Source organism: Elephas maximus, chromosome 16 (genome assembly GCF_024166365.1).
Source record: "Elephas maximus indicus isolate mEleMax1 chromosome 16, mEleMax1 primary haplotype, whole genome shotgun sequence".
Taxonomy (NCBI): Eukaryota; Metazoa; Chordata; class Mammalia; order Proboscidea; family Elephantidae; genus Elephas; species Elephas maximus.
The window spans coordinates 43,066,103-43,210,281 of NC_064834.1; the positions used below are offsets into that span (position 1 = coordinate 43,066,103).

A 144,179-nucleotide genomic window follows, 5' to 3' on the forward strand; every position below is an offset into this window, starting at 1 on the left:
CTCCTAATCTAAATCCTCCAGGTCAAATTAAAAAGAAAACAAAAACTCTCCTTATCACCTTATCACCTGTAAGCCTTCCATCCCTCCATTCCCAGTGCTGGATGACCCAATAGGCAAAGTATGTAGGCACTTATACAATAGCAAAGCAGAGGGGAGAGAAAGAAATGGAGGAGGGAGAAAGGGAGAGATTCAACACTAAGGACTTATCCAAAATTTTGCAGCCAGAAATTCTAGAGCACAGTAAACTGTTTTAATTTCATCATATATGCACATTTTGTGCTTTACAGTTTTAGCATTGCTTTTACTCTGAATTACATGTGATACACGTAAGTCATAAATTTTCTTCTAAAGGTTCCACCAGGTCCTCAACATTTGTAATACATGACTTTTTTTTTTCCTTCCTGTCCAAATCCTGCTCTATTCCTTAAGCCCAAGTCAAGTCCAGTCTTCTCCAAGAAACTTTCCAGACCACTCAAGTTTTCATTAAATGTATACATTTATTTGTATTGTAAAGTGTTCTGTGTGAATTCTAGTTTATCTGCCTTATTTTACACAAAGCTTCCTACTCCCAAGTAAATCCCCTAGAATGCATTGTACTTTTTTTTAATGTCCCACACAGCAACAAACACCGTAAGAATGCAATGACCATTTGTTGAATGGAAGAAGTACAGAACCCTTGTCCTGCCAATTTACCGGACCAGTGTGCAGATAAATGTTTGAATGTGCATGCCTTATGTTTTAAGAATTATCAGCAATCTGTTGGGCCAAAGATAAATCTTGGCTTAAGTTGTAAAGTTGGACACTATGATCAGCATCAATAAATGAAGAACCAAGTCCTCCTTTGAAAGTTCTGCAGGAATTTTTTTTTTTTTCTCTTTGCGAAGTCTTTCCTGACAGGCAAGGGAACAGTCACACAAGAACTTATTTGATCAGACCTCTACCATCCCCACCCAGCCCCATGCCTCTTCCTCCCCCACTGCTACCACACCATCGCCAAATCAAAAATATGTGTTGTAAACCAGAATGGAGATGGGCAAACAAAAGTGTTCATACCATATCGAAATTGATTCCAATACATGCCCACCTCCCTGCTGCCTTTAACAGTCTGCTACCAACTCAGGGACAAAGTTTGGCAGCCAGCAACCTCCTTCCCCCAATTCAGCATTAGCTGCCTAACCTGCTCCCTCACTATTTGGAAACCGAGGTCAAAGACAGGCTCTCAGTGAGTCACCTCCAACATGCCAAAGGGAAGGGAGTAGGACCTTTGGCACCCTAATTTTTAAAGATGCCAGCCCACCATGTAAAAGAAAGACTTTTTTCTTCTCCAAATGTGGATACTGCCTGTTTCCTTTATCACAGTCATTAACTGATGTGTTTGGCAGTGAAAATGTAGAGTAAGCTTTTCCAGGATGGGCTTGTAGCCTTGGAAATATATCACCCAAAACAAAAAGCCAATCTTTGGACTGTTTCTCAGTTTGCATCCACACATTCATCAAGATGCTTCATTTTTTAAAAATATTTTTTAGCAAAGCAAAGGCGTTCCCAATGACAAGTCATTCAGATTTCTACTTCTCTCCTGTTTCCTCTCCATTTTTTTTTTTCCTTACTCTCAATTAAAAGAAGAAAAAAAAAAATTGTCAACAGTAACCATTGCATTTCCCCCTTTCTGGGCCCTGAACTCACTTTTCCTGGCTTTTACCTGAACTACACAAATTTAAAAAAATAAATAGTGGTTAATTTATAATTTTTGTTTCATTATACAAAACCGAATATGGTAAGAATTGACTCTATAGATTTTTTTCTTTATAAATCTTAATACAGACATGTTTAGTACTCATTATAAAGTGCTTTTAAGGAGAAGTGTAAAAATTTTTCTCAGGAAAACTTTTCTTTTGAGAAGTTGCATACACACATTATGCCAGCATCACGTTATGATGAGAGAATACAAATGAACTAATATAAACTCTTTTCTGCTGGAATCAATGACATAAGTTTAATAGGCAATCCAGAGCCCCAGTTTCAACTTTAATCAATTCCAGCGTCACATCTCTGATTATCATGTGCCCCACTTAATAAGTAACTAGTTAGAGAGTAAGATTTCAATTTGATTGCAGCATGATATGTACAAACCAGACCACTGGTTTTTCCATTTTTAACATGGTTGAAGATTAACAAATATACTTTTTAAAGGCCATGGGAAAGTACTACATTGCTGATAGAACTGAAAAAAATAAACGCTTCTAATTATGGGTTAAGTTACTCTCATATTCTGGGCTTAATTTTTACCCTTAGGGTTTCAGGAGGATACCATATGACATATTGAGCTACAGAAACAATAAATGATTTAAATGACCATCTATGTTATTTCAGCCTCAGGCATCTAGTGTGAGGACCAGGCCACATAGATTCAAGCATAGCCAAGATTTTCTTACCTTTTCCCTAAGAATTCATGAAGATTCAAGCCCCAATTCTACCACTCAGGAGCTATGGGTCTCAGTTTTCGAATCTGTAAAATAGAGATAATATTCCACCTCACAGGATGGATTAAATGACAGAATATATATGAAATACCTAGTTCAGTGCCTTGAATCTGCTGCGTTCCCTTCCAACCCCTTTCTTATACCCCATTCCTAAACTGATTATGAGTCAATAGACGTATGTGAATATCCTCTCCAATCCTCCTTATCAATGAGTTGAGTATCCTGTTTATTTATAGGTGTTCTTATAAAATATATTGCTTTGTGTGAATATAATTTCAATTTATATAGTGTTATATAATATAGGACCCCTGGTGATGCAGTGGTTAAAGTGCTCAGTTGCTAACCACAAGGTCGCTGGTTCGAACCCCCTAGCTGCTCTGTGGCAGAAAGATGTGGTGGTCTGCTTCTGTAAAGATTTACAGCCTTGGAAACCCTGCAGAGCAGTTCCACCCTGTCCCACAGGGTCTCTATGAGTTGGAATCAACTCTACTGCAACCGGTTTGGTTTTCCGATTTGCTGATTACATCGTTCCCTGTCCTATCTTCCATCACTTATCCCTACTAGCTCTCATTGTTTTCTGACTGTCTTTGCTTAGACTCTCGCACTCTCATCTGTACAGTTAAATGTGCTCTTGCCTTTCTCTTTGATTTGTCAGCTTTTAAGGCTATCCTTTGACACCACATTATTAAAGATAGAGATATCAGCGTATTACTCTGTAATCCATAATCCACCCTCCTCCTTTTCCCTCCTAATTTTGGTTAGTTATGTCGTTTCTAGGAGCCCTGGTGGCGCAGTGGTTAAGCACTCGGCTGCTAACTGAAAGGTCAGTAGTTCAAACCTACTAGCTGCTTCACAGGAGAAAGATATGGTGGTCTACTTCTGTAAAGATTTACATCCTTGGAAACCCTATAGGGGAAGTCTACTCTGTCCTATAGTGTCGCTGTGAATTAGAATTGACTCAACAGCAGTGGGTTTGGTTTTTTGGGTTTATTGTATATCTCGTATTTCTCATTCTATTCCATTCCTAGTTCTATTTTGGTCTGGGGATTTGGAGTGCTTTCCTGTTGTTGTGGTTTGGAAAAAATATAAAATCTGTTATAACTTAGTCTTTCACAGCTCTATTTCAAAGGCAAACTCAAAGAGAGATTTTTAAAAGAAGCTATGCCCAAACTTGCTTGGAACAACTTTATTTGAAGAGATTAGACATACATGCAAAGCAAATACAGGATGAAAGGGTGCAGGAGTTTTTTGTCATAGGCATTTGGGGGACAGGGTGAGGGGGTGGATGCTCCAGGTGAATAGAGTTGAGTTAATCATATTCTTCACTTCACCACCCACTATCATTGCTCTGTGCAAGACCTTTTCCTATTTTATTTCTTTATTCCCTTTAATACCCATTCCCCACTCCAATCTCCTTCATTCCACCATGGGCAAACATGGCAGTGAGCAGAATGGGTATCTTTTCATTTGTAGGCATTCTTGCAAAATATATTGTTTTTTGTGAAGGTAATTTTAATTTACACAGTTTGTCTTTTATTTTTATTTCTTTTTTTTTCACTTTTCCACTAAACTATGCTTTTAAATTCATCTGTATTGCCATGTGTAAATCTATTTAGCTGCTTCTAATTCCTGCCTCCACCACTTGTCTTTCAGTTTGTCATACTTTGGTGGCTTGCGTGATGCGGTGATGCTGGAAGCTATGCCACCGGTATTTCAAATACCAGCAGGGTCACCATGGTGGACAAGCTTCAGTGGTGCTTCCAGATTAAGACAGACTAGGAAGAAGGACCTGGCAAGCTACTCCTAAAAAAATTGGCCAGTGAAAACCTTACAAATAGCAGTGGAACATAAGCATGCAAAAGCTGGACGATGAATAAGGAAGACCAAAGAATTGATACATTTGAATTATGGCACTGGCAAAGAGTATTGAATATACCATGAACTGCCAGAAGAAGGAACAAATCTGGAAGAAGTACAGCCAGAATGCTCCGTACAAGCAAGGCTGACGAGACTTCGTCTAACGTACTTTAGATATGTTATCAGAAGGAACCAGTCTGGAGAAGTTCATCAGTGTGCTTGATACATTGATGTATTGACATAGTGGCTGCAACAATGGGCTCAAACATAACAACGATTGTGAGGGTGGTGCAGGATGGGGCAGTGTTTTGTTCTGTTGTACATAGGGTCGCTGTGAGTCAGAACCAACTCGACAGCTCCTAACAACAAGCTCACTCTATTTAAATGGCACTCTATTCCCTCAACCATGTACAAATTACCAATATCTCCTATCCCCAACTTTTCCACTTTAGTCCTGGACATAAGGTAAGAAGTTTCTGAACGCTGGATACTTTTTTATGCTTCTTTTTTAAGCATTAAGCCAACACTGTAATTTGCCATTGAGCTGAGTGTTCACGTTCAATTTCCCAGTCTTTAAAAATCAGTAGATCTGTTTCCACTAGGTGGCTGTCTTTACCAAGAACTGTGAGAGCTATGCCAGTTTGTGGCAATTTGCAAGAGTGTAAGAGTTTATCTTTCACATAGATAAGCACATATGTAGCCATTTAGTAAATATACCCATACAAAGCTTTCATCTATTATTCTGGTTTTTAGCCTTTACATTGGAAAAAGTCGATAAATGTTAAAATGCAATGTGTTTTAAAAAAACAAAAAAAGAAGGGAAATTTTGTTTGTTTCAGGTTGAAAAGCTTTCTTAAAGACAAAAGGAGTTCTTCCCCAGAAGAAAGACTGAAAGATATATATAAACATTGTCTCTGTGTATATGCTATTGATAGTGTCAGATCAAAAAGTATTTGTTGATTACAAAAATGAAGTTTCCTTAAGGTTGGGAGAGGAGATTGGCTATTGCTATTTATAGTTGGCTTTTTTTTTTTTTTTTAATCTTTCGTCCAGGTGAGAAAGTTTTGTTTTGTTTTTGCATTTTTTTAATTGAACTTTAGATGAAGATTTACAGAACAAAATTGTTTCTCGTCAAACAGTTAGTACACACATTGTTGTATGACATTGGTTAACAACCTCACAATATGACAATACTCTCCCTTCTCAACCCTGGGTTCCCTATTACCGGCTTCCCTGTTCCCTCCTACCTTCCAGTCCCTGCCCTAGGGCTGGTGTGTCCCTTTAGTCTTATTTTGTTCCATGGGCCTGTTCAATCTTTGGCTGAAAGGTGAACCTCAGGAGTGACCTCATTACTGAGCTGAAAGGGTGTCCAGGGGCCATACTCTGAGTTTCTCCAGCCTCTGTCAGGCCGGCAAGTCTGGTCTGTCTTTTTTTTTTTAATAATTTTTATTGTGCTTTAAGTGAAAGTTTACAAGTCAGTCTCTCATGTATAAACTTATATACACCTTAGAGAAAGTTATTTTTAAGTAAATATCTAACCTATTGAGCAGAATTTACCATCATTTCTCCCACACGCATGCTTTGCCCTCATCCCTTGCTATTTGATTAGTATGGAAACTAAGTGTCATGTTTGGGGAGGATTGCTTGCTTAGTTATTTTCAGTAAACACTTTATTGAAGTATAACTTAACTAAAGTACACAAGTCATAAGCCTACAGCTCAGTTAACTTTCACAAAGTAAACACACCCAAGGAACCAGCAAGTTCTAGATCAAGAACTCGAACACTTAATAGCAACTCCCAGAAGTCCATTAATTCTTCCATCTAGCGGCTTACCCAAAATGGTAACCATGATTCTGATTACTTTTGCCTGTTTTTTAAATTAATATGACTCTTTTCACTTCTTTGGCTTACCATTATAGTTTTTGAGAATCACCATGTTGTTTTCACTACTGTAATGACAACTTATTTATTCATTTGACTACTGACAGACATGTATGTGGTTTTTAGTTTGGAGCTATTATGAGCGGTAGAGAGAGAGAGAATCAATATCTGCATGCGTTTCTTTGGGTGGGTATATACCTAAGAGTGGAATTGCCGGGTCATGGAATGTACACATACGTTCAGCTTTAGCAGATACTGCCAGCTTTCTGAACTGGTTATGCCAACTTACACTCCCACCAAGAGAATGGGAGAGTCCCGTTGTTCCACATCCTCACCAGCACTTGATATGCATTCTTGTCAGTCTGATTGTAATGTGGTGATAGCTCATTGCAGTTTTAAATTGCATTTCCCTGACGACTAATGAAATTATTTATATCTTATTGGTTAAGAATGTTTCAGTCTTTTGTTCATTTTTCTATGGGATTATCCATCTTTTTTTTTAATTAACTTACAGGAGTTCTTTATATATCTAGGGCTTGTCAAGTCAGTGGTCCTGTATAAATATATCCTTACTATCTACTCCCACTTTGGGTCTTACCTTTTCACTCTCTTAATGCTATCTTTGATTGACAAAGTCCAGTTTATCATATTTTTCTTTATGATTAGCATACTCTTTGGGTCCTGTTTAGTAAATTTTTACCTATTGCAAGTGTCATGGATTGAATTGTGTACCCCAAATATATGTGTCCCCTTGGTTATGCCGTGATTCCCAGTATTGTAAAATAGTCTACCATTTTGTTATCTGAAGTGATTTTCATATGTGTTGTAAATCCTATCTCTGTGATGTTGATGAGATGGGATTAGCAGCAGTTACGTAAATTCAATCTACATGATTAATCTACAATTTAAGCCAATCTCTTTTGAGATATAAAAGAGAGAAGTAAGCCGAAAGACAGGGGACCTCATACCACCAAGAAAGTAATGCCAGGAGAAGAGTGAGTCCTTTGGACCAGGGGTCCCTGCACTTAGAAGCTCCTTGACGAGGGGAAGATTGATGACAAAGATCTTCCTCCAGAGTAGACAGCGAGAGAAAGCCTTCCCGTTGAGCCAGTGCCCTGAATTTGGACTTGTAGGCTACTAGACTGTGAGAGAATAAATTTCCCTGTTAAAGCTATCCACTTATGGTATTTCTGTTATAGCAGCACTAGATGACTAAGAATTTGGCACTGGGAGTGGGGAGCTGCTCTAATAGATTCCTAAAATGTGAAAGCAGTTGCCTTGAAGAGGCTGTTAGTGGAATTATGGATGACAGACAATTCTGTTAAGAACTCAGACAGAAGTAAGGAGAGAAATGGTAGCAGCAGAGAACCTGCATCAACAGAGGACCCATAGCAGCAGAGAAATGGCAGCAGCAGAACAAGGAGACTAGTGCAAGGTAGCACTGGAGCTGACCCACAGAGCGAGAGACCTGAGTGTCTTTTAGCAGGAGGCTTCCTGGCAAAGTGGGGTACCTCCAGGACTTATCGATGGAGCTAGGCTTGCAGACCCATGGAGCAAGAGAGTTGAGTGCCTTCCAGCAGAAGTTTACTAGTGGAGTGGGTTACCTCCAGGCATTTATCGGTAGAGACACAGAGCTTTGGAACACTTGCCCCAGCAGGGCAGATGCGGGCTGTGAGGCCGGAGAGGCCAGCCAAGAGGCTAAGGAATCAGGAAGCAAAAGCTGAAGAGACAAGGAACAAAAGAAGCAGAGCTGCCTCAATCTCAAAGGGTGGAGCCGTGGCCTCTGGGGTTTCTAAGGGTAGAGTCACCGCTCAGATGGACAAGGAGAATGGTGCACCATTCCAGCGAGCCTGGAAGGCAGAGCTGAAACCCAGGGCAGAGGGGCTTCCACTCAGAATCTGGAGAGTGTGGCCAATATCTAGAGTCTGGAGGGCAAAGCCATTGTATAAATGGTCTCAGAGAACAGAGGATTATTTTCAAACCTTGAGAGCTAATGTAATGTGTTCTGTTGATTTGCTTGGTGCCTGTTATGCCTTCTTTCCCTCCAATTTCTCCCATTTGTAATGGAAATATCTAGCTTGTGCCTGTTCCACCATTGTACTTTGGAAGCAGATAACTTGTATTTTAAATTTCACAGATGTTTAGACAAATTTCTGGATTTTGGACTTGGAGTTGATTTAAGACTTTAGCTATGATAGGTTGGGGTGAATATGTTTTACATGTGGCAAGGATGTGAATTTTGGGGGACCAAAGGGTGGGATGTCATAGATTGAATTGTATCCCCACAAAATATGTGTCAACTTGGTTAGGCCATGATTCCCAGCATTGTGTGATTGTCTACCATTTTGTCATCTGATGTGATTTCCCTACATGTTTTAAATCCTATCTGTACCATGTTGATGAGATGGGATTAGCGGCAGTTATGTAAGTTCAGTCTACAAGATTAATCTGTAACTTAAGCCAATCTCTTTTGAGATATAAAAGAAGCAGAGAGACAGGGGACCTCATGCCACCAAGAAAGTAATGCCAGGAGAAGAGTGAGTCCTTTGGACCTGGAGTCCCCGTGCTGAGAAGCTCCTCGACCAGGTGAAGACTGATGACAAAGGCCTTACCCCAGAACCAACAGAGAGAGGAAAACTTCCCCTGGAGCTGACGTCCTGAATTTGGACTTGTAGCCTACTAGACAGTGAGAGGATAAATTTCCCTCTGTTAAGGCCATCCACTGGTGGTATTTCTGTTATAGCACCCTAGATGACTAAGACAAAGTTCAGGAATATATTCCCCTATGCTTTCTTTTTGAAGCTTTATTTATATTTAGCTCTAATCCATCTGCAATTGATTAGCACCATGGTGTAAGGCCGGGGCAAAGATTCATTTTCTATATGGATATCAAATTATTCCAGGACCACTATTGAAAACACCATCATTTCATTACTCTACTGCAGTTTCATCTTTGTCATAAGTCAGGTGCCTATATACCTGTGGGTCTGTTTCTGGACTTCCTATTCTGTTTCATTGCTCTACTTGCCCGTCCTTTCACCCACAGCCTTCATTATTGTAGCAATATAACAAGTTACAATATCTGTTAATCTAAGTCCTATAAAAAAAAAAAAAAGTCCTATAGCTTTGTTTTTTCAAGAAAGTCTCACCTATTCTTGGTCCTTTGCATTTCCATATAAATTTTAGAATTGACGTGTCGATTTCTACTCGGGGAACAAAAACAACTGCGTGTTTGTGGAAACTGCATTGAATCTGTAAGTCAGTCTAGGGAAAACTGACATCTGTGGTGGCTTTGTGTCAGTCTACTTAGGCTGAACTACATCTCCCAGAATTCTCTTCCCTGAAGGTGTTTGGTTAGAGTGGGCCACAGAGACTTTTTTTTTTTTTTTTTTGGGCATGAGATTTAGAGGATAGAAGTAAAGCAACGGCTATAATTCTTATGTTCAGAAAGTCAGCACAGGCGTTTTTGTAGCACATGCCTATTGTGGCTTATCTGCTGCCTCACTTTGGTAGCTGAGGTAAGAGGCAGTCTTGTAATTGCTCCACCTTCCCCTGAGACCACTTTCAATATCTCCCACTTTTGGGCTAAGAGTGAGTTTAGCTCCATGACAAAGAGCACCAGCTTCTCTTGTAGAAAGCCCACTTCCTCAAGGATGAAGGCAGTGAGCTGATCTAGGCTCCAGTCTGTCCTCGTGTGGTCCAGCTTGTCTTTGCTCTGTTGTTCTTTGCCATCAAGTCGATTCCAACTCATAGCAACCACTTAGGACAAAGTTGAACTGCCCCATAGGGTTTCCTAGGTTGTAATCTTTATGAGAGCAGATTCCCAGGTCTTTTCTCCCGTGGAGTCGCTGGGCGGGTTCAAACCACCAAACTTTCAGATAGCAGCCAGGTGCTTAACCATTGTGCCACCAGGGCTCCCAAATTTTCCAATGGTTTCTCTGGCTTCCAGAAGCAGCCCTCTGTCTAAGCCCTTTACTGGGTTTTCAGCCACTTTCCTTGTTCCCAGAATTGTGAAATTCCCCCCTGGGAAAACATAGCTGCAGAATGTGAGCTCAGCTCTCCTTGGTCTCTTGTCTCCAGAATCTTGACTCTCAAGTTCTAAGGTGCCTTAGCAGCTTCGCAATGCCCATAAAGGAGTTTTTTGGATTTTTTTTACCCAGCTCTTCTAGTTGTTCTCAAAGCATGCATTGTTCTGCCACAAGTTACTCTATCACACTAAAAGTTGAAGTCCTGAGCACAGAGTTTTAGAGCTGCCCTTTGAATTAAGCTATTGATGGTGCGTCTGCAAGTTAGACTACTGAATAAGAGAGTTTCTCTCTTCTTTTTCATCAGGTATATGACGGTCTCTAAATCCTTACTGTGTAATCGCTAGTGTGCCTTGTGGAAAAATACACATTTAAATTAATTAAGAGAACTTGTCATTAGTCTTTTTTGTCAATAAAGTTACAAAATAAATTATACAATTATAAAGCACACTGAAAACCAGCTTGATTCAATATTGAAGCAAAATGCTGAATTTTTTTTAATAGTGGCAAAAAAAACTTAACTACAATATTTACAAAATAAATATAGAATTCTTTCAAAAAGTGTTATAGCTCAGTGAATTACTAGCAAAGACTTTTTTAACCTTGGGTATACAGAATTGAGTTGATAACATTTATTTCTTGGCAAGCTACCATTACCTATCCGTGTTAAGCACCATCTTTTAAAAATTTTAATGTAGTTATTATTTCTTCCTCATCCCAAATCCCCAGCCCTCAATTCTATTTTCCTTCTGCATGCCATCACAAATTCTCTTATATGTTTAATGTCTAGTCTTCCAATCTATTTGTCCTTGAAAATATGTAGTATTATTTTGTGTTTTTCTTAATTTACATAAATTAAATTGTTCTATCAATTGCATTTTTTAATTTTTTCACACAATTTTTTTAATGAGGTCTATCATATTTCTGGGGAAACCCTGGGGGTGTAGTGGTTAAGGGCTACACCTGCTAACCAAAACGTCAGCAGTCTGAATCTACCAGGTGCTCCTTGGAAACTCTATGAGGCAGTTCTTCTCTGTCTTATAGGGTCACTAAGAGTCGGAATCAACTTGACGGCAACAGGTACGGGTACAGGTATCCATATTTCTGGAGCCCCAGTGGCATAATGGTTAAAGAGCTCGGTTGCTAACCAAAAGGTCGACAGTGTGAATCCACCAGAAGCTCCTTGGAAACCCTATGGGGGCAGTTCTACTCTGAGTGGGAATCAACTCGATAGCATTAAGTTTGGTTTTTTGGTTTATCCATATTGCTAAGAGCCCTGGTAGCTCAATGGTTAACTGCTGGAAGATAACTAAAAGGTCGGTGATTAGAACCCACCAGCAGCGCTGCAGGAGAAAGATGTGGCAGTTGGCTTCTGTAAAGATTTACAGCCTTGGAAACCCTATGGAGCAGTTCTACTCCTTCTTTTAGAGTCAGCTATGAGTCGGAAATGACCGATGGCAATGGGTTGGGTTTGGTTTGTTTTTATCCATATTGGTATGGGTTGGAATCGATTTGACAGCAGTGGGTTTGGTTTTGTTTTGGTCCATACTGCTGTGTGAAAATCTAGTTCATTTCTGCTGATCACTGGATCCTATTTGATCACATGCTTTCGTATTTTCATTATCATTCTCCAACTCATCTACCATAAACAACTACAATGAACATCTTTGTGCATGTCTCCTTGTACATCTAAGTAAGCGTTTCTATGGGGTAAAAACTCATGAGAGAAATTGCTGGATCATAGTATATAAAAAAATTTACACATATTTAATTTCATTAAATATTGCCGATTATTCTCCAGAACGGAGCCGTGGTGGTGCAGTTGTTAACACCTACAGCTGCTAACCAAAACGTCAGCAGTATCAGCAGTACAAATCCACCAGCTGCTCCTTGGAATATACCCTATGGGGCAGTTCTGGTCTGTCTTACAGGATCGTTGTGAGTTGGAGTTAACTCAACCGCAACAGGTGGGTTCTCCAGAATGGTAGCACCATACCTTTCAACCATAAACAGGTTCCCAATATCCCCATCAGCACGTAATATTATCTTATGATGTAATGAGTACAAGGTGGTCTCTCATTTTCTTAATTTGTGTTTCTATGACTTACTAATGGGAACCCTGGTGGCGTAACAGTTAAGTGCTATGGCTGCTAACCAAAGGGTCAGCAGTTTGAATCTGCCGTGTGCTCCTTGGAAACTCTAAGGGGCAGTTCTACCCTGTCCTATAGGGTCACTGTGAGTCAGAATCAGCTTGACGGCACTGGGTAACACTGAGTATAACATACTAAAGAGCCCTGGTGATCCTTAAGCACTGTGCTGCTAATCAAATGTTTGGTGGTTCAAATCCACCAGCCAGTCCTAGGGAGAAAGATGTGGTGATCTGCAGCCTTGGAAACCTTATGGGACAGTTCTACTCTGTCCTATAGGGTCTTTGTGAGTCAGAATCAACTCAACAGCAACAGGAAATGGTAAGTGAGGTTAAGTACTTCTTCGGTTGCTGTTTTCTTTCTCTTTCTGTGAATTGACTGTTCTATATGTGTCTGTTTTTTCTATTGAATTCTATGGGTTGTTGTGTTTGTTTGCTTGTTTTTAACCAAGTTGCTGGCATTTCCTGGAAACCGTTGATATTAATAATGCTTCTTCAGTTTTAAATGTACCAAGTAGCTGCTCCCAATCAGTGATACTCGTATTAATTTGTCTGTCGTGTCTTTTCTTGAAATCTTTCAATGGGATGTAATTAAATCTACTGATTTTTGTCTCTTCATTATTTTATTCCTCATCTGATTAATCTTCTTTAATTTGTCCCTGCCTTGTTACAAATAGGTCCTCCTACATGTGTGAATTTTATTTGAACCTCTGCCGCTTCCTAGCTCTACGACATTAGAACGGTTACTCTAAGTGCCTTCATTTCCTAAATTTTAAAATGGAGAAAACCGAAGTAACCTACCTGATAGGGAGGTCGTGAGGATTAAATATATAGAGAATGCGAACAACAGTTACAGATATATTTCAAGTACTTTATAAGTGTTTGCTATTAGTAAAAAAAAAAAAATTTTTTTTTTTTTTTTATTAGTAAGCTATTCTGTTCATCTAGAGTTTACCTGGGAACCGTGATGGCATAGTGGTTAAGAGCCACGGCTGCTAACCAACAGGCTGGCAGTTTGAATCCACCAGGCCCTCCTTGGAAACTCTATGGGGCAGTTTTACTCTATCCTATAGGGTCGTTATGAGTCGGAATCGACTCAATAGCAACGGGCTTTGATTTTGGTTACAGTTCACCTTTCAATATGGTGTGAGATAAGGATCACCGTATTTCTCCTTGTAGTGGGCCCATTTTCTCAATACCATTTATTAAATCATCCATCCTTTCTGCACTGATTTGTGATGCCAACTGTTTCATATACCAAATTCCCTTATAGACATAGATTCATTTCCAAACTTTCTATTATATTCTGTTAGCCTGTTTATTTGTTCCTGAACCATACTGTTTCTTTATCAAGATTTTCAATATTTATCAATAACAGGGCAAGTCCACTCCCTTTTCTTTTTTTTTCAAAATTGTCTTAGTCATAAATTTTTATTCTTCCGTAAGTATTTTGGACTAAGTTTGTGAAGTTCCTCCTACATATTCTGTTGAAATTTCCATTGGGATTGCATTGTATTTATAAATTAATTTGGGAAGAATTTCTATCTTTACAGTATTGTCATCCCACCCAAGAATGTGGTTATTTTCCCAATATTTCAGGCTTCTTTTGTGTCCTTTAATAGATTTTTAAATGTTTTCTCCCTGAAGATCGTTTATATTTATGAGGTTAATTCCAAGTTATTCTATAGCCTTTGTTACTATTGTAATTGGTAGCTTATTTTCCATTACATATCTTATTGGTTGTTACTCGTGGAAAGGAATGCTCATATACCAATATTAGAAGCAACAAACTGGCCTAGCTCTCTAATGTTCGTCTATTGTTAGGTAAATGTCTATATTGCCTGCAAATAATGACAATTTTGTATCTTCTTTTCCTTATTTTTTTGTTTTGTTTTGTTTTCCTCGTTGTGCTGACCAATACTAATCTGAACAGTAGAGATGAGTACCTGAGATTAGCTCTCAGCCCACAACCATTCTTTTGTACTTTCCTGCAAACCTGCAAAACTGCACACCACATTTCTAGACGCCCTTGCCAGCTTGTTCTGGTAAAGTTCTGTCAGTGGAAGGCACTACTACTAAATTAGAAGCCCAGAGGAAGGTAGAAGCCATCCCTTTCCCGGCAGTGCTGGGCAACACAACAGCAGCAGTGACGGCCAGAGCAATGGCTCCTGCTCAGCAGCAGCAGCAGTTCTACTTCGAACCCCTGCTGAGAATTTGCATTTCTAACAAATTGCCAGGCAATGCTAATGCTGCTAGTTAGGGACCAATTCTCAGAACCACTAGTAGAAATTTGTTATACATAAGAATCACCTGGGGATCTTGTTAAAATTCAGATTATGATTCAGTACTTCTGCAGTGGAAATGCACATTCTCACAGGGATTCAAACCCGAAAGAGCCAGTTCAAAGCACCAGTTCAAAGCCCAAGTTCTGTGTCAACACCAATCGTCATGCTCCTGGGAAACATCATGGCCTTCCTTTTGCTTCTTCAGCCCAAATCAAGCAGCAGCTTCCTTTTTTTTTTAGTTGTGCTTCAGGAGCAACTTTACGAACAAATTAGTTTCTCATTCAACAATTTATAAACAAATTGTTTTGTGACATTGTTGTAATCCCGTTGATGTGCCAACACTCTCCCCTTCCACACCCCAATTCCCCGTTGCCATCCATCCATTTTTCTTGTCCCTTCCTGCATTCTCATCATTGCTTTTGGGCAGGTGTTGCCCTTTTGGTCTTGTATACATGATTGAGCTAAGAAGCACACACCTCACTTGTGTTATTGTCTGTTTAAAAGACCTGTCTAATCTTTGGCTAAAGAGTGAAATTTGGGATTGGCTTCAGTTCTGAGTTAAAAGAGTATCCTGGGGCCATAGTCTCAGGGGTTCTTGCAGTCTCTGTCAGACTAGTAAGTCTGTTTTTTTGTTTGTTTGTTTTTGTTCTTGTGAATTTTAATTTTGTTCCACATTTTTCTGCTGCTGTGTCTGGGACCCCCTATTGTAATCCCCATCAGGGCGGTAGGTGGTGGCAGCTGGGCACCATTTAGTTCATCTGGTTCAGACTGGTGGAGGTTGTGGTACTTGTGGTCCATTCACCTTTGGACTAATATTTCACCTGTGTCTTTGGTTTTCTTCATTCTTCTTTGCTCCAGATGGGATGGGACCAGTAAACGTATCTTAGATGGCCACTCACAAGCTTTTAAGACTATAGATGCTGTTCACCAAAGTTAGATGTAGGATATTTTCTTTATGAATTTTGTTATGCCAATTGGTTTAGATGAATTTTGTGACCATGGTCCCCAACCCTCAGCCCCAGTAACTCAGTCTCTCAGGGTGTTTGGTGTGTCTATGAAACTGCTACGACTTTGCCTTGGTCAAGTTGTGCTGACTTCACCTATATTGTGTACTTTCTTTTCCTTCACCAAAGTTAACACTTACCTATTATGTAATTAATGATTTCCCCTTCCCAACCCTTCTGTTCCTCCTAACCATCAAGGTTTTTTCTTTAGGTATATAAACCTTTTCTTGAGTTTTTATAATAGTGGTTGCATACAGTATTTGTCCTTTTGTGATTGACTTATTTCACTCAGAATAATGCTCTCCAAATTAACCCATGTTGTGAGATGTTTCACAGATTCATCATTCTTCTTTATTATTGTGTAGTATTCCATTGTGTGTATGTACCATAATTTGCTTATCCAGTCATCTGTTGATGAGCACTTAGGTTGTCTACATTTTTTTGTTATTGTGAATAATGCTGCAATAAACATGGCTGTGTGTGACAGCTGTTATTTCTCCAGGATATATTCCTAGGAGTGGGGTTGTTGGATTGCATGGTATTTCTATTTCTAGCTTTTTAAGGAAGTGCTATATTCTTTTCCAAAAAAAAAAAAAAATTTTTTTTTTATATTCTTTTCCATAGTGGCTCTCCCATTTTACATTCCCACCAGCAGTGCATAAGAGTTCCAGTCTCCCTGCAACCTCTCAAACACTTGTTTTTTGTTTTGTTTTGTTGATTGGTGCCAGTAATATCAGGGTGAGATGGTGTCTGAATGTAGTTTTGATTTGCACTTCTCTAATGGATAAACATCGTGAGCATTTCCTCATGTGTCTCTTAGCCACCTGGATGTCTTCTTTGGTAAAGTATCTGTTTATATCCTTTGCCCATATTTTAATCGGATCATTTCTCTTTTTGTTGTTGAGCTGTTGCAGAATCTTACAGAGATTGGACCTTTATTGGATATGTCATAGACAAAATTTTTTTCCCAGTCTGTAGGTTCTCTTTTCACACTTTTGGTGAAGTCTTTGGATGAGCATAAGTGTTTAATTCTAGAAGGTCCCAGCTATCTAGTTTGTCTTCTGGTGTTTGTGTATTGTTATGGTTTGTATCCTATTTATATTTTTTATAAGGTCCCCTAGTGTTGTCCCTACTTTTTCTTCCACGAACTTCATAGTTTTAGGTTTTATATATAGGTCTTTGAATCATTTTCCATTAGTTTTTGTGTATGGTATGAGGGATAAGTCCTCTTTCATTTTTTTACAGATGGACATTCAGTTTTGCCAGCGCTATGTGTTAATGAGACTGTCTTTTTCCCATTTCATGGACTTTGGGCCTTTGTCAAAGAGCAGCTGACTATGGGTGGATGGATTTAAGCCTGGCTTCTCAATTCTGTGCCATTGGTCTATGTGTCATTGTACCAGTGCCAGGCTGTTTTGACTACCATGGCTGTATAGTAGGCTCTGAGATCAGGTAGTGTGAGGCCTCCGACTTTGTTCTTCTTTTTCAATAATGCTTTATTTATCTGGGGCCTCTTCCCTTTCCATATAAAATTAGTGATTAGTTTTTCCATTTTGCTAAAAAAAAAAAAAATACTGCTGGTATTTGGATTGGGAGTGCATTATATCTGCAGATCGCTTTGAGTAGAATTGACATTTTCACCATGTTGAGTCTTATCTGTGACTTCTGTTTTGGTTTCTTACACTAGTGTTTTGTAGTTTTCTTTGTATAGGTCTTTTACATCCCTGGTTAGATTTATCCCTAAGTATTTTATTTTTTTTAGGGGTAATTATAAATGGCATTGTTTTCTTGATTTCATTTTTGAAGTTCTCTTCATTGGTGTATAAATACTCAGCTGATTTTTGTATGTTGATCTTGTATCCTGCTCCTCTGCTGAATCTATTAGTTCCAATAGTTTTCTTATGGAAGCTTCCTTGCTGAAAGTGAAGAGAACTTGAAGCACTTACTGATGAAGATCAAAGACCATAGCCTTCAGTTTGGATTACACCTCAACATGAAGAAAACAAAAATCTTCACAACTGGGCCAATAAGCAACATCATGACAAACAGAGAAAAGATTGACGTTGTCAACGATTTCATTTTACTTGGATCCACAATCAACACCCACAGAAGCTGTAGTCAAGAAATCAAAAGACACACTGCATTGGGCAAATCTGTTGCAAAGGACCTTTTTAAATTGTTGAAAAGCAAAGCTATCACCTTGAAGACTAAGATGGACCTAACCCAAGACACGGTGTTTTCAATTGCCTCATATGCATGCAAAAGGTGGACAGTGAAAAAGGAAGACCAAAGAAGAATTGATGCCTTTGAATTGTGGTGTTGGTGAAGGATATTGAATATACTATGGACTGCCAAAAGAAGGAACAAATCTGTCTGGAAGAAGTACAACGAGAATGTTCCTTAGAAGCAAGGATGGCGAGACTATGTCTCACATACTTTGGAAATGTCAGGAGGGAACAGTCCCTGGAGAAGGATATCGTGCTTGGTAAAGTAGAGGGTCAGCGAAAAAGAGGAAGACCCTCAAAGAGATGGATTGACACAGTGGCTGCAACAACGGGCTCAAGTGTAACAACGATTGTGAGGATGGTGCACGACCGGGCAGTGTTTCATTCTGTTGTACGTAAGGGTCACTATGAGTCAGAACCAACTCAATAGCACCTAACAACAACAATGTATAGGATCATATCATCCATGAATAGGGATAGTTTTACTTCTTCCTTTCCAATTTGGATGTCTTTTGTTTCTTATTCTTGCCTTATTTCTCTAGCGAGGACCTTTAGCACTATTTTAAATAGGAGTGGTGATAAAGGGCATCCTTGTCTTGTTCCCATTCTCAGGGGAAGTGCTCTCAGCCTCTCTCCATTGAGAATGATGTTGGCTCTTGTTTTGTATAAATGCCCTTTATTATGTTGAGGAATTTCCCTTCTATCGATGGCACTGGGCGGGGTGGGGGGATTCCTATTTTGCTGAGAGTTTTTATCAGGAATGGGTGTTGGACTTTATCAAATGCTTTTTTGGTGTCGATTGAAATGATCATGTGATTCTCTTCTTTTGTTTTATTTATGTGGTAAGCTATATTCACTGATTTTGTAATGCTGAACCACCCTTGCTTAAAACAAAACAAAAAAAAACCCATGCTTGCTTACCCTGTACGAATCCCACTTGGTCATGGTGTATTATTTTTTATTTTTTGGCTAGAATTTTGTTAAGAATTTTTGCATCTACACTCAGGAAAGATATTGGTTGGTAATTTCTTTTTTGTAGTGTCTTTGCTGGCTTTGGTATCAGGGTTATACTGGCTTCATAGAATGAATTCGGGAGTATTCCTCCCTTTTCTATGTTCTGAAATAGTTTGAGTTAATACTGGTATGAGATTTTCTCTAAAATGTTTGGTAGAATTCTCCAGTGAAGCCCTCCAGGCCACATCTTTTGTTGTTGAATTTTTTTCTGTTATCTCTTCAATCTCTTGTTATGGGTCTGTTCAGATTTTCTATCTCAGTTTGTCTTAGTTTAGGTAGGTAGTGTGTTTCTGGAAATTTGCCCGTTTCTTCTACATTGGAATATAATTTTTCATAGTAAAATGTTATGATTCTTTTTATTTCAGTTGAGTCTTATAAAATCCCCCATCTTATTTCTTACTTGGGTTATTTGCTTCCTTTCCTGTTTTTCTTTTTCCAGTTTGGCCAATGGTTTGTGCATTTTGTTGATCTTTTCAAAGAACCAGCTTTTGGTCTTGTCGATTCTATTGTTTTTCTGTTCTCTATTTTATTTCTGCTCTAATCTTTATTATTTCCCTTCTTCTGGTGGCTGTGGACTTCTTTTGCTTTTCTGTTTCTATGCGTTTGAGTTCTAGGGCTAACATTTTTATTTTTGCCCGTTCTTTTTTTTTTTTGATATGTACATTTATTACTATAAATAGACCTCTAAGTACCGCCTTTGCTATGTCCCGAAGGTTTTGGTATGATGTGTTTTCCTTTCTCATTTGATTATAGGAATTTTTTTTGTTCCCTCTTTGATTTCTTCTATTACCCAGTTGTTTTTAGGTAAAGTGTTACTCAGTTATCATGTATTTGATTTTTTATCCTTGCTCTCCATGTTATTGATTTCTACTTTTATGGTGTTGTAATCAGAGAGATTGACTTTGTATTATTTTGATATTTGGCTTTTATTGTGGGTTCCTTTGTAGTCTAAATTGTGACATATTTTGGAGAATGCTCCACGTGCATTTGAAAAGGAAGTATACTTTGTTGCTGTTGCGGGGAGTGTTCTGTACACATCTATGAGATTCAGTTGGTTGATTTTGGCCTTTAGATCTTCTGTTTCTCTGTTGAGTTTCCTTCTAGATGTTTTCTCCTTTACCAAGAGTGGTGTATTGAAGTCTCCTACTATTATTGTGGAGCCATCTATTTCTCTTTTCAGTGCTGTTAGAGCTTGTTTTATATATTTTGGGGTCCCTGTCGTTGAGTACATACTTATTAAAGTTATGCATTCTTGGTGGATTATCCCTTTAATCACTATATAATGTCCTTCCTCACCTTTTATGGTTGATTTTGTCTTAAAGTCTATTTTATCTGAGAGTAGTATAGCCACTCCTGCCATTTTATGGTTATTGTTTGCTTATTATTTTTTTTCCATCCTTTTATTTTTAATAAACTTACGTCTTTGTGTCTAAGATGTGTCTCTGTTACACAGCATATTGATCAGTCCTGGTTTTTTTTTTTTTTTATCCATTCTACCACTCTTCGACTTTTTACAGGTGCATTTAAACCATTTACATTAAGTGTAATTATCCATAGGTATGAGTTTATTGCTGTCAAATTGTTGTGCTTTGTGTGCATGTGTATGCGTTGCTGATGTTTTCTTTGTTTTTCTTACTCTCCTGTGCTAAGTTCCTTTTGTTTGTGGATTTTTTTTTTCCTTTTCTTTTATTATTATAGATTTTGTGTTCACTGAATCTTAAAAAATCTTTTTTATTCTGATGACTAAATTTGTAAATTTTCTATGTGGTTACCTTGAAATTCACCCTTACCTTCTTAAGTATGAACCAGTCTTTTTTTTTTTTTTAATTGTACTTTAGATTAAGTTTTACAGAACTAGTTTTTCATTTAACAGTTGGTACAGATATTGTTTTATAGCATTGGTTAACAACCCCACGACATGTCAACACTCTCCCTACTTGATCTTGGGTTCCCTATCACCAGCTTTCCTGTCCCCTCCCGCCTTCTAGTCCTTCCTTGCCTCTGAGCTGGTGTGCCACTTTAGTCTCATTTTGTTTTATGGTCCTGTCTAATCTTTGGCTGAAGGGTGAACTTCAGGAGCGGCTTCATTACTGAGATAAAAGGGTGTCCGGGGGCCATACTCTTGGGGCTTCTCCAGTCTCTGTCAGATAAGTAAGTCTGGTTTTGTGTGTGTGTGTGAATTAGAATTTTGTTCTACATTTTTCTCCAGCTCCATCCAGGACCCTCTATTGCAATCTCTGTCACAGCAGTTATGGGTGGTAGCCAGGCACCTTCTAGCTGTACTGGACTCAGTCTGGTGGAGGCCATGGTTGATGTGGTCCATTAGTCCTTTGGATTAATCTTTCCCTTGTATGTTTAGTTTTCTTCATTCTTCCTTGCTCCCAAAGGGGTGAGACCAGTGGAATATCATAGATGGCGGCTCACAGGCTTTTAAGACCCCAGACACTGCTCACCAAACTAGCATGTAGAATATTTTCTTTATAAATTATGCTGTGCCAATTGAGCTAGATGTTCCCCAAGACTATGGTCCCCACAGCCCTCAGCCCAGTAATTCAGTCCCTCAGGGAGTTAAGATGTGTCTATGGAGTTTCCATGACCTTGCCTTGTACAAGTTGTGCTGGCTTCCCCAGTATTGTATACTGTCTTACCCTTCACCAAAGTTACCACTTATCTTTTGTCTATTTAGTGTTTTTCCATCCCACCCCTCCCCTCCCTTGTAACCATCAAAGATTGTTTCTTTTTGTATGTAAACTTTTTCATGAGTTTTTCAGTAGTGGTCTCATACAATATTTGTCCTTTTGTGATTGACTTATTTCATTCAGCATAATGCCCTCCAGATTCATCCATGTTATGATATGCTTCACAAATCATCATTGTTCTTTATCATTGCATAATACTCCAGTATGTGTATACCACAGTTTGTTTATCATTCATCTGTTGATAGGCACCTAAGTTGTTTCCATCTTTTTGTTACTGTGAACAATGCTGCAGTGAACATGGGTGTGCATATGTCTACCTACTTGTGTGATGCCTCTTATCTCTCTAGGATATATTTCTAGGAGTGGAATTGCTGGATCATATGGTATTTCTATTTCTAGCTTTCTAAGGAAGTGCCATATCATTTTCCAAAATGATTGTATCATTTTGCAATCCCACCAGCAGTGCATAAGAGTTCTAATCTCCCTGTGGCCTCTCCAACATTCGTTATTTTCTGTTTTTTTTTGATTCATGACAGTAATGCCATGGTGATATGGTATCTCATTGTGGTTTTAATTTGCATTTCTCTAATATCTAGTGGTCGTGAGCATTTCCTCATGTCTCTGTTGACCACTTTAATGTTTTCTTTTGTGAAGTGTCTGTTCATTTCCTTTGCCCATTTTTTAATTGGATTATGTCTTTTTGTTGTAGAGGTGTGATTTTCCTGTAGATTTTAAAGGTTAGACCTTTGTCAGATTTGTAATAGCCAAAAATTTTTTCCCAATCTGTAGGTTCTCTTTTTACTCTTTTGGGTAAAGTCTTTTCATGAGCGTAACTGTTTAATTTTTAGAAGATTCCAGTTATCTAGCTTATCTTCTAAAGTTTGTGCGTTGTTGGTTATGGTTTGTATCCTGTTAATGCCATGTATTAGGGCCTCTAGAGTTGATCCTATTTTTTCTTCTATGAACTTTATAGTTTTTGGCTTTATATTTAGGTCTTTGATCCATTTTGAATTAGTTTTTGTGTATGGTGTGAGGTATGGGTCCTATTTCATTTTTTTGCAGATGAACATCCAGTTTTGCCAGCACCATTTGTTAAAAAGACTATCTTTTCCCCATTTGATGGACTTCAGGCCCTTGTAGAAGATCAGGTGACCACAGGTGGGTGGATTTACATCTGGGTTCTCAATTCTGTTCCATTGGTCAATGTATCTGTCGTTGTGCCAGTACCAGGCTGTTTTGACTACTGTAGCTGTATAGTAGGTGCTGAGGTCAGGTAGTGAGAGCCCTCCTACTTTATTCTTTTTCTTCAATAGTGCTTTACTTATCCAGGGCTTCTTCCCTTTCCATATAAAGTTAATGATGTGTTTTTCTGTCTCTTTAAAGAATGTTGTTGGTATTTGGATCAGGATCGCATTATATTCGTAAATCATTTTGAGTAGAATTGTCATTTTCACAGTGTTGAGTCTACCTATCCATGAGCATGGTATGTTTTTCCATTTATGTAGGTCTCTTTTGGTTTCAAAAAAAAAAAAATCCTGCAGTAGTATTTTGTAGTTTTCTTTGTATAGGTCTTTTACATGCCTGGTTAGATTTATTCCTAGGTCTTTTACTTTTTTTAGGGGCTATTATAAATGGAGTTTTTTATTATAAATGGTATCGTTTTCCTGATTTCCTTTTTGAAGTTCTTTCTGTTGGCATATAGGAATCCAACCAATTCTTGTATGTTTATCTTGTATCCTGCTGCTCTGCTGAATCTATTAGTTCCAGTAGTTTTCTTGCAAAGTCTTTTGGGTTTTCTAAGTATATTATCATATCATCTGCAAATAGGGACAGTTTAACTTCTTCATTACCATTTTGGATGCCCTTTATTTCTTTTTCTTGCCTTATTGCTCTAGCTAGAACTTCCAGCACAATGTTGAATAGGAGTGGTGATAAAGGGCATCCTTATCTTGTTCCTGTTCTCAAGGAGAATGTTTTCAGCCTCTCTCCATTAAGAATGATGTTGGCTGTTGGTTTTGCATAGATGCCCTTTACTATATTGAGAAATTTCCCTTCTATACCTATTTTATTGGGAGTTTTTATCAGGAATGGGTGTTGGATTTTATCAAATGCCTTTTCTGCATCTACTGAGATGATTATATGATTCTTTTCTTTCCTTTTATGTTGGTTCTCTAACTGAAGGACTCCCTTTAATACTTCTTGCAAATTCAGTTTAATTTTTGGAAATTTCCTCCATTTCTGTTTATCTGGAAATGTTCTAATTTTCAGTCATATTTGAGAAAGAGTTTTGCAGGATATACTATTCTTCATTGGCAGTTTTTTTCTTTCAAGGTTTTATATATGTCATCCCACTGCCTTCTTGCCTACATAGTTTCTGTCAAGTAATCAGAGCTTAGTTTTAGTGTTTCACCTTTGTAAGTGACTTTTCATTTTCCTTGAGCTGCTCTCACAACTCTGTCTTTGGTTTTGATGAGTATGATTATGATGTGTCTTTTGTAGATTTTCTTTTGGAGTTTATCCTACATGGAGTTTGTTGAGCTTCTTAGATGGTCAGCTTTTCGTCTTTCATGATATTTGGGAATTTTTCTGCTAGCAAATCTTCAACAATCTTCTCTGTGTTTTCCATTTTCTCCTCCTGTTCTGGAGCTCCGATCACACATAAATTGTTGCCTTTGTTTGTGTCCCACATAATTCTTAGGTTTTCTTCATTCTTTTCTCTAATTTTTCCTCAAACAAAATGGTGTCCATGGATTTGTTTTCAATCTTGCGGATTCTGTCTTCCATTGCTTCAAATTTGTTCCTAAATTTTTACATTGAGTAGCCCATTTCTGAAACTTTGTTATCTTTTGGATTTCTAGTTTTTGTTTTTGTATGATTTCTAATTGTTTATTTTGATGTTTTATTCTTGTATTATTTTCCTGAATTCTTCTATTGCTTTATCTTTGTTTTCCTTGATTTTGGCTATATTCTTAGTTTTTTCTGTATTTTCCATGACTTCACCTATTTTTTCTTTGGTTTTGTCTGTGTTTTCCTTCATCTGTTTCCTAATCTGTTGGAGCACCCTAAATATTAGTTTTTTTAATTCAGGTCAGGTAATGCCATTGCCTTTTCTTCTACTAGAAGGTTATCTGATTCTTTATTTTGGTCACTTGCTAGAGCCATATTGTCCTGCTTTTTTATATGTTTTGATATTACCTACTGTCTCTGAGACATTATGATATTATTTTCTTTATTTATTGATTGTATATTCATTTCACCCTCCTTTTTTGTTTTGTCTTGATATGTCAAGATGGGTGGGCCAGGCATGTTTTGCTATTTGCTCATATGTGGACATGACAGTTCCCACCACCTTGTCTGGGTGGGCAGGGCAGCAGCAGGCAGGGAAAGCCTATTTGGCTGTACACTGGTTTGTTGAGGTGGCTGAGGCAAGACTGGGTACCGCCTGTCTCCTAATGTTGGTCTTGTGGTGTTGGAGTTTTCACAGCCCCTCACCAAATAGGCAGGGGTGTTGGTTGGGGAGTAGTACAGGTTGATTTTCCAACCTTCAGCAGCTGGTCAAGTTGTGGGGGAACAGTGTAGGTCTGGTGTGGCAGCTGGCCTGAGCACCAGTGGTGCTCTAGCCACAGTGGGATATCAGAGCTGGGGCCAGTAGGAAGAGGGGGGTAGCGTATGGGGCTAAGTGGTGGGGGGGGACAGAAAAGATTTTTTTAAGTAGCCCACAGGTAGTGGCTGGGTGGACCTGGTGGACCACAGGAAAGGGGAGGAGGTGGTTTATGAGGCTAGGTAGGAGTTAGAAAGAAAAGAATGAAAGTAAACGGAAAATAAAGAAAACAAGTGGCTGCACGGTGGGGGCAGGGCAGACCTGAAGCAACGGTGGGCCAGTGGCTCTTCAGCTGTGGCAGTGCAGCAGGGTCCAGCAGGAGGGTCATGGCATATGGGACTATGCCCAAGGGAGAAGGAAAACGAAGAGAGAAAAAAGAAAAACATAATAAAAGAAAATAAAAGAAAAAAAATTTTTTTAACTGGCAGCACAGTAGGGACCGGTGAGAGGGTTAGGGACAGACCTGAGGGCTGGGTGGAAGGGAGGGGATATGATGTGTGGATTTAGGTGGGAAGGAGAAAAAAAAGAGAGAAACAAAAGCAAAAAAAAAAAAAAAATTGCGGCACAGCAGAAGGTGCCAGGTGGGATTGGGATGCACCCAAGGCAGCCATGGGCTGGTGGCTCTCTAGCCGAGGCAGTGATGCATGGCCTGGTAGGATCGGGTAGAGGAGGCAAATAGGGCTAGGTGAGAGCAAGAACGAAAAGGAAGAAAAGGAAATTAAGGGGAAAAAAAAAAAAAAGAAAGAAAAAAATGGTGGCATGGCAAGAGCTGGCAGAGGGGTGGGGCAGACCCAGGTGGTCATGTGCCAGTGGCTCTCTAGCCAAGCAGCACAGCACAGCCTGTGTGTAGGGCGCAGAGGTGGCACAGGGTGCTAGGTAGGAGGGAGAAAAAAAAAATGAAGGAAGGCAAAGAGAGAGAAAAAAATGGCACTGCAGGACCCTAGAATTGGGGGCAGGATGGGCCAGGGTGGGGGTGAACCAGTGCCTTTCCAACCAAGCACTGTAGCACGGCCTGTCAGGAAGGGAAGAGGTGATGCATGGGGCTAGGTGGGAGAACGAAAAGAGAAAAAAAATATGGCACTGAGGGAGCCGACCAGTGGAGGCGAGGCAGCACTGGGGTGGCAGCGAGCTGACGTCTCTCTAGATGGGCGGCGTGGCACAGCCCGTCAGGAAAGGGTAGAGGCAGCTCAGGGGACTAGGTGGTTGGGAGAAAGAAAAGGAAGAAAGGGAAAGGGAAAAAAAATGGCTTAGTGAGAGCTGGCAGATGGGGGCAGGGCAGACCCAGGGCGACAGTGAGTGGTCTTCTCTGGCCAAGTGGCCATGGCCCATTGAGAAGTGGCAGAGACAGCATACAGGGCAGAAGGGAGAAGGGTGGGAAAGCATGTTTCTCTGGTTAACAGGTGCTCTGTCTCCTCTCCGGAGCTCTGCAAAGTTGCCTTCCCGTACTTCCCATCCGGGGTAGTTGATGGCTGTGCTTCAAGATGGCAAAGCTGTGCTCCATTAGCTGGCAAGGGACCTCCACTCTGTACTTCTCCTCCTTCTCTGTCAGTTTCTTCTTCCATCTGGTGCTTGATCTAGTTCTTCATCCCTTCATTTGATGCTTAGGTTTCCAGGATTGACACTTGTATCTGTTTTACTTAGTTTTTCTAGTCTTTGCTACAGTGGGACAGCTTGGTGCTTCTGTCTGTAGCGTCATGCTGGCTCTGCTTCCCAGGCAGCAGCTTCTTGATCTATGTATAACATATTCCTGTCTTTTCTTCATCCGGCTTTTCCAATCTTTTAAAACCAACTCTTTGAATTGAATCCTTCCCCGCTTAGAATATCTAAAACATTTTTTGTTTTTTTCTCTGAACATTGACCAATACAAGCTTTAAAACAGGCATCTTTGCCATGTTCCCAACATTTAAGGAAATAGAAATTTTACAGTTGGGTACCGTGGCAAAGACTATTTGTTGTTGTTGTTTTCACTAGTTGCTGTCAACTTGGCTCTGATTCATGGTGACTTATGTGTAACAGAACCAAATTTGACTGGTCCTGCACCACCTCCATGATCTTTGGTATATCTGAGCCCACTGTTTTTGTGTCAGTCTATCCCATCCAGGGTTTTCCTCATTTTCACTGATCTTCCACAATACCAAACATAATGGACACATCATCAGGAAAGAACAATCGCCAGAGAAGACTGAAGACTGCTATCAACTATCTCAAATTCATTCTTTCCTCTTTCCTTCCTAACAGAACTTCAATTATGTTAGTAGGAGCAATATAGTCAGCTAAAAAAATAATACTACATATTTCCAGCCAGGTTATAAAATAATATTATGACACATTATGTATAAAAATATATCATACAAATATTCAAAATTTGGAAGGATTATACATAAAATAATAAATGCAACAAAAATTTTTAAGTGTCTAGGAATTAACATAACAAGAATGCATCAGTTTTAATGAAGAAAAAATAATTAATCTAATCAGACATAAAGACTTAAACAGTACACAATATTGGGGATGTTGGCACAACTTGACCTGGGTAAAGTCATAGAAGCTTCACAGACACATCCAAAATGCCCTGAGAGACTCAGCTACTGGCTGAGGGCTGGGGTCCATGATCTCGGAGGATATCTAGCTCAGTTGGCATAACATAGTCTATAGATAAAATGTTCTACATCTGACAGTGTTGTGAAGCATCTGGTATCTTAAAAGCCTGCAAGCACCCATCTAAGATACAGCTACTGGTCCCATCCTGGCTGTAGCAAAGGAGAATGAAGAAGACCAAAGGCACAAGGCAAAGATTAGTCTAAAAGATTAATGGAGCACAACTACTCCCATAAACCACCACCAGGCTGAGCCCAAAACAAGTAGATCGTGCCTGGTTACCATCACCGACTGCTCTGGAAGAGATCACAATAGAGGGTCCCAGACAGAGCAGGAGAAAAAATGTAGAATAAAATTCAAATTCACAAAAAGCAGAAAAGAACAGGCTTGCTAGTCTGACTGGAGAACCCCCCAAGAATATGGCCCCCAGACACCCTTTTAACTTAGTACTGAAGTCACTCCTGAGGTTCACCCTTTGGCCAAAGATTAAACAGGTCTCTGAGACCAATGGGAACCCTGGTGGCATAGTGGTTAAGTGCTACAGCTGCTAACCAAAAGGTCAGCAGTTTGAATCCACCAGGAGCTCCTTGGAAACTCTATAGGGCAGTTCTACTCTGTTCTGTAGGGTCGCTATGAGTTGGAATTGACTCAATGGCAATGGGTTTTTTTTTTTTTTTCCCCTTGGTTTATTGGACCAATGATAACAAATGTGAGAGACATGCTTCATAGTTCAATCAGGTATACAAGGCTAAAACCAGCCCAAAAGCAAAAACATGAAGACTGGAAGGGACAGGAAAACTGGATGAATGGAAACAGGGAATGTGGGGTGAAGAAAGGGAGAGTGTTGATACATTGTGAGGTTGGCAACTAATGTCACAAAACAATTTGTGTATTAACTTTTTTTAATAAGAAACTAATTTGCTCTGTAAACTTTCACCTAAATCACAATAAATAAAGACTTAAATAGATGGTATAAATGTTTACGGAGAGACACCTTAATATAAACACGTCAGTGCTCTCCCAGTTAAGCAGTAAAAGGAGTTCTATTAAAATTCTAGAACTTTTGAGAAAATCATTTTTTCATTCTTCGTTCCCTTCTTGCCTTTGACATAGTCTCACTATGGGCAACCATGTTTACCCTACTGACTCTGGGCTTGGCCATGGAACTTGTGGGCAATGAAATGTGAGTGGATGTGACATGACCAACGCCTTTCCATGTGTCCTGTGGTTTGGCTTCTCTTGTGTATCTGCCACCTGGCATGAAAAGAACATGGTCTGTAATGGACGTGTAATACCACAGAAATAGTGAATACAAATAATAATAGCCAATGTTTATTGCTTTATGACCCGGGAACTTTTCTTAGTGCTTTAGATGTAATAACACATTTAAACTGCCCACTCACTTTATGAGGTAAGTACTGTTGTTATCACCATCGAGGCAACTGAAATACGGGGAGGTTAAGTAACTTGCCCTAGATTATACAATGAAGTAGGGATTCTAGGTAGCACCATAATACAATATGAAAAGAATGGACTGTTTAATAAGTGATGTTGATAAAGATAGCTTACCATATTCATTTGCATCAGAGTCCCACACCAAAAAAAAAAAAATAAAAATGCTTGATATGGATCAAAGACCTAAATATGAAAGGCCGAGAGAATGGAGCAGTACGTTTTTATGGCTTTTGAGGAAAGAGGCACTTCTTAAATAAGACTTTGAAACTACAAATCATAAGGTTTGGGCTAAAGAATTTAACTTTACCCAAGAATTTGGTCTTTCTCTTTGGTTTTGCAGAGATAATCTCTAAAACCTTGTAATTTTCCCAGTAATCATGTCTTTGATAAGGGCTCCAGACCACACCTAACCTACGTTATGCTAATAAGGTGACTCCTGGATGATTCAACCAATCATGCCTTCCTAACGAAGTTCCTATAAATGTTCTAGACACAAGAGCTCCATGGGCTTCCCAGTTGGTAAAAGACATCAATGTACATGGGAGGGTAGTGCATCCCTTTCAGGGACATGGAAGCTTTGCAGTCAGAACTCTCTCAGGCCTTACCCAATGGGTCTCCTCATTTCTATCCTTTTTGATATAATAAAACTGACTGTAATTGTAAATATAGTGCTTTCTGTGAGTTCTGTGTCGTTCTAGTCAATTATCAAATCCAAGGGAGAAGTAGGATATAATAGGTTGAAAGTGAGGAGGGCCTCATGACGCCCAAGCTTGCAGCTGGTATCCTGAGGGGGAAATGGGGGAAAAAACTGAATTTGTAGCAAGCAGGTCAAAAGTGAGGGTGTTGCGGAACTCCCAGGCTTGCAGCTGGCATCTGAGGTCTTTGGCAGACTTGGCAGTGTGCTGGACTGTGCCCTTTGTCTTGCAATATCTGACCTTGTGAGGGTCAGAGGAAGAAGTGCTACACACGGAGCTGGTGTCAGAACAGAAGTGCAACAGAGGAGAATTGAATTGGAATTAATAAACAGATTGAATTGACTCTCTATAGCGTGGTGTCAGAGAAGGATTTGAATTTCCTAGCATAAGATAAAAATTAAAGGATTTGACTACATTAAAGATTATTTGCAACAAAAGAAATCACAAAGTTAACAGCCAGAAATCCAATTTGCAGAACATATTTGCCGTGCCAACAAGGATTTAATAATCTAGACCAGGGGTCAGCAAGTTTCTTCTGCAAATGGCCTGATACTTAAAATTTTGGGCAACTACTCAACTCTCCACTACTCATCTGTCAGTTTGTTGTACTGCGGTAGCTTTTGTGTTGCAGTGATGATATTGTCACCAGCATTTCAAATACCAGCAGAGTCACCCATGGTGGACAGAACTCATCAGAGCTTCCAGACTTAAGAAAGACTAGGAAGAAGGACCTGGCGATCTGCTTCTAAAATAATTGGCCAGTGAAAACCTTATGAAAAGTAGCAGAATATTGACTGATATAGCGCTCGAAGATGAGCCCCTCAGGCTGGAAGGCACACAAAATACTTCCGGGGAAGAGCTTCCTCTCAAAGTAGAATTGACCTTAATTATGAGGATGAAGTAAACCTTTTGGGACCTTCATTTGCTTATGTGGCACAACTCAAAATGAGAAGAAACAGCTGCAAATGTCCATTAATAATCTGAACGTGGAATGTACAAATTATGAATCTAGTAAAATTGGAAGTTATCAAAAATGAAATGGAACACAAAGAGTGATATCCTAGGCAGTAGTGAGTTGAAACGGACTGGTTTTGGCCATTTTGAATCAGACAATCATAGGTCTACTATGCGAAGAATGACAAATGGTGTCGCATTCAATAAACAATATTCTGTCGCAATCAATAATGTTTTCATTGGCTAATTTTCCGAAATAGATCTTCAGGACTTTCTTCCCACTAAGCTCCACTGAAACCAGTCTACCACAAGTAACCCTGCTAGTATTTGAAATACTGGTGGCATAACATCCAGCATCATAGCAATATGCACACCACCACAGTACAACAAAGTGACAGACAGGTGAGATATATTAAGTGTATTTTAAACTTATAGTACATCTCATTTCAAACTAGCCAGCGTAACCTTAGAAGAAACTCAATGGAAAGTCAGACTCCCAGCATCACTATCCATCAGGTGGCGTGAGCAGAAAGGCTGGAGCCATTCCTGAAGGCTTTTTTTTTTTTTTTTCCTGAATTTCCCAATCACCAAGTTCTATTAATTTTATCTCTTGCTAAAAGTCACTTCTTTCCATCACCACCTCCTGCGGCCATCTTTCTAGTCCAAACTACCATCATCTTTCAGTTGATACTTTGCAATCACCACCTAATTGGACAGCCTGAGTTAACACCAATGAGTAACATCATGATAAACAGAGAAAAGACTCAAGTTGTCAAGGATTTCATTCTACCTGGATCCACAATCAACAGCCAAGGAAGCAGCAGTCAAGCAATCAAACGACGCATTGCACTGGGTAAATCTGCTGCAAAGAACCTCTTTAAGGTGTTGAAAAGCAAAGATGTCACCTTGAAGACTAAGGTGTGCCTGACCCAAGCCATGGTATTTTCAACTGCATCATATGCATGTGAGAGCTGAACAACAAATAAGGAAGACAGAAGAACTGACGCCTTTGAACTGTGGTGTTCATGAAGAATACTGAATATACCATGGACTGCCAAAAAAGCGAACAAATCTGTTTTGGAAGAAGTACAACCAGAACGCTTCTTAGAAGCAAGGGTGGCGAGACTGCATCTTACATACTTCGGACATGTTGTCAGGAGGGATCAGTCCCTGGAGAAGGACATCACGCTTGGCAAAGTACAGGGTCACTGGAAAAGAGGAAGACCGCAATGAGGCGGATTGACACAGTGTCTGCAACAATGAGTTCAAGGGTAACAACGATTGTAAGGATGGCGCAGGACCAGGAAGTGTTTTGTTCTGTTGTGCATAGGGTCACTATGAGTCTGAATGACTCCACCATACCTAACAACTTAACACCCTAACTCAGAATGTATCAATTCTTCTTTAGCCTTCCTCATTGGCCAGCTTTCACATGCATATGAGGCACACCTAAGTCCTCAAACTGACATCTTTGCTTTTTAACACTTTAAAGAAGTCTTTTGCAGCAGATTTGCTCAACGCAATATATTTGATTTCTTCACTGCTGCTTCCATGGATGTTGATTGTGGATCCAAGTAAGATGAAATCTTGACAATTTCAATATTTTCTCCGTTTATCATGATGCTGCTTATCATTGCAGTTATGAGGATTTTTGCTTTATGTCCAGGTGTAATTCATACTGAAGGCTATAGTCTTTGATGTTCATCAGTAAGAGCTTCAAGTCCGCCTTCAGCAAGCAAGGTTGTGCCATACATGCAGGTTAAAAGTAAAGTATGTATGTCCCCTCTCTTTTGGCACAGGAATGAGTCACACTCCCAAATACTGAATTTCCTGAAAAACAGGTTAAAAAGTTAATACCACGGTGGGGGGAATGCTTATCAACATGCCAAAGGTCAACATACCATTTTATGTAAGTATACCTTTCTTTCAAACTGCAGTTCCTTGAGGCAAAAGGAGATGGGGTGGGGAATGACCATAAATTGCTGCATCACTATCTTAAGCATTTTTCCTAGGGTTTGTTGGCCACAGAAAAAAATTAAAACTCAAATAACACTCTTGGCGAGGTATACGCCTCGCGTATTCGCATCTCAGCCACATCCAATACAACATCGAATTAGGTGTGAATTCTCTAGTCAGTCCTGTGTTAATAACTATCTAAAGAGTAACTACTCAGAGCCATCCCTGTTAATTACTATTACTTTAGAATTGGAATAAACTTCCATCGCTTTCCTAATTTCTTTAAAAGGTCTTGGGGCAGCTCATACAAACTTCTCACTGAGTGGAAAGCAACTCCTCCTTCCAAGAAAACCACAACAAAAAAGGCAGTTTCGGGGAAAGGGAAGAGTAAGGAAAGCGAAAAACAAATCCCCAAGGAGAAAAGGGCTGTGGAAGCTGGAAAAAAAGGGAAAACTTTCACACTAAGACTTCCGAAATTCCTATGTCAGGGTAAGACTTTCAAGGGTTCATTTTTCACTGTAGGAAACAGTGAGGAAATTCAGCTCGGAAAGTTCACTCACTAAGAGAGAAAGTACGGCTGTTCAGCTTCACCAAACCTCACCACAAAGATGGCGGTGGGGCGAAGCCCCTTTTCTCGCCGCCAAGGACTCTCGCCTCACATTTCCCACAAACCCCTCCGTGCGGCCCGGCTCTCCGAAACCCGCCCGGCCGGTCTACCGCCACTGCGCACGCGCGAGGCTACGTCACGTGCGCTCCTGGGTCTCCGCGGAGCTGGCAGGAGTGGCCCTGCCAGCTTCCGCCGCCGCGTCGCTTCAGAGTTCGGACAGCGCGTTCGTGTTGCCTCCGTCACCGGGGGGCAGCCAGGCTGCACTGGGCCGATTGGGGAATCGCACAGCGACTAGACCGTGGGACTGCGTGGGGGCCAGTGACAGCGGGGAGCCGAGCGTCCCGGGCCCTGAGCGCGTCTCCTCCCGGGGGCCTCGCCCTCCTGCTCGCGGGGTCGGGGCTCCTGCTGCCGTTGCTGGCGCTGCTGCTGGCGGCGGCGGCGGCGGCCAGGATCATGTCGGGCCGCCGCTGCGCCGGCGGGGGCACGGCCTGCGCGGGCGCGGTGGTAGATGCAGTGGAGCCGGCCGCCCGCGAGCTGTTCGAGGCGTGCCGCAACGGGGACGTGGAGCGAGTCAAGAGGCTGGTGACGCCGGAGAAGGTGAACAGCCGCGACACGGCAGGCAGGAAGTCCACCCCGCTCCACTTCGCCGCAGGTAACCGGGGCAGCGCCGCCTCGCCTTGCTCCGGACGCCACCTGCGCCTCCTCCCCAAGCTCCGGGGCCCTCAGGCCCGGAGACCAAACACAGTGCTCCTCTGTCCCCAGCCTTTCCCCCCAGGACGCCGGTCTTGGAGATCTCGCTCTTATTGAGTGGGGATTGAGGGGATTGGTGGCTGGGGGGAGCGTGCCGCGCTCGCTGCAAGTTTTTTGTTGTTGTTGCTTTGGCTTTGTTTTGTTTTACAGTATCAACAATACATGTACCAACTTCCGGTCTTGCTATTCTAATAGGCCTGTACACACAAGCAAGAGTAGGAATGTAGTAAGCCTTGTGATTTGAAAAACTATTTCCAGAATCTACTGTTTTCTTGCAAGTTCCGCAGCCGAGTTGCAAGCTCTCTTACCATTCCTTGGGTTAAGGTTTTAATGTTGTTGGTTGCCATAGAGTGGATTTCGTCTTATGGTGACCCCATGTGTGCAGAATAGGACTGCTCCGTAGGGCTTTCAAGGCTGTGACCTTTCCGAAGCAGATTGCCAGGCCTGTCTTCCTGGAGACCCTGGGGGGTTCAAACCGCCAACCTTTTGGCTGGTAGTGGAGCACTTAACCTTTTGTGCTACCCGGGGACCAAGGTCTTAAAGGCCTCTGTAAAATTCAAGGAAGTTATTTAGTAGGACTGGCTTTCTTGGCAGTTGACATATAAGCGTTAATTGGTCACCACTCATTAGCAAGCCTCTGGAGAGAATATTAGTGAAAATAGGTAAGTTTAGGAGAACTGAGATCTGACTTAGACCAGTTGGCCTTGTTAAGTCTCTGCCATACACAAAAGTTGAGCTGGAAAGTAGGATGAGAGTAGAGATTGTGTGGGTAGGCTAGCTGGAATCTAGAATTTAGGTTGAGATTAACTTTGCTCCGTCCTGAGGTTCAGATTGTTTGAATTTCTTTTAACATTTATTAAGTTCACTTTACATAAACGTGTGTTAAATTTAATTGAAAATTTTAAAAGAACTAGACTTACTTACATAAAGGAGTTAAGGTTTTCACTTTGAGAAAGATTGTGACTGTCTCTAATTATCAAGTGAGCCATGCATGATTGAAAGCGAGAGTAGGTTCTCATACCTTTGATTATCCTGGTTTCTTATTTCGTGTATTACATGATAATTTTAAATAATTTTTTTAAAAAGTAGAGGGATACATTTTAAAGCATTCCCGATCTTTTGGGGCAGGGGTGATGAGCAAAGTTTTCCTTATTCATAGAGAGTGCTTTTACACATTCTACCGATCGGAGGCAGTCCCTGGGTGGCACAAATGGGTAAGCATTGGACTACTAGCGTAGGAACTACAAACTCAGAGGCGCGCTGGAAGACAGGCCTGGCGAACTGCTCCTGAAAGAGCACAGCCTTCAAAATCCTTTGAAGCAGTTCTATTCTGCACACATAGGGTTGCCATGAGTCTGAATCGACTGGAAGGCAACTAGCAACAACCAGTTGGAGATTTGTTTGCTTTAATCTGCAACCGTTGTAAAATATAAATAGTACCAGGAGGCATAAGGAGCCCTGGTGGTACAGTGGTTAAGGTGATTGACTGCTAACCGGAAGGTTGGTGGTTCAAAACCACCAGTGGCTCCTTGGGAGAAAGAAGTGGCAATCTGTGTCCATAGAGATTTGTAGCCTTGGAAACCCTATGGGGGTCACTGTGAGTGGGAATCGGCTCAAGGGCAGTGGGTACCAGGAGGTATGCTTCCTGATCAGTTTTACCTTTGTTGAGTTCCCACTGTGAAGAATCTTTGAGAGAAGGCGGCTTGGGGGACCACTGGTGGTGGACAGTGGAAGGGGAAGGAAGAAAGGGACTAAAGCCAGATCTCACTTATTTAGCCATTTTGCCTGAAATTTTGATGGTCATTGCTGCCTTCGTTCAGCTAATTTGGATTGCCCTGTTTGAACATGTAGTCAACATTTGAAAAACTGATTTGGCACAGTGTCATAACCAACTGATACCAAAGGGTAGTGTTACTTAGATTCTGTTCACTTGATCTGTGGATAAAAATAACCAAGGAAGATCTTAGTTGCTACCTTTCAAGAATTTGGTATATTAATGAGTTCATATCTGAGAATAGTAATATTTCAAGGTTTAAGGTTGAGGGATTGTTTTATCGACCTTGTTCCCTACCTCCAGCCCACCCCCAGTTCTGTCCCAACATTTCAAGGCACCTTTTACATAGATTTCTTGCTGTTTTTTCAAATTAAAACAGAAAAATTAATATTTTAAGAACCGATCCACCCTACAACTTACCCACATTATCAGGTACAGGTCTTAAGGTTAAGAATTTAAAGTATAAAAAAGGGAGTAATAAAAATTATTCAGAGATCTATATTTCAACTGGAAGCTTTAAAAGTCTACTTTTAAACCTAGGTGTCTAACAGACTTTAAAAAAAAAAAAAAGCTCTGTGAGATCATTCCAAGTGATTAATAAAAGAGAACCTATTTCCTTAATTTTTAAATAAGAACATCCAGCTGCATTTTCTTCTGCTATGTGGTGAAGACAGCTACAGCTGCTAACCAAGAGGTCAGCGGTTCAAATCCGCCAGGCGCTCCGTGGAAACTCTGTGGGGCGGTTCTACTCTGGCCTATAGGGTTGCTATGAGTCGGAATCAACTCGACGGCAGTGGGTTTGGTTTTTGTAGGTAGTGAATTATTAGTGTTAACATGCAGATAAGTGTACTGTTGGAAGTTCAGCAGAGGTGGTGGTACTGTGTAACTGCCTAACTAAGCAGTTTCTTGTGTTTCTCCACTACAGGGTATGCTTTGAAAAACACCCGTTCTTTTTGACTTTTTAGCCAGTTAAAGTTTGGAGTGTTTTTTTAGGGGGAGGCATGTTTTTGGTTTGTTTTGTTTTGATTCCTAGAGAATATTAGGAGTGACAGATCTGTGCAGATCACAGAAAATGAATTGTAATAAAACAGTTTAGAAAAAAAAAATTGGTCTGTCTTTTCATCTAAAAAATTTATTTCAATTTAAAGACTAATCAGTCACCAGCCCCAAAGGAGTTAAGTTCTTCTGTTATTAAAAAAGGTAGTCATAATAAAATAAACAGGATTGTTTCTTCTGTTAGGTACTTTTTATTATTGAACTAGGTAGGTTATATGCTTCTGGATAAGTGTGATTTAAGAAGTTATTTCTTACGAAAACAATTACTCTGAAAATTGTTTCCCCTTTAATCTGCCACCACCACTCTGCCCTTCCCCCATCCGCCACACACAGAGGAAACGAATGATTTTTTTAATGATACATCACAAACTTGCAGAGGCAAGTTGGTAGTAGGGAGGCTGCAGCTCTAATTTTGCTAAAAGCAAGAGCATCTGAAATTCTTGACAGTGAAATTGCCTAGAAAACAGCAGATTTCAGTGAAGGGAACTGCTTCTGTGAACTTATTTCTGAAAAAAATGAAGAGATGACAAACTTTGGAGAAAGTCATCTTAGTGTCCATTGGAGCAAAACAATGAAATACATAGCATTCCCTGGAGTCTTGAAACTCTGCAAGAAGGAATGGTAGAATTCTGTGGTTTGATAGTCTTAAATATTCTTTAACGTCTGCAGAGAAGTATTATCTAGTAAAGAAAAAATATAAAACCTTTTATTAGATTCAAGGAGTCTAGGTATATATATAAAAAAAAAAAAAACCCATCGCCATTGATTCAGTCCTGACTCAGCAATCCTGTAGCACAGAGTAGAACTGCCCCATGGGGTTTCCAAGACTGGAATCTTTAGGGAAGCAGACTGCCACATCTCTCTCCCATGGAGCAGCTGGTGGGTTGGAACCGCTGACTCTTTGGTAAGCAACCGACTACTTAACCACTGTGCCTCCAGGGCTCCTTTCCAGGTATGAAACCAAACCGATTGCCCTCGAGTCGATTCCAACCCATAGCAGCCCTGTAGGACAGTAGAACCGCCCCATAGCGTTTCTAAGGAGCAACTGGTGGATTCAAACTGCAACCTTTTGGTTAGCAGCTGTATTGCAGTGCTCCTTTCCAGGTATATAAAAGGTTGTGAAAAGAGAGATGATGTATAGGATATGTTATGGAGAATAAAATGAAAAAGTGCTTGCATCGTAGAGGTCTAGGTAAACAAGGTAACTCTTTGGGGCTGTGTCATGGATTGAATTGTGTCCCCCAAAAATATGTATATTAATTTGGCTAGGCCATGATTCCCAGTATTGTGTGATTGTCCACCATTTTGTCATTTGATGTGATTTTCCAGTGTGTTATAAATCCTACCTCTATGATGTTAATGAGGTGGGACAGGTGGCAGTTATGTTAATGAGTCAGGACTCAATCTACAAGATTGGATTGTGCCTGGAGCCAGTCTCTTTTGAGATACAAAAGAGTGAAGTGAACAGAGAGATACGCGGACCTCCTACCACCAAGAAAGCAACACCTGGAGCAGGATGCATCCTTTGTACCCGTGGTTCCTGCGCAGAGAAGCTCCTAGTCCGGGGAAAGACTGATGACAAGGACCTTCCTCCAGAGCCGACAGAGAAAGCCTTCCCCTGGAGCTACTGCTCTGAATTTGGACTTGTAGCCTACAAGACTCTGAGAGAATAAATGTCTGTTTTTTAAAGCCATCCACTTGTGGTATTTCTGTTACAGCAGCCCCAGATAACTAAGACAGAGTTTGGTACCAAGAGAATGGGGTGCTGCTCTAACAGATACCTAAAATATGGAAGCGGTTTTGAAACTGTGAATGGATAGAGGACGCAGAAGGAAGAACACCAGAGACAGCACAGATGGTGAGAAGCAGCAGCAGAGGACCACATACAGCAGAGCCAGGAGACCAGCACCAGACGGTGCTGGAGCCGACCCACAGAGTGAGAGAGTTGAGCGCCTGTGCACAGGAGTCTTCCTGGTGGAGTGGAGTGCCTCCAGGCACTTATCAGTGGAGCTGGAGAGCTTTGGAACACAACCCAACAGGGCACTTGCAGGTGTGAGGCCTGAGGGGCCGAGAGACCGAGGAACCAGGAAGCAGAAGCTGAAGAGACAAGGAACACAGGAGGCTGAGCTGCCTCAATCTCAAAGGATATGGCTACAATTTCTGGGGTTTTGAAAGATGGAACCATGGCCTCTGGTGTTTCTAAGGGTGAAGTCCCCACGGAGGTGGATTAGGAGAATGGTGCACCTCAAGCCAAGGGAATGGAGTTGCTGTTCCAGTGGGCCTGGAAGGCAGAGCTGAAGCCCAGAGCCAAGGGACCTCCACTCAGAATCTGGAGAGTGTGGCCAATACCTAAAGTCTGGAGGACAGGGCCATTGTGTAATTGGTCTCAGAGAACAGAGGATTATTTTCAAGCCTTAAGGGCTAATGTAATGTGTTCTGCTGACTTGCTTGGTGCCTGTTACCCCATCTTTCCCTCCAATTTCTCCCATTTGTAGTAGAAATGTCTAGGTTGTGCCTGTTCTGCCATTGTACCTTTGGAAAAAGATAACTTGTATTCTAGATTTCACAGATAAAGGGGAATTTTTGGATTTTGGACCTGGGGTTAAGACTTATGCTATGATATGATGAGGTGAATGTGTTTTACATGTGGCAAGGGAATGTATTTTTGGGGGCCAAAGGGTGAAGTGTCATGGATTGAATCGTGTCCCCAAAAAATATGTGTATCAGTGATTCCCAGTATTGTGTGATTGTCCACCATTTTGTCATCTAATGTGATTTTTCTGTGTGTTGTAAATCCTACCTCTATGATGTTAATAAGGCAGGATAGGTGGCAGTCATGTTAATAAGGCAGGACTCAATCTACAAGATTGGATTGTGTGTTGAGCCAGTCTCTTTTGAGATATAAGAGAGAGAAGGGAGTACAGAGTCATGGGGGCCTCATACTACTAAGAAAGCAGCACTGGCAGCAGAGTGTGTCCTTTGGACCCAGGGTTCCTGCACAGAGAAGCTCCTAGTCCAGGGAAAGATTGATGACAGGGACCTTCCTCCAGAGCCAACAGAGAAAGACTTCCCCTGGAGCTGACACCGTGAATTTGAGCTTACAGCCTACTAGACTGAGAAAATGAACCTCTGTTTGTTAAAGCCATCCACCTATGGTATTTCTGTTACAGCAGCCCCAGATAACTAAGATAGGCTGTGTTTGTAGGATGAGGATGAGGATGGCGCAGGACTCGGCAACTTTTCGTTCTGTTATATGTGGGGTTGCTGTGAGTCAGAACCAACTCAATGGCAGCTGACAATAACAACAATTAGGCCATGGAGAAGTAGCCCAATATACATTGGACCAGTCACACTGAACTTGGGTTTTATATTCAATTGTGTGAATTGTGTATAAGAGAGAATTTTATTCAGAGGAGGGAATTGGAATTAGAGCATTTGGAATTTATCCTACAGACAACAGATACAAAGACGGGTTGCTTATTCTTGAGATGAAAGAAGACTAAGGCTAGACTGTGTTAGTGTTTCACATGTGGAAAACCATCACTTAGAAGAGTTAGTAGATAAAGTTTGTGTGGCTTTAGCAGTCAAAGCTCGAACGTGTAGATGAAAGATTACAAGGAGTAAGACTGCCTTTAACAATCCATTCTCCATGGTGCTGGCTGGAAATATCCAAGCAGAGGCTGGGTTGACATCTTTCAGAGATGATTGGGCCAACAGGTCAAAATCTGACTGGTATAAAAAAGTGGAATGAATACCCCAGTGATACAATTGAAGGTTTTGACAACTCAGCTACCAAAAATATGGGAACGTTTGTGATTACTATTCGTATATTTTCCTGAATGGTACTATGAAGGTATCTAATAACTTTACAATAGCATTTCCTTCTGGCTATAGTCCAACATCATAATAATAGAAGATGCACAAGCCATATCCACATTTCATACCTAGGACTACAATTATAGATTATTGTTTTCAGGATTGATTTTTGCTGTGGGAGATAATTAAATCCTACATCAGCAGAAAATCCCAATATTAAACAAAGACCAGTCTATTCAAAGCCATCTAAAACAACAGAATCTTTCTTAGCTCATAAAATCTAGTATATAATAAAGACTTGAGGTACATCTTTTTCCTCAGCTCTTGTTGAACCTGGAGGTAACAGCTAGTTTGGAGTACTCATTTTAGTACTCCTCCATTTAGATTGTCAAAGTTATATCACCCCAGAGGCCATGGCATTTTCCTTTGCAAGTTTCTTCTAGTGTGGCCAATACATACAGATAGTGTATCTCTCCAAAGTTGAGTTGGGCAAAGCCTTCTCCCTTGTATTCCTCATTCTAAAGAAATAAATGTGTAAAAGCTCTTTTGTGGATCTTAGTAAACTAAATTTAATAGTAAATGAGAAGTTTAAAATGACATCCCTCAGAAGAACCTGTCAACAAGAGCCCTGGGTATATGTGTTAAAGCTGAAGGCTGGTTGCTTATACATTCCCTTCTTCCAGACCACAGGAGCTTTCTGTTTTGTGGCTTTTGTTAACATTTTATGTTTTGAACTTTTCCTTCTAACAAAGCCCTGTGTGACACCAGCCTGCTTTTACATTGGCAAGACATCACCATCATTTCATAATGGACCGGTTGTGTCATCAGTGGCCCATCTCAGGGCAACTTCCTGAGTCTAAGTTGGTTTCTCTGTAGTGACTTTAGCTTTCTGGTATCACAACTTTCTAGAAGCCATTCTAATGAAATCATGTTTCCAGTGTAGCAGCAAAATATACTGTTAACAATAATCATAGTTGACAAGACAGTTCCTGGGACTCCTAAAACTGGTGGCACCTAGATGTTAATGAAATTTGACAAGAGGGAAATTAAATAGACTGGTTTTCTCAGTGGTCACAAATCAACTCTGTGCTTTCTCTGCGGGTCTTCTGCTTGCTATTCACACAAAATACTCAACATTCATTGAATATTTATCAAGCTGCACTGTGTGTCAGACACTGGCCTTGCCCTTATATAAATGGTGATGAGCAGAACATAGTACCTGTCGTAAGGTGACACAGTGTATTGATCAGTAAATCTACCTTCCAAATATCCTGCTTTGCTTCACTGTCAGTGCTTTATGTTGTTATTGTTGTGTGTGCTGTTGAATTGCTTCCTACTCATAGCAACCCTATTGTACAGAGAAGTGCTGCATGGGATTTCCTAGGCTGTAAGTCTTTACAGGAGCAGATTGCTAGGTCTTTTCTCCCACAGAGCTACTAGTGGGTTTGAACCACTGGCCTTTCAGTTAGCAGCCAAGCGCTTAACCATTGCACCACCAGGATTCCTTAGTACATTCAAATTCAATGTGTGATTTCATCAGGATTTTCACACACAGAGCAGTGATTGGAGATGAGCACCATTTCAGAATTATAAAATAATCCACAATGTGTCCTGATTAGCCATGACCACTAGCTTTAGGCCTCTGGTTCCTATGTAAAGAGGTCCTTAGGATATGGAGGTTCACATTAAATATAAGGATATGCCTATTCATGTTTTACCTGGCCAGTGAGAACATGATCAAAATATACTTTGCAAAGCAGTTTTTCTTCAAGAAATGGGTATTAAACAGAGGAGCTTTGAACTATTCTTGAGACCCTAAGAATGGAGATTTCATCAGGGATTAGCCTTTAGAGTTTGAGAAGCATCTTTAAGTTTCACCAAACTCCCAACAGTGGGAGATTTTAATTTGAAATAGCTACCTACTGAATAATTTCTTTAATTCCAAGAAGTGGCTTCAAACATGAAAAATCTGACACCCTTCATTTACTGACTCAGGACAGCAACATAACCTCCACTCACATGTAATAGTCTGTCCAGTGAAAACATGTTGATCTCTGCTGTCAGTCTGTAGGCTGGTTTCAAACATCTTAATGGCTAGGGAACCCTGTTGATACAGACTCATTGAAGTAGAAGTCACTTGTGTCTTGGATTGTCAAAAACTGTGTCAACAGAATTGGTTTGACCCATTCTACCCACATCTCCTCTTCAGTTAAAACTTCACTTTCAGTATTCAGTCATAGTCAATGTTGAAACTATCTTTTTAACAGTTAAGCAGCCATCTTTTCCTCCCAGTGATATTTTGACAGAAGGCAACTACTTGACCTTTCTTCAGCTGGATCATCAATCCTGTGGAACAGACATCTTCCTAGTTTTTATGCTATCTTTTGATGTTCCACTGTAGTTATTTCTCTGCCTTCCTTACTGTCCTTTTTGGGGGAGCTAGCCTGTAATAGTCACCATTTTGATTACTTCAGATGTGTGGATTGCTGCTGAAGAAATAGTGATACTTTTTCTGCAAGTGTTTGGGTACATGAAGTAACTTTCCAAAGGGAGAGATACCTTTACTAATTTTTCTTTATTTCTTTATTCTGAATCCTTTTCTCTTATTTTCTAATTTAAAGAGTCCTGAAAGTATTTCCTCCAGGTGGGTGCTGAATGGCTGGGATACTAAAATCACTGATTGAGGTAACTATGGATAGTTCACCTAGGAAGGGACAATATGATCAGCAGTGTGGGGGCAGGCCTGACAACAGGTTTGGCCTTTCCATCCTTGAAATTTTCCTCCTTGATTTCTGCAATACCATTCTTTCTAAGTTTTACTTCTCAGGCTCCTTTTTTCATACCATAATATATTCAGCAAATATCAAGGAATTGCTAATTATAATTTATGATAAGTGCTGGGGATACTGCTGTAAAAAAAAAAAAAAAAAATCCCTACTTTTATGGAGCCTGCATTCTAGTGGGTGAAAGGAGGAGACAGACCAAATAAATAGTAGAGTGTTTAAGATACGGGTGGGCTGAATGGATTGCTTTAGATAGGATAGTCAGGGATAGCCTCCTGTCTTAATTATCTGGTGCAGCTATAACAAAAATATCACAAATGGATGGCTTTAACAACAGAAATTTATTTTCTCACTGTTTTTTTTTTTTTTTAGAAGGCTAGAAGTTCAAATTCAGGATGCTGGCTCTGGAGAAAGGGCCTTGTCTCTTCAGCTTGTTTCCTGGTTCCTTGGAGATCTCCATGTGATTTGACATCAGTCTTCCCCCATCTCTGCTTCTCTCACTTTCTTCACACTCCCTACATAAATCCTGCCCATTTACGTAACAAAGACAGCCTAGTCCCAAATGCGATTATAACCACAGGCATAGAGGTTAGGATTTGCAACATGTTTTTGGGGACCACAGTTCAATCCATAACACCTCCTTAAGGTGACATTTAAACAGACAAAACACTGAGTAAAAGCTAGGGATGGGAAGAGCATTCCACTCAGAAGGACATCTTATACCAAGTCCCTGAAGGATTTCTGGCATACTTGATGAACTGAAAGAAAGCTGGATCGTAGTTGAGAAAGGCAAGGCAGTATGAAATAAAGTTAGAGAAGTAGGTGAGGCTGTTGAAGAGTGGGAAGTGTTTGTACTTTGGGCTTTCAGTCACTTTTTTCGTAACCATCTGTCTTAGTTATCTAGTGCTGCTATAACAGAAATACCACAGGTGGATGGCTTCAACAAACAGAAGTTTATTCTCTTACAGTCTAGTAGACACAACTCCAGATTCAGGGCATCACTCCAAGGGAAGTAAGGCTTTCTCTCTCTTGTCAGCTCTGGAAGAACGTCCTTGTCATCAGTTTTCCCTGGTCTAGGATGCAGGAACCTTGGGTCCAAAGGACATGCTCAGCATCCAGCCCTGCTTTCTTAGTGGTGTGAGGTTCCCATGTCTCTCTGCTCACTTCTTTCTTTTATATTTCAAAAGAGATTGACTCAAGACACAATACAATCTTGTAGGTTGAGTCCTGCCTCATTAACATAACTGCCGTAGTCCCATCTCATCAGCATCACGGAGATAGGATTTACAGCATATAGGAAAATCACATCAGAAGACAAAATGGTGGACAATCACACAATACTGGGAATCAAGGCCTAGAAAAACGATATACATACTTTGGGGGGCACAATTCAATCCATGATACCATCTGAGGCATTGGAGAGATTCTTTGGTTAGCAACTCTGTAGGACAGGGTAAATCTGCCCAGTGGGGTTTCCAAGGAGCAACTGGAGGATTTGAAATGGTGACTTTTTGGTTAGTAGCTAAGCTCTTAACTACTGCACCACCAGGGCTCCCGTTAAGGTTGGTTAGTGATATGTTTCAGGTCACCTTCATCAAGGAATTCTTGAGTTGTTAAATCTGTTATTTTCTATCCAAAAACAGTGTTGCTTGTACTTACTGATTCTGATTTGATATATTTCCTTTAGAAAACTCAAATATAGATAATTTGTTGTCTTCCAGGTTTTGGGCGGAAAGATGTAGTTGAATATTTGCTTCAGAATGGCGCTAATGTCCAAGCACGTGACGATGGGGGACTTATTCCTCTGCATAATGCCTGCTCTTTTGGTCATGCTGAAGTTGTCAATCTCCTTTTGCGACATGGTGCAGACCCAAATGCTCGTGATAATTGGAATTATACTCCTCTCCATGAAGCTGCAATTAAAGGAAAGATTGATGTTTGCATTGGTAAGATTTTTTAATTTCCCAGAATTCTCCTGCATCTGTAACTATTCTGAGTCTAGGTTAATTCATTCATTAGTGTGGTCACATTCTGCCAGGCTTAATTTAAATATTTACCAACACCTAATGATTTATTTAACTACTATTTACTGTGTATGGCACTGACTCATAAGTTCTTTGGAGAATAAAGTACAAAGTTCCCGTTCTCTAGAAACTTGTATTCTCTTGGGAGATAAGACAAAAAGAACCAAATAAAGGCATAGCAAGCAGGGAGTATTAAGAGACTAAAGAATGCAGTGACTTGGCCGGAGTCAAGTCTCTACTTCCTAGAGCCTTTCTAGGAAGTAACACGAGAGAGGTTGCGAAGGTAGGGAGGAATTTCTTCATAAAAAGCTTTAAATTCCAGGTCGAGGAGCTTGATATTTGTTATGTAGGCAGTGTGGAATAATTGAAGATTTTTGAGGAGGGTAATGGTATGATGAAAGCAGTGTATTTTAGAAAGAGTTATCTGGTAGGGGGTTACGTAGGGCATATGACATCAAGGAGACTAGTTGGGAAACTGTAGAGTAACCAGGTGAAAAATGGTGAGGACATGAACTAGAGTTATTGTAGAAGAACAGATAAAGGAGCACTTGAAGGAAAAATTTATCAGTCATTTGGAATTCTTAAACTAACACATGAAATAGGATTTGCCTGACAATTTGGTCACAATGCCAGAAAATTATAATTGAGAAGGTTGGCTGTTTCAGAATTTTCAATAATCTGGTCTTTACTTTTCTGAGCCTACCAGATTCAGGAATGTTGGACTCATTGCTACCTTAGTTCTCTTATTCCCTGATGCAGAACAGTTAAAACCTTTGAGACAGTTAGAAAGCCAGTTATGTGCATTAGGAAAGGCCGAGGGGCTCCATGGTGTTGTTAGGTGCTGTTGAGTTAATTCTGACTCATAACAACCCCATGTGACAGAGTAGAACTGCCCCATAGGGTTTTCTAGTCTGTAATCTTTATGGGAACAGATTTCCAGGTCTTTCTCCAGTGGAGCCTTTGGGTGGGTTCAAACCGCCAACCTGTTGGTTAGCAGCCCTTCAGGGGCTCCATACTAGACTTAAGTTGTTCCCCCCAAAAATCCCAAATCACTATTCATCAGCTTAAATTAGGTAATTTCTAAAGGTAAGAAACAGATTATCTAGTTACTCTGCCCAGTTTACTCCTTTTCTATTATATTAAGTTCAAATTGCCCTCAGCTCAAATCTGTTCTTTGTACCGCTTCTGTTGATGAATTTATTCTGCTTATGGAGAGATGATGACTGATGACCTCACAGAATTTATTGAAAGCATAAGAGCCACATGTAGTTTTTTTTGTTTTTTTAAGAATTTACTTAAGCAGTATTTTTTTTAATCCCATATATCCCTATTCCTCGGCTATCTATAGCTTTAGGAATTTCATTTCCTCATGATAGAACAGTCTTTGTAACATACACAGTGTTCTTTTGAAAATTGAAGGAAATGAGAAAACAAGCTTTCAAGCAAACTTGCCTTTTCTTACACATTTTTAAGTGTCCTTAGTCACTTGTCACCAGCTCTATAAGTAGTAAAGGAAAATCCGGCATTGAACTTCTGGGGAAACTTGTTTAATATGTCTGTTTAGTACATTAAGGAGCCTTGGTTGCACAGTGGCTAAGAGCTCAGCTACTAACAAAAGGTTGGCTGTTCACACCCACCAGCCACTCTGCAATAGAAAGTTCTAGGGCAGTTTCTTCTCTGTCCTGTAGGGTTGCTGTGAGTGGGAATCAACTTGACTACAACGGATTTTATTTAGTGCATTAAACAATGGAATATCTTAAATATTGTTACCTTTAAAATATAACACCACGATATCAGGCTATGAAGTGTTTTTATGTAACTTTGAGACTTCTTCTGGACCAGAGTATTTGAGAAAATGATTAAAACCAGATTTTCGTGACTACCATATGAAAGGCGGTGTTGCTATTTTGCAGTACTCTTACAGCACGGAGCTGAGCCAACTATCCGAAATACAGATGGAAGAACAGCGTTGGATTTAGCAGACCCGTCTGCCAAAGCGGTGCTGACGGGTAAGTCTGTGTACTCGCTTTGGTTATTCCAGGGAGAATATAGAGAACAAGATGCTAGGTAAATAGTCTGTCTCCTGCGGTTAGTGACCTCAACTAGATTTTTAAAGTAGTGTCAGTCAGCTGCTATTGTTTTCCACATCTAGACAGTTAACATTTGATTCTTGCCTAAGAAACATAAAGCTTTGTTTTTTCTCTTTCTGTATTGGTATTTAAATTTGTCATTGCTCTGTTGGGGGTGAGCAGAGAGTGATAGGTAATTGTGTTACTATCATGTATTCAGAATATTTTTTTTTAATCCTTGAGTTTTTTAGATAACTTATGCTTACCCCTTAATATGCTATTCTTTTTTTTTAAGTATATTTTGATCATTTCTGACAGAATCCTTTCAAAGAGCACTAACCATTCTCTTGCTTTTTTAAAGAGGGTGAAGAGTGCCTATTGTACTCTGCTGTAACATAGTTATATCCTTGGGACCCATTAAGATATGTAAGGCTCTCGATCTCTATTCATTTTTGATTAGCAAGCTTTGATGAGTCGTAGTATCTATTTCACATGTTTCTTCCTTGTCAGTGTGCTTTCCTGTTAAGCAGCCCTCTGCCATAATTTTTACTGGATTCTTACCTGCCGTGAGGTGAACTTTACAATATGTGTAATCTAATAGGCAGGCAAGAGTCTGAGAGATCCTCCTGTGAGCTTTTTGTGCTTGTGCTTTGTGATATTTCTTCAGAAAATTTAGACTAGTCCCCCAAAAGACTTCTAGAAACATGAGCTATTTTATATCTCAATTCAGTGTTCATTTCTTCCTTCACTGTTCCATGTTTCTATCTTTTTAAAAAATCTTGAGGCTCAAAAGAAGTCTTGCCCTGACAGCCAGTACACAATTCTTACTGTAGGCAGCAGTTTGAGTTTGGTTTCAGCAAAACAATAAATGCTCTCTCTTATATTAAACTGTTAATTTAAATTTTATTGATTTTATAGTTTTTTTTCTTATAGTTTTTGCGTTCATTTATAAATATAAAAGCTGTAAACAAGGTACCAGCCAGGTGGTGGGAGGAGCAATTATGGATTAAGCCTGATCAAGATGACAACCTCCCAAAAGCATTGAGACTTCATGGCAGGGCCCGTGAAGGGCCTGGCTGAGATTGGTGAAGTCTTATGCAAGAAGCTAGAGGAAAGAGACATTGACAAGGCCTATTTGGTCCTTGGCCAGTTTAAAGAAAGGTGAAGACCTCTTACAGGAATGGCTCAAGGACTTATGTGGTGCCAATGCCAAGCAGTCCTGGAACTGCTTTGGGTGCCTTTGGGAGTGGTGCCACACTTTCTTGTGATGCTCTCCAGGAAGCCCCCAGGCCCCAACATTGAGTCTCCAGAGTTTGCAGCCGAGTGAGGACTCATTCCCTGTCCTCTACAAAGGAAAAGATAGCTGTTGTCATACTCACCTCCAGCGTACTCCAGGGTCTTTTGGGAGCTCTCTCCCCTCACCATTTTAACTTATTTGGAAATTCTCACTCTTGCACACGTTCCCCTTCCTTGTCCTTCCTGTGCCAGTTCCATGGCGACAGTTTGCAGCTTTCTTGAGTGGAGTCCTGGCCCCTTCCCTCACTCTCGCCCTTACCTCTGGTCTGTTTTATTGCCATTTGGCTCCTTTTTTGGCAGAGCAGTCATTGTCCATGTAAAGTTTTTTAAACCAAGAAAGTGGCCTTGGGGAAAAAAAAAGCTATAAACAAAGAGTTTTATTTAATTTAATATTTTTGTAAACATTTGTAGTTATTAAAGTATTATAAAAAAAATCTTAGTGTTTAAAAATATTCTGGATTCATAGAAATGTTAATGATTGTGCTCAATTGGTGACACTGTAGATTTATCTTTTATAATTTCTATAATGTGAGTGTACTAAGCTTTGCATAGTTTTGCTTTTGAAAGAAATTATTGATGCATTTTGTTCCAAAAATACCATACTCATTTTAGGAATTTTGAGGAGGAAAAAAAGAAAAGGAAAAACATCTCCATAATCCATATTCCTTCTGGGCTTTCCTTTTCTGTGCATATTGTTTTTGTGTAGTTGTCGTCATGCTTCATTATATAATACTGAATCATTCCTTTTTTTGTTTATCACAATAAAGGTATTCCATGTTCTTCATAAATATTTTTAAGCTGCATGATATTCTCAGTAACCATTTTCCATTTATTGGAAATTTATTTCCAAATTTACCTACCTTAACTATAGCTCAGTGAACATCTTTGAGCATAAAATTGTCATTACTTTTGTAATTACCTTTTTTTTTTAATTTCTGCTAATTTTTTTTTCCTAATTCACAGGTGAATATAAAAAAGATGAACTCTTGGAAAGTGCCAGGTGTGTACTAGTGCTATAAATATGTACCATGAATAATACTTCATCATTTAAAATTTTTCTTTATAATAAACTTCAAAAGAGAATGATTTTTTTTTAATCAACACGTACATCTTGCCAGGTAGGATCTGATAAAGAATACCAATTGCTAATATGTATCGTTTGTGTTCTAGGAGTGGCAACGAGGAAAAAATGATGGCTTTACTTACACCATTAAATGTCAATTGCCATGCAAGTGATGGCAGAAAGGTACTTCTTTTTACAACTAGTTTTGTGCTTATCTTCTGGTACCATGAAGATGCATTTATCTTATTATAAATTAAATCATATTTGAAGAGAGTGCTGATGTTTTCTTTTAACCAGTAATTCAGGATTAATCCTTATACTTCAGTAAAACTTTATTGATAATAAACATTTAGTTGCTTGTGTCTTATGTGCAGTAGTGAATTTATAAACTTGTATACTGTGCCTTCAATATGTTGGATTTTATAAATTGGTAACAGCTTTTGTTGTGTTGTGGTTTGCTGTTGTTGTTGTTGAGAATATACACAGCAAGACATAACCAGTTTGACAGTTTCTACATATACAATTCAGTGACATTGATTACATTCTTCAGGTTGTACAACCATTTCATCCCCTTTTCTGAGTTGCTCCTCACCTGTTAACATAATGATAACAACTATTTATTTACACAGTGATGTTTAAGTTTTTATTCTGAGTTGTCTAGTTTTGTATTTGGGTTTTTACTTTTTCATACATTTTTAAAGCTAATATTATTTGACTTTCATTAATTTATTTAATTAATTTAACATTTCAGTCAACTCCATTGCATTTGGCAGCAGGATACAACAGAGTAAAGATTGTACAGCTGTTACTGCAGCATGGAGCTGATGTTCATGCTAAAGATAAAGGGTAAGCATTTGAACAAAAACAAGGATGCCTTAAATGTTATTCTTACGAAAATCTTTGTGGCCTCATAAAAATAGTTTCATCATATTTTTTACCAAACAGCATTAAGTTAACATTTTTTGAGTTTGTATAATTTGCAGATTGCTCTGAGGGTACAAATAGTTATAAAACATTAAGCCCACCACTTATAGAACTTACACTGCAGTTTAAGAGGCATGGAAAGACACCTAACAGTACAAGGAGGTCTCTGCTAAGTCCCAGGTGATAAATAAAGAGGGATAGTACTATAGGAGTTCCTAGAAGGGAATTGGCAGTGATAGCTGGGAAAGCCTTCAGGAGAATGTAGTACTTGACCTGGACCTTAAAGGCAGACCTCAATTAAAGAAAGCAGAGTTTGGGGAACATCACTCTGAAAGAAAATTGCTTTGAGTGAAGGTGCTAAAGCACATAGTACAGCAGGTTTAGGAAACAGTGATTAGACCAGCTTGACTGAAGCAAATGATTCACATAGGGGAGAAATGAAGATTAGGGTTGGCGTAATAAGAGAGAAACAGGCTTTAGAGAACTTGATATTCCAGCCTAAGGAATTTAAACTTCATTCTCTGAGCCCCAATAGCCATTGAAGGATCTTAAGCAAGGGGAAGAATATACTAGAAAAGAAGAGTTTTAAGAGGAGCGTTCTGACAGCAGTGTGTAGGGTAGACTTGAGAGGGAGGAGACTAGAGGCAAAAAAGGTAAATTGGGAGAGCGAGCATTATATGGATTCAGATGTAATAAGGATCTATAATGGTGGCAGAAGAGGTGCTACTGGTAGAGGTGGCCAATGAAATAGAAAGTGTAGATGCAAGAGATAGTACAAAGAAAGAGTGGGTAAGATTTATTGATTGTCTGGACATAATGAGACAGAAAGGAATAAAAAGATTACTACATTTCAGACTCTGAAGCTGAAAGAGTGAGACCCAGTGATAAACATACTGACTTCCAGGAAGGAAAATTATTTTGGGGGAAAACATGTTGAGTTCACTTTTAGAACTCTTGGTTTTATGAGATGATGATGGGAATTCAGATGGAAGTGTCTAGTAAATAGTTGGGGATGAAATTGATGTTTAAGAGAAAGTAAGGAATCATGTGAGCAGAAATGGTGAGGAAAGCCATGAGCCTTTAAAGAAAGATGAAATAGAACTAAAGATTAAACTGTGCTGAGGCCATCATGATGGTGGCTATGGTAATTGGTGAGAGATCCCCAAAGGGAAGAAGAAGCTGAAAGGTAGAAGTCAGAATTTTAAGGTCCTGGTGTACCTTCCTATGTAAAAAATTCTCCTTCAGTTGCCATTGTAAATGAATTAGGTTTCAGTTTATTAAGGAATATAGCAATTTACCTTACAGGAGCCCAAAAAGTTTCAAAGAAGAACCAGTGTTTGAGCTCTGAGTTTGGAAAAAATAATGTGGTAGTAAGCCAGGCCAAAGGAGGGAAGGAAGTCTCTCCTGCACCCGGGTAGCAGTATGTATAGAGGCATTCAGGAAATTGCAAGTGGTTTGGCATATCATTATTGAAGGGTGAGGTTAGAGAGGGACAGATTATTGTGTGCCATGCTGAGAAGTTGGAATGGTCTCTTGAAAGCATGGAAGAACCACTGAAGAATTTTGAAACAGGAAGTAACCACATGAGATTTACCCTTTAGAAAACTGGCTACGGCTTGGGGGATAAATTGGAATGGAGGCTGTTTCGCTAGTACAGGGGAAAAATAACATAGGCCTAACTAAAGCAGTGGCAGTAGCACTGGAAAAAAAAAAAGGAGATGGTTTGAGAGAGATTTGGGAGTTAGAATATTAGCACTTAGCATTCAGTTGGATGTTATTAAATTTCATATGTTTTTATTAGAAAGTTACATAAACTATTTGCTATTTCAGTTTAAGTGTAAATGTGAATTAAATAGGCTTTGTTGATGTTATTGTTGTGTGTCTAGGGAATCTGAAATAGCAGACTTTTTTCCCCTTATATTCCAGTGATCTAGTGCCATTACACAATGCCTGTTCTTATGGTCATTATGAAGTAACTGAACTTCTGGTCAAGGTAAGTTCTCTTATACCTTTCTAATAGTTATTTTCTATAATAACACAAAATTATTTGAAATATACCTATATTTTTCTGTGTTTTTTGTGCTTAGTTGGTATAGAAAGAGTATTTATAATTTTTATAAAAATGTAGATAATTGATAGGTCAGCATCTGACTGCTTTAAGACTTTTGAGATACCATACAATTTTAAATATAAAGTAGCACTGCCATTTTGGGTATAGCAGATAAAGTGGTTTTGTAATTTGTGGCTAAATGTGAAGTTTCAAAATTCTTGAAAATTAATAGCAACAACCAATTTTTAGTGAATCATGAATTATTATTTTACCATCAGTTACATTTGCAAGACTTGTCCAGTTATACTGTGAGTTGGAGCTGGCTCAGTTGGCAAGCTTCACTTCTTTAAATATGCTGGATAGCTATTGTTTCACAGATAGGTCCCCAGGGCAGGCAAGAAAATTCTTATTTTGACACCTGTTAGGTGAGAATAAAGATAAATATTCCGTTTGAGAGTGGATCCTGTTACCCATACCCTTCCATTCTGTCTTCCAGTCTCTACCTATGTATTTGCCCAGGTGCTTCCCACATTCTTGAGACTTCTCTTACCAAGCACATACTCAGCCCCTTCAATACTTGTCCTCACTCTCTTATCTGTCATGGGAAGGGAAAGAGGAACTTGTTTCTGATGCCTGTATGCTTCTTTTTGATCATGTATCACTACAGAATGCATTTTCCCAAGGAAACAATTTTGTAAATAACAAGTAGACACTCTGAGTAGCCCATAAAAATAAAATAAGCCTCTTTAAATTTATTATGTGGCCACAATGTGATACATTTGTAGCAGTTAACACCTGTGCTGATTATAAAACCACATCTTGAATTCAACAGAACATTTGGAATATTCTTAAAGATGAGAGTGAAAAGTACAGGTTGCACTGGGATTTACGGACAACTGAACGATGTGTTCTTAAGACCTGGCATTTAACTGAAGAATGAGAGACAGAAGTCATGTAGAGAGAGGAGGTTAGCTGAGGTGAAGGCACAGGCAGTTACCAAAGCATTCAAATTGAGGAGAGTCAGGAGAAAGCAAGTAGAGGCAGTAGATCTGGGCAATACTGAATCATTTGGCAGCCCTTGCTAAAAAGTCTGTCTACCAGAAGCTGGCATTTAATAGCAAATGTTCAGTGATTGCTTTTCATGACCAGGGCACTATGCTAGTTATGGAGGGCGCTCAGATATGGTCCCTGGCCAAGGTGTTCAAATAAGGTATGGCACTAATAGGCACAAGAATAACAAGAAATTCTCTTAACTTTCTTCTTCCTCATAGTCTCTAAGTGCAAGGGAACAAGTAGATTTCTCTAGATAGGGGACAAAATCTGCCAAGTAAATTTCTAGTTAAACAACTGTACAGAAAACATTGATCAGTGTTTCTTTATCAGCTTAAAAGAGAGTATTGGAACTTCTAATGGATGCTACAGGGTCTCTTTGCCTTTATTATCTTGGTGCACATTTTTATGATTGACTTGATAAACAATTAGAAGGGATGGTTCTAAAAAATGCAGATTAATGGGAAACTGGGAGGGATAACCAATATTCAAATTGATAGAATCAAACTAATGATAATACAGTAATATGACTGAACACCAGAAATGTTGTATGTACAAAAGAAGCTACACACAACAGGTACATACTGTATTATATTCCATTTGTAGGAAATTCAAGAACAAATAAATCTAATATATAGTGTGAAAAGTTAGAATCAGGGTAGGAATTGTCTATAAAAGGAACATGAGGGTACTTTCTGGGGTAATAAAATGTCATATATCTTAATTTGGGTGATGGTATCACTTGTCAAAACTCATCAAACTATACACTTAAGAACTGTGCATTTTAGCATATGTAAGTTGTGTTTCAGTAAAAGAAAAGCTGCAAGTTAAATCCAAAGCTTTATTCTAAAGCTTTTGTTCTTAACAATAAGAGTTAAATAGGCCTTTGTAGTCAGGCCTAGCAACCACCTACTGTTTTTCCATGAAGGAAAAATCTATGTCTTTCTGAACTAATTGGCTTAGAAAGTGAACTTTGGGAACATAATCTGTTTAAGCTTGTGTGATATTAAATTACACAGTAGTAATAATTTTAAATTCTTGGTAAAATCGAATGATAAATACGTGCTTTCTCCCCACAGCACGGTGCCTGTGTAAATGCAATGGATTTGTGGCAGTTCACTCCACTCCATGAGGCGGCTTCTAAGAACAGGGTTGAAGTATGCTCTCTTCTCTTAAGTTATGGTGCAGATCCAACACTGCTGAATTGTCACAATAAAAGTGCTATAGATTTGGCTCCCACACCACAGTTAAAAGAAAGATTAGCGTGTGAGTATGAAATGATGAATGTTCAGCCGGGATCTTATACCAGTAAACTAAAAATTTTTTCTTTCGTATTTGTTTTTAGAAATGTTTCAATTATAGAATATTTTCCTTAACCATGAGTGATTCAGACTAACATTTTATAATTTGGGAGTTTCTGCTTATTCACAGTTCTCTTAAGATGCTATAAAGAGAAAATATATTTGTTTTTTTCCCCCAAATCAAGCTATGTACTTAATACATGTATTGATCTTATTATAAATGGTATGCTTTTGAAATGAAAGCATTTGTGTTTTATGCCTCTTTTTGAAATGACTTTCTAGTTAATGTGCCATCAAAATAAAATGTTATTTGTATGATTGCTATCTTGTGAACATAGTCCCCGGATCTTAACATCTGATGTTCTTTACTTTAATGTGCCATCAAAATAAAATGTTATTTGTATGATTGCTATCTTGTGAACATAGTCCCCGGATCTTAACATCTGATGTTCTGTACTTCAGCAAAGGTCTGTGATTTTCCGTGTATAACTGAAATAAATGTAGTGAGAAATAGCCCTCTAGTTCAGATGTAGTATTATCACACATAAATTAAGAAACTTCTGTTAGATTTGTATTATTCTAAAATAATGAAGGATAATTAATGGCTTCACAATAAAAGAGAGGAACCTTGAGATATTATTTTCTTTTATTTGTCAGCAGGTGACTGTTGTTGGAGATATCCAACTTGTCTCATCCTCAGTTCTCTGAGAAGTGTGAGCAAAACCGTCTGCTCCTGTCATGATGTTATTGTAGGGGTCATGATCACTTTTATTTCATTTCTTTACTGAGAAGCATCCTGTGCTTTGGAAAGTTCTCAGAACTCTCTGGACTGGGATTGTATCACAGTACTCCAGATACCTCCAGGCCAGTTATGGCTTACAGCAGACTTTGAGTCTGCCATAGGCTAAATCTATGTATAGATAATCCCCAGTTTACAATGGGGTCCCGTTGCAACAACTCTGTCATAAGTCGGTTCTGATATAAGTCCAGTATTTCATTTTTTTTTTTAGTTTTCATTATTATTGCCTTTTATCATAAGTATCTTTATAAATCTGATCTTTATTTGTCTTTGGGGGATGAAAACATTGCACGTAAGCTTACAGACATGGCTACATCAGCAGATTACTGGCTGCAACGCTTATGTAGTATATATTACTAACAATAAGTTGTACCCTGAAAAAAAAAGGGCAGTTGTGAGTGAAGTTTGTCATAAATATGTCGTAAGTCGGGCACTGTCTGTATACACTTGGGAATCTATTGAGTCATAACTGAGGAAAAGTGGAATACCACCGGTTGTGTTTTCAGGGTATACATTTGGAGAATATCTTTAGATCTTCCTGTTGTGGTAGATTATTTTGAAAATTTCAAGGAAAATGGTAGTGTTGTATACCAAGTAAACCCCATCAATTTAGTAATTCTCATGCAGATTTAAATATTTTTTCTTCCTCTAGATGAATACAAAGGCCACTCATTGCTGCAGGCTGCACGAGAAGCTGATGTTACACGGATTAAAAAACATCTTTCTCTGGAAATGGTGAATTTCAAGCATCCTCAAACGCATGAAACAGCATTGGTAATGTTTCAGATTTAAGTTTTTGAAATACGTAACGAAAACCATGCTAAACTTATCACAACGTCCTACTTCTTATGATACAGAAGCATAATGTACTGCTTGTATTAATAGCATTATTTTAAAAATTTTTGCTTTTTAAAAATGTTAATAGCTGCACATATATAAAGAAAAAATTTCAAACAGTACAGAAAAATAGTTTACCCCCCTCCCCACAAGGCAATATTGTTATTCAGGCATCTTTCTAGAAAAAATTTTATTCATATATTGGCATATATTACGTGTAACTTTCTTATCACAGATGGTATATATCATTTACTTTTTTTGTATTATAAAAAGTATAAAGGCTTGTGGTAGAAAATTTGGAACCTACTGAAAATAATAAAAAAAAATAATCCCACCGTCCAGATAAAAACCACCTGGTGTTTGTCCTTCCAGTATTGTATTTATTTTCCTCCCAAAATTAGATCTGAAGTCTGTATATCTGCTGTCTACTGTGTGAATAAAGTATCTGTATCAGTAGAAGCTACTTCACCGATAGAGATGATAATAACTCTGTGAACCTGTAAGAAAGCAGATGAGAGCTGGGGAGTCTAAGGAAAGACAGAAAAGAGTGGGAGCTAGTAGGGATAACTGACGGAGGGTAGGAGAGGGAACAGTGTAATCAGCAAACCAGAAAACCAATCCCATTGCTGTAGTGTTGGTATCAACTCATAGTGACCCTATAGGATAGGGTAGAACTGCCCCATAGGGTTTCCAAGGCTATAATCTTTATGGAAGCGGACTGCTACATCTTTTTCCCGTAGAGTGGCTGGTGGCTTTGAACTGCTGACCTTTTGGTTAGCAGCCAAGCACAACCACTGCGCCACCAGGGCTCTGTTGTAATCAGAAGCTACCTTAAAATTAGAAATTTAGAAGGAAGAGGTAAGTCCTGTTGTATGAATTGTAGAATGTGCTTTGGGTGAGGGAAGATGGCCCGAAGTAAATTAATGTGTTTAGGACCAGCTTTAACTCAGGATAGCCATACTTATCTAATATCTTTTTTATGGTAAATTTTTTTCCTTATGTTGCAGTATAAACTATGTGAAATTTTTATAGAAATCTGTCTATAAAATATTTTGAACTCTTCTGCTATTTGTAGAAATACCCAAGGAAAAAAAAAGAGGTAAAGCTTCAGGCTAATAAGAAATGCTAATGCAAAATTAAAATTATAACAGCATCAGACTTGAGACGGCACTGACATCATGAAAATTTTTCTGGTCTGGAAAGCTAATACTACATGTTATTTCCTCCTAAATCTTCTGCTATTAAACAACTCATATTTGTTATTAACTGTAAAACATAGTAGTAGTTAGATATTGGTAGGTAGTAATGGTGCTAGTTGGGTTTTTTTTAATGGTGCTAGTGAGGTTTCTTCCAGATTTCCAGAGATTACAGGCCCTGTCCAAGGATGGCAGAGGAACAGGGGTGTAATTCGAAAAGGATATGATGCAGAATTTTTGGAAATAAACTTTTTCCATTCTCTGTGGGATCTCGATCGACTTCCTGAGATGATTACCTTTAACAGACCAAAGAAGCTATGTTCACCAATTAGAAATGGTTTTATTGCAGATAAAGGTAGATTGTGGTCATAGCCACATCAGAAAAAGAATCTGAAGTAAAGTCATCGCAATGCTATTGCCACTGACTGCGCCGTTACAGGGGCAAGGTGGATAAAGCCCAGCTTTATCACTGACTGCTTGACAAGGATCAGTGTGAATTCCCACCTGGAGATGGATCCAGGCTTCACCTTCCTACATCTTCAAGATTTTCATTGCCAGCAACTTGTTCCGTTGCACTTCCTCTCTCACCCTAACCACCCAGAGTTAGGCCACACATCCCTGGCCGTACGAGGCCAGGTCATCAGGGCCCAGCCATAGTCTCGGGAGTCTGGACAGCTCCTTACACTTTAGACCACCCAGCCCCTTTCTCGTCCTCTAGTGCCCTGGGGCTAGGTAACAAGCTAGAAGGACTCTGTTTTTCTTCGTTGACTGCCAATGCAGCCTTTCTTTGTCACCCAGCTACTCAAAGCTAGCTTCTCTCGAGTTTAGGCTCTGTCCTTAAAACTGTTTGTACAGCCTTCCTCTGAACTAGCCACCCTGAGCTAAGTCAGAATCCCGTTGCCACTTGTGGATTTGTTTATTCTTTATAACAGCTCACAAAATTCACAGAGACTATCACCTATACTTACAGTTATCCTTTTATTATAACTAGAAGGGATGCAAGTGAAGAGACACACCAGTCAAGGTTTGGGAGAGTTCCCTGCATGGAGCTTCCATTGTCCCCAGGGAGGTATCCCCCTCTGCCATTCATGGAGACTCTCACTAATCCAGGAGGCCCCAAAGAGAGAGCTCCAAGATTCAGGGCCACTTAGTCATTGGAGCCTTAATGAATATTCATGGCTGGGACCTTAATGCATACTTAAGTCATTGGGCCCTCATTGAATATGCATGGATGCATCATGCTTCCCTCCCTTTCTGAAGTTAAGTCTCCAAGTGTGGGGCTTGTGTAATCCCTACTGCCTGGCTGTTTTAGAAAGACAAGGAGCACCCTAATTGCTTGGCCTATTTTCAGAAGGGGGAGCCCTGGTGAAGTGGTGGTTAAGCTCTTGCTCCTAACAGAAAGGTCAGCAGTTCAAACGCCCCAGCCTTTCCACAGGGGAAAGATGTGGCAGTCTGCCTCCATTAAGATTTATAGCCTTTAAAAAAAAAAAAAGATTTACTGCCTAGGAAACCTTATAGGGCAGTTCTGCTTTGTCTTATAAGAGCGCTGTAAGTCAGAATCAACTCGACAGCAGTGGGTTTGGCTTTGGTTTTTTTATTTTCAGAAACCATATGTTGTTGTTAGGTACCCCATATAACAGAGTAGACCTGTCCCATAGGATTTTCATGGCTGTAATCTTTATGGAAGCAGATCATACCAGGTCTTTCTCCTCTGAAGAGGCTGTGGACTCAAACTGCCAACCTTTCAGTTAGCAGTGAAGCACTTAACCATTTGCACCACCAGGGGCTCCTTCAGAAACCAGATACAAAAGGCCAAACTTACTTCTTTGTCCCAGAATCATGAAGATTAAATAAGCTTTATAATTAACAGTATGATCAAATCAGAAAAATTTCATGTGTATTATGTATTTAGGTATATAGAGCAGCTTAGCGTAAAAGTTATCCGGAATTTAATTCCATGATTCTCGAGTTTCAATTTTAACATATTTGTATTGATTTAGGAGACCCTGATGACGTAGTGGTTAAGTGCTATGGCTGCTAACGAAAAGGTTAGCAGTTTGAATCCGCCAGGCACTCCTTGAAAACTCTATGGGGCAGTTCTACCCTGTCCCATAGAGCCGCTAGGAGTCGAATCGACTCAGTGGCAACGGGGTTGTTTTTTGTTTGTTTTATATCAATTTAGGAGCCCTGGTGGCACGGCGGTTAAGAGCTACAGCTGCTAACCAAAAGGTTGGCAATTCAAATCCACTAGCCACTCCTTAGAAGTACTGTGGGGAAGTTCTGCTTTGTCCTGTAGGGTGGCTATGAGTCGAAACCGACTCAATGGCAAGGGGTTTGGGTTTTGGAAACCCTAGTGGTGTAGTGGTTAAGAGCTATGGCCGCTAACCAAAAGGTTGGCAGTTCGAATCCACCAGGTGCTCTCCGGAATCTCTATGGGGCAGTTCTTCTCTGTCCTGTAGGGTCACTATGAGTTGGAATCAACTCGACAGCAACGAGTTTGAGTTTTTGGTTTATATTAATTTAGTCATTTACTCATTCAGACATTTATTGAACACGTATTATGTATGAGTATTGTCTTGAGTGCTTGGGATACAAAGATATGGACAATAAGATACTTAGCAGGTTTAGAACTGACAAATCCCATTTTCTTTCCTCCTCGATCATCATAGACATAGATGCAGCCTCCAACTTCAGAGTGTATCGTTTTCTACCACAGATTTTGCCATGTAGGTAGTCCAGTGTCCTTATTCTGCTGGAGCAGCTGGTTAAGAGAGGTGTAAATACTACTCATTTTATCAGCTGTTACATCAATGCTGTTACTAAGTAAAATCCGGAGCTGTTGAGTCCCCTGTTCTTCTTTGTGTGAAGAAACCCCAACCCTTGAGGTATTGTCTTAACCTTTAAAGAGTAACATATTAAACACCATGGTATTTGGAACCAGTTTTGAAAGGGGTGTTGATCAGATCAACTTAGGTTGTCATCAATAGTGGCTTTTTCAAAGATCTAGGACTACCATAATAGATATAATCAAAGTATTTAATAACAGGTATCATTTGGTAGCTAGGATTTTCAGACCCTGTCAGAATTTGATAGTTGTTGCACATTCTATCCAATCGTAAGTCTTTTCAAGAGCAAAGTTAGGTCAAAAACAAAACAAAAGTTAAATAACCTGCTGATTTTCTTAGTTGGAAACAAAGGTTCTTACTAAAAGTGACATGTATAGTCCTTGATTAATGCTGCAATTTAAATCATTTAGCATTGTGCTGCTGCATCACCATATCCCAAAAGAAAGCAAATATGTGAACTGTTGCTAAGAAAAGGAGCAAACATCAATGAAAAGACTAAAGAGTAAGTATACTTTTAATAAATAAATGTTATTGATATTCTGTTTTCTGGAAAATACATTCATTGTCTGGCTCACTTTTTCTCTTTAAGATTCTTGACTCCTCTGCACGTGGCGTCTGAGAAAGCTCATAATGATGTTGTCGAAGTAGTGGTGAAACACGAAGCAAAGGTATACTTCCTTTTTGGTAATCTTTCAGTAAATCTAATGAGTTATTCTCTATTTAGCAAATGAAATGCCTGACCTCCTGAAACTATTACTTGTTTTAAGTGTTACTTTTTTCCACTCTTGATCTATATTTAAAAATATACTGCAGGTGCTTTTTCTATATCTAATTTTTTGCTAGAAGGCCTATTGATTTACTCAGAAGTACATCATTCCTATATGTCCTTCCTCCACTATTCATTTTAACCACACTCTGCTGGTCAGATTAGCCTGAAGGCCATTTTTTTAACAATACACTGTACAAAATATCTCCAGCTAGAGACATACTGCCTCTGAGCTATTTTCTGGTTTTCGGTATGTATATCCCCTGCTGTTACATAGTTACCATGGTAACTCCTGTTATTTACCCCAGTGTTACTCATTCCACTGTTATTTCTGTGACTAAGCTAAAGTAATAAATTTACCAGAAGTAAATAAATTATTTAAATAATTTGACGAAAAACATTATAGCCCCCCTGTTGAGAAGTCACTCTTCTTCAGTTGGCATTTACACACATAGCATTTTATTCGTAGAATAGTTTCCTCAAGACTAGAAATCATCATTTCTTAGCCAGGAACTCAGTAAAAGATACACATAGTATCTTCAGATGGGAAGAGATGACAATCACCTAATTTAGTAGTTTCCATAGTTTTTGCCACAGATCCTTGCTTTCTTCAAACAAAATCTTTGGTAGAAATTCAGTACATAACAGAAAGAATGAAGCTGTTCTGGATGAAGGGAGAAGAAAGGAATAGAGACCCTTGACCCTTGGGTGGTCTCTGAGGCAGTTCCCTAAATGGGCTTTGTGGGATAGTTTGGTGATCTGTCCTTCCTTAGGTTCTTTCCTTGGGTTTCCACTCAAGGAACCACTTAGAATTCTGCAGTTCCTTTTTGTGTTGCCTCTCAGTGTCCTAATTTCTCTTTGATTTTTGAGAATTCTTCATAATGTATAATCCTGATCTTTCCTACTGTAAATTGTTGAATAAAGTAAAGTTTATTTCTGCTTGACTGCTTGGTATATCTCATTTGTCTGCCTGTTCTGTAACTTTGTTGACTGCATTTCTAATAAATGTGGTGCATTGCTTGAAGAGCATCTGGATGCATATTAAACTTGAGTTGTGAAATCCAGTGAAACCATCTTGACTGGGATGACCCACCATTCGGGTTTGTCCATGACTGAGGAACTTCCAAGAACACGGGGCTGCCAGTACTAAAACCTGGAAAGTCCTGGGCAAACCAGAGGTCGGTCACCCTAATCTTAACAGAAAACGGTACTCAGAGTTTTCAAGTGGATGTATCTCACATTACAGTGAGTTTTGGTATGTGAATAAATAAATTGCCTCGAGCATTTTTAATTTCTCAGGTTCTTTAAGCATGGAGACTAGCTATTGGTAGTCAGTTTTAGGTTAATTGAGAAACTCTTGCTGTATTCCTTTTGAACTATTCTCTAGTCTCGTGAATATGAATTGACCAGTGTCTCAAAACACATCAGTAACTACATGATTAATTTCTCAGTTATGTTTTGAAGAACTGTTTCCCTGGGTGGAATAGAGAAGGATGAGGTGGGAGGAAGTCTTACAGGTGCTTCTTTTTTATTATTATGAAATTTTTGAAAAAGACAACAAAGTTGGAAGAATTTTACAAAGAACTGTATGCCCATCACCTAGATTATGCCACTAAAATTTTAAACTGTATTGTTTTATTGCTTATCTATCAATATATCCATCCATTAATGTATCTTATGACACATTTCAAAGTAATTTGTAGATAATTGTACACATCCCCCAAAATACTTCTGATGCACATCAAATAGAGTTCACTATTTGTTAACAGTTTTTCTTTTGATATAAAATTCACATGCAATGAAATGCACAAATTTGAAGTGTACATTTGCTGAATTTTGACTAATGCATACACCTGAGTATCCAAAACCCCTGTCAAGATACAGAACATTATCTCATGGCAGAGGTAATGCCCCATCAGTTACTCTCCACCCCTAGAGGCAACAACTATTCTGATTGTTTTCAACGTAGGTTTAAGCTTGCCTGTTCTAGACCTTCCTATACACAGACTCATGTATACTCTTGTGTAAAGCTTTCCATTCAGCATAATGTTTGGAGCTTCGGCCATGTATCAATGGTTTGTTTCTTTTTTTGGCTGAGAACTTTTCCCATTGTGTTAATACATGTTTATCTGTACAGATTATATTTTACATAATAAATAAGGCAGAAGATTGAGCCAATAGAAATAAGTGTTTTAATGCTAATTTAGTCTCTGGTTTTGTTACTGATTGTCTGTCTTGGGGTTAGTCTCCACATTTCTGGACCTCAGAGATCTGTAAAAACACATGGATAGTGCAATTAGCATGTCTAGCTCTGTATGTGGTAAATCTATGAATGTTCTAATGCTAAGCAACTGTTACTCAGTATCTCACTTTCAACCCAAAATTGGGTCTTCCTTTTAATGTCAACATTCATGAATTGGGGACTTTATGCTCTAGATTTGAGCAAAAATACTTGCTTTGGCACTGGATGATAATAAGGAATAATTCAGATTTTTACATTAGTAAAATTAGTAGCAAGTATTAAAGACATGGTTGGATGGTTTTAAGTTTTGCATTGTAGGCTAATTTCAACTGTTTCTGCACTGTTAAGGTTAATGCTCTGGATAATCTTGGTCAGACTTCTCTGCACAGAGCTGCACATTGTGGTCATCTGCAGACCTGCCGCCTGCTTCTGAGCTACGGGTGTGATCCTAATATTATATCCCTGCAGGGCTTCACTGCCTTACAGATGGGAAATGAAAATGTACAGCAGCTTCTTCAAGGTATTAAATGCTTTCGTGAGAACATTTTTTAAAATTCACCCTTTCATCTTTTCACAGTTGTTAAATATAGAAGTTGGTAGTAAAAAGAAAAATTTTGAGTTTTTTTAGCTGTTTCTTCTTAACTCATTATATTCAGTGTTCACTTGTTGGGTTATGATTTTTGTTTCAGTAATATTTTCTGTCCAATTTCTCTTGAGTAAACAGCTGGCTTTAAGTTTTTATCAAGAAAATTTTTAAGAGTAAGATATAGTAGTCGATATTTATTTTAAAAAAGGAAAATTTGGAAAGGCAGGGGGTCTCTTAGTAGATAAATGATACCCTAAATACTGGCCCTGCTTCTTCACTCCTCTTTTAGATCCTTTATATAGAAGGCATGTAGAGTTTCTACAAGGTAAGCAATGATTTGATTTTTTAAAACATATTTAACCATTGAATGTTCTCATGTTTGCTGCATTTAAAATATTTAGATCATATATCTACACAATTGGCATAAGCAAACATTTCAGCCTAGAAGTCTGGTCCCATAAGTTTCTTTTTAGTTGTGGTAAATATGTATATTACAAAACTATTGCCATTTCAGCGTTTTTTACATGCACAATTCAGTGATTTTAATTACATTCATCATGTTGTACAATCACCACCACTGTCCATTTCCAAATAGTTCTCATAAAATTTAAAGTGTCCTTGTCTATATCTTGGGAGCCCTGATGGTGCAGTGGTTAAGAACATGGCTGCCCATCAAAAGGTCAGCAGTTCGAATCCACCAGCTGCTCCTTGGAAACCCTATGGGGACAGTTCTCCTCTGTCCTGTAGGGTCGCTATGAGTCGGAATCGACTAGTGGCAATGAGTTTGGTTTGTGTTTTGTCTATATCTCTAACATTTATTAGAATTCGATGGAATAGCTTTGATGTCTCAAAGCTCACATGGGAAGAAATGTAACAGATCAAGCCTTTTGTATCTTTAACAATCGCCCTTGATGATTTTTATGCCTGTGGTCTGGAAGCCACAGTTGGAGAAACACTCATTGAATGGATAAGGGCAGATTGATAGAACCTTCTGGGGTCTGCCAAAATTGAACTAATTATAAGACTGCTTTCAAGATTCCCTTTACCCCCACCCCGCCATACCACACATCCATTTCAGTGTCAGTTTTTGGGGTAGTAACACTAGTCCTATTCAGTTGCCTGGAGTCCCTGGGTAGTGCAGACAGTTAACATGCTTGGTTAACTGAACAGTCAGAGGTTCAGGTCCACCCAGAGGTGCCTCAGAAGGAAGGTCTGACGATCTGCTTCCAAAAATTAACTATCAAAAACCCTGTGGAGCGCTGCTCTGACACACGTTAGAGTCAGCTCAACAGCAACTGGCTGGTTATTCAGTTGCCTAGTTATGGACATTTACAGTCTTTCCAATTTTACACTAACTGCTATTACATATATCTTTACTTACCTCACCTATTAGTTTCTTAGACTAAATTATCAGTGAAATTTCTAGGTCTAAGGGTAGCATATAATTATCAAATTGTCTTCTAGAAAGGTTGTATGTACCATTTCACTCTCCTGTTAATGTTTGAGAGAATCTGTTCCCTCATCAGCAGTAGGTATTATCATTCCTAATATTTTCCTTGGGTGAATGTGCGTATGCTAATTATAGAAGTAATGAGTTCTTTTGTAATGCAAACCATAGAAATATTGTAAGTGCCCCCATTACCTGTTTGGCCACTAGTGAATGAAAAAAAAATGCTATCTTAATTGGCATTTCTTATTGTAAGTTTGAACATACTTTTAACATGTTTTGTTTATTGGCATGCGCGTGCGTGTGTGTGTGTGTGTGTGTACTGCTTATTCATGTCCTCAGCCTATTTGTTGAAGTCTTCTGGGGTATTCGTCTCATAAAAACTCCATATATACTAAATATATGACTTATGTTGCAATAAGATTTTTTTCCATTTTGTTCTTTGCTTTATATCTTTATTTAATGCTGTGTTATGACAGATATTTTGCCAAATCAATTTTATTTTTAGGTTCTGTCTTTGAGCTATTGCTCTAAGAAGCTTTTCTATTCTGAGATATAAAAATATTTGCCTGTATTTTCTTCTAGCACTTTTAAGGTTTAACTTTTTATACTTTAGTATTTAATCCATCTGGAATTAATTTTGTTATAAGGTACAAGGTAGATGTTTTCTTCCTCTTCTGTGAAATCTTAAATGTGCTATAAAATACAGAATTTCAGAGCTTTTCGAATGACTTCAGATATCTTCTAATCCAGCTTCTCTTTTTAAAACTGAAAATCTGAGATCCAGAGCAGTAGCTTGCCTCACGTCGGATAGCTAATTAATGGCAGAACCACTCTTAGATCCCTGGCCATTGTGCCCCTAATGTAACACTTTTCTGCCATTCTACATGGCTTTCGTATAGACAGCGCCACCTATCATCATCATTTTATGTCCCTTTATATTGCTTAAATCGAATTTTAGAATTACTGTAAACTTTTACATACATGGGTTTATGTACCTATTTCCAAAAAAGTTTTAATGAGAAGAATGTATTTTCCCCCTGCCGTGAAGATTTCCTACATGATTTACCAAACTATAAAAGAACTTTACTTTCTGATCTGTTGCTTCTTTCAAGCCTTTTGGACCTGACTTCTAATCACTTTTTCTCTCTTTTAGAGGGTATCCCATTAGGTAATTCAGAGGCAGACAGACAGCTGCTGGAAGCTGCGAAGGCTGGAGATGTAGAAACTGTAAAAGTAAGATATGATCTTATGTTTTTGCTTATTTGGGGGTTTTATTTTGACATTATTTAATCTGAACTGTTATAAAGAACATAGTTATTTATATGTGCCTTGTCTTAAAGGTTAAAAAAGTTCAGCCAGTTCTGTGCAAATAAAAAAAAAGGGGCATTAAATAATGAAAGAAAAAGAAGTCTTAGTTTCACGTGCATCTCAGTGAGCCATATTCACAAATTTAAGTAAGCTGCATATAATACCAAATGGATTTTGCTTAAAGCACCTATTCATTTGTCCCTTTAAAAGAATGAAGTGTATCAAATTATTGTCCATTACTGTTTACATACGACACATAAAACAGGAAAAAACTAGGCTATGAGTCACTTCTGTCTACGCATTCCTTTCGGTTTCTTCATTTCTCTGCTCCTCTTATTAAAGGAGTGAAAATTTTACAATTCACCTATCATGAAATTAATTCCGCATGTTTCATAAATAATAATTCAATAATTCAATAATGTTATTTTAAATTTCCAAAGCTAGTAGGGGAGAAAAACCCATGGTGGGTTTTCTTTTCCTGACGGACTTTCTCAAAACAGCGCACTATTTTGATTATCTGTCAGGGAGTACTGACAGGTAATAAGTTATATAAATTTATGGAAGAAGCAGCTTTTGAAGCAATTCCGCATATTTCTATATGGTGTTCTCAATCTTGAACAGACCCACCTAACAAAGTTAATTTTAGATTTTCTAAGGAAGAGGTATGAACGCTGGTCTCATCTGAACTTGAGCTCTTCGGGAATCTATTCACTGCCCTTTTAAATGAAGAGCTTTCTGAAAGTTGATTTAAAAATCTACGAGATCTTTTTGTACAGTTTTATGTTGTGTAAATACTAGTCATCTCTAACTTCAGGTTTTATTTTTCATTTTCATTTTTCAAAGAAAAATCCTATTTTATTACTTGACATTTTATATTTACATTTTCTTAAGTAGGAGCTAATAAAAAAATAGGATACTAAAAAGAGGATTTTCTATTACTGACTACCGATTTTTAGAAAAAATAAATCACTTGAGTTAAAAAGTAGTGGGCTGATTTTTTTTGGTGGGGAAAGTGATAAAAAAGTAAGCTAACTAGTTAAAGAGCATCTAAAAGATTTTTTTTTTTATGGTAGGGGAATGATAAATTTAAAATGTTCATCCATTTGTATATTAGAACATAAAACTGTATTCATTAAACATGATATTAAAGACCATTTCATTTTCATAAAGACAGGAGTCTGGAGGAAGAGATTGATGAAGAAGAGATGAGGCTGAGGATAGGAATTACAGAACAAACGTAATGCCACTAAGTCAAAGAAGACCTTCATCTTTCCCCTACTCTCCCTGTGATAGCTATCACTTGACAGCAGTGTATCTCCATCAGTCTTTCTGTTACTTACCTGTCTCTAGTCAAGCGGCTCACTGTGAATCACTGGGACATGAACATATGCATATTACACAGCCCAGTCAAACCTCCACCCTATGAGTCAGAATATTACACAAAGAACATTTAATTATGTACTCAGTTGTTTGCTTACTGGTGATCCATCAAGCTAAGTACTTTATTGGACACCTAATACTAGAAAACCTGTGCCAGAGTAGACAAAATTAAACTAAGGTTTTGAGAGTAGAGTGGCCTGTGATCACTACCAAACTTAGTAGTACCTAGCATAACCAAAAAATCACACTGCCGTTGAGTCGATCCTGACTCATAGCAACCCTATAGGACAGAGTAGAACTGCCCGGTAGAGTTTCCAAGGAGCCCTGGTGGATTCGAACTGCCGACCTCTTGGTTAGCAGCTGTAGCACTTAACCACTATGCATACCTGTTAAAAATAATCATTTCAGACCCACTGAAATACCATCTCTTGTATGAGACCCAGAATCCGTATGTCTCACAAGCTCTTGTTTTGAAGCCTAGAAGACTTCACCAGTCTTGTGATTAAGCCCTTGAGGTAAATCCACTGATAACTGGTTCCTTTGGTTTATTGGGCTTAGGTTATCCCTGGTTTTAGGATAGGATACTAAAAAGGGGGAATGAGTTTTCCTAACATTGATATTCTTTTGCCTTTTTGAGCACCATGATTTATTACTTCCCCAAACTTCGATGTTTTGTATAATACTCAAGACTCACTGAATATTTTGAGTCTTATTCTTACAGCTTTTCTCAACTAGGCGTCCTCATCTGAACCAAAGAGCACAGAAAATTGAGTGACTGTTTTCTTAATTTTCCCAAGAATAGTACATAACTAATAGCATTCTATTGTTGTTGTTAGGTGCCATTGAGTTGATTCTGACTCACAGAGACCCGTTCCATCAGTTAGTTCATTCCATATAGTACAGTATGGCTAATTCCAAATATAGTTCCTTAACCAGTGGCATCAACATCAACTGGGAACTTGTGAGAAAAGATATTCTCAGGCCCCACCTCAGATCTACTGAACTAGAAACCCCAGAAGTTGGGCTCAACGCACATGAAAGTTTGAGAACCACTGGTCTGGAGCAGTATTTCTCAAACTTTAATGTGCTTACGGATCACCTAAGGATCTTGTTAAAATGTAGATTCTGAACTTTTAACAAGCTCCAAGGTGATGCCACTGTCACAATGATCCAGCATACATTTGCCACAAAATGGAAATTGTGATTGCTGACATTTGATGCTCAGGTAACCTTTATGTAAACAGGAGTAGTGCTGGTCATGAAATTTACCTACGGGCTTTAGAAAAAGTTGAAGATACAAGCATGGATGAGAAAACCTGAGGGGTTCTCATAAATGACAAGATTAAATAAGAGGAATAAATAACACAGATGGTTTCTGAGAACGCTGATTTGATGAGACAAGAAAATAAATACATTTGAGTTAAAACAAGAAATGTACATGTTAAACCGTTCATCAGAGTACATAGCATCATATGTATACTGTATTCCATCCTGCAGAAATTGTGTACTGTTCAGAGTGTCAACTGCAGAGACATTGAAGGGCGTCAGTCTACACCCCTTCATTTTGCAGCTGGTTATAATAGGGTATCTGTGGTGGAATTTCTCTTGCAACATGGAGCCGATGTGCATGCTAAAGATAAAGGGTATGTACCAATCCTTGCAGCCCTTTTTGTCTGATCTGATCCTTTTAAAGAATGTGAAAATATTTTTATGATAGTTGGTGTTATGGATTGAGTTGTATCCCCCCAAAATGTGTGTCAATTTGACTAGGCCATGATTCCCAGTATTGTGTGATTATCCACCATTTTGTCATCTGATGTGATTTTCCTATGTGTAGTAAATCTTACCTCTGTGGTGTTAATGAGGCAGGATTAGAAGCAGTTATGTTAACAAGGCAGGACTCAGTCTACGTGATTAGGTTGTGTTTTAAGTCGATCTCTTTTGAGATATGAAAGAGAGAAGTGAGTAGAGAGACAAGGTGACCTCATACCACCAAGAAATAAGAGCCAGGAGAATAGTGCATCCTTTGGACCCAGGGTCCCTGCGCTGAGAAGCTCCTAAACCAGGGGAAGACTGAGGGCAAGGACCTTCCCCCAGAACCAATAGAGAAAGCCTTCCTCTAGAGCTGGCACTCTGAATTTGGACTTCTAGCCTCCTAGGCTGTAAGAAAATAAATTTCTCTTTGTTAAAGCCATCTACTTGTGGTATTTCTGTTATAGCAGCACTAGATAACTAGACAGTTGTACCCTAACATTGGCGTAAATATAGCTTCTTCATTTCAGTTAAAATTTTGTGATGATTAGCATTTATATAGACTTATTTGCATGATGCTTTTTAAGAATTTTAGTCAAGGAGCTTACAACATTAGTGTGATATACTGAGTTTTAATGTAAAATTTTCAGTTTTCTTGGAGGATGTTTTAAATTCTCCCAATTTATCTTGAAATTATTATTCATTAAAAATACACAGTTCTCAACTACCCTGACAGGGAACACAACAGAGAATCCTTGAGGGAGCAGGAGAGCAGTGGTATGCAGACCCCAAATTCTCATAAAAAGACAAAACTTAATGGTCTGACAGAGACTGGAAGGACCGCAGTGATCATGGCCCCCAGACCTTCTGTTGGCCCAGGACAACTCTTCAGACATGGATTGGACTGGACAATGGGTTGGAGAGGGATAGCTGGTGAGGAGCGAGCTTCTTGGATCAGGTGGACACTTGAGACTATGTTGGCATCTCCTGCCTGGAGGGGAGATGAGAAGGTAGAGGGGGTTAAAAGCTGGCAAAACGGACACGAGAAGAGAGAGTGGAGGGAGAGAGAAGGCTGTCTCATTAGGGGGAGAGTAATTGGGAGTATGTAGCAAGGTGTATATAAATTTGTGTGAGAGACTGACTTGATTTGTAAGCTTACACTTAAAGCACAATGAAAATTGTTAAAAAATATATATATATATATAGTTCTCGATTCTAGGTGATAGAGGTATACAGATTTTTTTTATATTTTCTGTATTTTTTAAATATTTTTGAAAATTTCCCCTTACAGAAGTCACTTTCTACTTTCAGTAGATTTAGGTTCTACAGAATACAATCAGTATAATTCTTTACATAGCTTAAGAAAAATTTTTCATCAGTTACGTGTAATTATTTAAATTAAAACATCTCCATTTGTTGGACTGCTCATCTGACTTTGTGTTTCAGAGGCCTTGTACCTTTGCACAATGCGTGTTCTTACGGACATTATGAAGTTGCAGAACTTCTCGTTAAGCATGGAGCAGTAGTTAATGTAGCTGATTTATGGAAATTTACACCTTTACATGAAGCTGCAGCAAAAGGAAAATACGAAATTTGCAAACTTCTGCTCCAGGTATATTTAAGTACTTACTGTGGATAGTGTGTATTACATAGAATATGTTTATTAATTCATTTTGACTGAAACTAGTAAAGAGGTGGGAAGCAAAGTTACCTAATTCTGTACCTAGACCTCAGAATAAATATCATGACATTATTTTATATTTCAGTCTACATGTATGTAAATACCACACATAGATTTATTATTGTATGAAGTCAGCTAGCATCATATGGCAGTTCTTTGATTATTGTCTTAATTTTTCCTCTTTAGTACTTAACCTCAAAATATTTGAAATTTATGGTACTGTTTTAATATAGGTACCAGTATAGATATTTTACAGTAAAAATAAGAAGATAGGTTTATACTCCAGTGATTGTGAAAACGAGAAATAGTCCATTTTTAATAGATATTACTTTATTTTTCTTGATACTGCTTTATTTTGAATACAGTTATAGTTTAAACTTTGTATTATTGCATAATAAAAACCCAATAATATTTAACTATATTCTTTTTATTATAATTTTTTGTGTATAAACTAAACATTAATAACAAATCATGTCATCCTTTAAGGTTGTCTCAGAGTGATTTTCTTTGGTATAGTTACATCAACTATTTTCTCATGATCAAGGGCAAACTTAAGCTACTTCCTTGCTGTTTTTCATATGTCTAGCACGGTGCAGACCCTACAAAGAAAAACAGAGATGGAAATACTCCCTTGGATCTTGTTAAAGATGGAGATACAGATATCCAAGATCTACTCCGGGGAGATGCAGCTTTGCTAGACGCCGCCAAGAAGGGTTGTTTAGCCAGAGTAAAGAAGTTGTCTTCACCTGATAATGTAAATTGCCGTGATACCCAAGGCCGACATTCAACACCCTTACATTTAGCAGGTAAGTGAATGAAGTGTCACAGATTTCAACTAGTGACACCTAAGGGTCGTTTTATATGAGTAAAATATTTCCTGTAAATAATGCTACCATTATGCTCTTTAATGTATTCACACAGTTGAACCATACTTCACGTGTGTTAGTTAAGTTCCAGTTCATTTAGCACTGGTACATGACACTCAGTAAAAACAACTGAAACAGTCTCTGCCATTGCTCATGTGCTTTGGAACCCTTCATGCCAGGTCACCATATAGTTTGAATTATCTTTGATGAGTAAATTTTGGCTACAGCTTGAAAAATATGCCTGCTTGAGTCAGCCTTCCTAGTAGAAAGCTAAAGCTTTTCATTCTTCTGATGGTAGCTTTCGAGCACAAGCAGGAAAAAAAAATCTTAAAGGCTTTTAGAAGTTATACAAACCTCTTCCCAAAGTTCTTTGTTCTGAATTTTCACTCATAAAATTGGCGTAGTGCACCTTTGCTTTTAGTGCAGGTTTACAGCTTTGTATTTTCAGTACAGCTTTTTCAGCTGTGTTGAAGATGCCTGGGAATGAACCATTAAAACCGAGCCACAGCTGATACCTCATTGGAGTTGTATCATTGGTGCATTTGACTCCTACGGTTTTATCCAAATGCACTTCGTTTAAAAAAAAATTAATGTAGATATTTCTAACACTGTGAGTGGAAGATGGTGGTCAACTCTTTTCTCAGTTTGTTTCAGACTCATAATGTGAGTAACCAAGTATGTTGCTAGTGTTTAAGAGATATTTTGGATTTGTGTGATTTTTACCTTTAAAATCTCCCTCCATGTAAGTTGAGGCCCCACTGTCCAAGAAAAAGAATTACTCCATCTGCGTGTGGAGGATTTTGGACTGATAAAGTACAAATACGGATGTGGTAAGAAATAGCTTTTCTCCTTCCACTGCCAGTCAGGAATTTCTGGCCCTACAAGACAAGATATGATCTGATTGGAAATTGTGCCGTGCACATTTATATTAGTTGTTTATGTCTTTATGGCACTTAGCTAGAACATTTAATATTACTGTTTGAGTCTGTGTTGTCTTCGTTAGTGGAAAACCCTATGTACAGTGTATTTCTGCCCAGTCGTGCAGTATTGTACTTTGAGACCTGGAAGGACTTCTGGATTCAGCGTAATATTTAGTTTATGATAGTTTTGTTTTTCCTGACTTGGTCTTACTAAGCTCTTTTGCTGTGGATCCTTTAGGAAAATGATAAAAACTATAGTAAAATATTTTGACTTATTTTAAAATCTCATGTGATGTCTGTTTTTATGTTGGTAAAGTTAAGTTCCAGATTTAATTTTAATCTATGTATCAAATAAAATATACTTTACCATAAGAGTATGTATTTTGTAAGATAGCTGGTAGTTCCCAAGATAGTTGACAGCTGGGATATTGTGGCACATTTATAATTTATTAGTTTTTATCTCGTTTTATTATTTTTATCTCACAGCTTTAGCAACACATAAGTTTCACTGCCAAACTTATAGAGATACGCACCCCTAAGTTCTCTCCAGCAAATAAAATGTCCTGTGGCCTTCTTGGGAAAGGACCCTGAGATCCACTCTGCTGTGCTGCCTCTTCCTCTGCCAGCGGCTTGTATTTCTCACTTGACTTTTATATGGTTGGATGCCTTTTACTTGTAGCCCTTTAGACCATGTACCTGAGTATGTAATAGCAGTGAAGGCAGGGACTTTGGAAGGAGAGTTTTAAAAGGAAAGATAAAAGCAAATCAGTCTCTCTCCAAAGTGAATGGATATCATCACTGAAACCTTTCCACCTTGAAGCCAGCGGGAAATTTTTCTGTAAAATTTTCATAGACTTAATGTGGAATTTGAGGCTTACATAAAATTCCTTTCATGTATTTTTTCAATAATGTCTATGCTTTGTAAGTTTATATATCTTAGATATAGGGATGTCCACATTTGGCTTCAAGTGTAACTATATTTTTTATATTAAGGAGTAAAAGTAATTTTCTTTCTTTTCTAAATTAGCTGGTTACAACAATTTAGAAGTTGCAGAGTATTTGTTACAACATGGAGCTGATGTGAATGCCCAGGACAAGGGAGGACTAATTCCTTTACATAATGCAGCGTCTTATGGGGTAAGCTCCTTCTGTGTTACCATTAAAAATCTATAAAATTTTCAATATGGAAGTCATTATTGCAGTTTAAAGGAAATTTAAGTTTGATTTCTCATTTTACAGAGAAGTAAATATGAGGGCCAAAGAGGTTAAATAACTTCCAAGTTCCAATTCTGAGTCTTCTGTAAGCTTGCCTGTGACATGCAGCCTGTTGTTGCCATTTGTTTTATTACTTTCCTTAGCGCCTGTCTCTTGTTCTTTATTTTTAGTGAGATTTTGATGATTTTGTTTGTTTTATTTGTTGGTGCTGAAAAACCCACTGGGATTCCTAGGAATCAGTAGAGATTCAGATACACTGTTCCTAACTTATAACAGCCCTGAATGTTAAATGCACTCAGTATTGGCCATCTTCAATGGTATAGTTTAAATAAATGATACCATTTATGCACTATTAGTTCATACATAGGAGCCCTGGTAGTACAATGGTTAAGCACTTGGTGGCTAACCAAAAGGTCGGTGATTCAAATCGACCAGCCATTCTGTGGAAGAAGAGACTTGGCAGTCTACTCCCATAAAGATAATAGCCTAGGAAACCCTATGGGGCAGTTCTGCTCTGTCGTACAGGGTCACAATGAGTCAGAATCAACTTAACAGCATACAACACAATTTATAAACTGATGTTCAACAGTGATAACACTTGAATAAATTAGGAAGGATTAAAGTCATCTTAGTTTAGTTCCCTACTGTGTACCATTCTTAGCTATTTTGTAAAAGGTTTCCTCAAGTTACTGAAATGTCTACTGTAGTTTTTAATAAACTACTCATAAATTACAGTTTTGGGGAGAAACATTTTTCCTTTCATTTCCAGAGTAAAATTGAAAATATGGAAGTAGGTATATAGCTAGTTTCTTAAGAACTAAAGTGTGATAAAACAATATTTCAGACGATAACAGGAGTATTTTCTTTTACAGCATGTAGATGTAGCAGCTTTACTAATAAAGTATAATGCATGTGTCAATGCCACGGACAAATGGGCTTTCACACCTTTGCACGAAGCAGCCCAAAAGGGACGAACACAGCTTTGTGCTTTATTGTTGGCCCACGGAGCTGATCCTACTCTTAAAAATCAGGAAGGACAAACACCTTTAGATTTAGTTTCAGTAAGTGATGGGCTCTCTGAAAAATCTCAATGCTTTCCTGACTTTAAAATTCACTTGGTGTATACATAAAGTATCTTCATGGTGACTGTGGCAGAATCTGATTGTTAGTTCAGTTTTAACTTTGGGACTTCTTGGTATTGAAAGATAATAAGTAAGTAATAGCATTATTAATCAGTTATTTATACTGAGTACTTTTGGAAATAGAAAAAGAAGTACAAGATATAATTGCTTACATTAGTTGGGAAACAAAACAGGCACAGGCCTTCAATAAATACCGTTACAGTGCGTGTAATGCAGGATAATATGGGCCACGAGTCTTTATGAACTTCCCCAGCCAGGAACATTGCCCTCAAGGTGCAGCCACAAAGCCTGCTGCTAGTAGAGATTTCCGTCCCTCCCACACTGCTTCATCCACAAAGTTCTTGTTGTTTACCCCACCAGAACTGTTGGTAAAACAAACCTGTTGCTCCAGTTTTCTGTGGAGGTCCTTTTTTCCTTCCCCTCCCACAGGAACTCATGTAGGAGGCTCCAGTATAGCTTCCACCTCTGCTTTGGCCACTGTGACAAAAGTGCCTCTCTTGCCTCAATTACTGAGAATGTTGACCAGAGCAGTGGAGGGCAGGGAGAAGAAATTCTTTCTGAGGTGGGAAGGAAGAGGAGTCCCTTCTACAGACTGCCTTCTACTGAGAGTCCATTGTTCCAAGTTACAATGAGAAGCTGATTTAGTTCAGCTGTACTGGGGTTAAATAGGTTTTTCTCAGAAGATTGACAACCCGACCATATTTGCTACATTATTTCCTCAGGAAATTGTCTTTCTAGTTCCAAGCAATTCACTTAGAAGTGAACTTTGGAATTAAATCTGCCCATATGTTAGTCCACCAGATATAATTGACAATGAAACAAAGTCCTCTAGAGAACATGCGTGGGCTTTAGAGTCAAACAGACCTAGCTTAGAAATCCAGCTTTATCACTTGTAGCTGTACAGCCTTGCATTTGCCTACCATCTAAGCCTTAGGTACCTCATCTATAAATGGGGATAAAATATACCTGGTTAATAGTAGAATTAAATAAGATCTAATGTACTTAAAGTCCTTGGCATGGTATCAGGTACATAATAAGCACCCTATAAATGGTGCTGTTATTATAAACAAATCTAATATGCACACCGTGAGTGCCGTGGAAGTCCTCAGACTGGGGGAAAGAAAAAGGTGAGGCTTGCAATAGGCAGTATAAATAACTCAGAGTGAAACAAGCACTGATTTACTCCTTGCTGAATGTTAATTACTTAATATTCTACTTCAGCATTGTGGAAGGATGGTATATATCACTAATTAAAAGAAGTAATGTGCCAGTAAATTTGGGGACTTTTTCCCGTTCTGGCAGATTTGATTAAAATGATTATCTTGTTGAATATTCTCCGAGAAAAGATCATACTGTTTGCTAAAGTTCCATGTAGGTTGAATTAGGTCTTTCAGAGTAATAATGATGAGTTTAAAGGTCTTACCTTTTTTAACTGATATTTTCTGTAATTCCATTTCAGTGCTTTTCAGTCACGATATCAAAGTTGGGATATTCATCATTGCCACACGAGCAATATTTTGATTCTGTGTGTTGGAGGTGTTCTGAATTGTTTTATATTTTATAACAATTTAGCTGAATGTCAGCTGGTTTGTTTGACTTTTTAAAGTAATTAGAATAATTATTATTTAAATAATCCTAGTGCTACAAATCTGCTATCATTTTGTCACATGTTTATAATACATTCTATTATGTGTAATAGAATTTAAAACTAGCTTATGGCAGATTTCATCTCTCTCTCTCTCTGACATATACCCTAGGCAGATGATGTCAGTGCCCTTCTGACAGCAGCCATGCCCCCGTCTGCTCTGCCTTCATGTTATAAACCACAAGTGCTCAATGGTGTGAGAAGCCCGGGAGCCACCGCAGATTCTCTGTCTTCAGGCCCATCCAGCCCATCAAGCCTTTCTGCAGCCAGCAGTCTTGACAACTTATCTGGGAGTTTTTCTGAACTGTCTTCAGTGGTCAGTTCAAGTGGAACAGAGAGTACTTCCGGTTTGGAGAAAAAGGAAGGTAAGACATTGTGCAGAAATAACTGACTTATAGCCCCATATTTGTCCCTTGGAATGCTAAAAAGTCATTTTTAAACCTAAAATACTATTAGTATCAAATTAATTAATGTAGCCTAAAAGTTTTAGCCCTTTATTACTTTGTTTACAATATTAATAGAGTTTCTAATGAACTTTCTCCTTCCAAGTTGAGATTTGATGAGTCTTAGGCTGCTAATCTACCCCTTAGATGTAAATACGCTTTCTCAAGGTTTAGAAGCCCTTTTGGTTGAGTAGTTTTGCTTTTTAGTATTTACCTCTTCCAGTGTGCTGTTACAGAGTTATGTAATACCTTTGGCCCCATGTCAAAATACCCAACTTTGAAATTTATTTTTTAAAAAGAAAAGGAGACACACATATCTGCAATGTCTATAATGCTAATCTCTTTTCTTTTTACCTGTCCAAGTTTATCTCACCCTATGCAAGATTATGGAACTTGTTTTCATAAACTTCATTGGGAAATAGCTTACATCCTGAAAGATAAGGAGACTAACTTTAAAAATAAAGTGAAAAGTAAACTTTGAAGTACAAAATTTTTTTTAACCTGAGAATGTCCTATTGATTTTTCTAATGATGTTGAAATTTTATAGCTTTCTCTTTGCAATTATCAATGTTACGTTCAGTATTATATCCCAAATAGTTATTATTTTCCATCATCTTTATGTTCTTTATGTATATAGTAGTATCATGAAAATTTATCATTACCATGTTGACATACATTATTCTGATGTGAAATTTTGTTCTGGATTTTTATTTCCCAGTTCCAGGAGTAGATTTTAGCATAACTCAATTTGTAAGGAATCTTGGACTTGAGCACCTGATGGATATATTTGAGAGAGAACAGGTGAGTAGATGAATTATACTGCTTAATTTGTGTTTAATGGAACCTCAGTTTATGGAAAAATTGAGGAATACACGTGGGGTTGCTATGAGTCAGAGTCAACTCAATGGCAACTTTTTTTTTTTTAATGCCCTGAACCATTCAAGCTATTGGAAGCAGTGGTTTTTAAGAGATGGAAATCAGTTACTCTCTTAATTTGGCTTGATCTTGGAATTTCCGTTCCGTTTATAAGCACAGAAAAATTGACTCTCAGGTAGTAATACTAAATAGCTATCTTGAATCCAAAGTTTAGTTTATTCAGTCCTTGAAGTTACCCTTCAGCTCTGTTGGTTCCGTTCTTTTGTGTCAATCACTATCCTCTAAGCCTGACACACCCCTAGCTGCTAGAGGGAGGTATGTGGATATGCCAGCCGTATATCTGGGCTTTTCTAGTACAGTCCCAGTTTAAAGTATTTTGTCAGAACACAATTACTGATTTTTGTGGTTCAGAAAATGTAGTTACTGTAGACTTGTACCCCGAAGGAGCTTTTGATCTAGTTATGGAGCTAGAACAAATGAAAAGTTTAACTTTTGGAATAGATTTTAGAAATGCAAAGAAGGAAAAAATTCCTGTGAGCTAGACTATTCAGGGAAAACTTCATGGAAGTCCTGTAAATTAAACAGGATTTTAAAGACTAGCTTCAATTTCACAAAGTGAAAAAATTGTATTTGGGGTAAGAGGGTGAGTTTGAGCAGTGATGCAGAAGTACCAGTTAGCATAGTCCAGACTCTGAAGGAACCATTGAAGGCATTGTATAAGAGGTGCAAGCAAAGTGATGATGGAAAAAATCTGCATTTCCAAGATAAAATAGTGTACCTGAATACAGTTAATTTGCAAGCGCATTTTTGTTGTGCAGTTTAGTTCTTCTCGGTTTCTAATGTTAAATGTAAATAATGAGAGTTTTAGTTTGTCATGACTCAGCTTTCTGTTCATTTAGCGCCAACTTTTTATTTTCCTTTAAGTGGTTTGTTTTCATTTTTAAGCTGCTTAAAATAACTTGAAGTAAATGTATGAATCTAATACTCTGTGGGAACATGGTATATGAATATCTCTCATATGAGTAAGATTCTAAACTGTTTTCATTCTCTTTTATAAGATCACTTTGGACGTATTAGTTGAGATGGGGCACAAGGAGCTGAAGGAGATTGGAATCAATGCCTATGGACATAGACACAAACTCATTAAAGGTGTTGAGAGGCTTATCTCTGGACAACAAGGTAGGTCGTTTGAAATAATCCCTGTCATCAGTTTAACAATTTGCATAAAGGCAGGCCTCGACTTACTAAATGATAATTCAAAAACGTGTTTGGAAGAAAGAATATAATAGGAAAAGCACTAATTAGGATTCAGGAAACCTGGGATTAAGTCTTAACTCTGCTACTAACTATTCAGCTTCCTAGGCTTCTGGTGTTAACTTCGTGAGACTGAGTAAAATTTCTGAGCTGTTACTGCTTTAGCTCCCAAAAATTAGGAAGTTGGATGAGATCATTTCTGAAGTAATTGTAGCTCTAAAGTTTTATAATTCTAAATGATCTGAAACTGTGTACCTCATTTCTTACGGTAATATAATAGGTAATTGGTAGATGTTCAGGCTAGCTCATAAAATAATGTAGTAAATGTCTTACATAGGTGAAATTCTAAACACTTGCGATGAAAATACTGGAAAACAATAATGTTGCAATTGAGATCAAACAGAGTTCAGTAATTATTTCTCCTAAATGTTAGTGCTTAAGGAAAATGCAAATTACATTCATTCAGCAGATATTAACATTTTCTTTGTGCCAGGTCCTGATCATAAAAAAGATAAGTTATATTAAGTGTCAGAACACATTTTAGCTTCATTGTTAAACTGATCAATTGGCTTACCCTTGAATCAGAAGCATCCTGTAATTGAAGTCCTGGCCATACAACTGGAATTGAAAATTCCATTAACAAAAATGAAGGGATTTTCAGGGAAGAATGTATACTAGCCAGGGTGGGGTCCACCTCTTGATGAAGAAATGAGAGCACCTCTCAGGATTAGGTGTTTCAAGCTAAGGAATGCTTTAAACTGGTATTCTAAAGTAAGCTCAATTAAAGGTAGATGCACTTTTCTTGCCTTGTAGGGACAAGTTTAAAATGTGATACATAGTCTTGGGTATTTCTAGCATAGATGACATTTTATAAGATAGAGAAGAGGGGAAACTCATGGCTCCCTGGGATGTTAGTATACAATATAAATAGCATAGAAAATGAAGAGGAAACAGAATCCTTAGTTATGGACTGCCATGATTCTACTGGAATGATATCAGTAATTATGATGTAATACTGAGATAATACTATGATTTAGGAAAGAGTATAAAAAGAAGGCAGGTGACGTTTGTACATTAACATATTATAGTGTCTGGCACATAGCTGAGACGGTAGAAAGGCTCAGGAAACAAGACAATGTACACTGCCTGCAGGTGGCACGTGGCAGAGGTTCCTCCATACCACCTCTGGTCCTGTAATCACTGATACATTCAGCTACAATTGGGTAGGAGCATTCATTCCTACGTAGAGAAGAAAGATGGTCATGAGACAGAATGTGCTAAATGTATGATTTAACACAACGGGGTCACTTTGCTATATAAAGAGTTAATATCTTCCTCATCTTCATTTAAGCCAGGATTCTATATGTTATACCTAATTCACAGTGTGGAACCAGTGGTGGCTGCCTGTGGTGATCTACCAGCAATCTCTCATCTTGCTGATTTAACAGCCTTAGCTCTCATTCAGTGTACTAACTCAATAAACTGCTTATCCTGATCTTTCAGCACTGATAAACCTCTTCTCGGAGAGATCTACTGATACCTTAGTCAAGCGTTTGTCATGGTCTGTCCTGTAAAATAGTGTCCTCTGTACGGAGTCCATAATTCACACAGATGCTGTAATTCAGCCATTCCTATAAGTCTCTTTCAGAGTCTGGCGTGTTGCTTTTCAGATCACAGCTCAGAGCCAGCATAGTGCTTTAATTCCCAGAAGCAAACCCCTGTGCAGCAGTAAAAGATTTGATACCTACCTGGAAAAACATCAGAGCTTTGGCAATCCTGTTGTAGAGATTAAAGGAGAGAGTTGTGTTACAAATATACCAAAGAAATTAGAAAATCCCATTTAAAGAGCATTTGTGAGAGTAAAAATGTAAAACATCACAAATTCATTGCTGAATTTTAAAGAATCCATTATGGGTCAAAATAGGCATTGAGTAGTTAGGTTGTTGTTGTTGGGTGCCGTCGATTCGGTTCCAACTCATAGCAACCCTGTGTACAACAGAATGAAACACTGCCTGGTCCTGGGCCATCCTGTTATGCTTGAGCCCATTGTTGTGGCCAGTGTGTCAGTCCATCTCGTTGAGGGTCTACCTCTTTTTCGCTGACCCTCTACTTTACCAAGCATGATGTCCGCCTCTAGGGATTGGTCCCTCCTGATAACATGTCTAGAGTATGTGAGACGAAGTCTGGCCACCCTCACTTCTAAGGAGCATTCTGGCTGTACTTCTTCCAAGACAGATTTGTTCATTCTTTTGGCAGTCCGTGGTGTAGTCAGTATTCTTTGCCAACACCATAATTCAAAGGCATCAGTTCTTTAGTCTTCCTTATTCATTGCCCAGCTTTCACATGCATATGAGGTGATTGAAAACACCATGGCTTGGGTTAGGTACACTGTAGTCTTCAAGGTGATTTTTTTTGCTTTTTAACACTTTAAAGAGGTCTTTTGCAGCAGATTTGCCCGATGCAATGCATCTTTTGATTTCTTGTTTGCTGCTTCCATGGGCATTGATTGTGGATCCAAGTAAAATGAAATCCTTGACAGCTTCAATCTTTTCTCCGTTTATCATGATGTTGCTTTTTGGGCCAGTTGTGAGGATTTTTGTTTTCTTTATGTTGAAGTGTAACCCATACTGAAGGCTATAGCCTTTGATCTTCATCAGTAAGTGCATCGAGTCCTTTTCACTTTCAGCAAGCAATGTTGTGTCATCTGCATATCCCAGATTATTAATGAGTCTTCTTCCAATCCTGATGCCGCGTTCTTCGTATAGTCCAGCTTCTCAAACTATTTGTTCAGCATACAGATTGAATAAGTATGGTGAAAGGATACAACTCTGAAGCACACCTTTCCTGACTTTAAACCTTGGAGTATCCCCTCGTTCTGTTCACAATACTGCCACTTGATCTATGTACAGGTTCCTAATGAGCACAGTTAAGTAGTTAGGTAGTAAACTTTATTCTAGGGTGATTAAAATTACCTTGAGGCTATGTGAATCACTATCATAATTTTTCATACTTCAGAAGAATAACAAGATTATGTATTGAAAGGGCTGCATAGTTAGTAAATAAAAAAAAGTAACTTAAAGAAAATGTGTGACATAAACTCATTAACAAATAAGAGAAAGAATAAAAAATTTTTCTGAAATATTCCTATAAAACTGTTATGGCTTGCCAGCTCAAAAATTAGTCTAAATGCAATGTGGTATCCTGGTTTGGATCCTAGGACAGAAAAAGGACCTTAGTGGGAAACACTGGTGAGATCCAAATAATTTAGTTAATCATTTTTGACAAGTGTTCTAGGGCTATATAAAATGATGGCATTCTGGGAAGTTGGGTGAAGGATACACAGGAACTCTGTGTACTGTCTTTCAGCCTTTCTGTATATCTGAACTATTCCAAAATAAAAAGGTTTTAAAAATTAGTACTGAACATCAGGTTAATCAGGTAGTTATTTTGGGTTGATATTGTTTTGTTGGCTTTTTTTTTTTTTAACCTTCAAATTTTATTTCCTAGGTCTTAACCCATACTTAACTCTGAACACCTCTGGTAGTGGGACAATTCTTATAGATCTGTCTCCTGATGATAAAGAGTTTCAGTCTGTGGAGGAAGAGGTAGGTTCATATACCTTAAATAATTGGAAAAGGTAGGTCAGCAACATGTGTTGTTGTTTCAGTTGCTGAATTTACTGGAGAATTCCACATCTGATGGAACTCGCAGTATGGTTTTAACTCTTACCACCTGGAAACTGAAAATTGGCGTTTAAGATACATTCCCTTAATGAACCTTGGTTCCGGTAACTTGGTTCAGTGTTAAAATTAATAACACAATTCTGTTGGAGAAGAGGTTGCTGCCATTTGAAAGAAAATGCTGTTGTTCCCTCTTTTCTCATGAAGGCAGTTGCAAAGCCTAGTATCTTAAAGACCAGAACGTGGGTGCTACTTAAACAGGAAAATTTTCCTCCAGCTGTCTTCACACAAAACTAAACTCTTGAATCCACTAAAATGTTTGAATAGTGCCCTCCTTACTCTATGAAGAACACATACCCTATGTATGTGAGTTGAGCACAGAGATAAAAGCTGAGTGAGACTTGGTTCTAAACTTAGGAGATTCCCACTCTCAGTAAAGTATAAGTGGTACTTTATTAGGGTAAAATGAACGGGAACAAACAAATCATCATTTTGTTTCCTTTTTTAATATGTTTCTTTTTCTTCCTTTAGTTTTCATTATATAATTTTCACCTATAAATACTTTTTCAGGTTGATTATACTAGCTAGCAGCTGTCTCTAAAAAATAATACTCGTGAACTTAGAGAACTCATATTCTGTAAACAAAATGTTAAAACCTGTCTTGTATTCTCAAAGATAGACTCAGATGAGTCAAGAGCTATGTTCCCCAAATCAGAAAGACATAAACGCTAATATACGTATATTTGAAATAATTTTTCCATCAGATGCAAAGTACAGTCCGAGAGCACAGAGATGGAGGCCATGCAGGTGGAATTTTCAACAGATACAATATTCTCAAGGTAATACGTTAGTGAAAATAAAGTTTGCTGAAATCAGTTTTCAGAGCCTGAAGCCAAAAGCAACTTTCATAAGAACATAGTATATCCAGCCCAGTAGGTCTGTGACATGGCATCAAGGGATGTTTTGGGGAAGAATATATCCTTGGAAGAATACATTATAAAATCCCTGTAGTAGCCAATAATCATCAGTAATAACCAATAATCCAGCCCTTGTTGAACACATTCAGGTCTAGAGATTATGCTTTATCTTGGGATAATAATAAATCCTGTAGATTTAGGACTTTAAATATAGAAAGTATTATTAAGGTAGATACCCTATGGTAACGAAGTTGAATTGTTTTGTGGCTCACAAAAGGAGATATGTGCGTGCGTGCGTGTGTGTTTATATATATATATACATATATACTTTTTTTTTTTTTTTTTTTATAAGACAATTATACCTATTACAGGCAAATTTCAGCCAGGTCCACTTTGTCTACAAGTAGTAATAAATACATGGTGGCTTGTTAAGGGTGAAGGCAGAAGAGAGATAATGTGTTTGATTTCCAAAGTTCTTAGAAGTTGGATTTGAGAAAGAAACATGCTATATTTTCTTCTCTCACAAAAATATATTCATGCAATATTTTATGAAACATTTTTCAATAATGAATTCTATTTTTGTTCTGTTTTATACATAAATGAAATCTTTTTATGCCAGTTGTCACCCTTGATTATGTCTGTGGCAGTACTTTGAGCCAAGACTGAAACCACAGTTCCCAGATGTGCTCCAGGGACCAGCAGGGGGCTGTAGCACCTTTAAACTAGCTAAGAAACAGTGCTAGAATTGTGAATTTTGACCAAGAAATACTAATGAGACCAGATTCTGTCTTTAAATCTTCTCAACAAAAATGTCAGGAATTGGAGAGAAAGAGATGTAGAGGGAATAGTAGGTATAGAGGTATGTGTGCTTGAAGAAATGTTTTTTGTGTGTCTGTTTCAAATTATTTTGTAATTAAAAACAGATTAGAATGACACTTTGAGCCAGAAAAAGCAGAGAAAAAAGATACTTTTCTGATACATATATACAGAACTCAGCATGTCTGACTTGGAGATGTTTTAGTAATAATTTTAAGTTAATGAGAATGGAAGTCATTTTAATCAGTTGACAGTATTCTTGACCTTCATATATGCTTATGTGTAGTTTTTTTTCCCTTTGAAGTTTTTGATTTCCAAAACATAGTTATACTACCAACTTTATAGTTGGAATAGAGCATTTTTAGTTAACTGAAATAACACATATTTTACATTTCCTAGAAAAGTTTTGTCTCTCTTCCTGCTAAGTATGTGGCCCATCTTCTAGTTAAAATGAACAAGTAGGTAAGTAATTATTAAGACCTAAAGATTTGAAGATTTGAATTTTCTGGTTTACATTTTACAGATTCAGAAGGTTTGTAACAAGAAACTATGGGAAAGATACACTCACAGAAGAAAAGAGGTTTCTGAAGAAAACCACAACCATGCAAATGAAAGAATGCTATTTCATGGTAAGATTCCTTTCCTTAGCCTCCCCCTACATTAGCGTAGCTTTTTGTCAGATATGAAATAAGAATGAATCTGTCTATTCCTGATGTCATTTTAAAAAAGTAAACCTAGTAATTTTATAAATTTTACATTCATATTCACATCTTCCACTTCTTTTGAATTTGTATGTTTATAATGGATGGTTTTAAGTAGGATTTCCGTAATGAAGAAAATATAAAAATGAGGATGTTGCCTATTCATGTTCTCCTTCTTTCTTTATGTAGTAGATTTTTCTTGTTATGATTACTCTAAGGAATGGTGTGTTTTAGTTGTATCTAGTCAATTGAATTAAAATAAGGCCTCAGATCATCTCAGGAGAGTTGTGTATCCTATTCTGATTTTGATTCAAAGTGTGAAAACCACATGTAACTTCGATGTTAAAAGAGCCATTGTCTTTGAACCAGTGGAAGTTTCTGATAACTTTTGTTGAATGGAGAGCACCATTACACATAATTTTTGAAATTTTCTGGCTTTTTGCTTAACAAGCTGGCAGGGATTGATTGGTCTTTCAAGTTTGTAACAAAGATGAATATAGATATTAATACAGTGTTTATCAAGTTTTCAAGCACATTACCTATGGTAACTCCAGCGTGTTCCTTTATTTGGTCATGAGTGCAGAAAATTTTTAGAGACATGTAACATTCTATAAAGGAGCCGTGGTGGTGCAGTGGTTAAGCACTTGGGTCCTAACCAAAAGTTTGGGCAGTTTGAACCCATCACTGCTCTGCAGGAGAAAGATGTATCAGTCTGCTCCCATGAAGATTTCAGCCTATGAAACTCTACGGGGCAGTTCTACTCAGTATCATAGGATCACCATGAGCCAAAGTCAACTCGACGGCACCCAACACACACACACAGTTTTACAAAATACAGCATTTAAATTTCACAGTCCCCTGGAAGAATGGTTATAGCAGAATAAATTCATGTGCAATATCTAAATGGTATTTCTCATTCCAAAACCGTACAAATCATCATGATAATTTCTTGACACAGAGCATAGTTGGCATATGATACGTACTCCCTGTGTATTGACTTGATGGTTATAATGAGTGATTTTTCCATTTTATAGTACCAGTGGTTTTGGTTTTTCCAAATTAAATCAAAGAAGTGATTCTATTCATCAGTAGTTCTGTAAAGTGGAATTTAGTGTTTTGGGTTTTTTGTCCCTTTAGAATCAGGGACCTGATTTTATTGAATCAGCTGTGTTGTTATTTTGGCCTTTTCCATCCACCACCCTCACCCCCCTCCTTGGCCTGGTTCCCAAGCTCAATACCTCCTCTTTGGCTAAGCTCCGCTTCTTGGCACACAAGCAAGAAAGAAGGAGAAAGAAGTTGATATGGAATAGGAGAAAGCCACATTTGCAGATAGAATAGCAGGTGATAAAAGGCAGAGAAGTGGCAGGATAGCAGAAAAGAGAAAGAAGAAAATAAGAACATGAGGAGGCTACTTGGCCACTTTTGAGATCTAGAAAAAGTACACAGACATGGGCATCATTGTAAGACCTAATTACATTTAGGCTTGCTATGTGAAGTGAATTATGTGACTCTTGGTTCTGGGTTTGTATAGATTTGGGGTCTAGAATTTGATAGCCCGTTTAGCATTGATATTTCAAGTGATGTTTGTTTTTCTAGTTAGATCTCCACCCTGTTAGAAACACTACTTGATAGTAGCAGTGTTCTTTATTCAAAAGTCATGAACTGACAGTTAACTTTTTTGTTTTTGCTTTGTGGTGGTGGCATGGATGTTTAAGAATTTAACTCCTAAAAGGCTTTAGTTTTTCATGTAAGATTGTTATCCATCTATATATGTATTTTAGGATCTCCCTTTGTGAATGCAATCATTCATAAAGGCTTTGATGAAAGGCATGCCTACATAGGTGGAATGTTTGGAGCTGGGATTTATTTTGCTGAAAACTCTTCCAAAAGCAATCAGTATGTATATGGAATTGGAGGAGGTACTGGGTGTCCAGTTCACAAAGACAGATCATGTTACGTTTGCCACAGGTAAGAACTCATTTGTTCTGATTTATTTTGGTAAGACTCAGATAAGAACTGGTTAGATATTTGAGAAATGTTCTAGGTAAGGCATTATCTTGGACAATTTTAGGAATCCAAGCTAGGCATGTTTTAGGTTGCTTTTAGCTCTCTCTTACCAGTTATAATAATAGCTAATGTTTATTAAATGAGCTCTATGAGCCAAGCGCAGTTTTAAGCACTTGACCTGTTTAACTCCTTTAATCATTAGGACACTTGGTGCTTTAAAGAATGCTGAATAGAAAATAATATTGATCATGAAAGAGATTTTATTGTAGCCCTTAAATATTATAGGACTGTGGACTCTTAAAAAATCTAGTATTCAAATGCTAAAATGGCATTACTTGTCAGTCCCCTCAGACGCACAGTGATGAGTCTAATCATTTTGTGGCAATGCCTGAGGGAGTCTCTCTTCCCCTGTGGCAAGATCCTGAACCTCAGTTTGTGATATTACTACTCTGAAAATTATAATTAAAACACAAAATCCCTTTAGAAAATACATAATTATCAAATAACTACTTTGCACTAATTTTTTTTTCCCGCACGTTTAGTTACTGGTTTTAACCAGTAGTAACCAGTTACAACTGGTTAAAACTATTCAAATACAGTTAGGGCGTTACTTAAAAAACCTGCAGCAGTAGTTACTAAACATTAGCATGCATCAGAATTACCTAAAGGGCTGGTCAAAACACAGATTCCAAAACTCCACCTCCTGAGTTTCTGATTGAAATGGGTCTGAGCTGGGGGCCTAGAACTTGAATTTTACCAGTTTCCCTAGGAGGTTCTGATTACCCAGTAAGCAGTGTGATAAAAACCAGGTGAAATTGTTCACTACAGATTAGTATGTAAACACAAGTAAGCCCTTGCGTCCTTGCTAACTGTAAGCTGGTGCATACGATTGTTACTGGTTAATCCACCCCTGCTGCTGACGCTGTTTGCTAGAAAGCCCTAGAGCAGTAGTGCTTAACCTTGGCTGCTCGTTGGAATCACCGGGGAGCTTTAAAAAAATCCTAAAGCCTGAGTTCCACAGAGATTTTCCTTTAATTGATCTGGGGTACGGTCTGAACATCAGGTGTTTTAAGAGCTTCCCAGCTGATTTCTGAAGGCTGCCAAGTTTAGGCATGGCAGGCCTGGAGAGAAAGAGCTAGCTGGTATTATTTTTGTTTTTTGTTCTAGATTTAGACTTGTGGGTGTGTTATACATAGGCGCTCTTCCGCCTGTCATCTCACCCACTTCATTTTAGATCACAAATTGGACTGGTGAGGAGGCTTGTAATTTTTTGAGATTTTGTAAATTGAACGCTGCTGTTTTTACTTGCCATATAGTTCTTGGAAAACTAAATAATTCTGATAATTAGTAATAAGCAATGTTCTGGTGCCTCCCCTAAACTAACTTTAGGACAGAATGCTTGGTTCTCTGGAGATAATTTTAACCTAACATTATTCTGTACATTAGATTATCAAGGGACTGATTGATAAAATACTAGAAAATCTGTTAGAAATACAAAGAAGGCTTCCAAAGGATCAACTTAGAATGAAAAGTACATAGCCTGTCTTATTTGGAGAACAGGACCATTAACTGGGCCACCAAAATCTACTACTCCTCTTTTAAAAAAACAGAGAGATTGAGGAACAATGAAGTACAGGTAGTCCCTGACTACCAGTTCTGTCCTGACAACTACGTCATGAATCAGTTCTGACGTAAGTTGAATACCTCTTTTTGTTTATTTTTTTTTAGCTTTCATTATTATTGCTGTTTATTATCGGTGTCTTTATAAATCTGGTCTTTGAACATGTGTGAGTGAGCAGCTGAGGATGATAAAATCAGCAAATTCTGTGCTGCCCCGTTGTGTGTAGTACCTATTACTAATGATAGTGAAAAAAAAAAAACCAAACCCAGCGCCGTCAAGTGGAATGATAGTATGTACCAAAAAAAAGTTCTAAGTGCAGTTCATCATAACTCAAACGTGTCAGAAGTTGGGGACTACCTGTAATCCTAAAAGGTTCATTGGAGCTAAGGAAGGTCAGTCATGCCCGGAAGGAGTGGCAGAGTAATCAATTTAGATTGATGGTAAAAGGGAAGACCTATTTAAGGTAGTAACGTATCAGCTGAAATCTGAAAAATAAGTGGTAGTCAGCCAGTTTAAGAGTGGGGAGAGATTCCATTCCAGATGGTAGAGGAAGCTGTATGTATGGAGGCCATGAGGTGAGAAGTTTGACCTGTGTGAAGAAAGAAAATTAATATGCGTGGAACATAGTGAACACAAAGTGGGATTAGAGAAATGGAATATTATAAGAAATTTGGATTTTATTCTAAGTACAGTATGCAGCCTCTAAAGCAGAAAAGTCACGTGATGTGATTTATGTTTTCTTTTAAAAATCACTGGTTGCTTGGATGGGAAATGGATTGGGTGGGAATTACAGTAGAAACAGGAAGACTAGTTAAGAGACCACTGTTATAGTTCAGGTGAAAATTTTTGGTGGTTTGGACTTAATGGCTACAGTAGAAATTGAGAGGTAAATGGATTTGAAATATATTTTGAAGGTAGCATCAACTAGACTTAGTTGGATAAACCTCCAACTTGGCAAGCCACCTCATGAAAGCCCCTTAAACCTCCAACTCCCACTTTGCAACTATGGTTTGAGCTCTTGCTGGGATACAAACAAGATAAGGTTTAATAAGGTTTTCAGGTTTTAGAGTTAAAATAAGGATTAATTAAATTGACAGATTCTCTCATTAATAAGCATAGGAGAAAAATTCTTACTAAATTATTTTCAGGATGAAAGGATAAAAACAGTGAGAAATGTTTATGCATTTAAAAAAATATATTTAAAAGCTTATGGAGTGTAAACAAAGAAATTGTCATACCCAGCTTTGTCTTCAGCGTGTTCTTTTCATCTTATAGGCAGCTGCTGTTTTGCCGGGTAACCTTGGGAAAGTCTTTCCTGCAGTTTAGTGCAATGAAAATGGCACACTCTCCTCCAGGTCATCACTCGGTCACTGGTCGGCCCAGTGTAAATGGCCTGGCATTAGCTGAATATGTTATTTATAGAGGAGAACAGGTAATTTTGTTTTATTTGTTCATCTTCAAAAATGCCTTAGAGCCATACTTTAACCTCTTCTTACTAATCACTTAAATTGACAAGGCGTATTGCCTTAAGAACTGTATCTTTTTTTTTTTCTTTTTAACTGTTACTTGGAAATTATTTCCGTTTCACAGAAAAGTTGCCAATAAAGAGAATTCCCTTATATCCTTCACCCACATTTCCCAAATGCTAATATTTTATCATTCCTTCTCTCCCACCCTCTGTGGGTATGGGGCTGGGGGGGTGTACATATTATTTTTCTCTGAACTGTTTGTGAATAAGTTACAGGCATGTCCTATCTTTTTTAACTTCTGTAAAATACAGTTAATCTGAACTCTGTATTTAATAATCTGTCTGTGGCAAAGAATGCATAATTCTTTCCTGCTCTCAGTAAGGCAGATCCCGTCAGAATTCTGGAGCAGTGTTCTGAACGGGGGTCTGCATCACAATCACCTCGAGTATTAAAAACACACATGCTTAGTACTCATCCTAGATTCACTGATTCCAAGTCTAAGGGATTGGAGTTCAAGTAAGGATGTTTTGAGAAAATGCCTTTCAATGACTGATCTACAACAGTAGTTTAGAACCTCTTCCCTAAAGATCAGGAATCCTTGTGGAAAGTCATTTTATCTTTTGAAAAAAATCCATTTACCAATCTTTGAATTATTCTTTCTCTTTCAGGCTTATCCTGAATATTTAATTACGTACCAGATTATGAGGCCTGAAGGTATGGTTGATGGATAAACGAAGAGTTAGTTGTTTTAAGAAACTAACTCCACGGAACCTAAAATCATCTAAGCTGGTGGTCTCTAAGTTTTACTCCTTGGCTGGAAAAAATCATCTTGTCCACAGGCCTGCGACAAAAGCATAAAAAATGTGAAAGAAGAGTAGCATTCTGACTTGATAAAGCTTTAATGATGTACAGTGTTTTCTAAATATTTCCTGTTTTTCAGCACTTTAACAGATGCCATTCCAGGTTAAACTGGGTTTGTCTGTACTAAATTATAAACAGAGTTAACTTGAACATTTTATACGTCATGCATTGATTCTAACAGAAACTGTAATGTCCTCAACAGAACTCATTTTACTAATACAATACTGTGTTCTTTAAAACACAGCATTTACACTGAATACAGTTTCATTTGTAAAACTGTAAATAAGAGCTTTTGTACTAGCCCAATATTTATTTACATTGCTTTGTAATATAAATCTACTGTTTTAGAACTGCAGCCATTTACAAGACTTTTTCATATGCATTGCTCATCTGGACTTCATCTTGTATCATCATGATTGAGTGATTGTTACATTTGACTCCAGAGGCTATGTTGAGTTGTTAGCAGAAACTTAGTTGGGAAAGATTGATTTATCAGATATGATTTGCTGATGGAAGCATTTATCTCTCATTAGAAGTCTCTCCTATTTAAGAACTTGTTTCATGAATACTCTGGGATTTAATTTGTGATATCTTTTTATGCATAAGACACACATTCCAAAGAACTCTCGCTTTGATAAGTCCTGCTTGCCAAGAATCCTCTTAACTGACCTCGACCTCTGGGTTTAGTGCGGGAAAATTTTCTGCTGTCATTCTGTGAAAATTAGAGCAAGTGCTCTTATTTTTTAGAGAGGCTACATCTTGCCGTTGTACAATTATGGCGTTCTTTTGGTGGAATATAAATAGGAAGTTAAGTTTCAGAGGTGGGAAGGGTAAGCCTGGATAATTTCCCAATCTGTTCTATTTACCTTAAGTCTGAAGGAAAAAGGAAAAAAAACATAGCAAATGGCAGTGGGTAGTGTTTTGCCCTAGAATGCTTCCTGTTCCTTTTTCTTGGCCTTATTGTTATACTTAGAGCCAATCCGTACACCACGGGTAAACTCAGTCCAGAACCATAATAAAATGTAGGCGTCCCAGCTCTCTCCTGCCCTCCCCGAGGTAAGTGCAGTGAGGCTGGTGCTTCCTGCTTCTGTGTGGCCCACCACCACTCTGCGCCCAGTTGGAGCTCCATGTTCACTTTGTGCACCATGCGGTGACCAGGCTTGTGTTCGGATGGCAGCTATGGAGGGGTGTGCTGTCCCCATAAAATGCCATTCCTGTTTTCTAAAGTAAAGCTGGTTTTTTCCAGGAAGTATGCTAAAGTATTTTGGAACAAAGCCACACATTACAGCTTGGCAGTCTTTTTTGTTTGTTGACTCCAGCTCCCAGCAGAAGTTAAGGAAGGATTTTTACCTATGAAAGTCTTTGTGAATGAGGATGTTCCCCTCCACTCTCTGTACTGGCTCACCTTTGTTGTTTTGCATTTTATTCAGTCTTTAAATTTACTTGCCCTTTGCAGTAACTTGTACATAGAGTGCTAGAAAATCATGTTTCCTGTCCTGAGTAAGAATTAATCACGTAAATGCATATCTGGAGTTGTTTTTATGATATAGATTGTGATCGTTACTTAAGAGGTCAAATCCTGACCTTGAAGTGCTTTTATACAGTTCTTTAATAATTGCAAATATGATTCTAAAGTTATTTCTTGGACACAAATGGAGTGTGCCAAATTTTATATAATTTTTCAGGTTCTGCAAGCTTCCGGATTTTATAATTAATAGATAATGAGATGAGTTCATGGAGTTTATATTTACATACCTTACCTCTCAACGTTTAGCCCATATTACTCACCCTATGAGTGATTCTGGAATTCCTTGTCATGTAAAATCATTGTGGTCTATGCATTTAGAGTATAGCTGTTTGTGTTCTTTCATCTAATCCATTGTTTAATTAGTGTATTCTTTTTTTTATGAGTGATTATATTGTGGTTAATATGTTAGCATGGCAGTATTTTCAGATAGCTTTTTGTGTTTTGGGGTTTGTGGGGGGTTTTTTTTAGTACTTTGCATGAAATATCTTACTTTACAATGATGGAGGTTTTTTTTTTTTGGTCTTGCGATTTTTTTTGTTTGTTTGAAGTGAAACTTTTTGTGTGATTAGTACTATTACGCCCATCTTGAGTGTCTTACTTGTACTGTATCACATTCCATACCCTCATTTAATTCTTAATAAACTCTTCACTTGTTTTTCTGGGTAGCATGGTAATTACTGGAATAGTATAGATGTGTTGAATGGTCTTTGAGAAAATGGATTAAGATAACAATAAACCACAGTTGCAGGAAAACAATGTAGTTCTGAATTTAATAAAGACTGCAGTTTAAAGTTTGAAATACTGAATGTCACAACCATACCTGCTCAAATGCTTTAAGGTGAAAGTAGCTGTAAGACATTTTTAGACATTTAGTCCATCCAACACAACTTTTTTTTTTTCGCAGCACCACTTTTGGTAAGCCTTAAAGCTCACTCCTAGGAAATCAGTCTTCTTAATTTTTAAAGAGAAATATATTTTTGTTTTCTGTCTCATATTTAAAAAATCATTGGTAAGTTTTCAAAGCTCCAAGTTAGTGACATACATTGCTCTTAAAAGAAAGTAATTTATGTATTTTAGAATTCAATATGCTAAATGTCCGTGTGTGTGATCAGTTCTCTGCTTTCCATGAGATTGGTGGTGCATATAACTCATAAATCATTTCACTTTGAAATATATTTCAGCTGCTTTATCTTACTGCTTCAATTAGGATAATATTAAAGTGTTAGCTCTTTCCTAAGCATGCATGCCAGTGTATCATATGATCCAGTTGTTGGCAGGGCAGTGAGGAAAGAAAACATAGAAATGAATTTTCTAAGCTTTCGTGATTAGTATTCCCGACTGTGCCTTTACCTCCTGTCCTGTCCTGTCCTGTCCTATTACAGGACCAGCGTGACAGAGGAAGCAAGTAGTGGTACCTATCCTTCACTAGGAAAACTGTGGATTTCCATGAAGTTAGACTATAATGTGGCTTTCATTATCTTCTGAATGTTTACCACCCTCCCCCCCGACACACACATTTTTTTAATGCTTTCCAGTTTAGGCAGACTGTGACCTAAAATACCTAATTTTACCCTTCTTAGAAAATTCTTGCTCCCCAGACAACCCACCATTAACAAAAGTGTCATCTTCGATTGATCACCCACACACAGTTGTCATCCCCATTCAGACCAGTATACACAGAGCCCCCAAAATGGTCTAACTATGCTGTAGAACAGTGCTGCTCAAAAAGTGTGGTCTACAGATAGTGTTGGTCTGCATACTATGTTACCAGTCCATAGAAAGATGAATTTAAAAAAGCGAGAATAAACTTTTAGAATCTTTTATAACAATTTGACATTGCTGCAATACGTTTAATGTATTTCACAAAAATATTACTCTCCAACAGATTGGAAATTAAGAAGAAAAAAAAATGGTTCTTCACAGATACTTTGAGAAGTATAGAACAATATCTTTTTTTGCTTACCACTAGACCCAGTACCTAGTATATCCTGGCACGTAGTGTTTCCTCAGTAAATTTTTGTTAAAATGAACTTTTTTTAAAAAAGTGGCTAAATAATTAGACTCTAGGGTCAGATTAACCTGGATTTGAATTTGTGCTGTATCCTTCACCAGCTATTTGACCTTGGATGAAACACATTACCTTTATCCATTTTGTAGTACTTAGGCTTTTAGGGTTGTTGAGAGAATTAAATGATTTTCCATGTGTGCCACTAAGTGCTGTGTATGGGTTTGAGTTTTTCCACTTGTCATGGAGACATGGAATATAATTTTAAAGCTATGGGATTTATGAACCCCTGAATCCTTTGTTCAAATGAAATCTTAAGAAACACAAGTTTTAAAACATATAAATTTGTAGGTACCTTTTTTTTTTAAGACCTCAGTTTGAAAATGGCTGATGTAAGCACACAGACATCATGGCAGCCTGGTTGGGGAAGAAAGACAATACTCATAGCCCAAGCTGCATCGTATTCCTACAGAAAAAATAAGCCCCACTCAAGTGGGCTCATGACCAAAAAATGCATAACAAGCCATTTCGAGCATGAAGTGGTAGTCACAATATTGGAGGATTAGCACCCCCACTTGAAACAGAATAACAACAGAATAGGTATGTTTAAAAGCATTTGGTGGAAAAAGAATGCATAAAAATTATTAGAAAAAAACGACAGTTTGAAAAAGCAAAATAGACTTGAAAAGCTAAGTCTTTTGAAACTAAAAAATAAAATTAGTGAAATTTGAAACTCAGAAGGCATATTAAGCCACAGATTGGGCATATCTGAAGAGAGAATTGGTGAACTAGAAGATAAATCAGGAAAATACCCAAATTACAGTGGAAGGAAGAGATGGAAAATATGAAAGGTTGAGAGACAAGGAGAACAGAACGAGAAAATCCAACATAAAGAACAGGAGCGGAGAGATTTGAAGAGTTCCAGAATTTATAAAGGATCTAAATCCTCAATCGAAGAACAATAACTAGGAGGGTGAATAAAAACAAGTCTACATCTAGACATGTAGTGGAACTGCAGAACAGCAGAAGACGAGAAAAATCTTAACGGCAACCAAAGAGAAAAAATAGATTATCTACAAAAGGAATAGGTGGCGGAGCCAAGATGGCAGACTAGGCAGACGCTACCTCGGATCCCTCTTACAACAAAGACATGGAAAAACAAGTGAATCGATCACATACGTAACAATCTTCGAACCCTGAACAACAAACACAGATTTAGAGACGGAGAATGAACTAATACTGGGAAGCAGCGATTGTTTCCAGAGCCTGGAGCCAGTGTACCAGTCAGGTACGGCACAAGCACAGAGAGCTACTCCACCCCCCTGAACTAACCCCGGGAGGGGGACCAGCAGGTTCCGCGGGCCACAGCCGGTAGGAGAAGTCCCCGGGAGGCAGTGACTGGTCTTGGAGCAGAAAGAGCAGCGTCCGAGCCGGGGAACCGTCTCGCAGGGATTTGGACTGGACGCAGGTACGGCATAAACACGGAGAGTTGCTCCACCCCCCTGAACTAACCCCGGGAAGGGGACCAGCCGGGTCACAGGGGCGGTGTGGGACTCAGCCGGTAGGAGAAGTCCCCGGGAGGCAGCGACTGGTATTGGAGCGGGGAGAACAGCGTCCCAGCCGGGACACTCGGTCACGACCCAAGCACGGGGAGCTGCTCCACCCATCTGAACTAACCCCGGGAGGAGGCCCAACTGGTTCTCGGGAGCGGCACGGCCACGCGGCTGGAGGGACGAGAATCCCCGGGAGGCAGCGACTGATTTTGGAGTCGAGAGTGCACCATCCCAGTAGGGGAGCCTTCACGCTGGGCGTGGGGCTGGAAGCGGAGGATCTGACCGTGACTCCAGCGGGCCAGACCCCCCGGGGGCAATCTCCACACAGCCAGCACACATAGGCGACGCGCCCACGGGAATCTCAGACGTAATAGTCATTCCAAGCAAGACAAGCAACTCTGGCTATATTCTGAGGTGCTACTCTCCTATCTCTCTGTTCCCTCCCCCACCCTCCCCAGGCGGCTTCATTAACATCTGAATAGCCTGAGCCAGAGGGAGAACTCTGATAGGGATCTGACTGCATTTTTTTTTTAGCGGATTTTCTGGAAAAACTAGTTCCCAGTGATGGCTCGGAGACAACAATCCATATCAAACCACTTAAAGAAGCAGACCGTGACAGCTTCTCCAACCCCCCGAACAAAAGAATCAAAATCTTTCCCAAATGAAGATACAATCTTGGAATTATCAGATACAGAATATAAAAAACTAATTTACAGAATGCTTCAAGACATCACAAATGAAATAAGGCAAACTGCAGAAGAAGCCAAGGAACACACTGATAAAACTGTTGAAGAACTCAAAAAGATTATTCAAGAACATACTGAAAAAATTAATAAGTTGCAAGAATCCATAGAGAGACAACATGTAGAAATCCAAAAGATTAACAATAAAATAACAGAATTAGACAACGCACTAGGAAGTCAAAGGAGCAGACTCGAGCAATTAGAATGCAGACTGGGACATCTGGAGGACCAGGGAATCAACACCAACATAGCTGGAAAAAAAATCAGATAAAGGAATTAAAAAAAAAAGAAGAAACCCTAAGAATTATGTGGGACTCTATCAAGAAGGATAATCTGTGTGTGATTGGAGTCCCAGAACCCGGAGGGGGGACAGAAAACACAGAGAAAATAGTTGAAGAACTCCTGACAGAAAACTTCCCTGACATCATGAAAGACGAAAGGATATCTATCCAAGATGCTGATTGGACCCCATTTAAGATTGATCCAAAAAGAAAAACACCAAGACATATTATCATCAAACTCACCAAAACCAAAGATAAACAGAAAATTTTAAAAGCAGCCAGGGAGAAAAGAAAGGTTTCCTTCAAGGGAGAATCAATAAGAATATGTTCTGACTACTCAGCAGAAACCATGCAGGCAAGAAGGGAATGGGACGACATATACAGAACACTGAAGGAGAAAAACTGCCAGCCAAGGATCATATATCCAGCAAAACTCTCTCTGAAATATGAAGGCGAAATTAAGATATTTACAGACAAACACAAGTTTAGAGAATTTGCAAAAACCAAACCAAAGCTACAAGAAATACTAAAGGATATTGTTTGGTCAGAGAACCAATAATATCAGATATCAGCACAACACAAGGTCACAAAACAGAACGTCCTGATATCAACTCAAATAGGGAAATCACAAAAACAAACAAATTAAGATTAATTAAAAACAAAAAATACACATAACAGGGAATCATGGAAGTCAATAGGTAAAAGATCACAATAATCACAAAGAGGGACTAAATACAGGAGGCATAGAACTGCCATATGGAGAGTGATACAACGCGATATAGAACAACACAAGTTAGGTTTTTACTTAGAAAAATAGGGGTATATAATAAGGTAACCACAAAAAGGTATAACAACTCTATAACTCAAGATAAAAACCAAGAAAAACGTAATGACTCAACTAACATAAAGTCAAGCACTATGAAAATGAGGATCTCACAATTTACTAAGAAAAACGCCTCAGCACAAAAAAGTATGTGGAAAAATGAAATTGTCAACAACACACATAAAAAGGCATCAAAATGACAGCACTAAAAACTTATTTATAATTACCCTGAATGTAAATGGACTAAATGCACCAATAAAGAGACAGAGAGTCTCGGACTGGATGAAGAAACACGATCCATCTATATGCTGCCTACAAGAGACACACCTTAGACTTAGAGAGACAAACAAACTAAAACTCAAAGGATGGAAAAAATATATCAAGCAAACAATAAGCAAAAAAGAAGACAAGTAGCAATATTAATTTCTGACAAAATAGACTTTAGACTTAAATCCACCACAAAGGATAAAGAAGGACACTATATAATGATAAAAGGGACAATTGATCAGGAAGACATAACCATATTAAATATTTATGCACCCAATGACAGGGCTGCAAGATACATAAATCAAATTTTAACAGAATTGAAAAGCGAGATAGATACCTCCACAATTATAGTAGGAGACTTCAACACACCACTTTCGGAGAAGGACAGGACATCCAGTAAGAAGCTCAAGAGAGACACGGGAGATCTAATTACAACAATCAACCAACTTGACCTCATTGACTTATACAGAACTCTCCACCCAACTGCTGCAAAATATACTTTTTTTTCTAGTGCAGATGGAACATTCTCTAGAATAGACCACATATTAGGTCATAAAACAAACCTTTGCAGAGTCCAAAACATCGAAATATTACAAAGCATCTTCTCAGACCACAAAGCAATAAAACTAGAGATCAATAACAGAAAAACTAGGGAAAAGAAATCAAATACTTGGAAAATGAACAATACCCTCCTGAAAAAAGACTGGGTTATAGAAGACATCAAGGAGGGAATAAGGAAATTCATAGAAAGCAACGAGAATGAAAATACTTCCTATCAAAACCTCTGGGACACAGCAAAAGCAGTGCTCAGAGGCCAATTTATATCGATAAATGCACACGTACGAAAAGAAGAAAGAGCCAAAATCAGAGAACTGTCCCTACAACTTGAACAAATAGAAAGTGAGCAACAAAAGAATCCATCAGGCACCAGAAGAAAACAAATAATAAAAATTAGAGCTGAACTAAATGAATTAGAGAACAGAAAAACAATTGAAAGAATTAACAAAGCCAAAAGCTGGTTCTTTGAAAAAATTAACAAAATTGATAAACCATTGGCTAGACTGACTAAAGAAATACAGGAAAGGAAACAAATAACCCGAATAAGAAATGAGAAGGACCACATCACAACAGAACCAAATGAAATTAAAAGAATCATTTCAGATTATTATGTAAAATTGTACTCTAACAAATTTGAAAACCTAGAAGAAATAGATGAATTCCTGGAAAAACACTACCTACCTAAACTAACACATTCAGAAGTAGAACAACTAAATAGACCCATAACAAAAAAAGAGATTGAAACGGTAATCAAAAAACTCCCATCAAAAAAAAGCCCTGGCCCGGAGGGCTTCACTGCAGAGTTCTACCAAACTTTCAGAGAAGAGTTAACACCACTACTACTAAAGGTATTCCAAAGTATAGAAAATGATGGAATACTACCCAACTCATTCTATGAAGCCACCGTCTCCTTGATACCAAAACCAGGTAAAGTCATTACAAAAAAAGAAAATTATAGACCTATATCCCTCATGAACATAGATGCAAAAATCCTCAACAAAATTCTAGCCAATAGAATCCAACAACACATCAAAAAAATAATTCACCCTGATCAAGTGGGATTTATACCAGGTATGCAAGGCTGGTTTAATATCAGAAAAACCATTAATGTAATCCATCACATAAATAAAACAAAAGACAAAAACCACATGATCTTATCAATTGATGCAGAAAAGGCATTTGACAAAGTCCAACACCCATTCATGATAAAAACTCTTACCAAAATAGGAATTGAAGGAAAATTCCTCAACATAATAAAGGGCATCTATGCAAAGCCAACAGCCAATATCACTCTAAATGGAGAGAACCTGAAAGCATTTCCCTTGAGAACGGGAACCAGACAAGGATGCCCTTTATCACCGCTCTTATTCAACATCGTGTTGGAAGTCTCAGCCAGAGCAATTAGGCTAGACAAAGAAATAAAAGGTATCCGGATTGGCAAGGAGGAAGTAAAGTTATCACTATTTGCAGATGACATGATTATATACACAGAAAACCCTAAGGAATCCTCCAGAAAACTACTGAAACTAATAGAAGAGTTTGGCAGTCTCAGGTTATAAAATAAACATACAAAAATCACTTGGATTCCTCTACATCAACAAAAAGAACACCGAAGAGGAAATAACCAAATCAATACCATTCACAGTAGCCCCCAAGAAGATAAGATACTTAGGAATAAATCTTACCAAGGATGTAAAAGACCTATACAAAGAAAACTACAAAGCTCTACTACAAGAAATTCAAAAGGACATGCTTAAGTGGAAAAACATACCCTGCTCATGGATAGGAAGACTTAACATAGTAAAAATGTCTATTCTACCAAAAGCCATCTATACATTTAATGCACTTCCGATCCAAATTCCAGTGTCATATTTTAAGGGGATAGAGAAACAAATCACCAATTTCATATGGAAGGGAAAGAAGCCACGGATAAGCAAAGCACTACTGAAAAAGAAGAAGAAAGTGGGAGGCCTCACCTTACCTGACTTCAGAACCTATTATACAGCCACAGTAGTCAAAACAGCCTGGTATTGGTACAACAACAGACACATAGACCAATGGAACAGAATTGAGAACCCAGACATAGATCCATCCACGTATGAGCAGCTGATATTTGACAAAGGACCAGTGTCAATTAACTGGGGAAAAGATAGCCTTTTTAACAAATGGTGCTGGCATAACTGGATATCCATTTGCAAAAAAATGAAACAGGACCCATACCTCACACCATGCACAAAAACTAACTCCACGTGGATCAAAGACCTAAACATAAAGACTAAAACGATAAAGATCATGGAAGAAAAAATTGGGACAACCCTAGGAGCCCTAATACAAGGTATAAACAGAATACAAAACATTACCAAAAAAGATGAAGAGAAACCCGATAACTGGGAGCTCCTAAAAATCAAACACCTATGCTCATCTAAAGACTTCTCCAAAAGAGTAAAAAGACCACCTACAGATTGGGAAAGAATTTTCAGCTATGACATCTCCGACCAGCGCCTGATCTCTAAAATCTACATGATTCCGTCAAAACTCAACCACAAAAAGACCAACAACCCAATCAAGAAGTGGGCAAAGGATATGAACACACATTTCACTAAAGAAGATATTCAGGCAGCCAACAGATACATGAGAAAATGCTCTCGATCATTAGCCATTAGAGAAATGCAAATTAAAACTACGATGAGATTCCATCTCACTCCAACAAGGCTGGCATTAATCCAAAAAACACAAAATAATAAATGTTGGAGAGGCTGTGGAGAGATTGGAACTCTCATACACTGCTGGTGGGAATGTAAAATGGTACAACCACTTTGGAAATCTATCTGGCGTTATCTTAAACAGTTAGAAATAGAACTACCATACAACCCAGAAATCCCACTCCTAGGAATATACCCTAGAGATACAAGAGCCTTCATACAAACAGATACATGCACACCCATGTTTATTGCAGCTCTGTTTACAATAGCAAAAAGTTGGAAGCAACCAAGGTGTCCATCAACGGATGAATGGGTAAATAAATTGTGGTATATTCACAGAATGGAATACTACGCATCGATAAAGAACAGTGACGAATCTTTGAAACATTTCATAACATGGAGGAACCTGGAAGGCATTATGCTGAGCGAAATTAGTCAGAGGCAAAAGGACAAATATTGTATAAGACCACTATTATAAGATCTTGAGAAATAGTAAACCTGAGAAGAACACATACTTTTGTGGTTACGAGGGAGGGTGGGAGAGGGTTTTTTATTGATTAATCAGTAGATAAGAACTGCTTTAGGTGAAGGGAAAGACAACACTCAATACATGGAAGGTCAGCTCAATTGGACTGGACCAAAAGCAAAGAAGTTTCCGGGATAAAATGAATGCTTCAAAGGTCAGTGGAGCAAGCGCGGGGGTCTGAGGAACATGGTTTGCGGGGACTTCTAAGTCAATTGGCAAAATAATTCTATTATGAAATCATTCTGCATCCCACTTTGAAATGTGGCGTCTGGGGTCTTAAATGCTAACAAGCAGCCATCTAAGATGCAGCAATTGGTCTCAACCCACCTGGAGCAAAGGAGAATGAAGAACACCAAGGTCACATGACAACTAAGAGCCCAAGAGACAGAAAGGGCCACATGAACCAGAGACCTACATCATCCTGAGACCAGAAGAACTAGTTGGTGCCCAGCCACAATCAATGACTGCCCTGACAGGGAGCACAGCAGAGGACCCCTGAGGGAGCAGGAGATCACCCCAAATTCTCATAAAAAGACCAAACTTAATGGTCTGACTGAGACTGGAGGAATCCCAGTGGCCATGCTTCCAGACCTTCTGTTGACACAGGACAGGAACCATCGCCGAAGACAACTCATCAGAAATGAAAGGGACTGGTCAGCGGGTGGGAGAGAGACGCTGATGAAGAGTGAGCTAATTATATCAGGTGGACACTTAAGATTGTGTTGGCAACTCTTGTCTGGAGGGGGGATGGGAGGATAGAGAGAGAGGGAAGCAGGCAAAATTGTCAACAAAGGAGAGACTGAAAGGGCTGACTCAAGAGGGGGAGAGCAAGTGGGAGTAGGGAGTGAGATGTATGTAAACTTATATGTGACAGACTGATTGGATTTGTAAACGTTCACTTGAAGCTTAATAAAAGTTATTAAAAAAAAAAAAGGAATAATAAACTGAACAAGCTTTTCAGTTACAATAATAGAGACCAGAAGACAATGAAATAAACTTGAGAGTGCTGAGGGGAAACCTCTGTTGGCCTGAAATTCTGTGTATAAATAGACAAGTACTCAAAAGAGGGAATGAAAAACACTAAGTGCAGATTTTGCCAAAAGATTGTTCTTCAGGAAGAAGGTAATTAATTGGGTGCAGAAGAAAGGAGTGTGGTGCAAAAGAAGCATGGTGGACAAAAACTGGTGAACAAGTTTGTAAATAGACAAATGATACCCAGGTATAAAAAGACAATACAGAAGTGCTTATTAACTGATACAGAATAATTTTCAAGACTGAAAAAACAAGGGGTTGACCAATGTGTATGAATATGCTACTATTTGTAGAAAATGAAAACAGTATGATTTGCATTTGCTTGTTTTTCATAAAATACCTGCAAGATACAAACTGTTAACATCAACTATTGTGAGGAAACCTGGGTGGCAGGGGGACAGAAGTATGAAAAAAATTTTCATTGTACATCCTTTTATTCCTTTTGAATTTTATAACAAGACTTACCTATTTAAAAAGATTCTGTAGTTAAAATAAGCATTGTCTATCAAAATGCAGTAGAAGTGATAAAATGTGAGAGTTTTAAAACAGAACTAAAATACTAGGTGACAATATTGGGAGAAGAGAGAAGCTTTAAGATATTGATAAACTTTAGACTTCAAGCCGAGTATGCATATTAAAATTTTAAAGATAATCGCTAAAAGAGTAGAAATAGAACTGCAAAGGTGAAAAAAAGGTGATAAAACTGAACACTCCAGTAGAAGATAGGAATAAATCATGGATACCTAGGACTTTTACTCCATGAAATAGTTTGTTTCCAGAAACATTTAAGACAAGAATTTGCGTGATGGATCAAGGAGACAATAAAAATACAGAAGACCTAAATAACATAATAATGTAGATATAACAGCTGTATGTAAAACTTTGTTTCCTAGAAGGCTATGTTTTTCCCAGGTGCTTTTATGGAACATTCACAAAAACTGTCCATGCATAGAACATAAAGAAACCTACTAAATTTCAAAAGGTAGAAATTATGCAGACATTTTCTAATTAAAATTTGACAAAACTAAAAGTTAGCAATAAAGCACACAAAAATCCTAAATACCTGCCTGCCTGCTTAAGATGTTTCCTTGGTTCAAAGAGGAAATTAAAGCTGAAATTGCAGAGGAGTTAGTAAAATAAGGAAAACTCTATTAAAATGTGAGTCACACCGAAAGCAGTGCTGAAAATATTTGAGACTTGAAATACTTCTGTTAAAAAACAAGAAAATAAAAATCTAACTAAAGAAGCAAGAAATTTTTAAAACCCGTTGCCATCCAATCAATGCCGACTCATAGTGACCCTATAGAACAAGAGTAGAAAAAGAGTAGAAACCCTCCCCACCGCCCCCCCCCCCATGCCATAGGGTTTCCAAGGAGTGGCTGGTGGATTCAAACTGCCTCCCTTTTGGTTAACAGCCAAGCTCTTAACCACTGCACCACCAGGGCTCCAAAACAAGAATGAAAAATAAACCAAGATACGAAGGAAGAAATAAGTAAAATAAAAGTAGAAATTAGTAGATAAGAAAACAATTTGGTAGAAGCAATTAATATAAAAACTGGTTTATTAAGGGAATGGAAGCAGCCCTACTGAGGCAGTGGTTAAGCGCTCGGCTGCTAACCAAAAGGTCGGTGGTTTGAATCCACCAGCTGCTCCCTGGGAGAAAAGACCTGACAATATAATCCCCTAAAGATGTTAGCCTAGGAGACCTATATGACGGTTCTACTGTGTCCTATACAGTCGCTATGAGTCGGACTCGACAGCCCACAAGGAAGCGAAATAGATAAACTGTTGATTAAGGTAATTTGGAAAAATGACTAAATGAAATCCACAATATAAACAAGCGGGAAAATCATCACAGAGATCTCTGGAAATTTTTTAAGAATTTTAAAAGACCACTTTGCTCAACTCCATGCAAATTAATTTGAAAATGGTTGGCAGTTCGATTCTACCAGCGGCTCTTTGGAAACCCTATGGGGCAGTTCTACTCGGTCCTATAGGGTCGCTATGAATCGGAATCACCTCGACGGCAATGGGTTTTTATATGAAATGAGTGATATTCTAGTGAAACATAAAATAACCAAAATTTACCCCAGAAAAGAAAGCAAATGTAAACTAAACACCAAAGAAAAAGTACAGAATTGTCAGACCTTTTACCAAAAAATCCAGACCCAGCAATTTTCACAGGTAAAGTTTCACAAACCACTAAGAAACAGATAACTCCAATGTTATTTGAACTGTTTTAAAGCATAAAAAGGAGTCCTGGTGGCAAAGTGGTTAAGAGCTCGGGCTGCTAACCAAAAGGTTGGCAGTTCGAATCCACCAGTCACTCCTTGGAAACTATGGAGCAGTTCTACGCTGTCCTACAGGGTCGCTATGAGTTGGAATCGATTTGAAGGCAACAGGTGTTTTTGTTTTGTTTTTAAGCATAGAAAAGCAAGGGAAGCTTCCAATTTCTTAAATTCTAAAAGCAGCATAGAATTATCAAATTTCAGCAAGATAACAGAAAAGAATGGATATTAACGTACAGGTAATTGCAAATAGAACCCAGCAGAACATTGAAATAGTAAGACCCATGGGAGCAGGAATTAACTGCAAAGGGGCATAAGGGAATTTTGGGGAGTAATAGAAATGTTCTAAAACTAGATTCATTACCTTAAACCATACACAAAAACGAACTCAAAATAGATCAAAGACCTAACTGTAAGAGCTGAAACTATAAAATTTACAAGAAAACCTAGGGGGAAGTTTTCATGATCTTGGATTTGAAAATAGTTTCTTAAATATGACACCAAAAGCACAAGCAACAAAAGAAAAAAATAGATACTAGACTTAATTAAAACTAAAAACTTTTTGTGCATCAAAAGATACTAGCAAGAGAAGTGAAAAAACCCACAGAACAAAAGGAAATATTTGTGAATTACGTATTTGATAAAGGTTTAATACCAGAATATATAAAGAACTCCTAAAATTGAACAGGAAAAAGATAATTCAATTTTAAAATGGGTAGGGAAATGCAAATCAAAACCACAATGAGATACCACTTCATAGCTACTAGGGTAGCTGTTGTCAAACAAAACAAAAAACAAGTGTTGGCCAGGATGTGGAGAAATTGGGATCCTCATCCGTTGCTGATGGGAATCCAAAATGGTACCACCGATGTGGAAAGCAGTTTGGTGGTTTTTGAGACGGTTCCTTAGAAAGCTAAACAGAGTTGATATCACCAAAAAAAACCAAACCCAGTGCCATCAAGTCGATTCCGACTCATGGCGACCCCATAGGACAGAGTAGAACTGCCCCATAGAGTTTCCAAGGAGTGCCTGGCGGCTTCGAACTGCCGACCCTTTAGTTAGCAGTCATAGCACTTAACCACTATGCCACCAGGGTTTCCAGAATTGGTATATGATGCAGCAAATCCACTCCTTAGTATATACCCAAAAGAATTGAAAATAGGGACTCAAGCAGATACTTACACATCGTTGTTTATAACAACATTAAACACAACAGCCAAAAGGTGGAAATAGCCCAAGTGTCCACATCAGCAGATGAAAGAACAAAATGTGGGATTTGCATATAATGGGATATTATTAATCTATAAAAAGAAATAAGTTCTGATACATGCTACAACATGTATAAACTTTGAAAATATGCTAAATGAAATAAGGTATAGACAAAATGAAAAATACATGATCCCACACACTAAATATCTAGCATAGGCAAATTAGAGGTTACCAGTGACTGAGGAGAGGGGGAAATGGGGAGTTAGTGCTTAGGGAGCCTGAGGTGATGAAAAAAATTTGGAAACAGATGGTGATGGTTGCACAACTTTATGAATATGATTAATGCCCCTGAATTGTACACTTAATGGTTAGAATGGCAAACTTTTTGTTACATCTATGTTGCCAGAATAAAATTTAAAAACAAAAAACAACCCTGTAATGGCTCACCCTTTGACTTAGCATAAAATGTTATTTTTTTAATGCTCCAGCTAGAGCTCAGGAGTTAAACTTGCCCAAGGCTGGAAAGTGGAGAATCTTTTTCAATTCCCTGTCCACTGCATTCCACCACTCTCCTAAGTGTGCAGTGCTCCTGGTATGCAGTAAATCAGCCCTGAGGAGAGGGAGGCCTTCCTCGTGAATCTGTGGGAGTGTCATTGGTTGCCTGTACCACAAAGAGATGTAGGATGGATTGTTGTTTTTGTTAGGTGTCGTTGAATAGATTCTGACTCATAGCAACTCTACAGGACAGGATTTTCTGGGCTGTAATCTTTATAGTAGCAGATGGCCAGGTCTTTCTCCTGCAGAGACACAGGGTGGGTTCAAACTGCCAACCTTTCAGTTAACACCCAAGCTCTTAACTGATGTGCCACCAGGGCTCCCTGCAGGATGGGCAAGTCTCTGATTTTTTATGGTGCTTTCAGTCTCAGATCATGGGTAATAACTGCTGAGTGTTTCTCCTGGAGCCACCACCCCTCCCCACCCTAGGCAGTGTACAGAGAAGATCAGAGGAGCCAAAGGCTGAGAACTCCTTCTCCAGCTTGCCTCCAAAGAGGCTCAAACGAAGGAGGAAGTTGAGGAAAAACTGCCTGCCTCAGTGCCTCTCCTTTTAAAACGGCTATTCAGCAGGATGTTTTTACTTAGAATCCCTAATCAGCTAAATTTTAAACTGACTGAGAAACAGTGGATTCTGGATGAAACTATAATCCGGAGGTTGAAACTGGTTTCTGTTGACAGTTTCAACCCCACATAATTGTCCAGGGGAAAAAGTGGGAACTCTTAGAGGGAAGATGAAAACTTTGGTGTTCTGTCCCAGAAAGAGGAGAATGTTTCTATCTGACCACTGAAAAGGAGAATGAATCTAGCCACAACCAACCTGACTGAAGTTTAATAGATTTTAATATAAAAAGGCTAGCAGATTTCCACTGGGAGCAAATATAGTCAATTTGTACTTACAGACAGGGATTAAATAAACTAATCCAATGGAAGTATGTGCTGGCAATTGTTTGGGAGCAAGACAGATCCAAAGAAATTACGTGCAAAGAATTGGGAATGAATGAGGATCCTAAGCTGAGTGCACAGGCTGGGCGCAGGGGAGACCACCAGTCCAGATAATCAGACATTCACATTGGCCCCTGTTTTGTTCCATTGTATCCAAATGTGAGAAGCTGTTTCCAGTTCCCCACATACAAAGCTCTTTATTGAGGCATGATCCTGGCTGCTTTACTCAACTGCCAGTCACAGAAAGAGTTTTGCTTGATGGCGCGTCTGGCAGCTTGGCTTTGCCCTGAGTAGATTTATGAGCTGTGAAAGATGGTCAAATTAACACCCTAAGCACTCGTGATAGGATTAGAGGGTAAGAGACATGCCAGTATTTGCATATGGCTCTGACTTACCATATCAGCTTTGTGTCTTCCCAACCTTTCTGGGTGGGGCGTGATGAGAGGAAGTACCAGGTGACATCACACACCCTCCCAGCTGACAATGCAAAGGTGTCACCGTGCAATTCCAGATGACGTTATTTGGCATTTGACATCTTCTAATAGCAGCTTGGAAACGCTGGTGGTGTAGTGGTTAAGAGCTATGGCTGCTAACCAAAAGATCGGCAGTTCGAATCCACCAGGTGCTCCTTGGAAACTCTAGGGGGCAGTTCTACTCTGTCCGATAGGGTCGCTATGAGTCGGAATCGACTCGACAGCAGTGGGTTTTTTTTTTTTTTTTTTAGTTTAATAGCAACTTGTAAACCTTGGTGACATAGTGGTTAAGAGCTATGATGGCTAACCAAAAGGCTGGCGGTTCGAATCCACCAGGTGCTCCTTGGAAACCCTGTGGGGCAGTTCTGCTCTGTCCTATAGGGTCGCTGTGAGTCAAAATCGACTGGTTGCGACGGGTTTGGGGTTTTTTGTTGTTGTTGTTTAATGGCAGCTTAAGGGGCCCTGGTGGTGCAGAGGCACTGGGCTGCTAACCTAAAGGTTGGTAGTTCAAATCCATCCAGTGGCTCCAAGGGAGAAAGACAGGATGATCTCTTTCCCTTAAAGATTACAGCCTAGGCAGTTCTACTCTGTCACATGGGGTGGCTGTGAGTCAAAATCGAATCGACAACACCTGACAATAACAAGGGCAACATCTCCTAATCAAAAGGACTGAACTGAAGCAGTAAACTCATCCCCTTTCAGGGCTGGATATTGGTCGGCAACTCCCCACGGAGAGAAATAACAGGGTCTCTGGGGTGGGACTGACTCCTCTAACAAGCCCTGGAGGGGAGGCGAAGAGCTCTGAAACATCCATTTAAGTAATACAGGTAGCCCCAGATTTGCCACGTATTCAAGTTACCACAAACCGCACTTAGAACCGTCTGTTTTCGGGGCGGGGGGGTGTACGTTTTATCATTAGTAATATGTTGCAGCATGTAACTTGCTGATGTTATCATTCTCAGGTGTCCATTTGCGGATGTTTATATGTAATATTTCGAAACCCCAAAGACAAAGATCAGATGTATAAAAATAGTGACGATAAAAGGCAATAACAATGGAAACAAACAAAAGAGGTATTTGGTATACATCAGAAGCGGCATACAACAGAGTCATCGGGACGGAACTCTTCGTACATAAGTCGGGGGCTACCTGTACTTATTATGATTGTTCTGATTGCAACAGTTAAGCACATTCATTATAGAAAATTTAGAAAATTCCTACAAAGTAAAAATCATTCATCATCTGGGTACCTAGATAGTTTGGTGAATTCATTTACAAGCTGTTTTTTATGTGTATGTACAGGTAATTTGTTTTTATTTTAACAAAACCAGATCGTACTATCTATTGTGAATCTTTTAATATTAGATTCAAAACATTTTCCCATGTTACTAAATAGCTTTCTTTGAAAAAGTTATTTTTAATGGCTGCCTAGGACAGAGCACTTGCCCCGTAGGGTTTTTCCAAGGAGCGGCTGGTGGATTTGAACTGCTGACCTTTTGGTTAGCTGCTGAGCTCTTAACCACTGCACCACCAGGACTCCAGTTATTCTGTCAGGTACCTCAAATTAGGTAGCTCTAGCCAAAGTAACGTGTTTTAGTTCCGAGATAATATTCATGAACAAGTGTGTGCTACACAAACAAAATGAAATATTAAGACTCTCCCTCTGAATTTGCTCTGCCTGATATTAAAGCATATTGTAAAGTTACAATAAGTAATTAAAATATGTGCTATTACTATCAGAAGAGACGTTGAAAATCTTTGAAACAATAGGAAATGGTATTTCAAACAAATGGGGAAAGAATGAATTATATATGACCAATGGTCCTAATGAACTATGTGACATCTAACTTGCTTTTCAAATTCCTGTGTTCACAAAGAGAGACTGACAGGCACAATTATCAGGCCTTTGTTTTGTGTATTAAAATCAGCAAACAGTATCAGGACCCTTTCCCCATCACAAAGCAGCATTTCCCAGCCCTTCTTTTCAGACATTAAAAGAAATCATAACAAATATCATCTACTGTGTGGTGTCATGTACCAGACACTTCACCTAGATGATCTCCATTAATCTTCATAGCAACCCTATGTTATTATCTATAATGATGCCTGTTTTACAGATGTGGAAACTGGGGGTTAAATATTGACGCAACATGTTTTTCATTGTTCGGGCACTATCTTCCATGTGTTTTTTGTTTTTATTCTGTTTTTGCTTTTTCATTTGACCTTACTAGACACCCATGGAGATGATAAATTAAAAACGTAAATCCCTCCCCAGCCTTATAAAACCAAAATAAAACTTAGAGAAAAACTTCATTCACAGCTCTTCAGCTGCTTTCTCAAACCTTCAGACCTGCCCACCAGAGACTATAGGGTCGCTATGAGTCGGAATTGACTCGACGGCAGTGGGTTTGGTTTTGGTTTTTTGGGTGCCCAACAGAGATTGTGGGAGGAGTGATGATCTATACTGTGAGGCCCAGTGGCTAAAGAGTTACATCACCACATACTCAGGCCATGTGACATTAAGTAACACTCCAGTGTAGAAGCAAGCGATGACTCAGGTACTAGAAGGTTATTTATGTCATTGAAATTTCATGGAGTAAAGCCAAGAAATCCAAAACCCTATGTGTTAAAAAACCAAACCCGTTGCCGTCGGATCAATTCCAACTCATAGCAACCCTATAGGACAGAGTAGAACTGCCCCCATAGGGTTTCCAAGGAGTGGCTGGTGGATTCAAACTGTGGACATTTTGGTTAATAGCCGAGCTCTTAACCGCTGCATCACCAGGGCACCATGTCCCTTTCTAATTCTCTAGGACTCTCACCACCAAGGTCATCCATTCTGTCTATGGATAAGCCCTGACCACCCTATGGTTTGTTATGATATTGTAGTTCTGCCATTAGATATTTTTTCTTTTTTTTTTTGTTTATCGTGTTTTAAGTGAAAGTTTACAAATGAAGTCAGTCTTCCATATAAAAACTTACATACACCTGGCTGTGTAACCTTAGCTGCTTGCCATTAGATTTTTTTTTTAATAATTTTTATTGTGCTTTAAAAAAAAAAATTTTTTTTTCTTAAGTGAAAGTTTACAAATCAAGTCAGTCTGACACATATAAGCTTATATACACCTTACTCCATACCCCCACTTACTCTGCCCCTAATGAGTCAGCCCGCTCCCTCCTTGCAGTCTCTCCTTTTGTGATGATTTTGCCAGTTTCTAACTCTCTCTACCCTACTATCTCCCCTCCAGACAGGAAATGCCAACACAGCCTCGAGTGTCCACCTGATACAAGTAGCTCACTCTTCGTCAGCATCTCTCTCCAACCCATTGTCCAGTCCCTTCCATGTCTGATGAGTTGTCTTCGGGAATGGTTCCTGTCCTGGGCCAACAGAAGGTTTGGGGACCATGACCGCTGGGATTCCTCTAGTCTCAGTCAGACCATTAAGTCTGGTCTTTTTATGAGAATTTGGGGTCTGCATCCCACTGTTCTCCTGCTCCCTCAGGGGTTTTCTGTTGTCCTCCCTGTCAGGGCAGTCAGCAGTTGTGGCCAGGCACCATCTAGTTCTTCTGGTCTCAGGATGATGTAAGTCTCTAGTTCACGTGGCCCTTTCTGTCCCTTGGGTTCATAATTATCTTCTGACCTTGGTGTTCTTCATTCTCCTTTGATCCAGGTGGGTTGAGACCAGTTGATGCATCTTAGATGGCCGCTTGTTAGCATTTAAGACCCCAGACGCCACATTTCAAAGTGGAATGCAGAATGTTTTCATAATAGAATTATTTTGCCAATTGACTTAGAAGTCCCCTTAAGCCATAGTCCCCAAACCCCCGCCCTTGCTCCGCTGACCTTTGAAGCATTCAGTTTATCCCGGAAACTTCTTTGCTTTTGGTCCAGTCCAGTTGAGCTGACCTTCCATGTATTGAGTATTGTCCTTCCCTTCACCTAAAGCAGTTCTTATCTACTGACTAATCAGTAAATAACCCTCTGCCATCCTCCCTCCCTCCCCCCCGCCTCGTAACCACAAAAGAATGTGTTCTTCTCAGTTTATACTATTTCTTAAGATCTCATAATAGTGGTCTTATACAATATTTGTCCTTCAGCCTCTGACTAGTTTCACTCAGCATAACGCCTTCCAGGTTCCTCCATGTTATGAAATGTTTCACAGATTTGTCACTGTTCTTTACTGATGCGCAGTATTCCATTGTGTGAATATACCATAATTTATTTAGCCATTCATCCGTTGATGGACACCTTGGTTGCTTCCAGCTTTTCGCTATTGTAAACAGAGCTGCAATAAACATGGATGTGCATATACCTGTTCGTGTAAAGACTCTTATTTCTCTTGGGTATATTCCGAGGAGTGGGATTTCTGGGTTGTATGGTAGTTCTATTTCTAACTTTTCAAGAAAACGCCAGGTAGATTTCCAAAGTGGTTGTACCATTTTACATTCCCACCAGCAGTGTATAAGAGTTCCAATCTCTCCACAGCCTCTCCAACATTTCTTATTTTGTGTTTTTTGGATTAATGCCAGCCTTGTTGGAGTGAGATGGAATCTCATCGTAGTTTTAATTTGCATTTCTCTAATGGATAATGATCGAGAGCATTTTCTCATGTATCTGTTAGCTGCCTGCATATCTTTAGTGAAGTGCGCGCTCATATCCTTTGCCCACTTTTTGATTGGGTTGTTTGTCTTTTTATGGTTGAGCTTTAACAGAATCATATAGATTTTAGAGATCAGGCGCTGGCCGGAGATGTCATAGCTGAAAATTCTTTCCCAATCTGTAGGTGGTCTTTTTACTCTTTTGGTGAAGTCTTTAGATGAGCATAGGTGTTTGATTTTTAGGAGCTCCCAGTTATCCGGTTTCTCTTCGTCATTTTTAGTAATGTTTTATATTCTGTTTATGCCTTGTACTAGGGCTCCTAACGTTGTCCTTATTTTTTCTTCCATGATCTTTATCGTTTTAGTCTTTATGTTTAGGTCTTTGATCCACTTGGAGTTAGTTTTTGTGCATGGTGTGAGGTATGGGTCCTGTTTCATTTTTTTGCAAATGGATATCCAGTTATGCCAGCACCATTTGTTAAAAAGACTATCTTTTCCCCAGTTAACTGACACTGGGCCTTTGTCAAATATCAGCTGCTCATATGTGGATGGATTTATATCTGGGTTCTCAATTCTGTTCCATTGGTCTCTGTGCCTGTTGTTGCCATTAGATATTTTTTAAAGCATATATTTAGGTTTCTTGTCTTTTATTTTCAGGGTCATGTTGTTTGTGGTATGAAATGAGTTTTCAGAACAGTACCCCAGTTCCTAGCCTTATAAAACCAAAACCAAACCCATTGCTGTCAGATCAATTCCAACTCATACAACCATGTAGGACAGAGTAGAACTGCCCCATAGGGCATCCAAGGATCGGCTGGTGGATTCGAACTACCGACCTTTTTGGTTAGCGTCCAAATGCTTAACCACCTTGCCACCAGCCTTATAATCCAATAAATAAATTCAGTTGTTATGGCTCAATTAAGGTCAGTGTCTAGGAACAAGGACAGATTAACCAGTAAGCGAGATATGCACAGGTTTACAGTAAGCAAGGTACTCACAGGCTTAATTGTGTTTACTTATCTGTAGTGCACAAGTTCACATGGGCTTCATCACACCTTTGATGTGGTAAAAACCAGGTGAAATGGAATTGTGCTCTACAGATTAGTAAATAAGCACAATTAAGCCAAGGCATACCTTGCTTTTGGCTAATCCATCCCTGCCTGGGAATGATTATCCTTTGATATTAAACAGGAGGTTGCCTGTTAATCCATTGTGTCAGAGCAGAGGTTTTCAACCCTGGCTGTCATTAGAATCACCTGGGGAGTTTTAACAATACTGCTGCTTGGGCTGCACCCACAGAAATTCAGATTCAATTGGTCAAGAGTAGATTTAGAGTATTGGTATTTTTAAAAAGCATTCCAGGGAACATAATTAATGTCACTGAATTGTATAGGTAAAAATGACCGAAATGGCAAATGTTCACCACAGTAAAAAAAATATATATATATATATATATACACACACATATATCTCCAGGGCAGAGGGTGGGAAGATGGGAGGGGTGCATCCCAGGAAATTGAGAACTGCAGTATTTGATCCCTTCTTAAATTGCCTTCCCAATTGCTGCCGGCCCCATGCAGACAGGAACCATGTCAGTCTTGTTCATGACTGTCTTCCTAGCATCCAGCACAATGCCGGGTACATTTGTACTAAATGAATGCAATAATGCCTTTGGAACTCATTGATTAAGGACCTAAGTGGCAGCTTCTTTAGACCCACCATTGGCTACTTGGGAGGCTGGAGGCCCTGAGAGCTAGCTTGAGCCAAGTTTGGAGGTAACTGCAGGAGGCAGGTGAGGATAAATGCACAAGGGACAACCAGGATACACTGGAATTTTAACAGGGGTTAGGCCAGGCTCAGCTGGCCTTGAGTGTGGGAAGACTGATTCAGAGTAAAGAGCATCTATTTATCCCTTGAGGGACCCTGGAATGTTAATTGTAGGCGGAAAGTGAGATGTGGGGCCCATGCAGAGCTTGTAACAGAGACAGTTGGTCAAGTCTAGGGGGCTGTTGGGACACCCATGTTCAGGGCTGACCTTTTGCTTTCCTACAATTCCAAGCACGAAGTTGGGCTATAAATCAGAGCTCTGGGGGCTACAGCAGTATTCAGAGGGGAGGCCCAGGGAAGACTGCTGAGAACTGGGCAAGGGAGAGAGGAGGGGTAGGAGAGAGAGAGGATCAAAAGCTGGCATGGAGCAGTTCTGAAGACCCGGAAGCCTGAGGGAAGAGATGCTTGCTGAATGGGATTTTCAGCAAGTTACTCTTTGAAAGAAACAAGAGGGGCCCAAGGCTGATTTCTTTAAAACAGTGTTTGTTTGTTTTTTGGCCCTGAAGCAAAAATCATAATGGCAGTGCTTGATGTAAAAGACGGAAAAGCTGAAGTGTAAAATTTGTTCTTTTTTCAATATTAGTTATTTAATTTTTGAGTAGATACTGTATTTACATGGTTCAAGAATATTAAAGTACAAAAGGATAGTCAATAAACTCTCCTAATCCCATTCCCCATCCGCTGAATTCCCCACATTAGTTAAATAGTATTTCTTTTTAGTACATCCTAAAAGAGGTTTTAATGCATATGTAAATAAATAGGAATATATGTTTTAGCCCCTTTCGAAATTCATGTTATACACAGCGTTCTTCGTCTTCCTATTTTCATTCACCAACTGATGGATCTTTCCATATTAGTACATAACTTCCTCAGCTTTCTTTCCAATTGCATAGCATTCCATTTTGTGGGTGTGCCACAGTGTTACTTCAGTGAACAACTCTGTGGTCATGTCTTTTTCATTTTTTGCATGTGTGAGTGTATCTGCAGGATCTATTCCTAGAAGTGGAATTGCTGATGAAAGGTCAAAAGGAGTCAAGGGGAAAACCAAGTGAAGCTTAAAAAAGTGAAATGCAGATAGTACAAAACTTGAAAGGTATATGAGGGTGTAGATCCCTCCCACCCCATCCCCTGCCACTCAGTTCCCTTCAGAGAAGCAACGAGATTCCTGTGTATTTTTCCAGAGATTCAATGCATAATCAAATGTGCGTGGATTTCTTCTTTCTGTTTTAACACAAACAGCAATATACGAGATGCTTTACTTTCTGTCTCTCTCTCTCAACAATGTACCTCTAAGATCCTTCCATGTTAGTATAGGGCTGACTCATTCTGAAGGGAAATTTTCTAATTATACTCCAGCGTGATACAGTCATAGTGTTTCTTTCTAATTTATTTTCTTATTCAACTAGAAAGCAATTTAGCTCAAGTCTAAGACTCATAGACTCACCAACTGTACAAGCTGGCAGAACTTAGAGGTCACGTCCGTTTCCAAGAGTGTGATTTTGGAGTTTATTTTTATTTGCATTTCCATTTCTGTGAACCGTGAAATAGGGGGAAGAAAGATGATTCAAGGAGGTAGAAATTGAAATGAAGCCCTTCATGTGCTCTGCATTCTCCACTAGTTAAATCCTGTAGGTCTCCTACTGGATTCAGCCTTTATCTCTTTTCACATTGGTGTTTAGCATAAGGTTTTGTTAGAAATAACAGTTAGGGTCTGATACACTCCCTTGAATTTCAAGAGAGCATAGTGAGGCCCCAAGATGTTGAGCACCTGGTAGAAGCAGGGTCAGAACCTGGGCCTTCCAAGCAATACCCACATCCTTCTCCTCACTCCGCAGGATCCTCCTCCATCCCAGTCAGCTGGGCTAGAGCTGATCATCTTGGGACAGCTTATATCCTAAATTGATGGTTATCAGAGGGGTTAACCAGCCCTTCCAGCTGTCATTCGTGCATGTTATCACCACCTGGACCCAAAGATCTGCTTAGAAAGTGGACATTCCAACCACTTCCAGAAGAACCACTGGGAAAGCGTTAGGGGAGGAGGCAGCAGGCATAGGTGTGTCTGTCCACTTTTGCAGCTCAAGGGTGTGATTCCAACAAGACCAAAGAAATGGGAGATCCAAGAGCTCCCCAAGAGAAACATGACTAGAAGCACTCCGGGTCTTGTCTAGATGTTGCAGGTTAATTCCCAAAACGCATTCTTATCCGAATCACCCCGGGGAATCTGTAGGTTAAAAATACAGGCTCCCAAACTTTGCCCCAGAGGGTCGGATTCAGGAAGTCAGGGTGGGGTCCTGAAATCTGTATTTTTCACGAGTTCCCTGGGTGTTTCAGATACAGCTAATGCCCAGCCCACACTTGGAGAAACTCAGGGGAGTGGAGACTTTAGAGTTAGACCTGGGCTCAAGGGGACAGGTCTTCCCCTCAAGTCATTTATTCACTCTGAGCCTCAGTTTCCCATACTGAAAAATTAAGGGAAGGGTCATCTGTGCCCTCTCCACCTCACAGGGCGGCCCCGAGGCTGAGATGAGGTAATGTCTGTGGAAACACTTGGCAAATTATAAGCTGTATATAAATGTGAGGAGCTGTTACCTCACTTTGCTCAAAAGGAAAGATATCTGGAAAAGCCCGATTTATTTTCAGGGCTCAACAATAGCTCCCCGCTGTCTTTGGGGGAGCCTGCTCAAAACCTACACTTATTTTCCTACTAGACACATTCTCCTTCCTCGTCAAGGAGCCCTGGCGGGCTATGGTTAAAGCATGCTCAGCTGCTAATTGAAAGGTTGACCATTTAAAACCTCCCAGCGGCTCCTGAGAAGAAAGACTTGGCCATCTGCTCCCATAAAGATTAAAAAACCAAAAAAAAAAACAAAAAAAAAACAAACCCAGCGCTGTCGAATCGATTCCGACTCATAGCGACCCTATAGGACGGAGTAGAACTGCCCTACAGAGTTTCCAAGAAGCACCTGGCGGATTCGAACTGCCGACCCTTTGGTTAGCAGCCGTAGCACTTAACCACTACACCATCAGGGTTTCCCCCATAAAGATTATAGCCTAGAAAATCCCGTGGGGCACTTCTACTCTGTCGTGTCACTGTGAGTCGAGATCAATTTGATGCCGCCAGCGACAACTTTCCTTGTCAATGGGCTTTACCTGAGACACTTATTTGAGGTGGGCTTTTGCTGCTTTTCAGTGCTTTGTGCTGATCCCACTCGGCTAGTTTCAGTGGCTCCGACTCCTTATTGTTTTGGATATGGGCCTAATGAAAAGATTTTTCTCCTTCCAGATCTGTTCCCAGTCCTGTCCCTTCAGAGTTCCATGGATTTGGGAGAGACTTTGTGACTTGACTCTAAATTACATGGCTGCTCTGGTTAATCCCAGTGGGTCACAGTTGAACTCAGTGCTTTAGGGAAGAACCAATGAAACAGAAGCAATGCCTTACACTTCCCTTCCCAGTTCCTACCTACAGATGCAAAGGTTCCTAGAGATTATTAAAAAAGGGACAGTACGGAGTGGGGGGGGCGGTCAGGAAACCACCATAGTGGTTAAGCTATAGCTGCTAACCAAAAGGTCAGCAGTTCGAATGCACCAGGTGCTTCTTGGAAACTCTATGGGGCAGTTCTGCTCTGTCCTATAGGGTCACTATGAGTCAGAATCAACTCAATGGCAACGGGTTTGTTTGTTTGTTTGTTTTTAATGGGGAGTTCAAGGAGCTCTGGTGGTGCAGTGGCTGAGCGTTCGACTGCTAACCAAAAGGTTGGTGGTTCAAAGCCACCCAGCAGCTCCGTGGCAGAAGGACCTGGTGATCTGCTCCTGTAAAGATTACAGCCTAGAAAACCCTATGGTGCAGTTCTACTCTGTCACACGGGATTGCTATGAGTCAAAAGAAGACTCTGCAGCACCCAACAACATGGATATTTTGCTTCCTGGGGCTCCCCATGAATGGTGTGACTTCATGTTCTTTATTTAGTCAAAGCTTCTGTGGATCTTTCAGAAGGTCAGAGAATAGCATCTACATCCCCGCAACCACCCATTCCCCAGCCCCCTGATGCTACAGCCTGGGTCAAAAGCCTGTTTTCTTCTTTCCTTTTCAAAATGTCTATGGGCTTGGAACTACCATTTAAAACAGGAGATAAATTACAAGACACCATTTCATGCCAAGGTACATTAGAGAGGAGAATCTCAAAGAGTGCTTAGCTAGGAGGGGGTGATGGGCAAATCATTCCCCGCCCGAAGGGCAGCTCCAATTAAAGTGGCTCATGGGAAGAGGGAACCTTGGCTTCCAGCCCTCACCATTTGTCTCGACCAACACGGAATATTCTTCCATGTAGTTCCTCTTTAGGCCATTCTTGACCTTTCATGATTTACACACATAATTTTAGCAGGCCTTTTTAATAAAGAGAGGAAGCCCTTTGAATATAAAAACAAAATTCCTGTGACTTAGGCCCATGTAGTTACAATCACAGCGCGTGGCTGGAGAAGGAGCAGATGAAACTGAAAGCAGACTAATTTTTTACCAGTTGTCAAAATGCAGCATTTTATGTCCTCTATTTAGGCAAGAACCTGCCTTGTAAGTTTTAGATCCTAGTTAGTCGACAGTAAGTGCTAGAGGGCATTCTTAAGGAAGGCCTGGATTTCTAATACGTCTAGGTACTTATTAGCATTTGTGCCAACTTCAATAAGCATTTTTTTACTAGAGGCAGGCAATGCAGAGAGAAGGAGGAAGAAAAGAAAAACGACAAGGCCCTACTCTTTGTCATGTATCCTGCTAGGCAAATGTTTTCCTTCCAAAAACTTAAAAACCATCAGCTTCCTTCTCTTTATCACATTAGTCATCTGGGATCATTAAGAAACATTGGCCATAGGGTCCCACTCCTAGACATTCTGATTTCACAGGGATGTGACCTGGGCATGAGCAGTTTTTAAAGCTCCCCAGGTGTTTCTAATGTGCAGGAAAGTTGGGGAACCACTGGCCTACCTTCTTTTCTTTCTGCAGGTTTTAGCTCAGTATTTCTTACTACAGGAAGCCTTCCTCACCACCTGCTCACACACGCCCAAGGCCCTGGCCCTGTGGGGTGCCCCTGCCCGTGCTCCTGTGGTACCCGGCACTTGTGTTCTTGTGTAACACTCACTGCTTTACTCAACGCTCTTCATCAGGATCCTGGAGAGTGGCACTGCTGCCCTTTTCACCTTTGACTCCCCAGAGCCTGGTTCTCAATAAGCGTTAGATAAATGAGTCATTTTCTATTTGGATATTTCATTTTATTCTTTCTGTAAATGCCAATTTACTTTCTCTGGTGATACTGTTATTTGCTGACGAGTAGATTCTGACTGGAGCCCTGGAGACTCAGTAATTGAGAGCCACGGCTGCTAACCAAAAGGTTGGCGGTTGGAAAACCCTTTGAGGCAGCTCTACTCTGTCCTACAGGGTTACTATGAGTCAGAATCGATTTCATGTGTTGTTGCAGAGTAGAACTGCGCTATAGGGTTTTCAAGGCTGTGACCTTTCAGAAGTAGATCACCAGGCCTGTCTTCTGAGGCACCTCTGGGTGGGCTCCAACCGCCAGTAGTCCAGCAGTTAACCTTTTATATATGCCACCAGGAACTCCCTCTCTGGTGATACGGTTATGTTGTATTACCCACTTGATACACATTCTCTGATTTTCATGGTCATTGGCTAACATAATAAGAATAAAACATTTACACTATTTTATGTTTTATATATTTTACAAAATATTTTAGGAACTATTGCCAGTTGAAGCTATCAAATAAAAGATCCACCAATATGGTTTCTCACAAGCGATTAAATGATTAGCTTAGTTCAGGAGCGCTTTTTGTGGAAACGTGTATTTTAATTTAGATTTCAGTCGTCTGAAAATCTGGTTTTTCTCCTATAATTAAAAGTTTATAGTCTATAAAATATGATTTATAAAAATTAGATAAACGCAAATCTGTACAAGTGTATCTTTTTTGTTTGGTTCATATGGGTTTAATGAAAAGGGCCACACACCCACCCTCCACCCCCTACATTTCTGAAGTTGTACCACGCTTTATTTCCCAAATTCGGACAAAGAAACAGATCCCCAAACACAGGCCCCCTCTAACATCACGGAAAGGGTCAGATTACAAGATTTGGCGACAGGGGGCCCTATCAGAGCCGCGGTAATTGTCCCCACGTTCCTGGCACTGCATTTCGCGTAGCTGCGACGCCCGAACACTTCTCAATGTCCCACTTTGTAACCCCATCGGGCCGCGTGAATGGCGGCGAAGGTAACGTGACTGCGGGGCGCGGGGTGGGCCCGGGAGGGGCGCGGGCCTGGCCAGTGGGATGGTCTGATGCCGAGCGGCCTAATCACCCCACCGACATCAGACCACCGCTTCCATTCAGCGGCGGAATGTGGGCGGGCTGAGAGCGGCGCGCAGAGAGCAGCGGGCAGAGGACGCGCGGCCCCTCCGTGCGCCGTTAACCCTGTGCGCGCCCGCGCCCGGACCACGAGCAGGCGCGCGCCGGAGTACCTGCCGGCTAGGATTCCCCTACACAAACGGTGGCTATTTAGTGGTGTCATGTTTTCAAAAGCTCACTATTTAATCGCCATGCTAGTATTTCCCAGAGCCACATCCTCTGACCACAATTCAAATCATTTAGAAAACATTTCAAGGTAATAGTGGGGCGGGGAAAGCCTATGCAACGGAGATGGCTTCCCTTGCTGGGAGTCCCAGCACTGTGCCCAGGAGAGGAAGCCAGTGCCACTCGCGCTTAGAACTGCGACCTCCTCCACACTTAGCACGCGGAGGCAGCCTGCCCTGTCTTTTACTTTTCTCCCCCTCTACCAGTTTATCATCTTCGTAGATGGACGTGTGATCAATCTCCAGTTAGTTTTGCCTGAAACTTTATTGAGAAAATGTTCAGATCGACAGAAAAGTTGAAAATGTAGTAAAATACAATGAGCATCCGTATATCCTTCACCTAGATGCACCATTCAACATTTTGCAGTATTTGCTTTATTGCCTATCTGCATAGATATCCTTCTCTTGAATTATTTGCAGATCTCATGACATTTTGCTATGAAATAATTCACATGCAGCAACTAGGAATAAAAACTTTTTTCTCTGTAACCATAATATCTTTATCGCACCTGGGAAAAGTAACGCTGATTGAATAAAATCGTTGAAAAAAAGAACAAAGCGGTTGCCGTCGAGTCGATTCCGATTGAAAATATAGGACATATTTAAGTTTTCTTAGTTACAAAAATGTTTTTAAGTATTTGTTTTCTAGATTCGCAATTCAGTAAAGGTTCATGCACTACATTTACTTGTTGTTTTTTATGGTTGTTTCTTTTACAATTTGTGTTACTGTTTTAGACATGCATAGCACATTTCTGAAATTTAAATTTTGGGGTCATGGCTATGCTAGATCTGTCTTCTTAAATCTGTCTTCTCCCGAAAGCCAGTTAGCACATTCTTCAACCAGGATTTTGAGAGAAATTCTTTCTGCTGAGCTTCTGGTACGAATCCTGAGTTTCATATGCAGACCAATAGGCTTCCCTGTCCTAGGCCCTGATCAACCTCAGTGTAACAACGTTCTTTCCCAGGCCCTCTCCAGACCCAAGTCTCACAAAGACTTAGTCCTTCCACTTTCTCTTACCTCACCTATTGGATCTCAGTGACTTCCTTCCTGCAGTACAACAACCCTGACCAAACTTAAATTAGCCTGTTCTGTTTTTTCTTAATCGTACAGACCTTTTAAAACTTCCCGAAGTCCTATCACTCTTCTTGCCGCCCCATATTTGGACCTCAGAATTATTGTCTTATACGTAGTCTTATTGCCTTTATTTCTCTACTGGCTTATCTTTAATAAGTATATATCGAGTGCTTGCTATGTGCCGGACACTATGTTAGATGCTTTATACGTATCAAATTTAATCCTCAGAACAGCCTTATAGAGTTGGCACCATTAATATTACCTCCATTTTAAAGATGAGGAAACAGAGCCTTTGGATAAGTAACTTGTCTAGTAGATGTGACATGGTAAAAAGTAGAGCAGGGACTCAAACCCTCGCTATCTGACTCTAGAGTTCTTAAGGCTGTGTACTACCTTTGAGGTATTAGCATGTCTAGAGCCCTCCCTTTGTCCAACATGTTAAGAGGCATGCATAGTATAAAAAAGTAAGCCTGTATAATTGAGAGGTGTTTCATCAATTAGACTACTCTGCTGTGTCATCATTTTCCTAAATCATTCCACAGAAATTGGTGACGCTTGTGTGCGAGAGCTGTGTATTGAGTACAAGGCTAACATTTTAACCAACTGATGTTTGGGGAGGCCATATTAGCTGTAGACAGGTGTATAAGCCTCATCATGAGGTTCATACATCCACGGGAGAGGAATGTGACAGTCTGCTTCCGTAAAGCTTACAGCCTTGGAAACCCTATGGGGCAGTTCTACCCTGTTCTATAGGGTTGCTATGAGTTGGAATCAACTTGACTGCTACAGGTACTGATAATTGTCTTAGGTTGGGTTCTCTAGAGAAGCAAAACCAGTAAAGTGCATAAATATATATAGAGAGAGATTTATGTAAAGGAAATGGCTCACACAGTTGTAGAGGCCAAAACATCCCAAGTCTGTGGATCAGCATAGAGGCTCCTCCTGATTCGCCCAGCCACAGGGGCTGGTGCACCCAAGATTATCAGGTCAGAGAGCAGAGCTCTTGCTCACAGGCTGCAAAGGTTGACAAATTCCGAGATTGGCAGGCGAGACTGCAGGCAAACTGCTAGCTCAAGTTCCACGAACCAAACCGGAGTTCAGAACAGGAGCCAGCTGCAGGATCCAAAATAAGTAAAGCCACCCACAAACCTTGCCAGAATGTCCACTTGTAGTCAGTGCAGGCCACACACCCAACAAAACTCTCTCAACTGATTGGCTACTTACAGCAGATCCCAGCATGGAGGTGATCACGTATATCAAATCTCATTGTGGAAGTGATCACAATATCATATGGCTGCCAAACCACTGAAAATCAGGGCCCAGCCAAGTTGACACACAACCTTAATCATCATAATGTTTTCAAAACCTTACCAAAAAAAAAGCTTGTGAGCAGCCATCTGAGATACTCCACTGGTCCCACCCAGTCTGGAGCAAGGGAAAATGAAGAAAACCAAAGACACAAGGGAAAGATGAGTCCAAAGGACTAATAGACCATAAGTACCACAACCTGCACCAGACTGAGTCCACCACAACTAGATGGTGCCCAGCTACCTCCACTGACTGTTCTGATAGCGATCACAATAGAGTGTCCCAGAGAGAGCTGGAGAAATATGTAGAACAAAATTCTAACACACACACACACACAAAAAACCAGACTTATTGGTCTGACAGGGACTGGAGAAACCCCGAGAGTATGGCCACCAGACACCCTTATAGCTCAATACTGAAGTCGCTTCTGAGATTCACCCTCCAGCCAAAGATTAGACAGGGCCATAAAACAAAACAAGGCTAAAGGGGCACAGCAATCCAGGGGCAAGGACAAGGAGGCAGGAGGGGACAAGAAAGCTGGTAATGTGGAACCCAAGGCTGACAAGGGGAGAGTGTTGATATGTCGTGGGGTTGTCAACCAATGTCATAAAACAATATGTGTATTAATTGTTTAATGAGAAACTGGTTTGTTCTGTAAACCTTCATCTAAAGTAAAATAAAAAAAAGAAAATAGGTTTAAGATTGCCTATCCTTTTAAAAGGATTTCAATATTTTCATATTAAAGAGAATCATTTATTTAAATTGAATGAAACTGCATGTGACATATAAACAAAAGCTACATTCCAAAAAAATTTAAGAAAACCAGAACCAGGAAAGATAACATATGCATGACTTTGAAGGAAACGATTCATTCACAAATAATCCTGAAACTAATTTCTGGCCATTATAGAACAAGGTGCAATCTCAACTAAACAGAGATTTGAACAAATTAGAAACTTAGAAAGAAAAAAATAATAACATGAATTTTGTTCTGTAAACCTTCATCTAAAATATAATAAAAATACTGACCCATCATGCACCAGCCATCAACAAAACACCTAGACATGCATCATGATAATTAAACTTTCATTTGACATCCTACCAACTTTCATTTATATAAAAATCATAGCCCTTTCCATATATTTTTTAAAATTTTGTTGTTACAAAGGTATAGTCAAGATGTTGTTAGGTGCCATCGAGTCGGTTCCGACTTGTAGCGACCCTGTGTACAACAGAATGAAACACTTCCCGGTCCTGCGCCATACTTGAAATCGTTATTATGCTTAAACTCATTGTTGCAGCCACTGTGTCAATCTAGCTCATTGAGGGTCTTCCTCTTTTTTGCAGACCCTCTACTTTACTAAGCATGATGTCCTTCTCTAGGGACTGATCCCTTCTGACAACATGTCCAAAGTATGTGACACATAGTCTTGCCTTCCTTGCTTCAAGGAGCATTCTGGTTGTACTTCTTCCAAGACAGACCTGTTCCTTCTTTTAGCAGTCCATGGTATATTCAATATTCTTCTCCAACACCACAATTCAAAGGCATCAATTCTTCTTTGGTCTCCTTTATTCATCATTCAACTTTCACATGCATAGGAGGTGATTGAAAACACCACAGCTTGGGTGAGGCATACCTTAGTCTTCAAGGTGACATCTCGAAGTCAAGATAGGAGGATAAAATATATTTATTAGCTCTACTTATGATTATTTAACATTTTGAAATATGATATGTGGACTTCCCTGCATGGGAACTCTTGCCCCACCCCCTGCAAACGTTGAGGGAGGACCTAAAGAGGCAAATGGGCAACTTTTAGGATCACCCCTCTTGCAGACATCCTGTGGCTGCTATTTAGTGTTATGTCTCTGCCTAATTAATCTCACTACTTGTTGTTGTTAGCTGTCAAGTCGCCCCCCTTCCACAACCATAGCAAAACCATGCTACAACGGAATGAAATGCTGCCCGGTCCTGTGCCATCCCCATGACTGATTGTGATCTGACCATTGTGATTCATAGGGTTTCCTTGGCTGATTTTGGGAAGTAGATTGTCAGGCCTTTCTTCCTAGTCTGTCTTAGTCTGGAAGATCCATCTATTCAGCATCATAGCAATGTGCAAGCCTCCACTGACAGACAGGTGGTGGCTGCACATGGAGTACATAGATCAAACCAGATCTCCCACGTGGACGGTGAGAATTCTATCACTGAATTACCACTGCCCCCAATCTCAGTACTACCCATTCCTGTTTCCACAGCTCTGAGAACCAACCCCATGACCTCAGGGGCCTCCCTGGTGTCTTGCCCTGCCCTTCTTGGGTTCCCAGAGTTCCTTCTTTCTGATGTGCTCCTCAGATTAGTGCAGCCTATCCCTCCCTGGGAACCTGGCATAGTTTCCCGGGGTTAGATGGGTAGTGGGGTTAGATGGGAAGTCAGTTCGAGCAAGACCACACAGCGCTGGGACTCTTTGATCCCCACCAGCCCCTCCCAGCTGGTATGCCTAGGCAGCAATTATTCCCCAACCACATGGGGGTTTCAGGCTTGGGAACTAGCCCTCAGCACAAACTGATAGAGCTCACTGAGGACCCTCTCATCCTTAGATCTTAGCAGTCATGGTCAATATTTAGCAAGTACTAAGAAGTCTATGAATTTCAATTATAAGCTAATGGCAAACTTTGAGATAAACAATAAAGTAATATGTCAAGACACTTTTATATTATTGATGCTGAATTCTGCATTACCAAAATCATATACCGGTCATGTCTAAGTTATTTTCTGAACAAGATCAAAATTCAAGAAAATTAGACACTAAACAATAGTTGCTGTTGCTGTTATCGTTGTTTTAATGGTAAATGAAACTGCATGGCTCTTAAAAGAGGAAGCCTTTTTTGAATAAATTTGTCTTAAGTGGTAGCCAAATTTTTAGACTGCTAGGATTTTTTTTTTTTTTTTTTTTAGGAACTTGAGGCTTCAAGCCAAATGCACCTGCTTAGGTCCCTTCCCTCTTACCGATGATCCTACTAGTTGGTCCCATGAGGCTATTTATCCGTCTTGTAAATAACCGGTTCTCCAGCCTTCTCTCTGCCCTTAGCCTTCCTGTAACAGCCTTCCTAGTATTAGGCACACATGCCCTAATCACACAACCAAGGTCCTCCCTCATTCTGGGTTCCTCACGAAAAGTCTTTATAAGATCATAGGTGTCAGTCATTCACAGTTACTCAAAGGTTTCATACTCCAGATTTTCCATAATTTTTTTTTTTTTCATGTTAGGAATTTTAATAGGGCTTTGCAGGAACACCCAAACCTATCCAAGAAACTGGGTACATACCCACATGGTTGATATTGGTGGTATGAACTAAAAGAAATCAAAGATGTGCCTGTCCTAACCACCCTCTTCTAGGCACACTGCCGTTGGCAAGTTTTTAAAATGCTCCAATCCATGCATCTACGGAAGGGGTGTGTGTGTTGTGTGTGGTTTTGCTTTGCTTTGTCTTTTTTTTTTTTTTTTAATTGAAAACATTCCTGAGCCTTGGGGCAGTAACAGGAAGAGATAAGAAGAGAACAGGGTGAATAGCTGCCTCTGAATCCTGGTAAATAGTTCATCCCATGGCACTGCCAAGGAATACTAACACACGGTTAAACATAAACTGTGGCATCTCGGCTTCCCAGGGATCCCACATTGGCTCTCTTCCCTTCACCTCTCTCCCCACCTCTTAAACATCAGTGACAAGGGGCTGGCCTATCTCTGGCTTGATTTGGAGAAGAATCATTCTCATTGTAATCATTGTGCATGGGAACAAAAGAACATATGGATCAAAGGTTTAGGGTCTTCATCCCACCATGATCACATGACCACCCAGCTCAAAGACAGCAACTGTCCACTGAAGTGCTGGCCAGGAGTTTCTGGCCTTTGGGGGGAGTCTCTGTGGTTACCTAGAAACAGCCTCCCCCCACCTCATTTACATTATCTTACACTGTGCTGAAGACATTCTTTTGAGAGAGTCTGCATCTAGCCATTTCAAGTTGTATCCCTTAATAAAGGCATTCTTTCATTTTTTTCTCTGAAACATAGAAACACCCCCCCGAATTCATTTTGGTTTTCCATTGGAACTTTAGAATCAGTTTGCCTAGTTCCTATTCTCCATAATCCTGTTGGGAGTTTTATTGTAACCACATTTAAATTTATAGATTAATTTAAGGAGAATTGACATTTTAATAATGTTAAGTAATTCAATAATAGTAAATTCATACATGTTTTCATTTATCCAGGTCTTTCTTTTCTGCCTTCAAAAGTATTTCAGCGCTTTTCATATGGCTATTGCATATTTCTTGTTGAGTTTATTATTAGGTATTTTTCTTTTGTGCTGCTCTCATTAATGGCATCTTTCATCATATTTTCTAACTGCTTATTGTCTATATATGAGGACCATCCAATGGTTTTAATATAATGAAAGCAGCCTTCTTGCTTTAACAAGGGAGGAGGGCTTTGGTCTGCTTTTATGACTTCTTTTTAAAATTGAAATGGGGAAAAGTTTGAATGTGGTGAGCCAGAGGTCAAAGGAGGGACAAAACTTGGTGTAAGTTCATCAAAGCCCTGCAGCTGTAAGCATTGGCCAGGAACTAAGGAGAACCGCTCTTTGAAGTTGTAAGAAAGCCATGGAGCTGAAATATCAGCTGTGGTCCTCTAGCCTCCAAGACCACATATATACTCTCCTGGACAGAAACATTCTCATTTCCTTTCAAGTCCTCCATGTTGAAGGAGATCTCAAAATCTCCCTTGCTTCCATATTAGGGATACAAGTTCTGCATATCATTCTCACCATCAAATAAAATTATCTTTTCTATAACTACCCATTTCTTGCTTATTTCCTCTTATGCTGTTCCTAGCTGAGATGAAGAGCTGCTGATCATCACCATTTTTAATAACTGAAAGTTCTCTTTAGATGCCTCCTTTGTATACTAATGAAAATGAGACCTCTGAGGATATATTTACTGCATGCCTGCAGTGGGCCAGGCACTCTGTTTACATGAGCATCTCATTTCATTCCTCCCAACAACCCTATTATTATCCTCTCTATTTCACAGACAGAAAACTGAGGCTCAGAGAGGTGAAGTTAATTGTCCAAGGCCACACAGCTTGTTAATGTGGGGTCAAAAGAAAATTTTGATTAGTGAGTTTATTAGAGTTAACAGGGTTTATCGAGCAATAAGCTGTTTGTGAATGTCTTAGGCTGGGTTCTCTAGAGAAAGAAAACCAGTAAAGCATATAAATATAGATAGAGAGAGATTTATATAAAGGAAATTGCTCACAGGATTGTAGGGTCTGGAAAGTCCTAAGTTCGTGGCTCAGGCTGAAGGCTTCTCCTGGCTCACATAGCTGAGATCAGCAGGTCAGACAGCAAGCCTCTGGCTCACAAGCTGTGGAAACCGATGAATCCCAAGATCAGCAGGCAAGACCGCAGGTAAGCTGCTAGCTCAGGTCCCAAGAACTGGATGTCAGACGAACAGGAGCCAGCTGCAAGATCCAGAGTGAGCAAAAGCCCTTAAGCCCTTTCAGAAAGTCCACATATATTACATGCAGGCCACGCCCCCAAGGAAACTCCCTTTCAACTGATTGGCCACTCACAGCAGATTCCAGCACAGAAGCGATCACGTTATGTCAAATCTCATCATGGAGGTGATTACGCCGTTATATGACTGCCAAAGTATATCATAACTGCCAAACCACTGAGAATCCTGGCCTAGCCAAGCTGACACACAACCTTAATGATCACAGTGAACAAGGAGCATCCAAGAGGGGGCTCATTCAAGCAGTGCAAGTGCAGGATTTTTAAAGGCAGTTAAGAGGACTTCCACTAGGGAAGTTACAATGATTGGGTCTTAGGCATGTCCTTAATTGAAGGGAGAGCTTTACAAATTGAGGGTCTTTCTGTCATTGGTTTCATAAGATAAACTTCTCTGGTGGGAGTTGGCTGTTCTGGTATGGTGATTCAGAGGTCTGAACCCAACACAAATGGTTATTTGTTTTTTATTTAACAGCAGTAACACCAGGACTTTGACCCATGCATGTTTCTCTCCATTGCCTCCATTCTTAGTGTAGCTTTTAGTTAGAATAAAGTTGTGCAATGATGCAATAAAAAAAGACCCAAATCATGCCTCAGTCAAACTAAAGCATTAACCTTTTATTACCCTTTTGTGGCAGCCATGGGGTCCACTGCTCAAATCTCTCTTCCCGTGAGAGCCTGCCGTGAGAAGTGCACTTAGCTAACGGTGTCCAGAATGCACCAGTCTTCACACCAAGAGCATGCTCTTTCTGGAGTAGCCCAGCCAATGACTGAGCCTGCAGGAGAGCTAGAGCCAGGCCATTCCTAACCAACGTGGAGCTCCTCCAAAAGGCTGCGGCCGTGCCCGTGCCTGTGCCTGTGCCTGTGCCTGCGCTGGGGCTCCCCCCGCCACCTCCCAAGCCTGGCTCAGACTTTCTCTAGTTGCGCTGCGGCCTGAGCCTCTTCCTGCCAACCCTCCTTCTTCCAACTCTCCCTGTCCTCAGAGGTTCTCTCCACCTATTCCTGCTCTCTCCCTCTGTATTCCTACAGGCATTTCCCCCAATAAATCTTGCTATCTGCTTCTCAGAGAATCCACACTGATATACCTTTCCTTACTGATATTATGCTCTTTGTACCTGTTTTGTGAACACTCTTCAAAGTTTCTATATTTCTCTTTACCCTAGAATGGGGCATAATGCTACAGTCTGACCGGAACTGAGCATCAGTGAAACGGGTCACAGGTGTTTTCCACAAGCGTGACCTCTGGTCCAGTCCTCAACGTATCTGACACCCCGAGTATGTACATCTCAGTTGTAAAAATTCATTTGTCATTCAAACTGCACTATTAACATATTCTTCACATGTTGCTGGTAGCTGCCAATAAGCCAGCCTTGAGTCATGGTGACCCCATGCACAACAGAATTAAATGCTTCTTGGTTCTGTGCCATTCCCATGATGGGTGGGACCATTGTGATCTACAGGGTTTTCACTGGCTGATTTTTGGGAGTAGATTGCCAGGCCTTTCTCCTAGTCCATCCTAGTTGAGTCTCCCATATGGAAGGCGAGAATCCTACCACTAAACCAAAATGCCTCATAGTAGCAAAGCATATAAGGCTCTTCATGATCTGCCTCACGCCCAGCTCCACATTTCTGGTCTCAGAGCCCACCTCTTCCCTTCTGAGGGCCCCCTGTAGCCTGCTCGTGCTCTTATGCTCTTAGGGAGTCTGGTTTTGGCCTTGAACCATGTCCTGCTGAATATCAAGACTAGAAGTTTCCCCCCTAGGGTTTTCTTTCATGCAGCAGACAGAAGAAAGTTAAGATACATTCTTCAGGTGACGGTATGCCCAGGAAATGAAATGTAGGCAGTAGGCATGTTATAACCTTCATGATTTTTCCTGTACAGATTTGCTGTCCGGGTGGAAAATACAGAGCAGACAGACAGCATACCAAGCACACTATGACTAGCCATTTTCAGTGTCTACCAAGCAAATTTACAGTCAAATTGGACCAGTCTCTTAGAGCAGGTGTCTTTCTCTAGTTAAATAATATTGAAAGAAAAAAAATAGAAGCAATATTCATACAAAAAGGGAATATGTTTGTGCATAATAACAAAGGACTAATTATTTGTGGCCATGAAGGGCAAGGAGATATGTTACTATTTAAGGAAGTAAGAAAAAAAAAAAAAACTCATTGCCATCCAGTGGATTTCAACTCACAGTGACCCCCGATAGCACAGAGTAGAACGGCACCACGGGATGCAGCTTCCAAGGCTGTAGTCTTTACAGAAGCAGACTACAACATCTTTCTCCCAAGGAGCAGCTGGTGGGTTCGAACTGCCGACCTTTTGGTTAGCAGCCAAGCACTTAACCACTGTGCCACCAGGGCTCCTAAGTATAAAACATAGAATAAAACTTTCTGGAAGTACTAAGATGATTTCAATCTTGAGATCATTTCCTATGAAGCTAAAATTCTTTAGTTTTTGTCCATCAATAGGGAAGTGGTTAAATAAAACTATACTTAAGTTCGTACTTAGTGATAATATGTGATATATGATATATATGTGATATAAAAAAGAATGAGGTATATTTATATTCACATGTGCTAATTTAGAAAGATCTCCAAAATATATTATTATGTGAAAAAGCAAATTATAGGGCAGTATGATTCTATTTATGTAAAAAAGAAAAAATCAACATATTCGCAAACGTAACTATATGTATGCAGTTCCGTAGAACAGGGTCTGAACCTCTGCACACACCCCAGGTTACAAACCTCATCTCTAGACCACTGAGAAGTAGTCTGAATGTCTATCACACCCATAGGTAAAAATCTGGTGGTCCAAAAGCAAAGAAGGTTCCGGGATAAACTGAATGCTTCAAAGGTCAGCGGAGCAAGGGCGGGGGTTTGGGGACTATGGCTTAAGGGGACTTCTAAGTCAATTGGCAAAATAAATTCTATTATGAAAACATTCTGCATCCCACTTTGAAGTGTGGCGTCTGGGGTCTTAAATGCTAACAAGCGGCCACCTAAGATGCATCAATTGGTCTCAACCCACCTGGATCAAAGGAGAATAAAAAACACCAAGGTCACACGATAACTATGAGCCCAAGAGACAGAAAGGGCCACATGAACTAGAGACTTACATCATCCTGAGACCAGAAGAACTAGATAGTGCCTGGCCACAACCGATGACTGCCCTGACAGCGAGCACAACAGAGAACCCCTGAAGGAGCAGGAGAACAGTGGGATGCAGACCCCAAATTCTCACAAAAAGACCATACTTAATGGTCTGACTGAGACTAGAAGAATCCCCGCGGTCATGGTCCCCAAACCTTCTGTTGGCCCAGGACAGGAACCATTCCCGAAGACAACTCATCAGACATGGAAGGGACTGGACAATGGGTTGGAGAGAGATGCTGACGAGGAGTGAGCTAGTTGCATCAGGTGGACACTTGAGACTGTGTTGTCATCTCCTGTCTGGAGGGGAGATGGGAGGGTAGAGAGGGTTAGAAACTGGCAAAACGGTCACGAAAGGAGGGAGCAGGCTGACTCATTAGGGGGAGAGTAAATGGGAGTATGTAGTAAGGTGTATATAGGCTTATGTGTGACAGACTGACTTGATTTGTAAACTTTCACTTAAAGCACAATAAAAATTATTTAAAAAAAGTAAAATTATCTCTTTTGTATTGTCCTATGTAAAATCAAATGGCAAATATCAACTAAAAATAAAAACACCCAAAACTGATATTAAAAAAAAAAAAAAAATCTGGTGGTTCACACCAAACTGTAGCAGTTAGTGGTTACTGCTAGAAAGACGCGAGAAAGTCAGAAAGTGAGAGAGTAAATAGGAATTTTTATGTATTATTCTCTATATGAAGGAGCCCTGGTGATGCGGTGGTTAAGTGCTTGCTTGCTAACTGAAGACTGGTGGTTGGAACCCACTGGCTGCTCTGCAGTATAGCAGTCTGTAGGAGAAAGATGTGCCAGTCTGCTTTTGTAAAGATTTACAGCCTTGGAAATCCTGTGGGGCAGTTTTCCTCTGTCTTATAGGGTCACTACAACAGAATCAATTTGACAGCAATGGGTTACTCTCTGTATGTCTACATATTTTTTTAATTTAATGAAAATGTCTTTCTAGTTTTAACTGATAAATGTTATGGAAAATAATTTAGCAATATCTTTTAAAATCCTAGGTGCATATATTCTTTAACTCACAAATTCCATATATAAGAATTTACCTTGCAGATATACAGGCATACATGTACAATAAAATAAATCCAAGGTTTTATGGATATGGATATATGATGTTTATACACGTGTTTGTGTAACCCATCTTGCAAACTGCTGAGCACCTTGTTTTCTTGTTTTACTTAACTGTATATCTACGATAGTGTTACATCTATCATTACATATAGAGATGTTTCATTTTTTAAATGGCTACATGGTATTAGATTGAATCATATAAATTGCCTTTTCTGTAGGTCAAAAAGGTCAAAAGCAGTTTCCTGTGGTACGATCTCATATAAATGAACTATAATTTACTTAGCCAGTTTCCCATTGATTGAATTTGTTTGTTATTTGATTCTAATCTTTTGCCAATATAAACAGTGCTTTAAGTAATAACTTTATATGTGTTTCTATGTGTTCTTGTACTAATATATCTTTAGGGTAAACTCCTAGAAGTGGGACTCTCAAGTCAAAGGGTATGTGTATTTTAAACTTTGATGAAATAATCTGCCAGTGTGCCCTCTGTTGAGGTTATACCATTTTACACTCCCACCGATGTTATCTGAGAGTACTTGTTTCCTGGAACCTGCAGCAGCAGCATATTATATATTTTTTCCTTTATGCTATCTGAAACACAAACATTTTTCTGACTTGCTCAGAATTGGCCCAGCAATTTTAGATTTACTTCATTTCTTTTCTCCCTTCCACCTGTTTCCTGAGTTACATCAAATTTTACCTCAAGTCCACATGCCCTAGAGAGCCTTCCTAGACTACCAGACCTGCAATCATCTTTCAGCTTCCTAATTTCTTACATGTAGAAACTTAAATTCTAATGGCTTCATGGTGTAATCCTAAATCACAAGCTTGTTAAAGGCTGGTATTATGTCAAGTTATCGCTGGCTTGCAACAATGCGCTCAAAGATAGCAATGATTGTGAGGATGGTACAGGACCAGGCAGTGTTTCGTTCTGTTTAGGTAGGGTTGCTATGAGTCAGAATTGACTTGACAGCACCTAACAATAACAACATCCTTGTGTACTTTCCCCAGCAGGAAACAAAGTCCAGGGCATTTGGCACAGTTTAAAAAATTATTTTTTTAATTAAATTAATTTTGATTTTTAAAAAATTTATCAGTCTTTCCGGAAAGGAGAAACCAAAACCAAACCCACTGCCATCAAGACAATTCTGACTCCTAGCAAACCTACAGGACAGAGTAGAACTGCCCCATGGGGTTTTCAAGAAGCACCTAGTAGATTCGAACTGCTGACCTTTTGGTTAGCAGCTGTAGCTCTTTACCACTACACCACCAGGGATTCCTGAGGAAAAACCAAAAATACCAAAGCAGTTGTTGTCGAGTTGATTCCGACTCATAGTGACCCCATAGAACAGAGTAGAACTGCCCCATAGAGTTTCCAAGGAGCGCCTGGTAGGTTTTAACTGCTGACCTTTTGTTTAGCAGCTGTAGCACTTAACCACTACGCCACCAGGGTTATTATGTGCCAAGAACTGTGTGGTGCTGGGGATCTCCAATATGTCACATGATTTATTCTTCACAATAACCCTGCAAGGTGGCCATTATTTTTATTTAACAAAAAAGAAAAGAGGAACACGGAGAGATGAAGCAACTTTTTCAAGGTAACCCAAAATTAAGTGGCAGGCAGAATCAGTATTCAAACCAGCTGTTTGACTTCAATACCAGTGCTCACCCACCTCAGCAGAGCTGCCTCCTAAGGCTGGGCTAGGAGGAGGTGAGGGAGATGGATGAATGGGGCTCTTGCCTTAGGTACAAAATATAAGGGAGAACCAACAAACTCATTAACCAAGGTGAAGAATATTTTAACACAATAGTTTATAAAATCAAAATAAATGCAAAAAAGATTCACGATCAACAAAATAACAAAATTTTAAATAAAGACAGGACCTTTATGACTGATTTTCCTTTTGTCTCAGGTTCCAATACTGCTTGGGTGGCACTATTACTGACCCTGTCTTTAATTAAAATTGTAAGCTGAGTCATTGGAGGACAGTGGAGTTTAGGAGGAGTAATAAGAGAGAGACTAGAGGACTTTGAAGGTTGAAAAGATTATGCATAGTCCAGGTGAGGACAGGAATGCAAACTGGGTATATAGTGCATAGATACAACTCCACTTTTCCCTGTCATTTCTCTGCTAAAAACTTGGACAACAGAACCAGAACAAAATGGTCTAATATTTTAAACAAATTCTCTGCCTCCCGTGCATCAAGCCACAGTGCTCTGCCACTTCTGATGCCCCTGATGATCCCAGCTCTGTCAGTAAACTTTCCCCTCACTCTTGATGGTAACTGCAGGGGAAAATACCCACGTTCCCCATGTCCACCCTACTCGTTATTTTAGAGATTTTGATCCTGTCCTCTCCCAACTACAGGCTTGTCCTTCTAGCCTGCCTTTCTAAATCTTTCTGTATGCTCTAGATATCAAAGCCTCCTATTTCCCTGGCCATTTAGGTTGTCTTTGTCTGAATCTTTTCCAACTCCATGACCTTTCTTGGGTTATAGCATGTAGTATACTACACATACCAGTTGTTGATGTTCACATATCATCTCTATGTAAAACTATGTATAGGATTCTAGAATACTGGCAATGTGCCTTAGGGACCTCACATTTAACCCAGTCTAACTCCCCTCAACGTACAGACTCAAAGACACTGGGACTTAGCCAGGGTCACTCAGGAAGTTGGTGGTAGATGGGACCATTGCCCTTTCTCTGCAAGCAGCTGGCCTTTGTCAGTCCCTACTCTCTTCCAGAGGCAGAGTCCTAGCTGTTCTCATAGAGGAGCAGAGGAGAGGCAGTAGCAACCCACACTATATGCTTGTGCCTACAGTGTTTGTCCTTTCCCTCTTTCATAGAGGTAAGTTCATCAGACTGCCAAAAAGCACCCAGAACCCAGTGCTGTCATTTCGATTTCGACTCATAGCGACCCTATAGGACAGAGTAGAACTGCCCCATAGAGTTTCCAAGGAGCGCCTGGCAGATTCAAACTGCCTACCCTTTGGTTAGCAGCCGTAGCACTTAACCACTATGCCACCAGGGTTTCTGCCAAACAGCACAGAGGCAAGGATTAGCAGTTGTTTTGTAAGGACAGGTAAAACCATGATTCTAGCCGCGGTTCTCACACATGCTTAAGGTGTCCTCAAGAGCTAGACCAAGTGCAGGCAGAATTTGCATTGCCCTAACAGTTCTTTAAATCTATCCATAGTTTTTATTGAACACCAAACATGTGCAAACTGTATCATTACATCATATTAAAAATGAAATAGGTTAACAATTAATTACGTGAAACAGATACAACTTCCATAATGGTTCAAACAACTCTGGGATATACACTTAAATTTTAGCTGGTATTTAAAATATGATCAAATATCAAGATAATAATTTAAAAAATCTTCTGGAGCACTCAGCTTCTACAATTCAGGTCTGAATTTAGAAAGTTGCTGGGAAAGTTGCAGGACATCATCAGCATGACTCCTTTAAGAAGTAGTACTTCTGAAAGAATTAATTGAAAGTGAACCGTACTCAAAGTCTTTCCTTGCAGTCAGTTTTTACTTCTGAATGGCTTCTATCCCTACAGAGATCATCTATGACATCAGGCAGCAGCCAGAGTCACACTAATTCAGGGGGGAAAAAAAAAAAGGCAGCAAACCTGTTCAGCTGATCAGCTGAGAAGTCACTATGAACAATTCATCCTGACTCGGGTCATCAATTGCTTGTGATTACATTTTAATAGAAATGTGTTAAACAGTACATTGTATGCTGCTTCCCACCCAAGATTCGCATCACTTTAGTCACTCTATTTCCCCCTTATTCTCAGCCTCTCTATGTGCCCAGCTCTCTCCCCCGTCTATAGTTTTTGCATATTTTTTTTCTTCTGTTTCCACTATTTCTTCTGCTCTTAATCAAGGCTGAGACTCTTAAAATTTCTCTGCTGTCTCAGAGGTTCTCCGTACCTCTACACTTTCATCCTAAGCGCCCTTTCCCATTCTAGAAGCTGGACTCCTCCCCACTCTCTATCCCGGGGTCCTTTGCCCTAACAATGCCCTTAGCTTCCCCTCCCCGTTGCGCTGCCCACCCCCCACACTCACACCCCAATCCTACACACACACCATCCCCCTCGTCCGTCCCCCTTCCCGGGGCCAGAAGCCTCAGCCATTCCAGAAATTGACAAAGAAGTTGCAGAGGGAGTGCCACTTCTCAGCGCAGTAGGTCTCGGTGAGCCCGGCGTTTTCGTCCAGACCGTCGAGGTCTGGCCCGGTCCCCAGGGGTCTCTCCTCGTCAGGGCTCGAGACCCCCTTCCTCTTGCCCCCTTTGGTCTTCTTCTCAGAAGGCCTCTTTTTGAACGGCGTGCTCACAGGAGGCGGGGCCCCTGCGGCTGGACCGGGCGCGGGCTCCCGGGGCCGCCCCCGGCCTCTGGCCCGCGGCTTGGGCTCCCCTGGGAAGCCCGCGGTGGTGGGGCCCGCGGGAGGGGACTGGCGGGGCGCGAGGCGCAGCTCGGTGCCGTGGCCCCTCTTGCCCGAGCACATGCGGGCCCTGAACCGCTCCGGGTCGTGGCAGGGCAGCCGCTTCTTACGCAGCCGGCCCAGCACATGCTTCCAGTAGTGCGCGCCGCGGGCCGCATAGGCGGCGCAGCGCTCGGGCTCCGCGTGGTAGGCGCACTGGTAGCGCGCCCCGTCCGGGCTCTGGCAGCTAAGCGCTAGCTCGCTGCGGATCGCGGCCTCTGGGGCGGGAAGCAGGAGCTGCCAGCTGCACGCGTGCTTCTGGGGGCTGACGAAACGGCCCGAGGAGCCGCCCGCGGAGACCGGAGCCGGCTGTGCCACGCTGCCAGCCGACCCCTTGTCCCTCCCGGCGGCCGCGAGGAGACAGCCGCCCAGCACCAGCAGCAAGAGCGACGCCTGCACCCTCGGAGGAGTCATGGCCCGCGGAGTCCGCCTCTGCGCTCCGCTCCGCTCCGCTCGTCTGGGACCCCGGGAGCTTCAGCGGAGACAAGGCCGGGCGAGGAGCATCCCCCAGACCTGCGGACAGAGGCAGGGACCGCCACCAGCTGAGCCAGGGCGCAGCGCTTCGCCCAGGCCTATGCACCTGCGAATCCCCCCTCCCCAGACTTTCTACATGCTGGTTTCCAGTGCGAGGGGCCCCTCTGAAGAGCTTTCCTGAGGGAAAACAAATTACTGCCTAAATAATTGTTTTGAAACAAATTGTGCACTGGGATTGTCTTCCCCATGCAAATATAACAGCTAAGTAATGTTTGATAATTAATTATATCTTCCACCCCCTTCCCTCTCCACCCTCAAACAAACTATCTACCAAACCATTTCAGATTATTTCTCAGAAACATGCACTTTTACTACACTTTGAACTTACCGAGTTCTGGGAGAGGTGGCGGGGCTTTATTAGGATAGAGGGAATGACTGCATGAGAGATTAGTCTGCTTTAGCCAGCCGCCTGTGAATGAACGTGTTCTCAATGGGACAGGAGGGACCTCCCCACTATGCCCCTCCCAGACTTCTGTCACTCGGGGAGATTTCCCACCACCCTACACACACACACACACACACACACGAGATATGAAGTGGCACTGTAACGTGAAATATAATTCATGTATTTTGCTTTGACTGTTTACAACACAGATTTTACCAAATCATCCTTTAATTTTCCTTTGCATATTTAATCATCTGAAAATAGTTAAACAGAAAGATCTAAGTTTTAAGAGTTAAGCAAAATAAAATGAAACAAGTGTTAACATTCTAAATGAGGCACAATTTACACAATTGCACTATTTACATTCTATTTTTCATTTCTTTTTCAGTCCTATGTGTTCACCCGTCTTTCCTGACGGTCTTTCCTATCCTAATAACTTAATAACTATTACTACCAATAAAAACATAATATCCTAGTTCATTAACATGCCATAGTGTTCAGCAGTTCACCCAGGGGTGGTCATTCGGCTTTTGACTATTTTTAGGTATTATAAATCAGCTGTAAACATTTTACAAAAATGAGAAGGGATTATAGTTACAAGGTAATATTACTGATTCAAATGGTTATAACTTGTAAGAATGTGTTCATAAACCTTGAAATTTTTATATTTAAGCAAAGCTGTCTCTTTGAACTTCAGGATAGCCTATCATTAAAAAAAAATTCTCAATAATAAATGTGATCTATTTTTAATGTCAAGAGTTTATACCTCTGACTATAATTATTTTACAGAAATAAATATTTTCCTAAAATACTTTTCCAACATGTCAATAAGTCTCATTATATTTCCTAAATGTCTTCTTGGGGAGCGTATTTTCTATTATTGAACCCACATTGGTATTGTATTTGAGAGTTATAATTTGATTACTACTTTAAAAATCAAAATACTTTAGAATTAGAAAAATGTATTTAAATTTAATTATATAGTAAAAAAAAAAAATCAGTTGCCATAGAGTTGATTAAGACTCATGGCAACCGCATGTTTGTCAGAGTAGAACTGTGATCTATATGGTTTTCAGTGACTGATTTTTTGGAAGTAGGTCACCAGGTCTTCCTTCCAAGGTACCTCTGGGTGGACTCAAACCACCAGCCTTTCAGTTAGCAGACAAGCGTGTTAACCATTTGCAAAGAAATAGTAGTGTATACGAACTTAAGAAAAGAAGTTTATACCACCTTGATGAAATCGGAGGGATTAAATGACTTGACTGAGATCATACATCTATTAGTGGTAAACCCACAAACCACCTGACTTTCAATGATGAATCTTTATATTTTAGCTGTGTATTTCACTACTACCATGTTCAAAGTTCGTTATATCTTTACTGGTTCTCGCTAGTTTCCATCAAGTCAGCTTGGGTCCATTGTTGTGGCCACTGTGCATTTTGAGTGCCTGCCAACCCAGGGAGCTCATCTCTCAGCGGTATATCAGACAATATTCTGTTGTGACCCATAGGGTTATCACTGGCTAATTGTTGGAAGTAGATCACCAGCCCTTTCTTCCTAGTCGGTCTTAGGAAGTTCCGTTGAAGCCCATCTACCATGGGTGACCCTGCTGGTATTTGAAATACAGGTGACATAGCTTCCAGCATCGTAGCAACATGCAAGCCACCACAGTACGACAACTGACAGACGGGGTAGTGGGTATCTTAACTACACCAATACAATTTGTAATGAAAACTAGTTAGTACCTATGAAGTTAAGAAATATTAACATGCTCTGTAAACAAGAATAGCTAAATTAAAGATTTCACAGATGGAAACTCTCTCTTCCCCCGAAGACTGTATTTGTGTGAGTAAAGGCACTGATATGTCTTTTGTCTACTGCTCTGGGTGTGTGTTGTGTTCTGGGATTAATTGGAATAATTTCCCAGCCGAAGAGTGACATCTTGTGGCATTCTGCACTATTACAAAGGAAAAGCTTATGCGAGCAGTCATAATTGTTATTCCAGAGACTGTACTTTGTTTTGAGAAACATTTTACCATAGGAAAAAGTAAGGGCATACAGATGGGCCTTGCCATGTCAGAAAGGGGAAGTTACTTTTTAAAACTAGTAACTAGTTCATGATGCGCAATGTGTGAAAAAACACAAAATATGTATCTTAACATCGATTTTTAAAAATAATCTTTTAAAAATGTTATTGTGCTTTAGGTGAAAATTTATAGCACAAATTAGTTTCTCATTCAAAGGTTTAACCACAAATTATTTTGTGACATTGGTTGCAATCCCTGCTATGTGACAGCACTCTTCCCCTTTCCACCCCGGGTTCCTCATGTCCATTCGTCTATTTTTTTTTTTTTTTAATCTTATCACTGACTCAGGCCTGTTTGGGTTCCTACCATATATGACTTATAAAAAAATAATGGGGTGAAATTTCTTGATGATTTCAGTGACTGCCTGCTTGGTCCTGGCCTCTGAGTTCCACAACGGGGAAATACTACCATAAGGAACAGAGTCCATGTAGAGCCTCCTTCCCTTCTTCCCCTCACATAAGGTAAGCTGCAGCGCTTGACCCAACAAACTTCTACGGGAGGGTGCGAGGGGAAGCTCCTGCCTATCAGTGTCTTAAGACTATATGATTCTTCCTGAATGTAAAATCAGCTTTGTTCAGTTTAATACTCAATTTTCTTTGTTTCATGTATATTAGTATAATCTCCCAAATTAGATTGTCAACTTTTTAGATAAGGATAATTTCTTGTAACCTTTTTAGACAAGGATAATTCCTTAGACCTCTTTTGTACCTAATATAGTGCTTAAGTCAAAAAATTGATTGGTTGAACTCTCATACATTGCTGATGGGAGTATAAAACAGTGCAATCACTTTGGAAAATTGTTTGACATTTTCTTATAAAGTTAAGCACACACCTGTTCCATGATCCAGCCATTCCACACCTAGCTATTTACCCAAGGTAAATGAAAATAACACAAAAAGATATTTACAAGACACTGCTCAGATTAAGTTATAAACAATACAGTGACTTCTGTCTTGGGTGCTCTCTCGCCGGCATGCACTCTGTCCCTCACTTCTTGAATCACTCACTCTGTGGCAGCCAGGTGATATGTTGTGGGCAGCCCTATGGAGAGGCCCACGTGATGAGGAACTGAAGCCTCCTGCCAACAGCCAGCAAGGAACTGAGGCCTGCCAATAAATAAATACATGAGTGAGCTTGGAAGCAGGTTCTCCAGCTCCAGTGGAGCCTTGAGATGACTACAGCCCCAGCCGACAGCTTGACTGTAACCTTGTGAGAGACCCTGAACCACCCACCTAAGCTGCTTC

The 144,179-nt window shown here is 39.5% G+C and overlaps 2 protein-coding genes and 1 pseudogene across 3 annotated transcripts; 2 read left to right on the top strand and 1 right to left on the bottom strand.

Annotated features, from left to right (window-relative positions):
- Positions 1 to 33,611: 33,611 nt before the first annotated feature.
- Positions 33,612 to 94,898, top strand: TNKS2 (tankyrase 2). 2 transcript variants are annotated; one of them, XM_049855713.1, is made up of 27 exons: positions 33,612 to 34,135; positions 45,384 to 45,608; positions 47,600 to 47,695; positions 50,015 to 50,051; positions 50,222 to 50,297; positions 50,866 to 50,960; positions 52,965 to 53,031; positions 55,218 to 55,404; positions 56,891 to 57,012; positions 61,528 to 61,619; positions 61,707 to 61,785; positions 64,474 to 64,645; positions 67,315 to 67,394; positions 70,347 to 70,492; positions 72,048 to 72,213; positions 72,869 to 73,088; positions 75,096 to 75,205; positions 76,156 to 76,344; positions 78,183 to 78,435; positions 79,232 to 79,314; positions 80,448 to 80,568; positions 84,151 to 84,248; positions 85,088 to 85,162; positions 86,580 to 86,685; positions 88,539 to 88,725; positions 91,661 to 91,817; positions 92,523 to 94,898. In XM_049855713.1, the coding sequence occupies exons 1-27, from the start codon at positions 33,937 to 33,939 to the stop codon at positions 92,583 to 92,585; spliced, it is 3,501 nt and encodes a 1,166-aa protein (XP_049711670.1). In that variant the 5' UTR covers positions 33,612 to 33,936; the 3' UTR covers positions 92,586 to 94,898. The 2 variants fall into 2 exon arrangements, with proteins under 2 accessions (XP_049711670.1, XP_049711669.1); XM_049855712.1 differs by lacking the exon at positions 76,156 to 76,344 and having other exon boundaries at positions 33,841 to 34,135.
- LOC126059787 (barrier-to-autointegration factor-like) lies at positions 47,707 to 49,578 on the top strand (annotated as a pseudogene).
- A 44,677-nt stretch (positions 94,899 to 139,575) lies between the features above and the next one.
- Positions 139,576 to 140,343, bottom strand: FGFBP3 (fibroblast growth factor binding protein 3). The gene has a single exon (XM_049855740.1). It carries the CDS (start codon positions 140,341 to 140,343, stop codon positions 139,576 to 139,578), a length of 768 nt encoding a protein of 255 aa, XP_049711697.1.
- Positions 140,344 to 144,179: the final 3,836 nt, after the last annotated feature.

Bases quoted from the DNA above. Each gene is read 5' to 3' on its own strand.
- FGFBP3 (XM_049855740.1), bottom strand. From the start codon at position 140,343: ATGACTCCTCCGAGGGTGCAGGCGTCGCTCTTGCTGCTGGTGCTGGGC.
- TNKS2 (XM_049855713.1), top strand. From the start codon at position 33,937: ATGTCGGGCCGCCGCTGCGCCGGCGGGGGCACGGCCTGCGCGGGCGCG. The intron at 50,298-50,865 runs GTACTTCTTTTT...TTAACATTTCAG, and splicing joins ATGCAAGTGATGGCAGAAAG to TCAACTCCATTGCATTTGGC. The intron at 55,405-56,890 runs GTGAGTATGAAA...TTCTTCCTCTAG, and splicing joins GTTAAAAGAAAGATTAGCGT to ATGAATACAAAGGCCACTCA.